At 45.3% G+C, this 103,163-nt stretch overlaps 1 long non-coding RNA gene across 17 annotated transcripts; it reads right to left on the bottom strand.

Moving 5' to 3' along the window:
- Positions 1-1,901: 1,901 nt before the first annotated feature.
- On the bottom strand, positions 1,902-56,685 carry LOC107323000 (uncharacterized). Of its 17 annotated transcripts, none has more exons than XR_014935780.1 (5): positions 56,530-56,684; positions 56,023-56,181; positions 22,177-22,351; positions 3,197-3,321; positions 1,902-3,030 (listed from the first exon to the last, which is right to left on the bottom strand). It is a non-coding gene; the product is annotated as an uncharacterized LOC107323000 (long non-coding RNA). The 17 variants fall into 17 exon arrangements; XR_014935779.1 differs by lacking the exons at positions 1,902-3,030; positions 3,197-3,321 and adding exons at positions 18,090-19,903; positions 53,033-53,110 and having other exon boundaries at positions 22,177-22,346; positions 56,530-56,685; XR_001559120.3 differs by lacking the exons at positions 1,902-3,030; positions 3,197-3,321 and adding exons at positions 18,090-19,903; positions 53,033-53,110.
- Between the last annotated feature and the right edge of the window lie 46,478 nt (positions 56,686-103,163).

Here is a 103,163-nt window from a genome sequence, read left to right as displayed (position 1 = left end):
GGTGTTATCTTTATTGGTGCAGTATGGTGCCAAATGCTGTTACTGGGTCAGGTGTGGTTGGGTTAATGATTGCAGGGGAAGCTCTGCTCCAAAGCCCAGTCTGCTGGGAGAGCTGAAGCTGTATTGAGACACTAGGCAAACCCATTTTCCTGGGCCTGTTCCTGCTCTGCTGTCACAGATCTCGGTATTACAGGCATGGAGCAGACCCACATGGGAGCTCCCCATGCACTCCAGGACACAAATCCCAAGGGCAGGAAGAATCTCAGCAATCACAACAGAGATACACGTGGGGGGCTCTCCCCGTGCAGCTCCTGTGCAGCTTTCACAGCCATCTCCATGTTCATGATCAGGGTCATTCCATATCACTTGGGAATTTGGCCTGTTTCTTAATGTTAAAGATAAATAATTCAGGCACTGTGCGTTTAGTTCTCCAAAGCACAATCAGTTCTCCATCATCCGGAGAGGCTGGAACATGGAAAGCTTCATCTGGTGCTGCACACAGCAAGGAGAGCAAGGGAAAGGCAAGGCCAGAAGGTAGGGGCTGCCTCCCATCACTCCCTGAAGCAGCAGCTTTGCATGGAGCTGGAAGATGCTGCCTTTACACCCTCCCCTCAATGTACTCAGTGGGTTGCAGGTACTGGGGGTTCTGGCAGGTTTTGCTTTTGCTGATTGGGCTAATTTTGGAGGTGCAGAATAAGTTTATAATGCAATATTAAAAGTGGGAGAATTGCTGCTTGTGATGTGCTGTGGTCAGAAGAAACAGGAAGTGTTTGCTCCGTGGCCACACTCTCATCATGGTTTATTAAACATGAGTAGTTTCATGAGCTGTGCACTGAAACTAGAGCACTGCTTTGGGTGGTGACGTACATCACTGACAAACCTGGCCCTGCTGCAAACCGTTAATATTGTAATTAAACAGGATGGAAAGGACAACAGATGTGCAAAGGTGAAGCGGTGCATCAAAAGCACCAGAACTGGGGAACCTTCCTCCCCCTCCCCCCTGCTTCCTGCTCTGCCCCATCACTAAGCTGTGCTCAGCCAGCGATGTGTCCCTGTTCTTTCTCCTCTGTAGGGCTGTCCTCAGATATAATACTTAGCTCAGTTCCAGGTGGTTTTTCATACAACAACTCCATACATTTTACCTTTCAGGTGATGGAGATGTAAAGATACATATTTGCATGAGCTGATAGTGGCTTTGACAATATGTTTGAGGAACAAGGTCTGGCAAAGAAAGGCAGTGGAAACCTCAAAGAGATCTGTGTTCTACAGAAATCTTTGGGAGATGCCCAGCAGTGGCATAGCAAGCCAATATGCCAGCCCTGCTGATCCTCCAGGTAGCAACAACATTTGTGTTATCATGAACTAACACCATCATCATTATATCCTTACTACTATATGGGTTATTATTCCATGTGTTTGGGAAGCTCTGATCATTTTAGTTCATTGAAAACCCTGGCTTTATGGGTCATGCTCACACTTGCAGATGTCTGTACAATGACTGTGTGTGAGATGTCTGCTCACTTTGCATTGCACACCAGGATGGATTTGTGCTGCCATGTACCCCTGCGGGAGGTGTTCAGAAACATCCTCCTGGGCTGCTCTCCTCGATCAATCTACTTAAATCATTAAAACTCTGGGCTTAATGAATGCAAATGCAGTACTGCATGAGGGAAATTGGTTCACCAGGGGCACTCCAAGCTGGAACCATTCCATTGACTGAAACTGTTGTTTCTTCAGGTTCAGTCCTGTGAGTCAGGTGGAACTTGGGATGATCACGACAGTCTTTGGCCTAAATCTGTGCAGACATAAACCTTATTAATGCCAATCAAATGAAACCGTCCTCATAATTCACTGACTGGGGAAGTTGGGGAATTGTGGTACATTCATCAGGGAAAGTCTGGTTCTGGGAACAGGTTCATTTTTAATAAAGTTAAGCGTGCATGCACTTACAGGATTGAGTTAACACAGCCATGAGCAGTTTATTTAAAGATGTACTGCCTAACACAGATTTCTGTACCTTAATGATCACTTCCTAATAGTGCTGTTATAAATGCTTCCGTGATTCACATCTCCTGTTGCTGAACAGGCAGCGAATCTCCAGGAAGGAAGTACAGAACTGGATCTTTTTGTCCTGCAAAATACTCCTTGGAGTTCTATTATAACTCTAATTTGTGTCAGAAAGTCATTCACAGGAAACATATAAAAAGTAGCCAATAAGGATGGCTTTATTTTTCAAGTGCTGACAGTGGAAAATGCACCTCTGAAAACCTCCCCTGGGATGTTTCCTGGTCTTTGTGTTGCTGTACTTCTGTGAGGCACTGCTGGTGTCACACCAGAGAGCAGAAATCTCCATCAGTCTCCATCCCATGGGGCTTTGCCTGCTGTATTTATCCTTGTGAGAGTAAGGGATCCCTTAAATGAAAGGATCAGGTAGAAGGCTGGAAGCAACCTCTTCCCAGCTCCTTATTAATAGCAGCAACCGCTGCCAGAGGGCATTGTGGAGCCTGAAAGCATAACCGTGTTCAAAGAGGGATTAGACAAATTCCTGAATGGCATTTGCCTGGGCGGCTGTTAAACCCGATAATCTCAATGCAAACCTCCTGTTGAGGATGGCCCTGAGCCACGATTTGCCAGGGACAGGGGAATACTGAGGATAGAATGACTGCTGTGCTTCATGTCCTGCCCTCACTGTCTTGTACTGGCCCTGCCAGCCTTGCAGTGCTGGCTGCAGCTCTGCATTGCCAGGAAATGGCAGCAGGAGCCCCACTGCCGAGCATGCACAAGGTGTGATGTGTTAACAGCAAGAGGGGGAAAACTGTGACTTCTCCTTCACTATTACTTGAAATATTTCCGGAGGAGCTGAGCTCCCTCTTGCCAGGTTGCTTCTATCAGGTGATGTGCAGACACCACTGCCTTGTCCACCTAAAATGGAAGGAGAAGTTACCAAGATGCCCCATTGGAGTCATCAGCAGCTCACAGCTCTCCCTTCTTGATGCCATAGGTGTAGCTCCTGAGCTGGCCGGAGATGACCTACAGAAATATAAATATTAATTAAGAGCAAGGATTACAATCCAGATCATTGCGTGGGTCAATCTGAGCTCCAAGCTTTGTGAGCATAACTAACCCTCTATATTTTTATTTAGGGGGGATACAAATCCTGTTCTCTGGAGGTGTGCAGAGGCTCACTGCGCCTTACCTCCTCCAGATGCTGGATCTGGAGCTTTGCTTTAAATGAAGGTCCCACTGCAGCAGCATGGAGCTACAGGAATGCCCCAGCAAGGCAAGGGTCCACCTGGTCCTGCTTTTCCACAGTTCCATTCACTGGGGTGAAAAGTTACAGAGAATAATCAAAGAAAAGCATACAAAATGATAGCCAATATTTTATGGTTACGTGACAGCCCCCACAGGTTAGGAGTGGGGCTGCAGCATCTCACATCCCACCTCATCCCATCACAGCCTTTGTGAGGCTTGGGCTCTGGCTGGAAGTTATGTGCCATGGTCAGCACAGTGTGTTTGTACAGCCAGGGAAGATCTTCTCATCAGTGCAACACCCTTCCTCTTGGTTCATTTATTTTTAAAGGGAGTTTGCCCCACTGAACCACCCACTGACCCTGCTTCTCTCCAGGTAGGAGACCAGAGAAAGGTTATTTTCAGTCATTGAAGGTTTTACACTGAGAAAAAAAAAATAATAAATTCTGATAAAAAAACATTCTACCTCAGGCATGAACTTTTAATGACTTTGTTTCATAATCTTCTCAAAGAAAGATCCCTGTTAAACTAACCAAGACTTTCAGCTCTTTTTGTTGTTGGCTTAAAGAGTTGGCACTGAACGCTGCTCAGACCTATTTGCTCTGTTCAATTCCCCCTGCAGGTTTTGCTAAACGTTACAGTGTGACACAGTACAGACTCCTATTGACAGTGATATCATCTGCACATAAGATCCAGGAGTCACCAGCCTCACGTGTATGTGAAGAATATATTCCAGTGTGATACGCAGCATGCTTGGTTGGCTGCATTGGAAAGATTTCCAGATAGTTATTGATTTTCCGATCCCTAATTAGTTCAGAGATTACTAGCATAGAAAATATTGCTCTGGAAATTGATTTCTGTAGTTGTTCGTTGCACCAAACCTACAGTATTGCTGCAAAGCACGTCACATGTTTTCTGCAAAGACTTCGAACACTGGAGAAATACTGACACAGTAAACACCAAGGAGAAATCACATGGCTGATGATTTTGCCATCTCAGATTAAGCAAAATCCTGCCAGCTGTCTGATTTCAGAAGTTCATTCTTACAGGTCTTGCAGGATCAAGATCCAAAGGAGAGACTGACTCTTATCTTGCAACTGAAAGCACCTGTGAGGCTAAGTAGGTCATGATCCAAGCAAGCATCAGCTGATGGTACATTTGTGCCATGCAGGGACCCTGTTGTGCTGGGACAGGTGCTCACCTTGGAGCATTTGTCATTAATCTGTGCCCTGTGCTCCCTGTCACCCTTTGCCCAGTGCCCTTGTGGAGTGGTCCCAGATCCACGAAGCATCCTACATTCATCCCAACACAGACAGCACTTAGCTGGGAGCTCTGTGCACCCCTGGGGAATGGAAATCCCTCTGCCCCTTTTCCCAATCCACGGAACTACCCTTAGTCATCATCACAGTGCAGATGCTGCAATGCTAAGAGCCAGCTACCAAAGCTCTCGGGCTGCAACCTGCAGCAACACGCTTCCCGGCACTTTGCTTGTCTGCTTCCCCACCCTGGCCTCAGTGCTGATGCTTTGCAAGTTTGAAGTTTACACCCTTTCTGCTGTTGCTGGAGTTGTTTATGGGTGTAATAAATGCCAAGCGTGCCAGTGCCTTACCCTGGACTATACCCTACTTATCACAGGTAGCTGAGCACTCCATAGAATGCCCCATCAACCATAGCTCTGAATATGCCCCAAGCCTTTCTTTCTTTCTCCCCTCTCAACCCTTCATCTGAGCCCCATGCACCAGGGAGGCAGGCACGATACACCCAGGAGCATCTTTAACTTGGCAGCGGAAGCCATCCTTGCATGTGCCATTTCCTCCCTATAATTAAAGAGAAACTTAATCAGCTCAAAATCTCATCCCTGAAGAAGGAGATGCTCGTTTGCATTTGGCGAGCTGTCAGAGGGCGGCAAGCTGCAGCACCTCCTGCAGTCAGCAGAGGAAGATGATGTGGTTCCCAACAGCATCCTTTTCCCACAGGTCCCGTGCAGACATCACAAGGTACAAACTGCCAGCAGGCTTTTTACAGCTTATCCCCCCAGTTAGCAACTTTTCTGGTTTTAATTCCCTTCCAGGGTAGTAAAGGGAGATGATAGAAAGGGAGATGATAGAAAGGGAGACTTGCGTATGGGAAACAGAAGAAATTACATCCAATGAAACCCAACTTCCTCTAAGGCTGTTATCTCTCTCTAGCTGGGTAATGGCAGCCAGGAAACCCCGAACAAGGGCAGTGAGGGCACAGTTATGAGGGGTGTCAGGATTCATTTAAGGGCACACAGACAAATCAGTCAAGTCACTTCTTTACAAAGATTGCAAATGAAGGAGGTTGGGCAGACAACAAAACCCCCCAGAGCTGCAGTATTTTCCTGTTCTGTCACTGGCTGTGATAAATTTTCTTCCAGAATCAGTAAAATCCCAAAAGGAAGAAGCCTTAAAAACCCCAAACCACTTAATAGCAAAAAATAGGCAAATTGGGCCATTTTTGGTTTGCTTGAGAAAGTGTTTCTGCTACTGTGTAACTCTCAAACACACTCAGTTCCGGTTAAAGCTCAGGCAGTGCCTCAGGAGATGGGCAGTGCTGCAGTGGAAGTAAATTTAGCAAAGCATGAACACCACCGGGCATCCTCTGTGTGCAGCTGCTGGTGTCAAATGGGGCCACAAATTCCCCTCCTGCAAGTGCAGCTGTTGCATCAGCATATTTTTAATCTTTGCAGAAAGAAACGTTACTGCCATAAGCATTATGATGCAATAATCCTCTAAGAGAAAAGCATTGGAGAAAAGGAGGAGAAAATGGGGTTCAATTCTTTTTCTCCCAAAGCAATATTAGGGGTGGGGTCTCAAGTGATTCCCTGGGATGTGAATAGCCATGAAGTGTTTCACCCCCAAGAATTCAGGTTGGATATTAGGAAAATATCTCCTCTGAAAGAGCAGTGATGTAGTGGCACCAAGGGGTGGTGGGGTCACTGTCCATGGAGGTGTTTGAGAGCTGTGGATATGTGACTCTGAGGGATGTGGGCAGTGGGCACAGTGGGCTGGGATGGGGCTGGACTTTGGGATCTTGGAGCTCTTTTTGACCCTGTCATTCTATGATCTAATCTTTGTGCTCCCGTTTCCTCCTTGTATGAAGGCAGAGGAGTTGGCACATAGGGAATCTCCCAGCAAGCAGTGGTCGTCCATAGCCAGGCACTTTTGGGGTTAGCCCATAACACAGTTCGGCAAGCATTTTTTGGGGTTATCCACATTTCCATTTTTGCATTTTGGGGGTTATCCATGTCCATTTCCAAGGGCAGAGAAAGTGCAGGAAGTGTCCTCACACCAGAGAACTGAAATAAGCACATTCCGTCTCCCCCTGTATTCCTATCAGGAGAAAGACGGGAAGATGGTTAGACCAGTCTCACTCTCCCATCTAGTGGAGAAACAAGGAAAGGTCGCCTCATTAAAATAAATAAATAAAACATTCAGGTTTCTGTTGCTTTCTGCAGGAAGGGGTTGGGGGGGGGCGGGGGGGGGGGCATGAGGGGGGAAGGGGCTCATGGTACTGTTCTTGCTGTGGGTTCTTTTAATCTGTAGTAATGTCACAGACCTGCTGCAGAGGAAAAGGAGATCCCTGCACATCCCTGGATGTGTCCCCACAGAACACGGGCAGTTTGGGATGGAGGCACGCACGTCTCCAGCAAAACAGTGCTCTCACTGAGCAGGTGCCAAAAAGCCGTGCAGCAGGGCTGCATCTTCACACAAGCAACTTCTGACCTTCAAATAACCCTCGCTGCTGCCCAAGCCCTATGCACCGAACAGTCTGCATGGACCGGATGGGAAACCGCAGGCATCCTCTGCATCCTCCCCCCACCTCCCTGCATGGTCAGAGCTGCAGAGTCCCAGTTCTCAGCAGCAGGAGAACCTCCTGCTCCCAGAGATGGCTGTGGGAGCAGGGGCTGCTCAGAGCTGTGAGGCAGAGCTTTCTTTCAGCCAGAGCTGGGAGGGAAGAGCTGCACCCGTCCCATCAAAATTTCACATGGTCACTGCAATTTGGGGGCAATAAACCCCATTTTTTCTATGAAGAACGGGTGGAAAACCAGCCTGGTCCATAGGCAGTAACCAGTGCCATGGGGCTGCTGTTCAGAGAACAAGACATGTGCAGGGCTCGGGTCCTGCTAGCCCTGATGTTGGATGCTCCCATTGCACCCTGATCTAGCTGAGACCTGAAAACCTGACCAGAACTGATGCACACACACTGGAGATTTATGTTCTCATGTCAGATCGAAGATTCGTGGCATTTCCTGGGAGGTTACACGATGTTTCATTTTCAGCAAATAAGGTCAAAAGCACAAGGAAAAAAAAATAAATAAGCAATCTCTAGATCAGCTGTTTGCAGTCGCTGGCGGTGCAAGCCTATGTGTTGCTGCACAAAACTGCTTTTCTGGAGCAGTGTGCTGCTGAACCCACACAGCCTGCAGCAGGAAACAGCCACAGCTGGAACAGAGCCCTGGGATGGACGTGCTGCTCACCCACATGTTCAGATGCGAGGGCAGAAATTGGGCAGTTACTGGCATACAGCACAGACCCCCAGATGCATCCCTCCTTCTGCAGCAATGTCACAGCTAAGGGATCCATGTGGGATGTCCTGGGCTTGCATTTCATCTCACAAATCCTCCCAGTGGGACAGCCCCTGCTCCTACCTTTGAAAGGACGTTTGCAGCTACAGCAAATAAAATAAGGTTAATGGAAAGACACTCTGGAAACATGGAAGCACAGTCAGTGCTACTGCTGTGATGCTTCATTTGAGATGCAGGGAGATAAAGATAAAGCTTCCCACCAGAGGTGTCACCAGGGAAAATTATTTCTTCCTTCTCTAAATGACGTGGCATCATTTCTTCTTTTCAGGTCACTGCCAGCTTGGTATCACGGTTTGGTTCTTCAGGAAATCATTGTCCTTACCTGACAGTTGTTGTTGCCTCCATCCACCCTCCCACCCCCAAAACAGAGCTATAGAAATAGATTCACCTACAAACGAAGAGCAAATGAAGATGGCTCCCAGCACATGAACAGCTGATGAGGAGCCACTTAGCAGTCTTGGCGTATTCATCAACTTCAGCACATGATCGTTGATTGTGTGTCTGCAGCTCCTTTGTTCTTGGCTCATTATGCTCAGGTCAAATGGAATGCACACAAAACCGTGGCAGAAATGATAAGATCCAATGGAGATGGACATAACCACGACCCATCCCAACTGGAAAATTACCGGTTAGGATTTTTTACAGCCCATCAAATGGAGCCATTCCATCCAGCAGGAAGAGGTAGGTCACTGCTAATTACAGGGTGAAATCCAGCTCTGTACATTGCCCTTTGCCTCTCATTAGCAGCCCAGGCTGGAAGCCCCTTGCAGAAGTAGGGCAGGGTTTCAGGATGTGCTTCTCCAGTGCAGACCGGTCCTACCTTACAAGTACCCATCTCAGGCAGCTGAGGACTCTGCTGCAGCCTGGGTTATAGTGGTGTAAGGGCTCTGCTTTCGCTGTCTGATCCAGCCCAGGCAATGCAGTTCTTCCAGGCCCTTCACTCCCCACTCCTCCTGGCACTGACCCAGTAAACCAGATAGAGCAGAGCATCCTTCTCTCTTCACTTCTGGGTCAGAGGAAAATGCTGTTATTAGGCTACCTCTACTTTATGGTCTTTTAATTATTTCCACCTCTGTGATTAGACTAATTAGCTAACTGGTTTGTAATGGCTGCATGGTAGCTCTCATTACGTTTTCATTAATCATAGCATCAGTGAGTCTCGTTAAGGGTCCAGGGTTTTTTTGGCATTATGATTTGAAATTATTCAAAGCAAAAGTAATCTGAAGAGGGAAAAGAAGTCAATAGGAACAGACACAGTGTTCATCAGCATCTTGGCAGAGAGACTCTCTGGTATATTTAGAAATGCTGTGATTTACAAGAGCCCACCAGCCATTTACTTAGCGTCTAGGAGACACGGTGAGTTTGAAGTTTCCAATCACAGCAGTTTAAGGCACCTTCTCACCCTCTTTGATTCAAGACAGATGAATGACACACTCAAATGGGATCAAAAATAAAAGGACTGACAGCACATCTCCTTCATCCCAAGAGCTGCACCCAGTAATACCTCAGCATCTCTTCATCATGTGGAGAATTGTGGGACAAAGCAGGAAAGAGATCTAAGAGGAGGTTAAGTTTTTGCTGCTGGAAAAACATTACTCTGACAGCTCCCAAGGCTTTGCTATAAATCTTTATCTACCAAAGCTATTTGATGTGCTAAAAGGCTTCTTAAAATAATCAAAATTAAGAACAAGGCAGCCCACATTGGGTAGTTTAAGTACGTGCACAGGGGAACGTTCATCACTGTGGTTATGACAGAAGATAATAATAATAATAATGAGATTTAACACCTACTTAACAGGAGAAACCCAAAAGCCTGTACAAACACCAATCAATTAGCTCTGCCAACCAGCTGTGTGCTGGGCAGCATGATGGGGGAGAAGATAATTGCCCAGAAAGCTGCAGATTGCCAGCAGAGAAGGCAGAACTGTACTGCTGCTCACTGCCCTGCAGCTGCCGTGGGAGTGCTGTCAGACATCGCTCTGCTGCCTGCACCGACACCGAGTGAAATCCTCCAAGGATACATGAACAGGAGGGCAGAGCTTTGTCCTGACATCCTGAAGACTTTGCAAGGTGTCAGAAACATAAACCAGGAAGCAACCAAAGTGGACTTAATATATCAGTCCCGTTTTAGCTTCTGAGAGCTGAAAATTGGTCATACTCTTCATGGATGGAGGTGCTATGGATCCCTATTACTGGTCATTCTTCCTTCTCAACCGTCCTCCATCTGATCCTGGATAGGCTGGATATCAGGAGAAATTTCTACTCAGGAGGAGTCATGCATTGGCACAGCTGCCCAGGGAAGTGGTGGAGTCACCATCCCTGGAAGTGTTTAAGAAAAGGGTAAATGTGACATGGAGGGATATTAGTGGTGGGATGGTGGGGTTGGATGAGATGGGGATGGATTGGGGTTGAATGTGATGGCATTAGAGATCTTTACCAACCTTAGTGATTCTATGAAAACAGTCTCCAGCTCCATAGCATCCTGCAGCCTGCTCTGGGAACAATGACCCCTGTGGCTGACACCGAACCAGAGTCCTGGTGAGACAGCAGCACCTCAATGCTCTCTCCCAGACAGAAAGAACTCTGCACTTTGTGATGGTCAACTTCAGCCTGGGCAGAGCCAGGAGCCAGGTTTCAGGGATGCCCATGTGCCTCCTAACTATCCCACACCTGGTTGTGGCATTTAAAGAGGGTGAGCATACAGCAGCAAAAGCAGTGCTGTATAATTTTAGTGGCCACTAAGTAACTCGTAACTTCTTTAACACAAGGAACAAGAGTTAACAGTTAAGAGTTAACCCCATTCATGAGGGGTTGTTGCAATTAATTGGAGCCCTAAATGACCCAAGGCATTTTCCCAACCTTCTGGCACAGTGGGATGGATGGGAGCTGCATCCTGCGCTCACTGCTGGCTCCTGCTTGCAGCAGGGAGGGGAGCAACATTCTGCATTTCCTGAGTATAAGAGGCTGAGGAGTCCCCATGACAAGCAACCCATTAAAAAGAAAAAGGAACAATAATACCGAGCAAAATATCACTTCAGGGAAAAATTTTGGCTTGCTTTTAGCACAGATGTTGATATTGCATGCTCAGAAATGGCTCTGAAAAGTGGCAACACTTTTGCAGCGTGCTATGAGATGGTGCAAGGAGGCAACAAGCTGTGCTTCAAGGGGAGGAATTGGAGCATTTGGAAATTAAATGAAATAAAAAGGAAAAGCCATCTGTAAGGGGAGTTATGAGGAAAGCTTCCACACACTACAGCCCCCCAAAGTCAAACTGTGGAGCACTGTCCAACACTTCTCTGCTCCAGCAGCAATGGGCTCTGACAGGAGGATGCAAACAACATGTGTAGGCTCTTTGGCTCCAGGCAAGGCTCTGCCAGAGCTCCTAAGGGCAAGTCCTTACCCGTGGAGTGCAGATACCCATCCTCTGGATGCCTGTGAATGCAGTGAGGCCCCATCCAGTGCCACAAGTACCTCTACAATATGTGTTTTTCACATGGTGGGTGTCCTCATTTCCAGCCCTGGAGTGCTCAGTAAAAGGGCATCCCAGTGCCTTTGGGATGAGGGAGGTGCAGGTTGTGGCAGGGTACAGTTTTTGGGCGTCCAATGGCATTGTGTGGCAATGCTTATGGATCGCGCAGAGGTGATTGCTTTGCACGTTGCATATTCCCTCTGTGCACTGCGCTGGGATTTTTCATTACATCCATAATTCATATCCTGCTGCAGCAGTTCTATAGAGGCAGCACAGGATCTCAGCTCCAGCGTTAAGCAGGAAGGGAGATGCTCTCATCACCAGACAGCAAACTGAGGAGCTGGGGTGCAGAAATTGTCCTGCAGGCAGGGATGCAAGCAGGCAGTGCAACGAGGGTGCCAGGGGTGACTGCAGGATGGCTAGAAGCACACGGCTAGAAGTCCAGCCCAGCCCTGTTTAACACATGCATGGCATCATGCAATGATGGATGCTTGTGCACCACTGGCTTTTGTGGTAAAATTGCTTTCTTGTCTGGAAGGTCACAGCCTTTGCTCACAAGGCCACCCATGAGATCTCTCCAGGGCTGTGAGGCTTTCTCCTGCATCCCCACTGTAACACATGCACTGAGAAACCCTGTTTGTCAGAAACCAAAATGTGTCAGGAGATTAAAATGTAAATGTTGTGCTCGGCATTTTGGAGGGGAGCTGCTGTTTTATTTGTGACGGTGCAGGAAACAGGTTTTTGATAACTGCAGAACTTCTCCCCAGCCGCTGCTGCAGACAGCCAAAGCCTCAATAAATAACTCCTACCGTTGAACACCAACGTGCTCATGACTTGGAGAAGCATCAGGAATCATAGAATCATAGAATGGATTGGGTTGGAAGGGGCCCCAGGGATCATCAAGTTCTAACCCCCCTGCCACAGGCAGGGTCACCAACATCCAGATCTGACACTAGGGGACTTGTGATTGAGGTTTCATGCCCTTTCTTGGGCTGGGAGGGGGGCTGCAGAAGGGCCCCTTAGCAGTGCTGACTATAACCACCGTATATTCTGTTTTTACCATTTATTGGCTTGGGAATCTGGGGAAAGGTCTCTGCAGGTGTGGTATGTTGTACTGTGTAAGGGTCACTCGTTAGCATCAGAATGAGGCACTGAAAGAGAACATGGAAGGGGTTCACAGGGTTTTGATATCCCCAGTGGGCACTAATTTAGATGTGTGAACCCTGGGATAAGGAGATCTTTGATCATGGCTCCCACTTTAAAACTACAGCCAGCATCAATATTCATGTATTTAATACCAAAAAGGATGCAAGGCTAAATGAACCAGGCTTGTGTAGTACATGGAATAACCTGAACACGACTGCTGCACTCAGGAGCAGCCAGCAAGTCAAAAATCTCTCCCAGCTTTAATCTGGCAAATGATTTCAAACAACAGAGATGGATATGAGGAAGAACAGACCCCACACTAACAGAGCCCAATCTGTAAACTTGGCTACTCACTTTGTATCCCTTATGTAAACTCGGAAGAGTAACGTATTTATAGCCTCTTGACGTAAGTATCCCCAGTGAAATATGGGATGCAATAAATATTCTGCCATCTCAGGAAGCCTTTAGGACCAAACAGTACAGAGATGCTGCAAAGACAAACCCTATGCAGCTAACGAGTGTTGGGGAGCTGCCAGCCAGCTGAAAACATCGCAAGTGAGAGAAAGTGTGGAAACAGCCTTGCTGGTAACGCGGAGAGAGTTTTATTGACACAATCACAATGCAAGGTCACTGAATAATGCCTTCCAGCTCTTCATGGCATCTTAAAATCCCTTCCAGCCATCAGGTTGGAGTTTGGTCATCTTTATCCCAGCTGTTTGTTGTTTGTCAATACTTTCCTTTTGTTCTTTTTGGGTCTGTTTTCCTTTATGATATAACGATGAGCTCTGGGCCCTTCTCCCTGTCCCACGCTGCCAGTGCTGCTTTTTACAGAGTTACAAATTACACAGCACTTCCACGTTGAAACAAAATGAGTTCATCACCGTTTTTAAATAAGGATGTCATTTGTAAATGCTTTATTCATAATTAATGGAATTATTGCTGGGTGCAGCCACATTCCTCATCCATGTACTATAAGATCTGTTGTAATGTGCATTAGTAAAAAGCTTTATAGATGGGGATATGACAAGCTGACTGCAAAGTACGTTACAGGATGCAGTGCAGCATCGTTGTAGCAATCTTTATGCAAGATTTTAAGCTATCAGTCAGCTGGGGGCTGATGGATAGTGTAAATGTTAATAATTAATAGTAGGATAATGTTGATAACTAATTAATAGTAAATGATGAGTATGGATTTTTTTTAGTTAGTATTATGCTAATATGCATTATTCAATGAATCATAAAATCATGTTAGAGATGAAACAGTCTTGCTTGCTGTCTCCATCTCTGTCACTCATGAGTGAATGCTGCTCTTTCAAAGCATTTTCCAAATGGCAATTTTCCTCCAGCTTTCTGGCTCAAATCACTTGGTTAAGAAGCATTTAGGGAAAAAAAAGAACAACCCACAATGTCAGAGCCCTGCATATCTGTGCACCAGAGTAATGCGCAGTCATGGCCTCTGGGATGTGCGTGCGACAAACCTACCTGCCCTAAGAGTGACCCACTGCCTCTACAAGGAAATTATTCACAACGAAGGGATCAGCTCTGAAGATTTCTTTCAATCCGATGTGGCATCCTCCTGCAATTTAAAGCTATTAGGCACACTTACCTTACAGTGAGGTTAAGAGAAGGTCCTCGGGCTGGGGAGCAACACAGGGGTTGTGTGAGGGTGGTGCTGCAGCATAAATAAAGTTTAGCAGAGAGATTTAAGGATGCCCCCCTCACCCCCCCCCCATTTTTTTTTTTCTTTTTCTTTCTTTTTTTTTTTTTTTTTTTTTTTTTTTCCAGCTGGCATTATTTCTTTTTCTATGTGCTAGGCAGGATCAAAGCTGGCATGGCATCGTGCTGGCTGCTCAGGGGATGGGAAATGCCAAGAGCTGCATCGACACTGTGATTTAAAGCACAGTGTGGTTCAGTGGCTCCAGGAGGCTCCCAGCAGGGATATCCCCAACTCCAGTCCTGTCATGGCCCATTCATCCCAAGCTCAGGTGGGCTTCCAGTGTGCTGAATCCATCGCCTGGCTTTTGTCTGTCCTCACTGGAACAAAAGGTTAATTATCCACCTCTAGTTCCCACCTTCTTACAACACATGAACATGTCTTGCGGACTAGTGCAAGAGCAAACTTTGGCAAGCTAACCAGTGGTAGGCAATGCTGATATTCTCTTGTTGAAGGGACAAATATAGGGAGATTTCATTAGAAAAATGGGAGTCCTAAGAGCTGATCTAGCTTGCCTTTCCCATCCCTCCTCCCTTCCCTGCCTCTCAGATTGAGCATTTGTCTTTTCAGCACTTTCACTCAGGCCAAATCTTCAAGTACATTTTTGGGTGGATGTCACCAGGATCTACTTCCTCCTGGCCCACAGACAGTCTGTCTCTTATCTCACTTACATTAGTATCAATTATTTATGGCATTAATGTTAAACCATGAAAACGAGTTTGCAGCAAAGCTGTGCCTTGGCTAAATACCCCATGCTGCCTGCAGCTTTTGGAGCCCCTGTGTTGTCTGCATTTAACTTTCCAGAGATGTGATCCTGGATACATTCCACATTTCATGGCTGCATGTTTGAGCAGGGGCAAGTCATCCACATCCTCTATGGCATTTCTCTTCTCCTTTCTACTGGTATCATAGCACTCCTCAGAGCCCAGCATTCAGGGGAAAGAAGCTCCCTCTGTGTCCACTCCCATGCCATGAGCTCTGAGCAGGGTGCTCATGTTGGCACACAGTCCCTCACCAACTCCTTCAACAACTGCCTGCATAAGGAATTTTTTATTATTATTATTTTTTATGCATGGTATTTAACCATGAATAATTAAAATCTCTCTTAAATAGGGTTGTTATACAGCTTAGGACAACATAAATACAAGTGTCTGGGCTCTGCTCCTAGCTTTACTTTGGATCCAGGACAGCAGAACTGCTTTACCTCTGCTGGAAAATGCACCACTGAGTGAGGTGACTCTCAGTCTCCTGACCTTGGAACAGTGACTACTTTTAGATTTCCAGCAACTCAGGATTTTTCAGCTCAATCCCTGCTTGCAGCAGAGGAGTTATCCTTTCCTAGTTGTGCTTCGGCTGCTCACCTGGCACATTCTCACTCTACTAGCTGAAGCTCTGGGGAGTGAAAAGAAACCTGAGGAGGTAAAAAAAGAATGAAAAAAAAACCACAAACATTGAAATTTGGATGTAGATACTGTGCAGAAAGCAAGGTAATCCCTGAGCTGTAGAATCATAGAATCACAGAGTCAAAGCGCCATTAAGATTGGAAGAGAACTCTGAGATCCTGAAGTCCAACCCCAGCCCAGCCCACATTCCTCACTGTCACATCTCTACAGTTCTTGCTCAGGGCATGCTGAGGCACTGAGAAAGCTCTGGATTCAGCAGGTGCTCTGCTATCACTCACCCATGAGATTTAGGGGAGATACAGGTGTCCCCCACAAGGGAGGATAGAGAACAGGAAGACTGTTTTAATTCTGAGCTCCTGTGAGTCACTTCATTAGCCCTGCCTCTGCTTGACCCTTCTGCTTTTATATCAGCCCAACTGTTTATTTTCCTCATAAAACTAAAACAAGATCGATTGCTTTGTCTCGAGGCCCTTTATGCATCTTGGCGCCCACTGCAGCCCTGCCGTTAGCAGCAGGCCTAATGCAAATTGAATCTTTGGGAAACGGGCAGTTTGGAGCTGCCCATCTTTCTCCTTTTTCCTGCTTATGTTTCATCTATTGCATTTAAAATAGAAACTTTATCTATTTATTCTAAACATAAATATGCAATTTTCTTGCTCTCTATATGTGCATGGCTTGTCTCTGTTGTAGACACATATATGCGATCAATAACCATCTCTTGCTGGGGATTTAAATATTAGTTTTCCAAATCCAGTCTAGAGCACCAGATTTATTTTTATGAAAATATACCCTTTCTTGCTTAAGGAGGGATATTAATTATAGATGCAAACCCATAAATCTTCCGGATTTAGGTGAGATATTTGCTGGATTATAAATATGAATTGGAGATGAGGGTCTTGCTCTTCCTATTATTACTATTATTATTACTTACTGGTTATTATTTTCGGTGTGATCTGTATCTTCGGGTGGGTCAAATCTTGCTGGGGAATGGGGAGCTGAGCCTCCAAAGGGTGTGTATGCTGAATTCATTAAAATGTTTTCTATTCCATCCTTGCTCTCCACTGTGCTTTGCAGCCCGGTGAGTCATTAAACACCCTGTTCAGATCACTTCCCTTTCTCTCTGTCCTTCTTTTGGTACCTGTTTTCATTGTGCTGCTTTTGCCAGATCATATCAAGCTCTGTAGTGTTTATTAATAATGTCCCACGTGCTATTGACAATGTGCTGTTGTTTCCAAGGGTCTGCTTCAATACCAGCCTTGGACAGCAATGAAACCAGCAGCCATCAGAGATCCTAGAGTCACCCAGGCTTTGGCACAGGTAACAATATTCTCCACCTCCGTTCATTATGACAAATGTAGGAACAACAGTAGTGTGCTGCAAGGATTGATCCCTTCCAACTCAAAACGTTCCGTGACTCTTTGACAACTGCACGTTTCTTGCTAATTCAGTGCAAACTGAGATAGGAGTAAGTTGCAGTGATTCTCCCAGACTTCACAAAGTGCTCCAAAGACAAGAGGCATTTCTAAATCCCAATTAGCAGGAGTTAAATGGAAGACCTCAGCAAGAACCTCAGGGCTTCCTGCTTCCCTGCTGATCCCTCAACCATGGGATGCAAAAGGTGAGATGCTCACAGACATTAGCAGCAGCAAGAGGCATGGAGCAAGGCATCAGGAGAGGTTCCTGCAGGCAGCTCTGGCAGGTGCAGCAATGTAGAGGGCTGCTGACCAAGGGAAAGCACATGGTGAGATCTCAAGCTGATTTAATGTAACACCCTACCCTGAAATTAATAGGACCTTGCATGCCGGGACTGAAAAGATAGGGCACTGTGTAAGGTCTGCTTTTTTAAATTAGAGTCCCCTGCTTAAATAAATTAAGTGAGCTGTCAGTATATTAAATGATTTAATGCCTTCTCCAGTTTTGCAGTGGAATCCTAATGAAAATACTCTTCAGTATAAAACGCTGGATAAATTAAATGGTGAAGTGTTTTAATAAATGGTCTGTTGTTATGGTGAACCACATTAACGTAATGTTTATCTCTATGGTAATGATGTTGCCCTAGCTTTAAAACCATTTCTGCTGGTTCAGGATTCTTTGGATAAAATATAAATGCTGAGTTGTTGTCCGGTTCAAAAGCATCTGCTCAGTTCCTGGACCCAAACCTGAAATCGATGGCAGTCATGTTGGCTGGCCAACGCAGATCTGGATTCAATGGATTCAAGAGCAGAGGACTCTTGCTCATTTGCTCCATGATGTCAGTAGGGGGATGAGGCAGAGCCTACAAGCTGCAGAGGTGAGGCCCGACACATACAGCGGGGTGGGTTTGGGTATTTATGAACTGCAGTGGAACGGTGAGTAGGCTGTGGAGGGGCTTAAAATCTTTGCTCATCTCATTACAGGTTAAGATAACAAATTATATCTCTTTTATGTCCTTTATACAAGGTAAAGGCCTGCTTTTAAAGGTAAAGACATTATAAGAAGATAAAGTCCCTTTTATATAAATTGGTTATAAAACAAATTTTATTTTCTTGCTTTTGGATATCGGTTCTTATTTGACCTCTTTCACCCATCACAGTATTTCCTTGGAAGGAAAATTCTTCCCTCATGCTATTTTCAGAGCCCAAAAACCCAGAAATAATGTCGTAGTGCCCCAATTAATATTACATTAATAATAGTAATAGTATTAATAAAGTACACCTGTTTGTCCCCAGCTGCACTGTAATGTCACTGGGGCTTGCAAACCAGCCCCAGGAGAAGACAAAGGGCAGTTCTGGAGATGCCCAAGAGGTGTCTGCATCAAAGGCTTTTGTGAGGAATTTGAGTGTGGGTCTCTGAGTGTTCATTTAAAGAGTGATCTTTGGTGGATCTGAGATATATATAAAAACAGAATCAAATCTGCTATGAATTTGAAATGGTGAAAGATGGTGAAACTACTTGTTGGGAAGTTATTCTGATGTAAATTCTGTCCGCTTAAGAAGTGCATCTGTCCTGGCATGAATTTCGCAGTGTCAGCTTGCAGTCACCAGCTCTTTTATCGCTCTGTCTGCTCGATTGTAGAGCTTCCCATTTCTGTCTGTCTGAGCACATCTGGATTGTCATTAAGCCACCCCTTAACCTCCTCTTTGTTAAGCTAAGCGCATTGGGGTCCTTGAATCTGTCACTATAAGGCATGTCTTGCAACGCTTCAGTCATTCTTACGTGCCTCCTTGGAGCCCTCTCCCATTCATCAATATCCTTCTTGAGTTGAAAGCACCAGAAATAGCTTCAGGGACCCAGCAGATGTTACACCAAGAAGTATTCCACTCTGCTATTTGTCTGAGCTTCCAGCATTGTGTTATAGGATCCCTCCTTCCCCCAAATGCCATGAAATTCCAGTTGCCAAGTGTGTCTTTGTATATGTTGAATGAGATGTTTTTTGCTTCTATCTGGCTCAGGAGGAGATTGATCCCCAGCCCCACCATGATCCAAATCGAACTCATCAGCAAGCTTTGATTGTAATTAATTTTGATTTTCAACCATTTTGCTAAAAGTGATGAACTGAAACACAGCCACTTGTGATGAGTGTCTGCACGCAGCCGTACATTTAAACATATCAGTGGGGTTTTCATCCGTTTAGTGCATGCCGTGTTGATTTTACATTGTTTTATCTTCCTAATAAATGAGACAACATTAAGTCAAATGCCTTGCAGAAGTCAAACGTAACAGTGTTGATGAAATGTACTAAATCAATCAAATCTATAATCACTTTCTTGAAAAATTATATCAATTTCATTTAATAAGATCTATTTTCCATTAACTCATGTTGATTGTAATTAATTATTCTCCTTAAATTGTTATTAATCAAGTCCCTTATCAGCTCTTCCATTATTTCTCACAAAATCAACATCAGATAATCAGATTTATAATTACGAGCGACATTCCTGCGCTGGCACAAAGTCAGCAGCACTCGGGTGTGCTGCATTCCTGGAGTTTGGGGCACGAATTGAAGCTGGAGGTATTTTGCACAGTCCTGTGACATTGCTAATTTACTCAGCTTTCCCCCCGAAATTAGAGGAATTAAATATTTAGCGTCTGCCTTCCATGTATTTCCTTTTTATCATCCGCTATTCTGTCTAGACAACCACACTCAGACACTGATATCTAAAAACCACATCCCTACTGCTCTCGGCTCTGATAGCAGAGGTCTCACCTGATGGCCTTCTGGTTGCTGTTTGTTAACACATTTTCCTTTTGTGTGTGTGCAGACCTCCCCTTCCTCCCCTCCAAGTCGCTGCTTTAACCAGAATAACCTTCTCTTCCTGAACTCTGAGATTTCACTAGATGAAAAGAAAAGCCAGAGTGCTTTTAAACAACGAGTTGCCAAATATCACACACATTTTCACTTCAGAATCCTCCAAGTGACCTGGCTTACAGTGTTGAAAAGAAAAAGTGTCTGCTATTGGCTCAGGCTTTGCTCCATCCAAACCCTGCACATGAGATGGAAATGGCAACCCCTCTATGTCGGCTATAAGTGGTTTTAGAGCTGCGATCAGCTCTTCAGCTGTCAAGACCATCTTGCAGAGAATCCTCCTGATTTTGGTTAACAACCATTTATACATTCCCAAAAATGACAACACAAGCCCTCCAACTCATATCATTCAAGTTCAGGTTTTCCAGGACAATATAAAGGATTTTTTTTATATATTTCTGGTTTCTGGTGAGATTTGAGCAGTGTAACCCATTGGCTTTTACTTGAAGTCACTTTCTTTTGATATCCTAGTGGCTTGGATGGCAGCAATGTCACTTCTTGTATTGACTGTCCCTCCTACACCTTCTTTGCCCAGTTTATTTTTTTTTGTTGTGGGATTTATTTATTTATTCTTTTTTATTTTTTGGCAAATAGGTTCCAGCTATTGATTTTAATATTCCAGGCACATGGATTTTCTCCCCAAGTTTAAGTCATGTTCTCCAGATAGAATTTGTACTCATAAATTAGTCGTTCCCACTCTTTTTTATGGCTCAGCCTTCCTGCGCTACCGTTCAGGCAATTAAAGTTTCTCTCTTTGCATCCTTTCGTGTGTTCATTAGCTCTCTCCTCATCATTTTCTTCCTTGAGACAGAGACAGGGACGGGTGTGGAATGAATTCTGTTTCCTCATTGCTTTCCAGTGCCTGTTTCTCCAACCCAGTCCAAGAATCACTCCCAGCAGAAAACCTACAGCCCAAAGAGCCATTGGGAGCACCACAGCAGAAGGGAAAAGCTCTGCTGATCACAGAACTGACAAGCTTTGGTGGCAATGAGCTGATGGTTGGATTACATGATCTTAGTGGCCTCTTCCAAACTCTACGATGCTATGATTTTGGGGTCATCATTGAGAATGACTCAAAACCCCATTGTGCAACAGTGTCTGATCTCCCAAATTCTTTTGGCATCCGATTCCCCAGATCAGCCCTACTGCAACTGCTCCCCAGGCACACAGAGCCACAAGGAAAACCATTTGGATTGTACTCTCTTGATTTCATGTCCATTGGGGATTTCCTGGGATTTTGCAGACCCCAAGGATTGAGGGCAACAGAGAGGCAGACCTGTGCTTAGGGCACCTGCACAAGCTAGCCTGCAGGCTTACAGCTTCACTGTGGTTTGAGGTTTGAAGGTTTCCTTTCACCTTCTCATCTCCTGCCTTTTTGTGACAACGACAACAAAACACACAAAAATATCCCTCAGAAAATCCAACCATCCTTGCTCTTGCAGGTCCTGAACTGTTTGCCTCAGAGGGCGGAACAGAGACTTTGGATGGTTTTGAGAAGTCTCCTGTCTGGGTGGTTTTATTTATATCTGATGCATTTTAATGCAGAATGGCCAGAGAAGAGCTGCTTCAGAGCAAAGTCGAAGCAAAGCAGTTCTGCAGGTCCAGCCCTCGCTGGGCTCAGTGGTGGGATGTGTTCACCACCCCCTCTTTATAATAACCCCCTACATCTCCTCTCATCCAACAAAACACTTGGGTGCATTTCTGCAAGTGAAAAAATACAAGAGAAGGAAGCATAAGGCTGTAAAATAAACACGCTACAAAATGCCTCCAGGTTGCTCTAAATTATGCATCCTTCCTGTTAGGAGATGTTCAAGGTTGTCTTTTCCTGTGAACAGCACTCCTCCTGGGTCTTCACCTTCATTTGCTGGGATGCCTCTGCTCTGGGCTTGCAGTTATGTCTCCCCCCCTTTCGCTGCCTTTACAACCATTTCTTTGCCACCTTTTATAATTCAGAACACGACAAATGAATTCCCACCTCAGCTCAGCACTCAGATGATGGGAAAGGGATAAACGGTCCCTGGTAGCAGCTCAGTGCATGGTGAGCATCACTGCAGCCCTGTGCATTGCTTTTTCCCTGTGCACAGGAGTTCAGCGATGCTCACAGCCCCAATCCCTAGTGCAGAGCTGGGAGCATCACTGGGGCAAACCGAGGCCAAAAACACACGGACTTTTCTGGGAAACAGCCCAACCCTCTCATTTCTGTAATGTGATTGGCACACGGCTCAGTTTTGCATTCTGTTTCTAAAGGGTAGCTGCTATTCTTTTTATTAAAACCTCTAAATTTCATTAGTTTGCACTTACCAAAATAAACCTGGCATCACTAGTGAGCTCTCCCGTGGATGTGCCATCGATCTGATGCAGCCCCACGTCACACCTGGCATGGTGACAGCCGCGTCCCTCCGTGCTGAACACAGGCACCCGCTCTGCCTTGGGGGCTGAGAAGCATTTTCATGGAGTTCTGTGATGAGGAACTTTGCTTCCAAGGTTTCAAGGGGGAGAGAAAAAAGGAAAAGAAAAAAAGAAAAGAAAAAAAAAAAAAGAGAGAGAGGTTGATTGTAAATTTAATTCCTGTATCTTAGTCATTTCTGGGCCATGGGTCATTAGGCACACATTAGTGCTGCTGGGCATTTTTCACAGGGGCTGAACCAGCAGAAAGGAGCTGGGTTTTGCAAAGCCAGGGCTGAGAGATAGATCTCTGTGCATGGGGAAGCTCAATCCCGTGCTCAGCCCCACAGTGCTGGGAAGTTCCCCCAAATACTCCCGGTGTCCGTCTGTCCGCAGGTGTGACAAACAGCCTATGGAAACAGGCTCCTTTAATGGGCTCCAGCATTTTATTTATAGCCCCTTCGAATAAGTGCAGCTGATACTTAAGATCGGCGGATTTAATGACAGAGAGCTGGCAAAAGGCCAGGGCTGCAAATAGTGCCGCTAAAAGTCTTCTCCACTATAAAATTTGTTTAATGCAAGAAATCATCCTGTGCAGGTTTTTTGGCTGGCATTTTTTTAATTAGAGGGTGAAATCGACATTTTGCCCCTATGATCTGCCAGCACTTCATGGGATGGGGCTGGCGGTGCTGCCTTGGAGATGGATTGTTGTGTTGGAAGAGATGCTGAAGCCTTGTCACTTCATACATCCCCATATATGCCCACTGCCGGCACCTTTCCCTTTCCTCCAGGTGTCATCTCTCCAAGGTTTGACCAAGAGCCCATCACACTAAGTGGTAAGGCAGCATGGCTGGGAGCTGGAACATTTGGGATCTGTAGACATGCACTGAAGCCACAACACTTGGTTGGTGTTTGATAACTTTGCCACTTTTCAGGTTAGCACCCACTGTGGGGTTGTAACAGTAGGGAGATGTCTTTTGTTCCAGCACACAGCCCACCTGGCTCACAACAGGCTTTTCTGGGTACTGTGGTTCTCTCTAAGGGAGCAGTGCCATTAAAAAAAAATCTATTCAGGATAATAAATTGCAAACAAAATGCTGGAAAAATATTGAAGGGCTGGAAATCCTCCTAGGTTTTGCAGTTATATTTACTGATGCACTCAGGAGCCCTCTTTGAGCTTCCCTGGGAATCCAGAGGAGATAGGATTATCCTGAGCATCTTGATAGGATATTTTTCCCTGCTGTTTACAATAATGTCCTCAGGACCTCCTGCCTTGCAGAGATTTTGGTCAATCACTCTCATGTATAGAGATGAACCATGGGTGAGCCCCAGCCAGCTCTGTGATTTAAATTTCCCATTGCCTGGCTGTGAGCTGGGCTGATATTTATGGACATGCTCTGGATCGGAGGTAAAATGCTGCATCTTTCATGGAAGCTGTAAGAGGTAATTAGTATCTGTCCTGTGGGATGGGGCTTAATGTTGAGGCACTTCAGGAGCGCTCTCAGTGTTTGAAGACTTAGCACCTTGCTGAACTGGGATCTGAATTCATAGGATGCATTAAATTATAATTTAAGGCTGAAAAAAAAAGGCAGAGGAAAGATAATAATTGGGTGGATTGTGCCCTTGTGAGATGCCACATCCCCGTTTCCAAGTAATAACTGTGTGTAAGAGAGGCACTGTGCTGGCTGCAGGTGTCTCCAGACCTTGAAAGACTGTGGAACAAAAATCCAGGAGGGCTGACCCCCATGGGACTGAGACTTGCAGCTTGAGATCCCTCATTTCAGGTCACGGCTCCTTCTGCTTCTCTTAGTGAATGTCATAAATACAGAGGCTTTGTCCCAAAATTGTATGCACAGAATTTAAGGACTATTTGAGGGCATGAAATAACCTGAGTTTTTCTGGCCCTGGTGACCAATTGCACATTATTTACCCAGTTGTGGTAGAGCATTCATTTTGCTGGACTAAACCCCATCATATAATTACCTCTTAGCCTACTGGGATCACCTCCAGAGCTCAAAGCTCTTTGGTTTCCTTGCCTTTCTTCAACCACTCATTTAATTTATTTCCAAAAAATACTGAAATAAAAGAATGTTTAAACCAGAATAGGACTGAACTTTTCTTTCACGGTGCTCAGTTTGCTGGGTATGGCTGGAGAACCCGAACTATTGTCAAGAATGCCACTCAAATTACAATATAATTGTCTGGGAGAAAAAAAGAAGAAGAAGAAGAAATCTGGCAGCTAATTCTGATTGCAGTGCACATTTCTGTGCCTGTGACAAATGATTTCTAAAGTTAGCCTCAAGGACACCAAGCTTCCAAGAGGTCACCCATCCACACTGTTTATTTTACTTGCCATCCCTAAAATAAGTTTTAAAAAGTGAAATTAACGGAGAGGGAAAAGAAGGAAGAAAATTGTAGATGGTGGGGAGAAGATTGAAGTGTTTTGTTTTAAAAGGAGCAATGCTCGGAGCCATAAAGTATGAAATACAGGGGGGGAAGCAGATTTGGGGCTAACCTACAATATCGCATTAGGCTTTAAAGCCGTTCCAACAGACTAAGCATTTGAGAAAGAATTGGAGCTGCTTGTGATAAGTTGCTCCTCTTATCGGCAAACTGTCATCTGTCTTGGGAGAGAACATTTTGTCCACCCTACCAAAACAAGTCAGAAAAATTGGATAAAAACAAAAATATAAATCAGAATGGGAACTGGGAGCCGAACTGAAATGATGGCAATTTCCTGGCAAGGCTCACTGGACGGCTAAATGTCAGACGTGACAGCAGGAATTATCCCTGCTATGTGGGGTCAGGAGTGATGTGTGCGGGTGGTGGGCAGAGCACAGCCACTGAGGGACATGGCCTTGGGTCGGCAGGGTTGTGCATGGCATGGCACAAAGGTCTCAGGGGAAGCAAAATATGCAGGGGACATGGACACAGCATGGTGGCAGCCCCATGGAATCTGAGCTGAGAGGTGAGGTAGGCTGTCCACAAATGCCCAAGCATCTATTGGCAGTGCTGACACTGCCCAGAGCTTGGGGTGTGCGTCAAAATGAGAAGGTCAGCAGCAAGGCTCTGGGATATCACCATGGGGATAGTGGGATCCAAACCTGCCAGCCCTGCCCCATAGATGTGCCTGAGTGTTTTTCTCCTTCACTGAATACTGTGCTCCCTCAGCAGCAGCCAGGCTGATATCACCGGAGGCAAGACCTGAATCAGACGCGAAGAAATCAGCTATTTAAATGCACTGGACTTGCTGCGCTCCCATTAAACCCCAAGAAACCCAATTGCAGTTTGGAGATGGAGGTACAGCGAGAGGAGGTGTGGGACACACTTCTGCAAAGTCACCTAATGGGAAAAGACAGAGCCTGGGCAGAAGTGAGTGATAAAGGCATGGAAACGTCCAGGGCTTGCACAACTCAGGGCTGCAGCAGCACCTACAAGAGCAAGCAAAGGATGAGATGCTGTTTCTGGCAAGGGAGCAGCTGAAGAACTGCTCTCCTGTACTTTAGATTTGAAAAGTATATATATTTTTAATTATTAATGTTGCATCAGTTTGATACACATGACAATGAGGCACCAGAGATGCTCTATCGTTTTGCAGGGAGCTTATGGCTGCTTGTGCAAACCCACACGAACGAGCAATATCTGAGCCTTTACTTCAGGCCAGCTCAGAGCAAATTGTCCCAGCAAACAGAGCTGCCTTGCCAGGTGCTGACAGCCCTCCTGCATGCACACAGAGAGTGCCTTGCTCAGAAAGACTGGAGGAGGGGGAATGGAATGAGGGTCAGCAATTTGCTCCCTTTTGGAAATATCCCAACAGTGAGGATATCAAAGCTGCCCTTTAAGCAGAAGCTGATGAAAAGCTGCTACAAATTAATCTCTTAACATTTTAATTTAACGCACATTTTGTACCAAGAACAGGGATGACCCATCCAAGGGTTAATCCAAGCTGTGCACCTAGCATATCGACGCCAGATTTGCAGCAGGGTGGGTACATACATGCATTTCTATCGCATACACAGGTATTTCCTTATCAGAGGTATGTGGGCCAGGCAGCAGACAGGCTCTCCTCTCACCACGGTGGGGTGTGGGATGCCACACAAATTCCATCAGGGCAACCTGCAGCCCATCAGCACTGCAGCATTGCAGGGTGCTCCATGGGAGCAAGGACACTTTCCAGCATCACTCAGAGCCACTTGGCTTCTTTATTTTTATTCTTTTTTCATGTTGTGGTGCCCTGATGTCTCTGTTGGTGGGAAAGAGCTGAACAACAGGTTCTGACCAGCCCCTCTCTGCCATCAGTCTCACATCAGAACTGAACTGCTTTAGTTGCACTAAGTTGTGCAGTTTGTTTGTTTCCATGCTGATATCAGACAATAAATCCAAAGCAATCATTGTCCAAATGTTTAAAGTTTTCCCAAAGGGAATGTCAATTACCTTTCCCTCCCAGCACCACCGACCTCTGCCACATAGAAATCCCACTTTTATTTTGAGAAATGCAGCCACTTGCTTCAATTATTCAGCCTGCCCTCTGAGGTGAGCAAAAAAAGAGTGTTCAATAGGTACATCCGAAAAGGTCTGGCTTAAATCAGTATGGCTGTGACCCAAGGCATGAAGTTCAGCCCCTCGCATACAGCCTATGTGTACAGAAAGTTTGCTGGAGGAGTGGGTCATCGTTGTTAAACAACCCTGGAGGCCTCAGTTCAGGTGAAATCTCCATCTGAGGGATTACTTCTGTTGCTGAGGATTTGCTTGGAGAAAATAGTGCCATGACCTGGATCACGAGCAGCCTTGAAGCCCACTGAGGGCTGCAGGAGGAATGGTGAAGTGACACTCACAGTTTCCAAAGTGCCCATCCTTGGACAGCCAAAAGCCACACAGGATTTCTGCCTGAATTAAGCCTAAACTCACCTTCATCACTCAAATCCCACCCAGGACAAGGGTAGTGGTACCAAATCAGTAAGATGAAAATGCTTTCATAGAAACATCCCTGCCAAGAGCAAGTTATCCTTGGATGGGGAGATCGTGTTTTGTGATTGCAGTTATTTGTATGGACAATGTCCCTGCCTGTCTCAGAGAGGCTCATTGTAAAGGCTCAGAAGTTGGGTGACGCTGCTCTGCAGTACAGGGGCATGTCCAATCCACAGCCCCATGAGCTGCAGATAGATGAGGAGGGTAATGTAATTCCATCTTTGGAAATGTCAGACTTTATGGATGAATAAAATACATTCCATTTTCTTCTGTTTATCAATATTGGGTGAGAACAGACTAGAAATTGCTTATAAATGGGTAGCATCAGGAGAGAGGCCATTGATTTGTTATCTGTAGCAGAAACTGAGCGGTGATCCTACGGTAGCAGCCACAGGTCATAGAATCAAAGAATCACAGAACATCCTGATTCAGAAGGGACACCATGAGGATCTCTGAGTCCATCTCCATCACCTCTGTATAGAATACAATAAACAACTAAAACAGAAAAGCAAGGCATGGATAGAAGAAAGAGTAACATCGAGTTCTCCTCCATTCAAACAACAGACAATAATTCTGGCTACACAAAGTGTTCAGTGTTAGGTGATGTCATATATTGGTTTGTCCATAAGATGGTCTCAAAGCCACTGTGTACTTTATGTTTTGATGGGAAATCTGTGGTGCCATGTGAGGGTGGGCTGCCCAAAGCTATATAGGGTGTGCAGGAGGGATACAGTCTCCAACAGCACAATAATGGTTAAGGGAGAGATTTCAGAAAGGAGAACAGAATAGCGGTGAGTGAACTTTGCAGATAAATTATAGCTAAAGAGGAATGAAACATTATAGTTTCAATTACTGCTGTGCCCAGCCACGCAGGTAGTAATTCAAACAAGAAACAATTGGCGGATTGTCACCCTCAAATCAGACACATACCATTTAATTCCATTTACTGAGGGTTCACTGACTGTATTTTGAATCAAATACAGCCATTAATGTGCAAAGATCTGAAAAATGCATGTGTCCCTTTTACAAATGTGACAATGAGACGCTAATTCCTGTAAAACCCTTTTTTCTTCAGGTTGGACTGTTCCTATTGCCTTTAGTTATGCAGATATTACTTATTAAGAGTTTTAATATGTCAGGCTGGTTCTTTTGAAATGGCTTGTGCCTTTTTGTTCAGAGCGTATGGAAAGCGCAGCTAAATCCATTCTTACATTCCATCATCCAAACTTAGCAAATTGATTCGAATGCAGGGAAAAAAAGAGCTACTTTCATTAAAACAATTAAATCCTTACTATTATTGCTGTATCTGGCTATTACAGCACAAATATAAATCATCGGTTACAGGAGCTAAAAGCTTTCAGCTAGAATTGCTCTACCGTCTGCCCCATGCCATGGGCATGGAGAAAGGATGACGTGCACCAGGCTTCTTTACAGGTGATGCTGCTGCCTAAATAAAAAAGTCAAGTCCATAAAGTGAATATCATTGTGCCACCTGGTTTCTCCCCAGCAGTGAAGCAGGAGGAGAGCAAATGGGAGGAACAGCAGTTGGTTTGGTTTTCCCTCTCTGTGTGAATTGGGGGATGTTTTGGAAGGGGCACAAAGGTTTTGGGGCAGTCGAGTGCTTTTGTTTTCCTTTTCTAAATAAACCATGGATCTGCACTGTTACACACTCTCCGTGGGGTCATGAAGTGTGTTGCAGAATAAAAATGGAGCTTTCTGTGATACTGCACTTGCCCTTCAGAGCTGCTTGGATTGCATCAAAGGGCAAATTGTTTAAATATAATTTTCCTGATTACTGAATAGGTCGACCGAACAGGATATGAAATGCAAAGGCTTTTCTCATCTTGCTCTTTGCATCATCCGAGGGCACACCTCGCTACAGGTGCTGCCTGTTTGCTCAAGGACACTTCCAGACAGCAGAATATCAAAGGAGAAGGGATGGACAGCCCAGTGCATCCTGCACATTTTAAATTGCTTAAAAAGACTCTTTTGCAAAAGGAGTCTGAGGCAGGGACTGAAATCAGTGCTCAGCATGTGGATTAGACAAACAGAGTGGTCATTAGCACTGATTGTCATTGTCACACAAGCACAGACTGTTAATTCAGCCCAGGAGTCATTAGAAGCAAGCCTCAGCGGGGAGGGGCGTTGGTGTAGATGCTGGATGGCTTGGCAGAACGTGAAGAAAACCCCTGAGATTCTACACCACTCCGGTTGTAAATTCCAAATGGAAACTCCCAGTAATTTGCCAGGAACTGGATTATTCACACATTATTCTCATTTGTGGAAAACTGTTTGAACCCAGCCTTGTTTTTCTCACCCCATTCCCAAGCTGAGCTTATCACCTTTTCAGGAAGCCACACTCCCCCAGGGCAATGTCCCCGCTTCCAGCAGGATTTTGCCCTGGCTTTTCTCCTGGGTCCAATTGGGAAGGTTCTACCTTTGCCCCAATTCTTTTGCCAATGGGTGCCAACATCCAGAGAGACATTCAGCCCCAAGGAGCTTCCAATGCCTTCCAGCCTCACCCAAGCAATGTTGTCACAGTCCCACAGCTGCAGAGCAGCTCCCATTGTACTGCGTGGGTGTCCCTTTATTGGAGTTCCTCCCACCACGTGCTTGTAATTTATTTGTATTTCCAGCAGCGATAATTGAGTTATCAATTTTGTGCTCTTTTGGGCCAGAAGCAAAGAGATCAGAGCTGTTTTATACACCTAATTATAGATTATTTCCCATAGCTATAAAACCACAGAGGAACAGATCCAGAGAACATCCTTTTCATCTCTACTGACTTCTCCCTTTGCTCACTCAGACTCCAATCAGAACGGCCTCCAGACAAAACAGTTGTCAAAAGCAAGGGCTCCTTATCTCCTCACAGGACAAAACCTCTCCGCATCCCAGCAGAGACCATGCATAGTTGCTTAAAGATCAAATTCAACATACACTTAAGCAATCTGCTTCAGCCTTTACCACCTTGTTGAGTCATGCTGAGATTTATCCTGTTTCTTAACACTTTGGCTATAATCTGGTTCATGACAATGGCCTGGGGGTCTGCTGAGGATGTAAAAAATTGACTTTCTTTGGCACATGCAGGCTTTGTGGGCTTGCATTTAGCATAGCCCCTCATGCCCCTGCTAGATCCTATGCTCAGGCTGCTCCCTGAGCAGCACCAAACATCCTACAGCATCCTCAGATCCCATAGAGCTGCAGTGCAGAGCAGGGGTTGAGGTCTGGCATACCCTAATTTTCTATTTATGGAAAGAAATGGGAATTGTCCATGTGTCGGTATTAAGTTTCTGGTGGTGACACGCAGAGGCCATCCAAGATGTACGACCTAGCAAATGTATTGTAACACACACATCACATTCGTTCTCTGGGTAAATAGATATTGTCTAGGGTACATTACATCTGCGCCTTCATGTTTAATTTAATGTAAGTGAACTGCCTTAATTTCTCCAAATTGTAGTAATAAACATAACATTAACAGTGATACTGCTAATAATTTATTTTGCAAGTGATTAATCAACAACAAACTCTTTTAATTACCTGTTCTGAAATGTCAAACTCTAAATTAATTATATGTTATTACATGAATTCATGTATATGTATACACAAATATGAATTCCAAGGGTAATTAAAATGAATAAACCATCAGATTTGGTAAAATTGTGCAGCTGAGAGAAGTTTGCTCCCCGCTGCATTTCTGCCTCTTTGCATTTCATCCTCAGCACAAAGGGAGTTAGATTCCAGGGCTCTAAGCAAGTCATTTGTGCTTCTGCAAAAAATATTACCCACAGAAAGTGGCAGACACCATGGGACCTATGCTGTGAGCTGCAAGGAGGAGTGTAAAGCAGCTGTGCTACTCAGCTGGGGGGAGTTCAGGGCATTTGGGTGCTCTCTGTGCAGGGGGTGATACCAAGCAGGGCAGAAGTAGGTGGTGTACATTTGCTGTCCTCAATAATTAGCAAGAATTTTTGGAAGGAGATGGGGGTGAAATTAGCAGGTTTGGGGCACAACCAAAGAGTCCTCCATTTTGTGTTCTTGTTGTGTATCTCAATGCAGGCACCACATGAGGCTCTTTGCAGTACCCTGGTCACCCCTAGACGAGAACAGAAAGACCTCTTCTTTGCACTGACACTCCAGACATCATGGCCAAGAGCCCCCAGCAGTGAGGGGCTGTATGCCAGGGGGTCATGGAAGGATGGAGACCACCAGCTTGGAGAGTCAGGGAATGAAGCCTTTAATTCAGAGGTGGACACTGAGGCAGTCCCAATGGCTTGCAGCATGGGCTGGAAGAACAGGATGATTAATGAGAGCAATGGCACGAAGGAGCCAGGATCTAAGTAATGAGACCTTTATTTGATACATAATACAGCCGGGGCCCTCTATAAAGAGAATGCCAGGAGCAGGGCTAAGTTTCACAGTTCTGGGAATGTATCAGGAAGGGGGAAAGCTTTGCTGACTTTGCAGCCAAACGCCTGGGCCATGCGCAAGTGTTGTTCACAGTGAGCTTGGGACATGTTAATTTAGTCATATATCTTCAGACGGTGGCAAGATGCCCTGACTTTTGATTTACTGTGCTGAGTGGGTCTATGTGATGTTGTGGGTTTAAAATGAGGTGTCCAGAGCCTGATTCAGTTGCAGGATCGCTGAATTCCAGCTGGGAGATGAAGAAGCCGTTATACACATACAACAAGAACTCCCAGCCAAAAATTACTTATGGTTTCAATTAAAGGAGAAGAAGTTGCTGATTGTTTAGGTATGGATGTCAGAAACACAGCAGTTAACAGCAGAGATGAATGAGAGATTGTGAGGTGATAACTTAGATAAATTGGTATCTCATCCATATTAAGGAGACAGCTCATCCTCTGGTGCTGCTGGATGACATGAAGAGTGGAGTGTATATGGATACTAAAACACATTGGTCTTAAAGTTAAATCCCCAAGAACCATCAGAAATAAGTCTCAGAAGCCAAAGTGAGATCTGATGCATGCTGCAAAAATATGCAGTCTGTCAGGGAACGCTGCTCTCTCCATATAACATCCACCGTTTGTGGGACAATTATAGAGAAAATGATACTGTGATCTGTAAAGCAGTTCCTGCAGTGGTTTTATTCACTAACTCGATGCTACGCATAATCATTGCCAGTAACATCTCCAGAGGTGTATGCATAATAGAGAGACATCAAGCCAATGAGTCAAAACATCAGAAAATAAAATTCAGATGAACATCACTTGTGGAAATTCTATCATCTGTCATTTAACGCCATCTGAAGACCTCCGCATTGAAATAACGCATCGAAACCAGGAGTTACCCCAGGCAGCAGTTCTTCAGACCTGCATGGACTCGGGGTTCTCTGCAAGTTGATTTGAGTGCCAAGAAGTTCTCTTGTGAGATCTCAAGCACCCAAAAAACACTGTAGATGGGAAGGGAGGGTAAAAGGAGGGTCTGTCCTACCATGTCCCCACCTCAGTGCCTTCCCAGCATCACCCAAGCATCTGCGGCTGGGAGCAGAGTTGCTCCTGGATCACCCTAAGGCTATTTACAGCTCTTGCTGATGCCTTTTGGATACCCAATCCCGAAACTCTTCATGCGAGGAAGCTTGCAGGATGACAGATTGCACCTTAAAACCAAGAGGTAATAGCTCTTAGGTCCAGATCCGTTCTTGGAACTAAATTCACTGCAGAAGAACTGTTTCTGCACAACTGCATAATGCCTCAAAGTGGCATATTACAATCTTTAAATTCCAAAGCCAATGAAGAATTCTGCTTTAAACTACTGCAGCAGCCCAGCCCCCCTTTATTTATGAGAAATAAGCTTTTCATTTAGATTTAACTACAGATTCAAGTGGTTTCCATGTGCCAAGGCTCAGAGTCACACCAGTGTCACAATCACTCAGGATCCCCAATAAACCTGCATATATACGTGTGTATTTTCTATAGATATATACATACATTTCATTTTTAAAAAGACAAAGCTTTTATTCCAGGCTTGATTTTCCTTTAAACCATATGAAACAAAGTTCTAAAGGATGACCCAAAATTGCCAGCTTGTTTGTAATTTTCCCCACATTTTTTGGCTTGTAGGTACAGAGAGAACGATAGATTTGCTTCCCCCCTTTCTACTCATTGTCCCATGCAGTGTTGATGTGCCAGGCACTGTGGATGGGATCAGGGAGATCAGTGAGTTTGCCACATAAATAGTCCCTGAGAGTGCCTGAAGTTTCATTTCTCAATGGAAAGCTGCAGTGAAACGAGTATTTTTCTACTCATCTCGTTATTATTCATCAGTGTTTTCAAGCACCTTTCTACCCATTTTTTCTTGCAAAAGGCACGGTGTTTAAATGGGTTGGAAGGTGTATTTTGTGGAAAGCCCAACCCACATCTTTGATCCCGGGGGTTTTGTAAAGCAAAGAAAATATCTGCCCTCCCTGCTCCCTCACCTCCCTCTCTTTCCCCTCCACCTAAGTTACCTCATCTGGATCCGAAGGAATGCTTGCCATCCTTTGAAGAGGTAGTCTCCTCCAAAAAATCAATAGTCAACATTGTCTTTAAATAGTCTGACATTTACCTTTACAGCAGTTTTCATTTCTTTCCCGGATTGCTCAGACATTTGTATTACCCACACTACATTCCTGATCTCTCGGCCAGAAGCTTTGCACGGATGCAGCCCCAGTGCTGCAAAGTGGCCACCAGCAAGGAGCTGCAGCACGATAATTAACAGGATGGGAGCTCACTAATAGAAGCATCTTTAACTAATTTATGGAAGACATCAGGTGAGAATAATTACAAGCAGAAGGGTATTGTAAATCCCTGAAGAAAATACACTTGGAAAGCAGTTTTCCCAACAAGCAAATCTGAATGCTAGCCCAAAGGTCAGAAATAAAAAGGCTGAGAGCTTCAGCTCCCCAAGCAGGCACCTCTCCGATCCCTTCTTGTCAAGAAATTGTCTGGGGGTTCATTTAGAAAGCTGCTTGTTCAGGGCAGGGCCATTTGCAATCTGGGAAAGTTAAGCAAATTAGCAGAATTATTAGGTAAGAGGCAATTCTCCACAGCCTGCAAGGCAACCGCTTGTTAAATGAGCTCACACCAGAGAGTTGCACTGATCGAGTGGTGTTTGCAGAGATGGGGCTGTGCAGGCATTTGCTTTGAAATAACACTGCTGTATTCCCCTGGAAAAATTAAAAAGAAAAGAGAAAAAAAAAAAAGGGAAATTTGTGCAGATTCCCCATCAGGCTGAGCTGGAAGATGCCTTTGTCTTCCACATGCATTCCTGCTTCTCGTCTCCTTCTGCTATAATAAATATCATAATCCTAGCAAACAAGGGAAGGAGATAAGTCCGACACCTTTAACCCAGTTACTGCTAAAAATAGGGAGCAGTGTGGTGCCACGAGGCTCCAAAGCAGGTGGCTCTGCACCCGCTGTCCCCTGCGGCTGATAGGGACAGCTGTGTGCTGCAGCCCCAGTGCTCTGTGCAGTGTTGGGAGCAGGATCCAACTCAGGTCCTGCAAGGAGCCCACCCAAGGGTGGCTCACACTGCTCACTTGTTTTTTATATACTCTTTGCCTATTGATTTGTTATTCTTATACCTTATACAGTGCACTTAGCACAGAAAAAAAACTGGATTAACCAAGTAAATGTGATTTATTAGCTGATCTCTGATGGAGAATTATGTCGGTTTTCCATTTAAAAGATGTATCAGATTCATCTACTCATGAACCAGTTAGTTCATGTTTGTGGACCTCCTAACATGCCACATAAAAATTTCCCAATGTCAAACTGCATGTTGGGTATAACAGCCAAAGGTTTTAAATGAAGAAAGTGTATAACTGGGAAACCTTTGGCTCTTCCAACACCGCTTTGCCTGGCTCTTAGTTAACACATTCTTCCTGTTCCTTGGTTTCTTAAAACCTTTCTATTTTAAAGTTTTTATTGATAGCTTCATACTCCTCCCCCTGCTATGCAATGGAGATGAGCACATAACGTAAGCCTTTTCAATGGAAGTTTTGGTGTCAGGCTGATTAGATTTGGGAAGTGTCAGTTGTTGAATGCTGTTCGGCTTCTGTCTCAGACTAACAACTCTCCCTGCTCTAAGGGTTGGCTCTCTTTCTGTCCCTGCTGGACTCATTGGTCCATGCTCCACCACATGTAAAGACACCTATACTTTCCTGGTGATTCACATTTCTGCTTAAACAAGAACCAACAGGCTCCATCCCATCCTGCAGCTCCCAGGACTATGTGGAAGGTTGCAGTGTTTATTTTTGGTCTTGTCCAATTAAAGACAACAACATAGAGCAGATGAGATGCCTGGGCACGCGTTCATATCACAAGCACAATGCAAGAACAGATAGGCATTAACATGGGAATTCTTTCTCACCCAGTTAGACTGATGCATAAGGAAATAATCCACACAGGGCACTGAGAAGATATTTTTTGTTGTAATTCCAAATGCTAAAGCCCCTAAATAAAAGGATTTTACTCCTTGAGAGAAAATGGAAGGGCTATGCACACGCAGCCTGGGGTGTCACTACAACTCATTGGGAGCATAATGCATAAGCACTGAGCTTCTGGGATTGCTGTGTGCACACTGGCTGCCTACACTACATACAAAGCAGAGGGCACTGCTTAAATCTCAGTCAAGTAAGTAACCATGGACAAGGAAGTGAAAACAGGCATGCTTTTTTCTCCCTGTTGCAAAGAACTCAGGTCATGCAAGCACCAGGCCTGTGCAAAGAGCACACATTCTTAGACATAGCATCCTTCTCTCTCTTGGATGTACAGCAGACAACATCATCGAGTCCTTCCTGCTTTTGCAAACCATGTGCAGCACAACTCTCTGCTTATTTTTAATCCAAACTGATGTCCTACGGCTGTCATATGCATGATTATGGCAGTCATTTCTAATTAGTGATTGTGTCAATAGTATTGACATTTTCATCACTTTGGGGGGAAGTAGAGAATATTTTCCAGCAGGTGAATTCCCCTCTTTGCAGTTCTCTTCCCCTCCAGCTGCACCCACTGGATAAATGAGCCGTGCATCCTATTCTAAAGAACGCAAGAGCATAAAGTCTGCTCTCTGCTTAAGTACATTACAGCAACTTAGGCAACACAAAACTCAAGAAAGGCAGAAAAGCAAATTCACTCTGTCCTATGGCAAGATTTACAATCTTGTTCTGAGTGCAGTATTTATTATACGGCTTAACAGAAGCTCTGGCAGGATGGGGGAAATGCTGGCGGCCCCGCAATGAGGAGGAGGCGTTCAATAGCTTGCTGGGAAGTGGAGTTGGACACGAACAGATCAACCAGCCATTACACTCAGTGATAAACACCCTGCAGGAGCCATCATTCACCCAGGAAGAAAGAGGAAGGCAGATCATTACATTTATTGGTCATAGTTTTTAAAGAGTCAATAAAGACCCACTAGAAAAGACATGGTTAGGAGCAGGAATATATATATATATATATTTAATGTATCTTGAAAATACCTTCAGCTCAGTTTGCCTTCTGCCCAATACGTCAGGGTGAATCTTCCTCCTAGGTGATGGTCCCAGTGTAGATGGTGCTCACATTGTACAGTTTTTAATGTCTTTAACCATCTTTAGCTTTGTACCCTGATAGCCCCTCCAGGCTATATGTCAATGCCATCTGGGAGTAAAAGAAGAGACTTCTGCTCAAGTGCCGCTGTAATGTAGATCTCTTGACTAAAATTGCACTTCCTTCACTTGACAAACTGTCAGCACAGAACAATTATCTGCCTGTTGGTTTGCTTGTCTTTTCTTTTTTCTCCTCTGAGAAGAAGAAAAAAGAAAGAGAGAAGAGAAGAAAAGAGAAGAGAAGAGAAGAGAAGAGAAGAGAAGAGAAGAGAAGAGAAGAGAAGAGAAGAGAAGAGAAGAGAAAAAAAATTAAAAAACATACAAAGGGAAAGGATGTGTAGAAAAACTCCAAAGGCAAAATCCAGCTAACCTGATTGCTGCGCCTGGAGATGCATTGGTGGACCATGAAAGGTAATATTGGGTCAAATGCTAAATGTGAGGGACAATTTCTAGCCCTTTTCTTTTGGGGATTTCCAGAAAGGATATTCCTAAATAGGAGATTGGGAAGAAGAGGCAAGGATCATTGGACTCCTCTGCTTGTCTTGAGGAAGAAACCAAAACAGGTTAGAAGAGCCCAAAGCTTGTGTTCTGCTCAGCAAGCTGAAGGAACCATTTGATTTTTCTCTCTCGGTAAGAAAGGATGGGGATGATGTCATTAGGGAAGTGAGCCAACCTGATTTTTTGTTAGCCATCTCGGTGTTAATGGGACAGTGCAGTTCAGTTGGAGAACACCCACTAAGAATGTGTAGAGCCCTAAGAAGTGTAATCTAAATTAGTGGGTAAATTTGTTTGTGCACTTTTTTTCTTTACTGTTTTATTTTCCTTCTTCCCTTCTGTACTAATTCTTTTGCCACCTTCTCTGCCTCATTTGACAGATGAATGCTTTCAGGTCTTTGGGACAGATAATGTGTCTGTTTCTATCCCTTTTAAAAGTCCTGTACAAACACTATGGATATTAGAGTGCAGGTGTATTTGGTCTGGTGTGTTTAGCAGATTTAGATTATGAATTACTGCTCAAAATAACATTTGCATTTGCTGACAAAGGTCTTTATTACAGAAGAGGTCAAGAAAAAAAGATTATTCCTGCTAATTATCCACTGCTATTTAATATTTGCACAAAAGGTTTTGCAGGACAGAGTCCTCAGCATTGCTTGTTTGAGAAGCTAATAGGGTTTCTAGGAAACCAGCAAGGTCTGGAGGGCCATCAGATCAGCCTCTTAGCGGCTATGAAGGACAATTAGGCTTGATGGAATTACAGGGTGGTTGGCTAAAGGATGGCAGTCCCTGAGCCAGGGCCTGATCCTGGGGCATTCGAAGTCAGTGGTAAAACTTCCACTCAGAGTTGTGCTTTATGAGAAACCAACTGGAGAGGATCCAGTTTTCAGCCCCTGGGTAGGTCCATGTCCTGGTTGAAATGGAAACTCCATTTGTTCCTAAGCAGAGAATCAGAAGGGATCTGAGAGTGAACAGGTTTGACAGACAAACCATTGGGAGAAATATTTGCAGTGATTTTTTGGCCCTGGTCTTAGGTTTGTCCCTGTGTGTTAGCAGTCCTTGGAAAGTTCCCCCAAAGTCTAACAGCTGCCATTGACTTGGCCCCCACATTTCTTTGATTAGTTCATTCTAGCCTGTATCGTTCTAGAAATTCCTTGCTAACTGAATTTCCCACTCATAAAGATATAATTAAGCCATACATATAACTGCAGAAATTTCCAAAAATGGTGTCTGAAGGTGAGATCCATATTTAAGCTCCTAAATACATTGCCAGACTTAAACATCCCCACATGTCTCTTCTGGCTTCAAGAGAACTGGAAGGTTCATAATATTCAGTGCTCTGATGGCTGTGGGGGTCTTCTGCTTCCCTATTTGACATTGTTTAGTAACTTAATTAACATTCCAAAGGAAGAATTTTAATAAAGGTGTTGTTTACACCGGATGCAGCCTTGGGGAGTGAGGGAGAATAACCCAGACTGCAAGAGTGGGGAGCATGCTATTTTGGAAACCCAAGCCACAGCCTGCTGGAAGCAGCTGGTTCTCATCACCCTGTCCCAGTATCACCCACAGCCCAAACTACCGGTTTGTGCTGGAGATTCCTTTTCCCTTCCTTCCTTGCTTATGAATCTTGGGTTTGGTAGCAAGAGCTTTAGGGCTGCATTTGCACAGTGATTCTGCACTCGTGCTTATCCCTGTCTTCACTGATGCTTTCACTTGATGCAAAATTAGGGGGTGGGATTGGATAGTGCCCAGAAACCAGCATTGTTGATTGCAAAGCAAACAATTGGCAAGGAAAAGAGTGTGCAAAAATGCACGCCTTCAGCTTGCAGCTGCAGAGGTGGTGACCAATGGCTATGGTGTGTAAGTATACATAAGTATATAAGTGTATAAGTGCTGTGGCTGTAAAGCCAAGAGCATCCTTCCTATGCATGGAGGTCAGTCTGCCCCACAACGCTGCAGTAGTTTATTGGAGCTCCTCACTTGGGCATCTTCTATTAGACCAGGATGCACTGGTGGGTATTTGTAGAGATGTTGCATTTATGAAAATAAATAAATAAACAAATAAAAATAATTCATTCTTTTATAAATTTCCAGGGTGGCGTGAAGGAGAACATCCTCCTCCAAGAGTTCATGCACTGCTTCCCACTTTTGCATTTTTCAGAACAAATGCAGCAAATATACCTGATCAGCTCTGATACAACTGCTTCTCCTTCCCACCACATTTACACTAAGAGACTGATGAACCACAGAAAAAAGAAGAAAATAACTGAACAAACAACTTATCTTCCCAGAAACTCCCTAGAAACGTATCTGTCATTACTGCCCAGACTGAAGCAAGAGGGGATTTCAGCATGGAAGGTATTCTCACTGTATGCTGTTCGCTTTCAGCAAACTTTTGACATCCAAGCATTCTTTTCAGTGTGAGAAGTGATGGCTGCTTTCCAAAGGGGAGAGCTGGAGACCTGAGCCCTCAGCTCTGCACGTGCTCCTCAACCCCAGCTTGGAGAAAAAGCCAACATTATTTGGATTTCAGTGGGACTTCAGCTTAGATGCTTTGAGGTGCAGAAAAATGAGCTACAGAGGAAAGCATGGATTTTCTTTTAGTTGAGGAGGGATGCTCCTGCAGTTTTACTGCTCCTCATGTCTTTGTCTTGAAAACGCCCAGATGCACGTTCAACCTGGAATCTAGCAAATAGCTCCATCTCTTAAAGCATGTGAATACTCCTGATATTAGTAAGAACTTTTAATCGGAACCTGAGGGACCTGGAGTCAGCCGACCCAGTTTCCTACATACGAAAAGAGAGAAAACTCTGCCTTCCCTAATGCCAGGGGTTATCCTGGGCCAGGTATCTTTAAGAAGTAGAGATATGAACGATCTCATATCAGACTTCAGCATCCAAATGGCTCATTATACCAGCAGTAATAGCTTGTGATAGTCCTATAGATTTACAGTAGTTAGGAAGAGATAATGCCCAACTTGTTCCCCACCAATCATTATGACATGGGCAAAACCAGTGATTTTCTTTAAGTCCATTAGCATATTATTTGCACTTATAAGAACTAGACCAGCAGACACTTCACAGGTCTTTAGGAGCATAAGCCCAACGCATTCAAATAGAGACCTTATTTGGAACAAAGCTATTATCTCTCAAATCACGCAACACTGCTGGCCAGTTTGGGACAGCTGGGAAGCAGCAGGTGCTCCCACCCCATTCCCTGCCTTGGCAGCCTCAGAATTCCTATTTGGTGAGCAGCTCAACGCGTGGAACAAAATACAAGGAGGGAACTTCAGATCAAATTGTTTATTCTTCATTGCAACGAATGAAACACAGGAACGAGGCTCCCGGGGGGATGTGGGTGGGGGTGGGGCCGTGAGCAATCACACGTAAAATGTACAGCATTTGCACTTGAAATACACAGACCTGAATCACAGCCGGGATCAATACAGGAGGACGATAGAGATTATCAATCTTGAGTGGTCTCCGTTACACAGAATTGACTGGCAGCCACATAATGGCTCGGGCTCAGCCCACCAGTTTAGAGCCCGGGTGACAGATCTGCAGACACCAGCCATCAGCATCTCTCCTTGGCCACTCTTGTGCCAGTTTCTTCTGCTGTCCAGGTCAACCTCCGAGGTTCGTCTGAGAGATCAATGCACAGCTACAGCTGGTTGAAGGGGACCAAATCCATTGAACAGTTGATTTGGTTCCATTTTACCAGCTTTAGCAAAGCATTTGGCCTCACACTCTGCAAAGCAAAGAGGGGAACTCCTCAGGGTCTTTTCCTCAGGGTCTTTTCCTTCACAGTCGCCAGGACCTCTTCTGAACTTGCTCCCTGATGTTGCGAGGGTTCACAAGGCTTCGCTTTCAGGCATTCAGGATTTATTTAAGCTTCTTAGCAGCTTTGGCTGAAGAGCAAGTCTGAATTAAAGAGGCAGTTTTAAAAGCAGTAGAACAGTCTGCAGCACTCAGTGGCTGCCTGTAGACCTTTTTAAACCCGGTATTTGGCTCTGTTTTGAAGCTGCATTGCTACCACAGTGCAACTGAGTACTGTCCTAATCCAGGTCGTTTAATTGCCACTTCCCACCTTCTTCCTTTCAAATCTATTGTCTGCTATCCCCATCCACGCTCTGCATTTTGGTGACTCGACTTTTCTCATCTACCTTTAAAACCAGTGCTTTCCATGGCTGTTGTAGACAAGCAAAGATTGTATTTGCCACCATGGGGAGGGTGTTGAATGGAAGAGAAAGTGAAGCAGCCCCACAGCCTCCCAGCCCCATCCTTTGCAAGGGCTCAGCCTGCAGCTCCTGGAGAGCCCTGCACTGTGAGCACCCACTGCTCCCAATAACTCAGTATATCAGATTTTTCAATCACTGCAGCGGGAGCCAATAAAGCCAGACCTTTCCTTCTTAACCCAGTGCCGCTCACAGATATTGCACATTGCCTTGTGCGTAACCTATTTAAAGAATTTATATGCATCATGAGGCAAAGGTGACTTTTTCCCCCTCTCCCTCACAGCCCATCGCACACACCATGAGATGACACCGAGAAAAAAGCACCTATGCTGATAGGCACTGCATGCAGAGATATTGCTGATGGGCCGGCATTGCTGGTCCCCAAGAAATCCAGGCTTTGCAATGTAACAGTGGGTAGTGCAGATCACTTAACTGCCCAGCCCCAGTACTGTAAGCTGCCTATAAATAAATGCAGAGAGAGAGCGAAAGAGAGAGAGAACATCTTTTTTAAAAAGAGCTCTACAATTAATTTAATCGAGTTATCTCTAGGTACCTTTTTCAAGAGACAATCAAGCCAAGGAGCTAAATGGAAACTTAGACAGTGAGGACCTAGAAGTATTAAATTCATCCTTCGGTGAGTTATAGGAGGGAGGGAAGTAATTATTTACAAGAGATCGGGAGGAGGTGGAAGTGCCAGCGGTGACCGATGCTGCACTGAGACTGCAAGCTGAACCCTGACGGGCACATGGATTTTAGGAGAGAGAGCACTGAACTGCCATCAGCATAGCATGCTCCTGGTGCCCTTGTCCTGTCCCCATCCCATTGGTTTTGGTAGCAAAAGCAGTAAAACTAGTATCTTTTGCTGGAGATGAGTGCTGCTCTGTTCCCTTCACTTTGCTTCAGGGAGTGCCCCATAGCACATCTGAAATCGATGCCAGCATGCACCGACATTCTGTAACGTTTTGTTTGAATTCTTTGCAGTGAGTTATGAGTGAGGTTTTCCTTTTTAGAAAATTAGGTTTTCTCTTCTGGATGCCATTAATCACAACTAACGATGGCTCTGGCGGTGAGGCTTCCTCAGTACTGAGGAAGAGCATCCCCACACCTCCACACTGATGGGCTGCAGCACGTAGGGCTCACAGCCCCCACACACCTGGGCTAAGCTAGCAGTGCAGCAAGAGGAACTGCAGATGCTTTGCCGGATGTGTTCAAAGGTGTGAGCTGTGCTGAAACCCAGTCAGGCCAGGCTTTGCTGTCACTTACCCTTCCTACTGCCCTCCCAGGTTCATACACTGGGCGATGCAGCGCCTCCAAACTTAGGTTCACTGTCTGAAGGTTGTCCTCATCCAGTTGCGTCTTCCCAGCAGTGCTTGGAATTGGGTCTCACTGGGAAGGTTCTTTCTGGTCTCTCTGTCCCTAGAACTCTGCCCATGGGACTGACACCACCCCAGCCAGGAACAGCCACATAGAGATATGGCATTGGAGAGATATAGGAACACAACTCTGAAGCAAAGCCAAGGCAAAATAGCAAAATAAAACTGTGTATCTCATTCTGCTCTCTGCCGATCACTGTGTAGTGCCTTGGTTTTCCTTTTAGTGCAAGGATCAGCTTTGCTGTTTGTGATTACAGCTCTGAGAGCAGCCAGGCCCCTGTGTTATCAAAGTGCTGCCATGGCAAGTAGGGCCAAAAGTGGGCAACATAAGAGAACCTGGGGCAGTAAAGACCTTTGTGCTTTAGCCTCAACATTCTAATGAAGACATTTTATATAGACAGCACAGAATAGCCAAAGAATTTATCAACATTTGTCGATATTCCTAATGAAGCAGAAGATTCAACATGCAATAGAATTAGCCTACAAGGAAACCTAGCGTAGGGCCCATCTTTCTGAGTCCAGAAATCTCCTGCTTATTCCAGTCCAATACCCTTTTGAGAAATGAACATCCCTTGAAATCATTATCATTATAAGCTAAAAGGCCAAATGAGACAAAGCACTGTTGCTCTTCATCTGAATAAACAAATCATTTTTAGATCAAATGCATTAACAATTTATCATGCTAAAATCCAATCAAAAGGAAAAAACAACAATACAGAACATTGATTTCCTACAGCTTTATCTTAATGAAGTGCACATTCCCTTTGTAATTAGCTTTGGAAGGTTTTTTCCCCTTTCCTCAAGTTAATGTGTTATTTGATTTCCATCCAAATGTCACTAAATCTGAGGAATTTTCCCCAAAATGAAGTGGCTTTTGATAATACAGGAAAATGTCTGCGCTCTCATTTGGCTATTTTTCCCCCAAACAGCCATGCTTGTGCTGCAGATGATTCAACTTTATTGCATGGTGTCTTTGCGAGGATGTTTAAATCAATGCCACAGTTGCTGTATTCTGCACAATGTGCCATTTGTAAGCCAGAAAATACAACCTCTCTGCTTTTATCCTTTTTCTTACAGACATAAAATATTAATTTAATTTATATTATTACAGGGGAAAAAGTGGACTGTGTTTTATTAACATTTCTAAAATTATAGGTATTCAACCCAAAAAATATGCTTCAGCCAAGGCTGGGAAGTCTTCCGCTTGGATTTTATTTGACTTAATTAAAAAGCACTCAGTTCCTAGGGGCACTAAAGGAGCTGCTGACAGTGCAGTAGCCACTCAGTCCTTCAAAACTATTACCTGAACTTAATAAAGTGTCTATTTAGTTTATACACCTCCATGATCCCACCCGTCTCCCAACATCACGATGAGGTTCCTGCTAATGGCTGGTGAAGGCAGCGGGCTGATGGCAGCCCACAGGCATCCTGGGCAGCACTGCTGCCCAACAGCACAATTCCCATCTCCTGCCCTATCTACCTTTAACCATACGGTCATAGAATTGCTTGATTTGGAAGAGAACCTTAAAGTCTGTTTGAGCCAAACCCCCTGCGGTGAGCAGGGACACCCACAGCTCCATCAGTGCTTACAGCCCCTCCAGCCTGACCTTGGATGCCTCCAGGGATGGGGCACCACCACCCCTCTGGGCAACCTGTGCCAGTGCTTCACTGCCTTCAGCATAAAGACCTTCTTCCTTATATGCCAATATCCGAAGCATTCAAATCTCCACCATGCTTGTAACAATTGATGCTAGGAATGCTTTTTCCCAGCTGCCTCTCTGCTTCTCCACTAAATATCTCATTTAAAGCTTTTCTTCCTTAAATGATGCTGAACAGAGGACTATTGCTTTCATCCTGCTTCACTGAGTATTTGCTGAAATGCAATGGCTAATTTGATAGTCCAGTTTTATTTGGATGTACTGTAGAGACATAGAGAGCAAGATCTATAACAGAGAATATAACCCCAAACCTACCAATTACCAGCTTATTCCTTAGTCGTACAGGAGACCACAAGTGACTTTATCAGAATCTTAGTTCTCAATATGAACATCTTTATCTTAATCCAAATTTCACCCTGGAGCTGAAGGTCCTGCTTCATATACAGCCTAAGAACTGCAGAGCATCCATTGCAGCAGGGTGTCTGCTCCTGGGACCAGGCTGCCCCCTGAGAGCTGCAGCTCCTGGAACCAGCAACAGAAATAGTTTGGAGTTTGGATTTTTAAACTCACACACTCAAAGAGAACAAAGCTGTTCCCTAATACACTTTGTGCATTTTATGGACCGAACAATTAAAGAGGTTTTAAAACATCTGCTGACTGCATAATTCCATACAGGGGAGTGCACTCAGCATTTTTAAACAACAACGGGTACGAGATACCACTTAACAGTACAAAACACCATCAGTCCCGTTAAAATCAATAGAAAATTAGATGCTATGAAAATGCAATATGTGTCCAATTAGTTATAATTGGAGCAAATGGTGATGCAGATAAACTCCTGGAGTAAGATGCATTTGTCCGGCCCGCTCCCTGCCTGCTTTCAGCACAGCACGGTATCAGCAGTGGCGGGCACTGCTGTACCCCATAGCATGAAGGATGATCCCTCTAATACACGTATGTTAACTGTTATCTAATTATGGAGCTGCTCTGAGCCTGCAGGACTGCATCGGTGCCCCACTGTGCGCAGTGAAAAATGATCCTCTGTCACACGGAAACCTCCCTGTTGTACTTGACAAATTATGCCAGCAAACCTGTTTAAGAACTAAAAAATCCTTGGACACGGTGACAGGCCAAGAAATATGTTGTTTGGGGACAGATATTTATTTATTTATCTGGCAGAGGTTAAGAACCGCCGCTCGGTTCGCTTCTCCCCTGCCTGTCTCTGTTCTGGCAGCTCAAAACCCGTCTCACCGATTGCTTCGCAGGTTTCTTTCAACTCATAAAAACCTCAGTTGCAAGGCAAAACAGGAACTAGGTTATGCGATGCCAGCGCTTTATTTTTAACATCTCTCCTGCAACACGTTGGCCTCCTCTCGGTTTAATCTCACAACTAAAGGAAAAAGAGCGTTGGTTCCGTACATCCCCAACCGAGCATCGCTGCCGGCCGCGCTGCCAACCCTCCATGCCCTTGCAGGTTATGGAAACAAGAAACTACTCATATCACTCTTGGTACAACCAGTATTAACTTTGGGGGGTGGGGGATTTCTTCCGTATACTTAGCTATAAAGTATTGATTACTTTACACAAACAATTAGCTCAGAGATATGAAACTATAACCACCTGCAGGGCTCTTATTTTATTCCTGTTTCCTGTTAATATAATTATTCTAACCAGCAGCGAGGACTGGTGGGTGCAAAGAAAAGCTCCTGTTTGCCCAGCCCTGAAACCTCCTTGTGTTATTGCTGCTGTTACTTACACAGGGAAGGGAACTGTCTCTTGAGGAAGGGAAAAAAATGGAGGTGGCAGCTTTTATTTGTTAAGCTGACTCAGCTGGACAGTGGAACAAGAAATGTTCAGATCCAATCCATAACTTTTGTGGCCACTCAAAGGACGTATTCTTCCTCGACACTGATAAAAGTTTAATATGGAGTTGCCCAGGTTTTTAATAAACTTGTCAACAAAAGAGCAAGGCAAATTGATGGGGACCTTCCCAGGAATAAATTCCACTTCAAATAGGCCAAATGAGCGTGGAGGACAGAGAGGGGAAGGCACACGGGCAGCTTCTGCTGTTCTTTGCAAAAATGGCACAATGGATTTTAGCGGGTGCGTATGTGTGTGTGTCTTATTATCTCTGAGACAAGGCTTTAGGACAAAGCTTAAATTAAAGAACACAACCTGGTGCTGCTCAGAGCCCTGACATGGCAAGGAAGGGACAAATCCCCTGCACTGATTTAGCAGCAAAGCCATTCCCCACTTAGGAACTGCCATCTCACTCTGTGAGTAGTGCCGCATCTCCCAGTGCACTTGAAGGCTCCAGGCATCCCCTACACAGCCTGCGGTCACTTTAGGACCAACCCCAACACACTCTATAACAACCTTTACTCATGTGTTGCGCATCACCTGCGCCCACCCATACTGCCCCTGCCTGTCAGCAGACCCCCTCCTCTGTGACCTGTGGTGCCAGCAGCTTTTTACCCCACATCCCCCACTACACACACCACATTTCAGCTGTTGCCTGCACGTTTATCTCCACTCAATCAAACCAATTCCATTCACTGCTCAATTTTTTCACTTCCATATATCATGAGCTGCCTCCAGGCACCACGCTGCCCCTTCTCATGGCACTGACTGCATGGCATGACTGCAGGCATGGCAGGAGGGCATGCTCCATGAGCTTGGGATGGAAATCTCTGCATGAGATTCATTATTTTCTATTAGCCTCCATCAAGCTGGTGCCTTAAATTATTAAGCTTTGTTGTGGTGTTGTTTCCTTTTTTTTTTTTTTTTAATTTGTTGACCTGAAGTAAACACAAGTATTAAATCAGATTCCAATAATCTCACTGACAGTAAATTAACTCGTTGTGTCCTAGAGAGGGATGCGACCGCATCTCAGCTGCTCTGAGCAACACTATGCCTCCCCTTCACCATCCCTGCAGATTCCACATGCGTGCAATGGGGTAAAAAGCAGAAGGCCAGATCCTGCCTCCAACCTTGGACCACGTCCCAGACTGGAAGCTCTGCCTGAATGCCGTGATGAACTTTATTCCTGATCATTCTTAGGTCACCAGATTCTTGCTCTGGTAGCTTTACCCGACTCCCCAAATGCCAGGGTCGACGTGCCTATGTAAGGGCTTTGCAGGGACAGCTCCTGCCCTCACAGCTGCTTGGGGACTTCTGCGGCTGGTGGTCACGAGCCCCTGGCTGCCCAGATGCCACCTAATCCGGCCCGGCAGAGGGGCAGCTGAGAATGAGTACTATTTATACCAGCTGCTGCCGGCCCCACTGGGCTGCCTGTGGCTTTTTTAGCTAGTGTATCCCATCCCAGCACAGGCCATATCTGGACATGGCAAAGCACCTACAGGCAGGGTGCTGTGCTTCGGGAAAAGAGGAAAGAAAAAAAGGGGAAAAAAATGAAAAGCTGTTTCTGTTTGAGATGTCAGACACCCTGTTTCTATCAGGGTATTCTGAGCACCACCAGTAACTGCTCCAACTGCTAAAAGCTTCACTATAAACTTGCCTCTTATTCAAAGTACATCTGTCCTCTGACAACCTTCCACCTGCGCACATGGCTAGTGGCCTCTGTTCCTTCATACAGACCTCTATGAAAGAAATGCAACCTTGAAGCAAAGGTGCATACTGACACTGCTTACACAGTGTGAGCAGAACCTCCTTTGGAGCATTACAGGGTGTCAGAGGAAGCAGGCAGCTTGGAGCTCTGTCTATTGAGGAGTCTGCACAAGACTTTGTATTTTGGCATTGCGCACCCAGAATGAGCTTGTCCTTGGGCAATTGCACCAGGACCTTCTCCACTCCTATCCCTGCAATAGCTTCAGCATCTCTACATGAGCACACACCCCTCCCTCTGGGGGAAAGCAAGGCAGGGGAGCAGTGTGGCTGCCTGCAGCCCAGCAAGCAGGTGGTGCAATGAGCTGCACTCGCCATGACCCTGCATCCCAACAGGGAAGCATCTTGCTGCATGATGGCTTCAGGTCAAGAGCAACTTCAGCTGAAAGCGCTAAACCGAGAGTTTTCACTGGGAGGGAATCGCTGAAATCAGCGCACGGCTTTCAGGGGAGGGATGCAAGCTCCAGAGTGAGGATATTTCTCTTGCAAGGAACACACCACCCCCTCGCCCACAGCCACCGTGAAGTGCAAGATGTGGTGAAACTCTTTAAAAATAGATATATTCCCAAGCAATACATGCCGCTCGCATCTGGCAGGGCAAACCTAGCATGGGAGCTCTTGCTTACAGACTAAAAAGCCTTGGAGCAGCTCAAGGCTTCTGCAACCTTGGCTCTCTCCTTGTTTCTTCAGAGCCCACTCTTGTTCTTGGCCTAACCCAGTCCTGGGAAGCAGAAGGGAAGCCCTGCCCAGCTAGGCTGGTGTCAAAGGCAGGGAAAGATACTGCAGTGCAGTGCTGATCTCTTCTGCAATCGGACGTGCAGACTAGCCCGAATGCTGAGTCAGCACAATTTCTTTTTTGATTGGTTGATCCGAGTAACATACTTTCAATGTATGCTAAAGGGGCAGCAATTAATATGTTTTCCCCTGTTCTCCACCTTTCCACACCTCCTCAAATCAAACACACAAATCTCACCCCCAAAGTCACTCTCTGGTCCTAAATATTCTGAGGCTCTTTCATTTTTAATTTAGGGCATTAAAAAAAAAGGAAAAAAAAAGAAAAAAATTTGCAATCTAAGCGATGCTCACTTTGATCGACTTGTGCTGCAGCAGCTAAAATATCTGTCCTGCAGGTCAATCTAATCATGCTTAATAGCAGTTTATTCTTCAACGCAACATTTTTCACATTGGGTCGACAGTTTTAAATGAGATTGCTGATGCACCCCTTTACTAATGCTTTCACCAGGGCCAGAACATCCCTTGAAATACTCGTGCAATAAAATGAATGCTTTATTGCTCTTGATGAATGCACTATTAAACTTGAATTGCAAATATGCCGCCCCCCCCTAGCCCCCTCCTTATTTTTTAAATAAATAAAAAATTGCTGGGATTTATTGGACCACCTGTCTTCTGGTATTAAGTAATACCAAAAAAGTAATAATAGCTCATCAACATAAATACATGAAAGTGAAAAAAATAACAATTCAGGGGAAAACACACGGCACAAATTCATCCCTGTGCTCCCATGCGCGTGTGCAAGATTCCCGTTCTATACCTGCCCATAGTTTCGCTTACGTGCGGAAAATTCATCTCAAGAACGGCTGGGTTTTGTGAGGCATAGAATAGGAAAATGTAACTAATTTGGTCCACTGGATTTATGGCTTTTACAGTCCTCAGAGCGCCCATTTCTGACAGTGGACCGCTCAGTGCGCGCTTTGTGGGATGGATGGGCGCAACTGAGCATTGCGCCTTGTTTCGGCATGGAACCTGCAGCCCCACTCTATGGAGAGTGAAGGAGAAGAGGCTTACATTGAGCTGAGAAATAGAGAGGACCTAGTGTGGAGGAACGGTCACAGTTTTAATCCAAAGAAGAAGAAAAGCGAGAAGGAGCTGGAGCTAAAAGTAAGAGTGGCGCAAACTGGTGGACTATGCTAATGGTTAAAGGGCTGGCATGGTTTTGGGGTCTGTACACAGCATTTCTAGTTAATTTTTGGTATTGTCCCCCTGCACCAGAGACAGGGTATGGTCTCAGGACGTGTCCTGCACCCACACACCTCCACCACGTGGTTCCCGCACGGTGAGACAGGGTTGAGTTATGGTTTTGAAAATATTTACATAAAAATAAATCTGAGCACTTAGAGACTTCCTAAAGTTAGCAATTCTGTGTGATTAACAAGCATATTAATTCAGAGAGGGGGGAAGGAGATAAAAATTGCATTAGGGATGCAGGTATATGCTGTAAATCAGACCGTGAGCACCTTCGCTAGAGATGTGCACGATGATGTGGAAGGCTTAGTAACACCCGCACTGAGAATGCAGAGAAAAAGAAGAAAACAAGAAAAAGAAAGAGCAAGACAATGAGAGAATGAAAGAAAAGAGAAAGAAGAAGAAGAAGAAGAAAAAGAAGAAAAGGAGAAAAATATAAGAGCAGAGTTGAAAGCAAGAAAGCAAGCTAGAAATAAAGAGAAAATGAGAAGCGTGCAAGTAAGCAGAAGACAAGGAAAGAAGAAAGGAGAGGAAAGTAGTGAGGAAAAGGGAATGGAGACGAGGTAAGGCAAAAGGTCATCTGGGAAAAGGAGGGAAATTGCTACTGTGGCCAGAATGGTGAGAGTCATCCTCATTTTTCACTCAGCAACTCAAGCTTCCAGCAGTGATGTACAAGAGAGATAAATTGCATCCCTGTTTGGCCATGGGAACTCTGCTGCTCGGCCTCTATTCGATTCCCAACACCTTATACTTTGTATTTAATTGTGTCCCCAAATTGGGCAGGACACCCAGTGGCTGGGACCCATTCTTGTCCAGGGGATGATGCCTCTCCTCAAAGCACCTGGCAAAGCAGAGGTCCCTACTCCTCCAGGCAGAGATTGAGCACTCCACGTGTATCTACCACTTTTATCACTTTTTTTAAAAAGAACGACGTATAAAACTTATGGAATACCGTACATCGGAAATCTCCTTAAAAGCCCAGCCCACCTTTCCTAACCTGCTGTTCACAATTGCCTGCTTTCCATTAAGCCCCATTTGGTGTACATGTAACAAGTGGCAGCGGTGCTTGCCACGAATCTCAGCAAACTGGAGCTCAGCAAAGGCCTTCGGAGCACTTTTGCCAAGCACACAGATGTGCTAAACCACAAGCAATTTTCTCCAGAGCAGAACATTGTTGCACCCTTGGCTGCACAGCAGGGTGATGGGGATAAGTTTGGGAGTAGATGGGTGTCTATCTGCCCAGATATGTGCATCCCTTAAGCTTGAGGAAAACAGGGGCTGAAAGCTTCACCTACCACTACCCAGACAGAAAGTTCTGATTGTTCACACAGAATGTTAAACCCATTTTGTATCACTGCATCTCATTGCTGTTGGATACTGAGAGAATAACCAGGTGTTTTACAATGAGAAAGGTTAAAAAGAAAAAGCGAAACACAAGGAAAACTTGCCCAATTCAAGGAGCTAATTTTCTTATTTATTTCCCCTCTAATAACCAAGACACACTGGGAGCACTCACTGCCCCTGGCTGTGACCTGGGCACCCAATGGCTGCGTCTGAGGGCCAGCACACACACAGTGAACATTGCTTCCTCTCCAGCATGAAGCACAAAAAGTTTTAACATAGGAAACATCCCAAAATCTCCCTGTGCATTCATGCGAAGCCAAAATACTGCACCTCCAAGCCACAACTCCTTCCCTTCTTCTCCCTGCCTCCAACTCCTTTCCTTTTCCCTCGGATTAAGGACCAGCTCTGTTACCCAGCCTTATTTTCAGGAAAAAGGGCTGAGGGGGAAGCAGCAATCTAGACGGACTGGCCTGCATCCCCACTGAAAACCAGGAATGGACAGCCAGCTTTCCTCTGGCATCGCCTTTCAAAGCCCATGCCGCAGTCAGCATATTGAATATTTAATGTCCTGATGAGCATTTCCACCTGCTGACACAGGCAAAGTGACAGAACAATACACGCACTGGAACAAGATCACCAATTGACTCCCCAGCCAGTCTGCCATGTCAGGCATCTCAAAAAAAAAAAAAAAAAAAAAAAAAAAGACAAAAATCTGTCTGCCTTTCTCCCCCCTTCACACAGGGTCACACATTCCTCCTCCGAGAAGAGTTCCCACCTGAAATACATACTTCTTTACATTCCATAGATTGCCAGGTTCATATGGGCATATAAAGAAGTATGTCTCTCAAGCAGGTAGGTTCAGTATGCGCATTAATATGTACATGGGAGGAAATAGGGCTGGCGTGCCATTTACTTCCCGGGAGTGAGTTACAGCACAGTTTGAGGCAGCCCATGTGCAAAACACACACACACACACACACACACACACCCTCACTCCCCTTCCTGGTCATCCTGGCTCTGCCCCTGCAGGTTGCTGGGGTTGAGGGCTGGGAAGAGGCAGTGGGCAATGCCCATAGTGCCTGCAGCACTTAGTCACAGATTGACACAGAGGAAAAGCCACACTCACAGCTGCCCTACAAAGAGGATGCTTACACTGAAATTGCTAACTTTTAGCAATTAAAAAGGCTTTAGTAGAAGGAATTTGCTTTCTGTGTATACGTGTATATATATATATACATATATACATGTGTGTGTACAGATTTAGATAAAGCCATGTGGGTGGAGGTTAACTAGATATAAATTCCCAATTGCCTCCATCCCGCAGTTTAGAAACAAGAAACCAATTTGCTTTCAGAAAGACAAAATCCAGCATCCAGCACCAATTTACAAAGCGACACCAGCAAGAAGTGTTCCATCTGGTAGAGCAAGAGAACTCACCAGCTACAGACACGCCATCACTTCCAGCACTAAGTAGAGATTAAGCCATAGGAAGAAGAAAGCATCTTACCTAAAGAATCCAGTGATTTTTCCTCTGCTGGTCACCGTGAGTGTGACACTACCTTGCAGCAAACAATCCCCAATATACCTTGGGAGAAGGGTGGAGGAGTTCAGGGTATTTTAAAAAAAAAATATATATATATATATAAAAAAAAACAATTTGCTTTTCACAAGTCATCCAGCAGAACCCCACACCTGAGGCAGACACCTATAGAGATGCAAACTAAAAAGCAACTCCAGCCCCGTGCTGGTGGCTTAGGCCAAAGAAGTCTTTTAGAGTTGTCCCTATGAAGCTCAATTCCTGCTGCCTCTGCCCTCCGCCAGCAGCCACGCTGAGCTTTAAAGCTCCGGAACAATGTGGCTGGGCTGAATACAGGGCAGCATTCCGGAGGTCACGGCGGGCGCTGCCGCTCGCTCAGCACAGCGGGTGTGTGCGCTCACCTGCGCCCCTCGCCCCGCCGCCGCTCGATTGCAATTTGCAGGCGAAATGCACAACGCCTGCCTCGGCACTAATGAATCTGGCCGTTTCTCACAGGTTTCTAATGAAGCCTTTAAAGAGGGTTTAAGTAAACTTAGCAAGTGGCAAAGTAAGCACTTTGGAATACTTAATTGTATCGATGTTTTTCTTTTTCTTTTTTTTCCCCACTGCTTTGTGAAATATCGCTGGGAGAGTGGGAGTAAATATTTCCCTGTGCTGATTGACTTCCACACCATCAGGCTGCAAAACCCCGCAGATCTGGGGTGCAAACCCATAGGCTCACCCCAACCCCTCAGTGCCACGCACCATGCAGCAGAATGGGCACGAGCCCGGTGCTGGCTCGGCCCTTCCTCACTGCCATTGGGCTTCTGGCCCCACCAAATGTCATTATTTGGCTCATTTAGAGGCAAATTTCCACCGTTGGTTTGGAGTGAGGGAAAGAGAGATGGAGCTGTGGCACCATGGTAATGCATGACTGCAGTGAAATTAAAGTGAAGGGAGAGCTGAGGAGCACGAGGGAAAGTCTGGGTGCTCAGATTCTAAAGAGAATTCCTCAAAAGCCCACAAAAAAACTGAGTTCAGGTGGGTTTCGCATGGCCAAAGCACTTGGCCATGATGAATTCCCCTCAGACAAACACCAGCAGGCCAAGTGACGGAACAGAACAGCTACTTGACATCTTGGGCCGCTGCACATTTCAACTCATAATTTGCTTTCCTGAAATCCACCAGCCATGGACTGTCCTGAACTGTCTTAAACTTCTGCAGATGAACAGGAGAACGGGATGCCAGCCACTACAGGAAGCTAAAAGATGGCACATAAAATCCCTACAAATGTTGGAGACAATGGAACAACCGCAGTAGCGAGATTCATCTGTTGGCTGCTCCCAGAAAGGTGGTGGATCTAGGTTTCAATCTGCCCGTGAGCTGTAGGGTTGGCCCTGCGGGTGGAGGAGCAGACATGCGGCGTGGCGGTGATTTTATGGTGACGCCAGAGGCACTTTGTGGTCCACATCCTGCAGAGAGCACCAGGAGTAATGGTGGCGGGCGAGCATCGCCCAGCATCCTCCACCCACCTCAGCACACTAAGAGCAGAAAAAGCTGCACAATAAAATTGTGGTTGTTGTGGGGAGGAAAAACAAATGCATGGGAATGTGGACAGTGCAGAGTGCAAGAAGAAATAAAAGGGGAGGATGGAGATGGAGGGATGGACGGGGTGGGAAGGATGGAAGCATGGTGCTGTTCACCTGCTCCCTCTGTCCCATTCTGGGGGAGCTCCTTGAGTCCCGGTGGCAAAGTCAGGCTGTGGCTGTGCAGCACAAAACTTCAGGGACTTGGAGGCAGCCTGGTTTGGGGCTGGGCATGGCAAGGGAATCCAGCAGGGCCGAGCTGCAGGGAATGGATGAGGCTCAGTCCTTCGGGGCAGCAGCATGGCCACCCACACCAGGGAACCAGCAATTAAACTGCCAGCCAGATCACAGGGCTCTGCCTCCACAATTACACATGGCTGTTGAGTGCACACTCTCTCCAGCACAGACATATGCAAATAGCCATACTCCAAGCACAGACTGAAGGTGCATTGTATTGGAATCATGTGTTACACCTGTTTATATATAGCATTTAATATCTCTGTATAAAGCCATGTAAAATATACATATGCATGCTATAAAAGATATCCCCATTTGTGTGCATGCGTGTATATAACACAGCACCCTCACACAATACCAATGCATATACATTTATGTGATCAGGTATCACCACTATCATATAAAATATAATGACCACCGCTAACTCTCAGCTGCAAAAGCAATAACAGCCGATTGATGGACGAGTGTAACCTGAATTCAAATCCCTTGCAGGGAAAACCTAACTTCTCCTTGCATCTCCTTTCTGATTGCCCACAAGCCATGCGTCCACAATTAATGCTCAGTTCTCGGCACTGTAACAGTTAATCACCGCAGCACTGAGATCACTGCAAGTTAGGCTAAGTTTAACCACATTTCACCCTTTTGCTCTATCTGGTATTAGCTCAGAGCCACTAGTTTGGTGCAAATAAATAAATGAAGCCCTAATCCCCCTAGGTGTCATTAGCCAGCCTGGCTCTGAATTAGGCATTTAAAGGCCAGTTTAACCTTGCAGAACGGCTGCATGTCAAAGTTCTAACATTTCAGTTCAGATTATTATAGTGCACTGCTTGCTCTGCAGTTTGTTGCTTTTTTTTCCCCCCCACCCCCCTTTAAATGCAGAGTATGTCACAGCAGAACAACAAAAAAGAGAATAAAGGTGGGGGGAAGGTCTCCCAACTCATCCATGGATTAGAGGCAGCCGGCACATCCCCACACAGACACACACACATGCAGCACACACACATTTGCCGGATGCAAAAGCAGACATTTAAGTCCCTGGGTAAGTTGGATGAGCACTCAGTCCTGCATCGGTCAGAAAAGTGTTTAAAAACGAGCTGAGCTGGTGCAGTTAGAGGGAAGAAAGGGAGCAGAAGAGAGGAAGGAAAAAAAGAGACATACCAGTTAGGAGCTTCTGTTGCAGCAGAGGACTCACCAGAGCACTAGCTGAAAGCTGAATCAGCTTTCGAGAGTTAGGGATGCATAGAGGAGGGTCATGGAATCACAAGGTAATAATGCGCTTCATGCTGCAGCCGTCAGCCTTCTCCTTATAGCCAATCTCTAATGCAGGAAGGGAAAAAGAGAGCAGGCCCAGTGATGGTATTAGTCCTCACTTGGAGGAAAAAAAAAAAAAAAGAAAGAAAAAAAAAATTGGAAAAAAAAAAATCATCAGGCAAACCTCCCCCCCCACCCTTACCTCACCCCCTCCGCCCAGCACCACTACAACTCCATCCCCGCTGCTGCATCGCGGCTGGGCGGTGGGGGGAGGAAGGCGGCAGGCAGCGCGGTACAGCGGAGGCTGAGCAGCGGAGGATGAGCGGGGGGAGCGGGGCTCCGGGGAGCGCCGGCGGCGGCAGGCGAGGCGGGGGTTAAGGAGAAGGGACCCAACCCGCCCGGATTGCAGCACACCTGGGTGCGAAATGGGGCTGTCCCCTCTCTAGATTCCCCTCCTTCCCAAGGGTCAGCCCTGGGTTGGGGTCAGCCGCCGGGAGGGGTACGCACACACGCACCCATGGGGGAGACCGAGGGGGGCAAGTGCTGGTCAGGAAGCGGGTCCACCTTTCCAGTGCTTATATACCCAGCGAAGCATCCGAAACACGCACTGCCGGGTGAGCGGCTCCTGCTCGTGCTCTTCCCTCCCTGACCATATTTAGTCAACCATGGCAAAAAATAGCCTGTCAGCTGGAGGCTGCTGAGCAGTATTTGGAGTTCAGTCGCTCCTCTCAGCCCATTGACTACTGGTCCTGCAGGGTCCTGACTCTGCCTTTTTTTACCCTCTGCTATTTTTAGCCAGGCCAAATGAAGAGGGAGCTCATCTTACTACTCTGCTGGGCTGAGGGCTCACAGGGGCCCTGGCTATGTTTGGTAAGCACCAGCGCTGGGAGACACAGAGCGGAGACCTTGTCTGTGCTGGAAGACCTTTGTCTCCCTCCTGTATTTGTCCTTTTCCTCTCTTTTGACTTCTTTCTTTTGTATTTTTTCCTTCACTGTTGAAAGGTAGCTGGAAGAGAAGGTGGGGAAGAAGGTCAAGGGATCCTAATTTTCACCTTCAAGAGAGAAAAACTGCACAGTGGGACTGAGTCCTTCACTGCATTATTCCAGGCACTCAACTGTCCAGCCACATCCACCTTCCAGTGCTTCCAAAGGATCCAAATCCCAGCAAGGCATTGACCTCCTACACTTAACAGAGAGGGCTGGATTGCTCCACCACAGGCCAGAGAAACCCTCCTGCTATGACGTGTTGATGGGGGACACCAACATGGAGACATCTCTTGGGCCTTTTGGCCATGGGAGCCTTCCAACCTCCAAATCTTCCCCAACAAGGGGCAGATCTAGAAGTCCCCGATTCCTGAGTTTGGAAGGCATCAATCATAATGGTTACTTCCATGTAGAGCATCCATGGGACTGTCAGGCAACATTTAACAGAGGATGAACTTGTTGGGAGCTGGTAGCATGTCATCTAGGGATGGGAAATACCCGAAGGAACCACTCCATAGTGCCATGAGCTGTGAAAGGCTCTTAAGAGGTTCCAAGGCACCACATGGCATGCCAGGAGATTCTTAAGAGTCACTTTCTCATGACCTGATGCCAGAGCTCCCCAGCTCTGAGGACACCATCAGACAGTTGGTACACCTGCGCTCCATTCCCTCTGGCTTGTCCTCTTTGTCACAGCTCCTATGAACCTGAACTGAAAACTGGAGTTTGGGATTTCCCCATCCTCATCAGTCCTGAGCAGAGGCAGCTCTGTGTCATCACCATCTGGCCACCCAGGACTGGGTGTATGGCACAAAACCTCAGAACACACAAATGCTGGCATCTCTGAAATGCCAGAGCCAACTTAGTGGTGACCACCCCATACAGCAGGTTCAGCCCATTGCCCTGCAAAACAGATGGAAATTTCCTGCAGTGGCATAAACCACATCCAAAGTTTTTTAATCCTCTTCCATCACCATAGGGGTGCCCAAGCTGCTCCTCTCAGGGACCAGCCAGGACTTTTCATGTTTTCCCATCTCATGGCCATTCGGTAACAGAAGTCATGAAAGCCACCCTATAGTCATCCAGAAAATCCTTTACCTAAAACCCCAGGGTTGCTCACTGCCTGCTCCCAACTTTGGGGCATACTGGGCTCACGACAACCCACATGTGAAAAGCAAGAGGTTCTCACACTATTTTCAGCCCTATCTGAGAACAGAAAATGGTGGGGGCTCACGGGGCTGCCTGTGCTCTCCTGCACCATCCAGGACCCCACACTAGCAGCAGGGAGCAGCCAACACTGCTTGCTGTTGCAGGCGCAATCATGCCCTGCTTTGGGCTGAGTGAGTTGTTATCACATCCCTGACAGGTTCCCCAGGGCTGAGAATCTATCCCGACACCGAGATATGTTGGGAACAGGAGCAAACTATAAATGGCGATGAACCGAAAACCGATCTCCTAGATGTGAATTAAGGGATTGTTTAAAACACCATGTTTGTGCCGGCTTTGCTTTTTGCACACGGATTTCTTCCCTGCACTAATTGATTTGCACCACACTCAGCCTGAGCTTGCGGGGACAAAAATATCCATGTTCCTCTCCAAAATGCATGGCATCTTGGATTGCTCCATGAGCAGATACAGATGGGGGTTTGGTGTGTAGAGGGTGCCAGGAGAGATGGGTTTTGGTGTGCAACCACCACAGCAAGCCAGACTTTATATATATATGCATATATTTACATACACACATACATATATACACAGATATGTGTGTATAGTAATAATGTGTGTGTGTACGAGTGTGTGTAATAATTCTGCATTAAAGCTCCTGTAACCAATGAAACCTGTGGAAGATGCACTGCAGAACAGAAAACTAAACCGGTTCAAAGTGTTATGTGAGAGACTGCAACACTACAAACAAAATGTAAGATGTTACTTTAAAAGAAGCAGGCTTGGGCTTTTGAATTTATGTAACCTAAACTGATTTTGTCTCTTTGAAATTGTTGTTGCGTGTTGGGAATCTCAAAGAGGCGAGGAGCAAAGCTGCAGACATTTCCTTTGGAGTCCAAGATTATAAGCCCCTTTACTTCTCCTTGCAGCTCCAAAGCTGTTAATGGCTTGCTTCGTTTTATTAACAGCAGACAAGGAAAAAATCCTCCTTGGAGCATGTGTGAGGTGACAAGTTGGATAATAACAGCACCTTTGGAGGCTTTTATAGTACATTAGGCAAACATAGTGGATGTTTATAGACTTTTAAAAATGCTGATTATATCAAAATGCATTTATAGCCTTCTAAAATACCAAGCTACTGTAATATAAATATTTCTAATATTAAAGAAAAAAAAAACCACAACTAAAACTGACTATTATTGACCCAATTGGACCATTTTGTTTGGCACTGATTTCTGGTTTTCTATAAGCAAAAATCTTCTCTTGATCCAAATGACCAGGCAGTGTAGAACAAAATCAGGTTACCCTGGTGTCCATGTCCTACAGAAACCACCTGTTAACACAAGCCTGACCTTGTGTGTCTCCAGGGTTGGAACACCAACCCCATCAAAGGGAAATGATTCTTATGAATCCCTTCCAACCTGGGATATTCTATGATTTATAAAAGCAAATCTTTTTCTTGATTTTGCCTTTTATTAGTGACCGAGTAGATCCAAATCCAGACTTTAGGACTGATTGTGAAGTCCCCACAGAACATACCCTGCACTGTGTGCCCATGGTCTGCACGTGCAGCTGGAGCTGCCAGCCTGGCTTTGTGCCTCCAAGGTGCTGGGTCCAGCTGAGCCTCACCAAGAGTGCTCTGTCAGCACAAGATAAATCACGTCTGCAGCACCTGCTGTATACTTTGACCTGAAAGAAGACTGTTCATTTCAGTTTCGACTTCTTTAAGGTAATTTTGTTCATTGTGGTATGTTAAGGTTTATTTTCTTTTTAATAAAAAATACTCTTGTATGTGTATGTGTTCAGGAACCCATCTCTCCATTAACTGGGCTCCAAGTTTCACATCACCGGAGAATAAACCAGCCACACTGCAGTGGCATCACCACAATGATGCTCAAAACCACCTTTCTCCTGATTTCTCCAACCTTTCCCAATATATATGGATATAACAAGGTTGTGTGACACACACTTTCTGTAGATACTATGTAAATGTATTTTTTTCCCCTAACCTTTTTTATTCATTTCATATTTCTGGCAAGCCAAAGAAAATAAAATTATTCTTGAAACTGACTATAATCTGAAGGGATGTTCATGGACAGCCCATTGGTTAACACCCTTTCCTCCCAACAGCCTGACATGGGATACAGCAGCGTGTTGCTCTCCCTGTTTTCCAGTGGGAAACTGAGGCAGGAGAAGGGGCTGCTTGCTGTGTCCTCTGAGGAGCTCAGAACCTTTGGGGTTTATCAGCCCCGCACTGTCGGTGGACAAAGCAGTGACATTCCAGATAACTCAGCCAATTACTAAACAGCCAACTTGGGTTCGATCACATGGCACAGGCTTTTTGCTCAGCCACATCTAAAGGCTGCTTTGGGTTTTTCCAGCACTTTTCAGAAGTTGTGAGATGCAGCTGTCCGATGCTATCATAACCATGAAATATGAGCGCTTCACTCGCTGGCTGGGAGGTTTCCAGCATCTCTGTATGCACATCTACGCAAAACCAGCGTGTAGTTTCTGCAGTTTGTGTGCGTAATGGAATGCTCTTTGCTTTGGAAGATATTTCTCTGAAGACACTAACCGCCTCACCTCCCAACACAAATGTTTTCCAATTATTAGAGGTTTTTCTGTGCGTTGTTGGAGCAGTATTAACAATGGGCAGAAATGCAGCAGAACAAAAGATTTTCATCGCAGTCTATCTGTTTAAGTATTTATAAAGCACCAATCTCTCAGATGCCTCGCTCTTACTGTGGTTTTAAAAGATTATTATGCTATCATACCATAAAGGAAAGAACAAAGGGCCGCTCATAAATTTAAGTGAAAAACGTGTTTTCCAATCTGTGCGATCTTTCTGAAACCCGGGATCTTCTTTTGTGTCAGGGACATTTATGTCTTCTCCGATGTCCTCCCAACAATGAGCATTCCAGCAATGGAGATCGCATTATATACTGTGGTTTTCTTTGTGGCAGAACAAAATTAAATGAGTACATAAATTACTCCGCTCCTGGAATAACGAAACAGGAGAAAGAACATTTTTTAAAGTTGCTTTTTTTTTTTTCCTTCTTTTTCTCTGATAGGATGACTTAGATTTCCTGAAACTGTGTGCAGATTAAAAAGTTCACAGTTCAGGCTTATTGTGAGTGCTAAATCTCAGGCTCATTTGGCAGGGCGGTGTGTATAGGAAGACACATTTGGATTCGTATGAGGACTTGTAATTGGTTTTTCACATCTTCCTCAAGCAAGAAAGCCTCCTGCTCCCTCCCAGCTCAACATTGTTGGTGCTTAACAGCAAAAAGGATGCTCGTGGCATGGTGCGCTGCAGAAATATCTCCCGGAGTTAATGGAGCACTGCAGCATTCCTCTGCAAGGACCTGCTGCCTCCAATAAATCCCTTCCAAAGTGCAGTGCTGCCCTTTGCACCTTGTATGCAGCCTGCTGCAGCCTGCTGCCTCCTACTGCATTTTTAGGAGCAAAGAAGAGCATTCCTGGAGGGTGATGGCTGTGGTTGGGAAACCAGTGGGGGGACAAGAAATATTTATTTAGCAATTGTTTGAAAGAAGTATGGGAGATGTTCACTTCCTCAGGACTCCCATTTACCAACACTCACTGCTTATTTCCCCCCCTTGCCTTTCCCTCCCTTGCCTGTGCTATCTCCCCATTAGACCATGCTGTGTGTCTTCAGGTTCCCTGAAGCAGACAGAAGTCTAATCTAATCCCTGAGGATTAGATAAAGTTTCTGAGTTTCTGACAGCATTGGAGCCAAGGAAATCCTGCAGAGCTGTGTCAAGATTGTTAAAAACCAGCAGCCCAATGCAGGCGTAAGTCTCACCTGCAGCCCTCACCACACTTCCCAGTGCTGTGTTGGGTCGATATCAGATCCTTGCCTTTTGTAGCCCCACTTTTCTTTTGGGGTCTGCTTTCCCCTCTCAAAGTGCACTGCACAGGGCTTGTGCAGCCAGGTGGCCACCAGCCTGTAGCCAAACCTCTCACTCTCTTTTGCCACAATGGAAACAAATAATGTCACTTGCAAGTTTGATGCTGATGGGACAGAGATCAGCCGGGCTTGTCCCCTCAGCCCCTCTACAGAATTCCTAAGCAGCCTGGAATTAACCATCCTCTTGCAAGTAACTCGCTACTACATGTGATTAGCAATTAAGAAAAATATTATTATCTGTCGGATGAGATTGAGGAACTATTCACTGCAATACACTGTGTGTATGGAAGAGGTAGGAAAGGGTCCGGGATGGCTACAAAAATATCAGTAAGACAATGTCAAGGAGGTTATCATAGACAAAATCATAATGATGGGAGAGGAAGCCAACAAGATGATCCATGAAAGATGATAATGAACAGTCAGCAGAGTGTGCACCATCTCACACTTATGGGAGAAGATAATTTATCATCAGATATTGGTAAAATTTCTTCTGAAAGACTTAGGAATCTTTTGATAAGTCAGGAAGAAAATATATATATATATAAAGGCAAAGAAATGGGTAAAATAAGTTTGCAAAACATGCTCCATACTCATCAGTTCAAGAAATTCTATTCCCCTTCATTTAAACTTGTGCAAAACTTTCCACCCTGCTCTGAAATCATGCAGCCCTGTGTCTGCAGGCAATGTGGACTGTTGTCCACATTGTGTTTTTCTTCTGCAGACACTAAGGTTTCCTGCAGTGAGATTCTGATCTCACTGCTGCTACCCCCATGCAAAGATGTCTGTGCTTCAAGCAGAAGTTGCTGTGTGCATGGGAATCCCCAGAGGGCTGCTCTGATGGTGTGCTGCACTCAGCAGCTCCTGCTTGCTCACCCCCCAGGCCTGGTCCCAGTACCCCACTGTTGGCTGTGGACACACTTCTGCTGCTGCTGCAGCTTCCCTTTGGACTGCCCCTGCCAGACCTTCAACAGCAATTAGGTACCAACCCATGCAGACAGAGAGCTGCTTGGCAACAGTTCCAAAAAGGCAAGCAGTGAATTAGCCACTTACTTACAGCAAAATACTTCTGAAATTTGACAGAACGTCCTCCTGCATCTAAAGACACCCAGATACCTTTGTGCTTTGCAAACCTGTTCCTTCCAGGCACACAGTGCCTCCAGCTCAGTGCCGTGTACCTGAGCTGGTTGCAACCAAGCCAGTTCTGGAAGTGCTTTTTCAGAGACTCTGCAGTAAAAGTTGCTCTCCTTGAAGGACACAAGTTCATAGAACCATAGAATGATAGGACCATTGAATCATTAATGTTGGAAAAGATGGCTAAGATCATCAAATCTAACCTTCGACTCATCCCACCATGTTCACTAACCATGTCCCTCTGTGTCACACTTACCTTTTCTCTGAGCACCCCCAGGGACAGTGACCCTACCACCTCTCTGGGCAGCTTGTGCCAGTGCTTAACTACTCTTTCTGAGAATAAAATTTTTCCTAATATTCAACCTAGGCTGGTCATCTTTAACCTAAAAGGATCATCTCATCTGTAACCCTGCAGGAAATACAGGCTCTGACATGAAGCTTGTGAAACCAGGAGTCATTGGAGCCAAACCCAAACAGGCTTCTCCTCGTCAGAGCTCACCCCAGTACTGACAGACTTCTGCCCATTCCTTTTGGTCATGATTCTCTATTTATTTAACACTAGCTAATTTATTCAAGTGTAAGTTAAGAACTGGTGAGTTATAATAAATATTTATTGAAATTTAACAAATCTGTAGGACCTGTATGTATTAATCCTCATTATAAGTGCTGTCAGTTGCCACTAAACCTACAGTAGCTGTCTTCCAAATTTATTATATTAAATACATATTTGATATGACTAATTTAAAGCATTAGCAGAATACATTTCTGTCACATCCCATATTCCTGCCCCTTTGCAGGCTTCTTATGGAGAATCTCTCAGAAAACAGCCAATGTACCCAAACCTGGCAGTGTGATGAACCTGGTGAGAAGCCCAAGGACCATGCTGTAAAGCAAGAGCCTTGATAGGGGTGAACCCAATGCCTGTGTGAGATGCTGCTTGAACTTAAGGTCTCCTTGGGAGTTGAAGTGAGGAGCTGACACTACAGCGTTCTCCCCCATTGGGTCACTGGGGGTCTGTGTTTGTCTTGAACCTGCCTTACTGCAGCAGAAGAAAGTCAACAACCTGCTGCCTGCTCCCCCTCCAAAGAACACGGCTGAATTTGGCTTTCAGGATCAAAACAACTGGGAACCTCATGGATCAGGAATCCCTAATCTCCTTCTCTTTAATAACCAAGTAAAGAAATCTGAGGTTCCTGGTCCAAATCCCACCACACTCAATGAAAACTCCTTTTGATTCCACCTAGACAGACCTGGATTTTTTAATGAATCATAGAATAATAGAATGGCCTGGATTGAAAAGGACCACACTGATCACCTAGTTTCAACCCCCTGCTATATGCAGGGTCACCAACCACCAGACTAGGCTGCCCAGGGCCACATTCAGCCTGGTCTTGAATGCCTCCAGGGATGTGGCATCCACAGCCTCCTTGGGCAACCTGTTCCAGTTAAGCCTTCTAGCAGTACCTGTGCATTTTTGCACACATTTGGCTTGGAGCTGCCTTTTTTCAAAGCATGCTCAGGATCGTTTCTTGATTTTTGTGCCTGAATTGAGCGTGTCCCAAAGTGGGTGTGCAATGAGGTGTGTGCCCATTTGAAGGCAGAGGTGAGGTGTGTTGTGCTGCAGTAACAGCATGGTAACTCCATTAGAAATAATGGTAATTATATTGTGGCTCATCTTAACGCTACCACATTATATCCTAATGACTATCCTGTTAATTCATTTTTATTGGCTATGTCTTAGAATGGAGATTTGGAGCATGCTGTTAATGTATTGGAATTTAAGAGCCCACACTCACCCACAGAGTATTTGTATCCAGCTGTGTGTTGGTGCTCCTGCCTATAGCAAAGAGACTGTGGAATCAAAAGGGAATTTGGGTAGGAAGAGGAAATACAGCCCTACAACAAGGCAAGTGGGAAATGCTCCCACTGCATGGAGTTCCCTGGAAAACTCAAGCATGTGTCATCAGGCAGAGGAAAAGAAGAGTAGCAAAGCACTCACAGACTGTCTTGAGAGCATGGTGGCTGTGAGACATGCTGGCAGCACACACCACAACAAGCTGCTGGGGCTGTCCATGCCACAGCCCCCTGTGCCTCCTGGGTTAACCTTTGAGTTAATGAGAGATAAACAAGCAAGCTCTTGGCTGCAGCTGGAAGCTTCCCTCCTGCTCTTTTGTTTACAGGGAAAGGGCTTTTTTTGTCTGTTGTCTTTGTGGCTCATTATGACCATAATTTATTTGGGGACAGTGTTTTGCAAGGTGCAAATTATCTCCCTCCGGGGAAGACCTGGCTTCATAGCAGAGGCTCTGCCATCCCCGTCTGGAGCTCTCCAGCCATTCAGACTGATCACCGCAGGTATTTTTAGAAGGTCATTCCGAAGCAGTAATTTCATCTAGTGATTTTATCTTCTGCCTTTTAGCAAATATTGTTATTTTTCCCCTGCTGTTTCAGATGGTGACAGGTTTTAATGTCAACATCAAATTACCCCATATTTCTCAGCCCAGTTCCTGAGCCAGGACCTCTACTGACACATGGAGTCACACTGGTTGTCATTCTCAGCAGAGGGACCAAGACCGCCTGAGCCTTGGAGGATAAATTTCTTTCTTCCCTTTAGAGCTGATCCCTCGAGATCATTTTTTCAGGCAGAGGGAATTTCCACTCTGCAGGACAAACAGTGTCACAGGCAGAAAATATATGCTAATGCCAGGGAGCATCATGCCAGAATATCTCTGCGTGTGCATCAGCCTCAGCAGCAGTGACAGCACAGCTCCAGCAACAGGCTGCTCAGCCAGCCAGGCTTGGAAGACGGGAAGGGAGAAATCAGTGTGTTTCTGTGGACCCTATCTAAATAAAGAATGCTGTTCTTTTTCCTGGCAGTCTGGATCTTTTGTTTTCGTTTGTATTTGATTGCAGGCATGAAACTTACAAGAGCAGGGTGTCATTTTCCTCTTTAAAAAATAAAAGATAGACATTTGAGTTTCAAATAACCGTCCTGTTTTATATCACCTATTTTAAGATAAGTCAGACCTATGGCCCAAAAACCCTTGACAGTGTGCTTTTGATATATTCCATTAGCCAACCAGGGGCTTGATGCAAGCTGACATCCATCTTTTAAAAGAGCAAACCGGATTGCGACAGCTGGTAATCTCATTTTGCTGAAGGACTTCCACCACTTTACTCTAGCTCGAGGCTGAGACCTCCAGCAGGAAGCAGGGACAGCAGCAGGCTGGCAAGGAGCCCTCAAACGACTATCAAGTGGTTTTCTGTAACTAATGGGACATGTACCTTGTCCCAGAGCCTTTTTCCAGTCTTTGGAGCATTATTAGTAAATAACTTCATCCAACATGTTCTAAAGATATTAGTTATAAGTTTACTGTTCTGCCAAATAGCTGATTCATTCTAGTTTGGCACACATCTCATTCAGGAGAGAAGATAATTGTCTGGTTCAACAGCTGATCCATTTTCTACCCAACAATGGTTTTCCTTTTTGAATACTGATGATCGATCAGTTACAATAGGAATCACCAGGTACAGTATGTTTACCACCTATTATGCTTATTTCAGTGTGGGAGGAATGCATTAGGCTTCATAGCATTCAATGGAGATATTTCTGACATGAAACTGCACTGTATTAATGAGATGACCCATCAAAATTGATGGGCCAAATTAAAATAGAACAAATTGTAGGCTACTACTAAAAAGTCGCTCTGGAACCTCCAACCCACATTATCTGCTTACTCAATTCAAACAGAGCCCTTTTTTGGCTCTGACATGTTTACATTCTTATTGGAAAATATATTAAACAGTACTTAATTATATTCATGTTAAAGGTTGTACAACTTTTTTGCAAGACATCACCCAAGACGACTGAGCCTTGAGCTCAGGGCTTTCAAATGTTGCCGTAATGGAAATACTGATATTATCTCTGCAAGATAGGTCTGGGCATAGGAGCAAAGTCTTTCCTCTTTTCCAAAAGAATCACAGCAACTTGGGAATCCTTTCACTTCCTTTTGTTACATTTTAAGTTTTACATTGTATTTTAATAAGTCTGTCATATTGCACAGAAAAAAAGGATGTTCAGCTTCTACCGTAATTATAGAAGATCTTTGCAGTGGATAACATCAGCTCAGCAGCATTCACAATCTTGCTACCACTGCTCCAAACTCCCCTGCCCCTTGTGTAGTGAACTGAAGTCAACCTCCAGGCTGCTGCTCTTGGGAGGATTCATCACCCCCAGCTTCAGCTTCTGAAGATGAACGCTAAGTCAATCATTCAGAATCTCACTGTAGGATAATTTGTCCCATGCAACTTAGCCACCTGTGTTAAGCCTATTAATTTCCTCTGCAGCAGCTCTGGATGCAGACTGGGAAGGAGTCCAGCAACACGTCTCCAGCAAAGGAAGAGCTATCACTTTGATGTATCCCAAGAATATCCCATGGGAGCACGGTGTTTTTGGAGCTCCCATTAGCATGCCTGGCTGATATCCAGAATTTCTCCTGGAATTTCAAGCTGCAAACAGCTTGTTAGAGCAGAGCCACTCCTGTCTGCAGCCACCATTACCTGGACAGGGCATCCTCTGCAGATGGGAAGGAAACTTTTCCAGCATTATATTTCATAGCTTTAAATAGCCCGTGGAGCTCTCCTTTAAGATTTGATTTCTTTCTCTCCCTTAGACAAGTTAGCCATGGACAAAATCACCTACAGTTAAAGTTAGTCTGTTGGAAACCGTGAATATTATATTGTTCTTTGTGCAAGAAAGAAATTAAAGAAATGGATTTTGCCTTGATTTATTCATTTGAACTTCTCTGCTTAAGCTGCACTTTTCTATTGCCTCTGTGACTCTGCCTTCGTTATGTTATTAAAAGAAAAGTAATTTATGATTGCCAGTCTTGCAGTCTCTAATTATTTCTGGCTGTGCATCACAATTATTAACTTGAGTATTCACCCTTTTTCTAACAGGATAAAAGATGCTGAACTGCTTTCGGGTGCATCCACCCTCACCATCCCCATTGTCTGGTCAATAATGGTACTTTCCCATTGGAATGTGTTGTTTATTTCCAGTGCAAGCCAAACCATTGGATTTACAGTGAAGATGAGCCACAGCCAGGTTACACGAAGCTTGGTTTTTAACATCTGGGTGTACTAAAGCACCTTGCTCAGAATATAATCTTATTCAAGACCATGCAATAAAGTACCACTCAACATGAATTAGAATATCAACGTATCACTGCTGTTCTCCCTTTTTTCTCCCCTGGATTACACTGGTTTTCCATTTACTTCTGGCAGCTAATGAAGACATCTCTTCCCAGCCCAAGAGCTCTCTGCAACTTGCTTTGTGAGAAATGGAACTGCTCTTTTGCAGCAATTTTGATCAACTGAGAAAATACTGTCCTGTTTTTATGGAGGTCAGCAAAGTCATTATATTCAGGACACTTCTATAGAAAGACCCGAGGAATGGACGATGAATGGGGAAATCTGAATTCTGAAATGAGTTCAGATACCCCAGAGATGTGTTACAGATGGATAAGAACTTCTCAAGCAGAAATGCTCTGGCTACGTGTGGTGCTTGAGGGAAGCAGGAAAAAAAAAGAGATAAAAAAAGACTTTGGGTTCTACCTTTTGCAACAGAAACCCTAAAGCTTCTGGGGAAACCCTCTTTGTGACAGTGAGTGTGGCTTTCCCAGCCCCTGCAGCCCCTTTTATACTTGCAGGGGGAAAAAAATAAAGCCTGGAACGTGCTCTGCTGTGTTCCAAATTTCATCTGTATCAATCATTTCTCTATGTACTTGCACAAAAATATGCTACCTGGCCCAAATACAGCAATCAAAGTGCTCTGTGCCAAACAGTGCCTCTCGGTGAGGGAAGCCAGGCTGCCCTGCTTTTAGGGTACAGCCTTCCACTTTTCTGCATAAAGACCATTAGCCTTAGTAAAGCACACTTCTTCTTTATGATCTTCAAGATAGCCTTTATGGGAGGTGTAACTGCATGCAAAGGAAGGAGTGGGGGGAAACCTTTAGGCATTTTGCATTTATAGTTATATGTGCTTTTATTGCAGAGTCAGTAAAATCCCCTCTGATTATGTCATTGCTGAGGCAATCAGGTGCCAAAAGTATTTTTTTATATTTCATCTGAGCAATGATCATTTTCTGCCCGAACAGTAAGACCCGGTTATTGTTTCTTCCCTTATGTTTTCATTAATTAGAAGGAAGTGGAGAGGTAACAAACGACTCCCTGGATGCTGAAGTGTACATTTTTCACTGTCAGGTTATAAGAGGCAATGGGCAAAGACAATATATCCTGTCAGATGTGAGAGTACTTATTGTCAGCATGGTTTGTAAAAATAGAAAGTGAGGTAGCTTTTCTGGATGAAGTTGAATCTATCTATGGACAGAGTTTAATCTGACTAATTATAACTAAAGGCTTTGGCAAACAGCATCATGTAGCAGCAAGAACACCGGGTGGTGCCTTTTTTTTTTCCCCTCGTCAAGTCCATGTGAATGCTAATGTGTGTAAGTGTAAAATCGACTTCTATTAAATCTTCTAAATTGCTGTGCACTTCTTCACCTGCAATGCCTCACTTCTTCGTAACTGCGCTACGGAGTTACTGGTAAAAGTATTAAAACTCTTTGGAACAGTCATATGTCTTCTGGTTTACAGGAACTGTTTCAAGTGAAGAAAAAAAGGGATGATTTCCACGAGCACTTCACTCTTGCAGCACAGCAGAAAGGAGGAGGAAGCTTCAGCTGCAGTACAGGGTCTGGCTGGGCTCCATGCTCTGCCTGAGCACCCCTGTAAGGAAACATCCCCTCCCTTTAAGGAAAGATGCTGTCCTGCACCAGAGAGGGACTGAGGAGCAAACCCTGGGATGTGCTGTGCTGGGAGTTTTGGGGAACATAAAGAGCTGTATCTGCCTCTGCTTTGCCAGGATGCAGCCCTTGCTGAGAGCCGGCAAGCTGCCAGGGGATGGGAAGAGACAGGGAAACCAAGATGGTTGCTGGCATGCAAATGATCAGTTGATTTCTAATATTTTCTTCTGCGCTGGAAAATCTTGTCTTAATTGCACCAGGATGTGTGAGATTCCCAGATGCAGAGAGCTCTGTAGCTGGACAACCTCTGCAGCTGTGATCATTCCCACCTTCCTTAGCCCAACTCTTTTGTGCTTCTCCAAGCACTGTGGTCAAGAAGGATCCTCCCTGATACCTCCCCAGTGTTCAACCTTTGGCAGCGCAGCCCACCGTTACAGTGCAGTTATTTTCTCCTGTAAGCCCAGAGTAGCACAGGCATCCAGCAACACAGGAAACTGAGATTCAGCAAAACACCATGCCAGAAACCCAGCCCTGGGCCAGGGGAGGGGGTATAAGGGAGGAAATCTGCCATGCACACAGCTGTTTGGTGCACATCTGCTTAGATGCACTTAGCAACAAGCAACAGTGATGAGTAAAATTATTGGATAGGATGGAATGGGGTGGAATGGGGTGGAATAGGATAGGATAGGATAGGATAGGATAGGATAGGATAGGATAGGATAGGATAGGATAGGATAGGATAGGATAGGATGGGATGGGATGAAATGGGATGGGATGGGATGGGATGAAATGGGATGGGATGGGATGGGATGGGATGGGATGGGATGGGATGGGATGGGATGGGATGGGATGGGATGGGATGAAATGGGATGGGATGGGATGGGATGGGATGGGATGGGATGGGATGGGATGGGATGGGATGGGATGGGATGGGGTGGGATGGGATGGGGTGGGATGGGATGGGATGGGATGGGATGAAATGGGATGGGATGAAATGGGATGGGATGGGATGGGGTGGGATAAAACATGTTACATATAGCTGTGTATCAGTCTGTATTTTGCAGGTTGACAGCTTTAAAAATACATCTTCCAGATGTCCATTTCTAAGACACTCTTTTTCCTCTTCTAGGAACTGCAGCAATGAATTGCATTCCAGGTGTTCCAAGGGAAGGATGATGTTTAAGAAACTGAAAAAAAGTCACCTCATTTTATTCTGGTAATTCACTTTACTTATCTGAGATAGATCTAAGGCCCTTTCTTAGTTTCCTAATTGTTAGATATTTAATCACTTAGAAGTAATGGTAGCCTGATATGCAGGAAACAGCAGGTGAATTACAACTCAGGTCCGAACTGGTTCAATTTGACATTCCTGCACCAGCTTCTGTCAGGTTAGAAATTAACCCAGCCAAAATCTGGCCCAGCTCCCTTGGAAGTACCTGTCCATAAAAACCATAGTAATATTTTCAGTGTCATGCAGTGGGAATTTCACAATTTCACATTGCAGGGCAACTGTGATGACTGCTGAGATTGTTTGCAGACACACAGGCTTGACTGCATTGCTGGTGCTTGGATGGCTCTCAGAGATGTGTGTGTTTCCAAAAGAAGAATAATAAAAAGAAGAAAGAAAGCAAAGACAGACAGACAGACAGACAGACTCTAACAGGATGGAGGCTCCTGCTTCCCCTGGAGCAGATCCTTGCTGAGACTGGGATGCTCAGAAACACCTACTAATTCCCAGTACTGCACTAAAACTGGTGAGAGGGACCTCTCCTTGTTATAAAACACACCAATAAAAGGGAGAAGGAAAAATAGAGAATGGAATAAAATGAGGAAGTGGCATTGTGTGAAATTCAGACTTTTTGCACACCTGAGAAATTGTCCTCAGAGCCACCCTTGCACCTCATGTAATAGATTCTGAAAGGGAAGATGAGGACCAAGCAAGCCATGGGCCATAGCAGCCCAAGGACACAGCCCTACCACCTCCCACACTTGCTGCTGGCAGCTGCCACTCACAGCCAAGAAGGCATTTTGCAGTAACAACAATATGAAGTTTCTTGCAATACTCGGTTTTGAATACACCTCCCCCCTCTTTACTCTCCACCCCCCCACCCCACCCCCAGTTTCTCTGTGGATTCTGAACATCATGGACAACAAAAGCATTCTTCCAGTGCCTGCTCAGTGCTGCAGCTTCCAGAGCCAGAACTGCCTGCAGTAATAAAAGGTGATTGTTCCCCAAACCCAAAATCGCCTTCATTTGGGTCATTCTTTTAATTGACTTCATTAATAAAGGCAAAGCCCTGTTTAAATGTAAATTCATCTTTCTGGCACAATATAAGTAGATGTCATAAAGAAAACAACGCACACTATTTTTAACTCAAAACTTTAATACTAAATTGCATTAACTAATAACGTAAAAACACCAACCATCTGGCTTTTTGGTGGGAGGACTCTAATTCCATTAGGACTTTAATAAATGTACTGCACTGTAGAGACATTTTACTTTGATAGCCTGGGCAAAAATGAGTAGCGTTTACAAGATTAGTATAGGCAGTGGCCCGGAATCTGTCCCTTGGAACAGCTCTGCCTGGAGTGAAAGGGACATCACTGAAGGACAGAGCTGATGCAAGAAGTTACAGTGTGTATTTGGGGCTTGCCCTACCCTCTCTACGTGATACCATCATGTGGGTCTGACACTGCCTAGGGATGGGAAAGCATCTGCTGGCTATTGTACATTTGCTGGCTATTGCTGCTGTGATTCAAGTGGAGAATCCAGAGCTCCAGGAGTTGGAAGAATCATAGAATCATGGAATTGTTAAGGTTGGAAAAGAATGCCATGATCCCCAAGTCCAACCCCAGTCCACCTCACTGTACCCACTGACCGTGTCCCTTAGTGCCACAGCTCCATGGCTTTGGAGCACTCCTGGGACAATGAGCCCACCACTCCCTGGGCAACTGTGCCACTGAATCCTTCATTCTTTCAGAGAAGAAAATGTTTCTAATATCCAAAATGACCCTGACACAACTTGATGCTCCCATTCTGAGCAGGTCCCACCTTGTTTGAGAGAGCCCATGCCATCTACCTGTCTATCTGTCTGTCTTTCTATCTATCCAAGCCATGCAATAGCCACTTCTCTTTCCCTCTTTAGGTAAAGAAAACTCATTCCAAGCATTAACTGGCTCCAGCCATGCAAACAGCACGTTGATTGCACAAAGGGTGAATCCTGGAACACACTCAGTCACTAGCAAGCAGGATGTGGGAGCTGGTTGTCTCCTGGTAGCATCCCCTCCCCTTGGCACACTGGAAGGATAAAATATGCTGTGGGCTCTGGCAAAAGCAACCCATTAACGTGGCTGCAGCCAACCCAGGAGCCCAGCACCAGGATGCTGGGGTTGGGTCAGAGCGTGGCCATGAATTTCAGCCCATCATCTCACTGTTTGGATGCTGTTAAGGTGAATTCTCCTGCATATGCTGTGAGATGTAAGGGCAGCTCTGTGTCATTCTGTAGGGCTGATAATTAACCCTGACTAATGCAACAGATTTGTTTTTGGCATGCCAAGCTTCCCTGGATGAGTAATAAATGGAAATCAGTGAAGGGAAACCTAGTGGCTTTATTTTATGCTGAGAATTAACACATAATACAGAATTAAATGTTTTCTACATCAGAAGTATTTTCCTGCAACGCACCCATAGTCACATCCCCTCCTGTTGAAAGCCATGTACTCTGGGTCATCCCAGTGGCAAAGAACATTCATGCACCTTATTATTGCCATTTTGGACACAGTTTATTAATGGCAGGCATGCTCAGGTTATTTTGAATGATAAGCATTCCAAATCAGCCTTAACACCAGGTGACCTTCATGGCCGCTTCATCGTAGTAATTACTGGAGCTTCTTTAAAAGGCAGCCTGGACCCAAAAATATTTGCGAGTGAAAGCATAATTCCATGTAGGTATCTTTGGAACACAAAGTCAATTTGCAAGGAGCTGCAGTGTCAGAGGCAGCTTTTAAAAAGTTGGAGGTCTTCCAGATTTTAATTTACATGATCATTAATACTGACTTACTCCGAATACATCAATCAGTTTAAAAAACACTGTAACTCATTCCCAGTTCAGGAAACACTTAACCAGGTGAACACTTAAGCACTTGCATAGTTTTGTTCCAGGCTTGTGGAAAGTCATACTCCCAAATGACGGCGGGTGCTGCTCTGCCCCATGCACACACCCTGCAACCCAAAAATATGTGCCTAAGCCTCCCCAGGGCCACAGGCATTTCCAGCTGCAGAAGCACTTCAGAGTACACGAGGCTCCTTTTGCCAAATGCTCCTTATTGTCAGCTGAAATAACTCTTCCCCCTCCTGCCAGCGTCTGCACAGCACGGTGTTGCAGTCAGCAGGGAAACCCCACAATCCCTCTAACATGACGAAGGATGAACCTGTTTTCTCAAGTGGCGGAGACTAAAGAAAAGCTATAATAAAGCCATCCAGAAAATGACAGGTTACAGAGCTGTGTGATTTGGAAAGGGTTTCTATTAAGCTGACTCCTCGTGTAGTAGCAGTGAGAGCGATGCCAATGGGGATCCCCTGCACCCTGCCAGGACCCAGCTGGCCTTACAGGATGCTACTGCGGGACCTCTGTCCTCCCCATCCCAGGACTCCTGGCTGCTTGTGCCATTTGATGTAATACATTGTAGGATAAATGTCCTTTGGGTTTTCTACTTAAATTCACAATACAAAAGGGGAGTTGACTTGAACTGCACAGCTGAATTGTTAGAAAATGAATACTTTAGGGGAAAAGAAAAGAAGAAAAGAATTACATTTTTGATCTCTCAGCTTGCCCTGGTGTGTTTTTTCTTTAAGAATCTCTCATGTTGCTCCTCTCTGCATTTTTCTGTCAGTATTGAGACATGAAATAAAAAATAAATAACCTATTCTTAAGCCTTTAATCCCCAAACATTCCAAGCCTCTCACCAGTGAGACCACTTTGAGCTTCCATTGGCTAATGATGGTAAGTGTGCTCAGTAGAAGGTCTGGGCACTTACCCTGTTCCAATATGGAGATGTGCTGTCATCCTTTTTGATCTTTCTCTGGTCATTTTCCAGTGGGGAATATTTGTAAGCAGAGATGAGCCCTCATAAGACGCAGTCAACATTTTGTAGGGTTTCACAGGCAGATGCTCTACCATTGTTGTGTGGCACAATGCTACATCCTAGAGATGGACATGGAATTATCAGTGCAAGAGATTGAACTCTTAGCACAGCAATCCTGTTTCTTTAAGGAACAGCCTGAGCTTCTACATTCCCTTTCTTACCAGCATGTTCATGGATGGGGTTGGCTCTTGTGAAATCAGATACAACTCGTAGAATATCCTACTCTTCATTTTGTCTACCAATGGAGGCTTGGGAACCCACTGTGATCCTTGACGCAAAAGAGAGAGCAGAGAAGCTTGGGAGCTGGATTGAACCCAAGCAGGCAAGCTGAAGGACGCTGAAGAAGGTATGGGGTTCCTGGGAGAAGGCAGTTTTTTCTCACTCTGATCCCCTGCAACCTGAGTCCACTAACAGCCCCTATTCCAGTGCCTGCAGACCCACAGAACCAAGCGGCTGTGTAGGATGCATTTCACTTTGCAAAGCCCACAGGAAACTCAGCACAGGCTGCATACAATGGTGCTGAGAAGCCATTCCAAACCACTGTGATTTATATGCTTGAGAAGACCACTGTGCCCTGGTTCAGCTAGCATTGGGGTAGTAAATTAATTCTGCAAAGGTCCTGTCCAAACTTACATTGATTCTGATTTTGTTGAAAATCATCCATTAGCCAAGAATTACTACCAGTGTTAGTGGAAATGGTGTTGTGTCATTAATTGGAATTAATGGATGGGTAGTTTTTATAGCAGATTTGAATGAAGGCAATATTCCTTTCAAAAAACATTTTATTAAAAATCTACTTGCCAGCTGTAAAACGCAACGCCACAACAAGACCTTCCACAGTGCTTTATCCACAGCTTGATGTGTTTTTAATTAAGGGAAATCAAAACACTTCAAAGTGTTTTTATTTTAAAAGATAGCCATGGAACTGATAGCTCTTTATTTACTTCACAGTGGGGAACTCAGAGCAGGAGAGGCTGGGACAGGTCATGGCAATATTGCCCTCTTTATTTACTGGGCTCTGAATATTTTCTGTCTTTTCTCTCTCTCTCTTTATATTTATTTATTTATTGCATTTGAATTTGAAAGGGCTGCAGGTTGGTTTTGCAGCCTTCTGAGTACTAAAAAAGAGGGTACCTGCCCTGTGCCTTTTCTAAGGACTAATGATGACCTCAGGGGATTCATATGGGAACTGCTGGAGTATTCCTAGTCCTGGTCCAAGCCCAGCTGTGGGTGACCCATTTTCTGTCCTTTCCAAGGGGGTAAAATCTCCAAAGTCAGAATATGATGATGTTCCACAGAAGTCAGAGGAGCTCCCCATGGTGCACAGAGACCTTCTGTCCTGCCCTGCTCATCTCATACGGCTGTGAGACATTGTTCAATGTGCTTCTGCCATGGTGCTGGGAGCAGTGTACCACGGCAGGGTCAGACTGGTGTTCTTCCTTTATGCTGGAGGACGCAGGCATAGAAGAGGCTAAAGGTTTTGCTCCTGGCCTCAGAACAGGAATTCATCAAGTTTACTGAAGGAAAAAATCACCCTCCCACCAAAAGAATACATGAAAAATCCTTATAGCACTCCCTCCGCCTTCAAAGCAAACCCATAATTATAATTTTTTAACTGTTTCAATGCTATCACAGCTGCTGGCTGGCTGCCCTTGCCTCTCTTTCTATCTGGGGCTTATTGATCTGCTCACATTTCCCATGAAAAGTCCCCTGCTGGCACAGTGTCAGCATCCTGCACCTGATGCCGGCAGCAGCTCACAGGCGTGCTTTGCACAACCTGTATGTGAGCGTGCTTCTTGTGTCTCTCTTTCAAACGTGGGGGCAAGCATCTTTGAAACAGAAAAGGGTGAAAGGTGCACAAGCTATGGCATGAGGCCAGTCCTCGTCAAACCGTGTATGTATAAATGGGGGAAGTGCACGTTAGAACAGTGAAAGGCAGAGGTTTGTTCCTCATTGAGGTGGAAGGACCAGCACATCCTCACGCTGTCACAAACCCTTTGCAGTCACATTCAAGGACAACTTGCACAGTCAAAAATGATCTTGACTTGAAAGCGATCTCCTTCCCTTTCCCTTCCCGCAGAGCTCTGGCTTTGGCATCCAAATGGGGTTGGTTTGCTGGTTTTCCCCTAACCCTGTGCACGCATGCCTATTTCAGATAGCAAATAACAGCATGCCCTTCACCAGAAGAAATCTCCTGCAAGAAATAGGATTGGGGTCACCGCATGCAAGTACAGCACTGTGCAGGTGTTCCACATCCTTGGTCAGTGGGGGTCAGCAGCGCTGGGTCCCCCTCTGCTGCTGTCCACACCCCCTGAGTGGGATCCAGGTGGATTTCAGAGAGTTCAATGGGAATGAAATGGGACTGTATGAACAGAATCCTAATTAAGGGCAAAATATTGGAAATATGCCATATTAGAAGTGCTATTACGATTAATAGTGACAATACTGCTCCTGGGAAATAGGCAAATTTACACAGTAGCTATACATAAAATTTACTTTAGCATATTCCCCTCTCTACCTTGTTTGCACACTGAGATAACAAATTGCTTGTATACTGTATGATGGTATTCTTCTGAAAATCTAAATATTTGAGCCAGTGATTCATTGTGCAATGAAAGAAAGGCATACAGAGGTCTTGGAGTGGTGGAGAAAAGTAAATGATGTGTTGTGATATATTTAGAAAGTGATAATGTGGAAAAAAAAGTCAACTGTGTGTGTCCAGGAAGGCAAACACAGCAAGGGAGAGCTCAGTTTGGGGTTTCCCTAGCAAGAAAGAAGTGCTCCAGTGCGTAGGACACAGAGCATGGTCAGCAACACAATCAGTAGGGAAGGGCAGTCAGTGAAGTCTTCTGTCTCTATCTCTTCATCTAGCAATGAAAAGTGTTTCTCGGTGGCAATAATGATAAAAGTACTTACTGTTGCTGCTGCTTGGTAGAGCTCCTTGTGCCATTTGAGGGGATCATTGCTCCCCCAGGCAAATCATCCAACAGAGCTCTTGCAAATATCTGCGTGCATGTATAGATAAATGTACATATTTTATCCATACACACACATTTGTACACCTCTACGACCTATTTTATGCATCTCTTTCTTCTTCTCACTTTGCTCCCATCCCTCTGTCTATACCCTTACATTCCCACAGAGAGGAAGGAGATGTAAAGAAATGACAGCTGGCCAGGCATTAGTATGGGATAGCCGTTGAGCTCTCTTCTTTAGTGGGTAATTAAAGACTGCCCTGTGCTCTGTGCACTCATTTGCATGCACCCAGTGAGCTGAAGGGCAGCGAGGAACCCAGCTGCATCCAGCCCTGAGATGTACCAGGAAGGATGCTCAGCCCCACAGCCCACACTGAGATGCTTGAAAGAATTAAAGACATTGCGCTCCAGTTCTGACCTACTGCTGGGGCATCATCCCCAGACCCTTCCTGCAGCCCTTGGCAGCTCCATGGGCACAATGCTGCAATCATGCACCAAGCACCTGGCCACATGTAAATTGATTTTCCTTCTCTCTTGGGTGATTAGGAGAAATCCCCTTGCCAAAACAAAGCCAAAAAGGCATGACAGTGTTCACCCTCATTGGAAATACAGTACAAGTCCCAGTTGTCAGAGCTCCCTGAAGCCTACCTTTGCATCAACTATAGATTGCCCCAGGGGCTTTCTAACCAACAATTCACTACACCAGCACAATGCTGTAACTGATCATTCTCAAGACACCCACCTTCTTATTTAATAAAGCCTTTCAAGCCTTTTTGTATTTTATTCATAGGAGCTGTAAAAAATCCAAGGACCCAGTATAAAGAATCATTTCTTCTCTTCTGCGTAGAACTATAAATTTACACCGCATTTGCAAACGAAGAGCGCATATCTTCAGGCAAACCAGAGCTCCAAAGTGGGAACAAGAATGGCTTTAAAAGGCCATCTGTCCCAACTATAGAAGCAGCATCAAGAGACAAAATTTATAGCCATGAACCCTGAAAACCAGAAGAAAAAATAGATAGAGGGCTTAGTTTCATTGTTAGAACAGGTCTGGCATATATTTTTTTTTACTTTTCTAAATACCTTTTATTGGTTTGCAAGTATAGAGCTGGTTTTGCATTCTTCCATCTTGTCAGTACATATACAGTGAAGGGAAATGGGGCTAGAAATGCATATGTTGTGCAGGTGGCTACAGCAGCAGAGTGAAACCCATCATCTTGCATCCCATGCACAGGCACAACACAGGTGCAGCTGGAGCAGCCATGCTCTCCCTGCTGTAAATACATCAAGGTATTTAGCACACTGCCTACCCTTCTCTCTTGTCCCATAGCTGGGCTGCCCTTTTTCTCCACCCACAGCTCCCCTGGAGCTGTGAAATCCTATTGCTCCTGGCTCTCCCCTTGAGCTCATTCAAGTAAGCCTCAGAATGGCACAAATCCAATGCGATCAAATGCTTTCCCAGCTTCAGGCTTTTCTTTCAAAGGACGGAGAGGAAAGGGTACCTGGTGCGGTATTTATGAGCTTGTCAAGCTTGCTGCTGTCACCAGCATGGGCTCTCATGTTTCCTTCCTTGCTAGCAAGGGACAGAGCGAGTGCTAGAGAAAGGCAGCAGCCTCTGTAGCATCCCAGCCATCATTTGCAAGGTGTCTTCCTTCTGTAATGGCTGCAGTCATCCCAGAGCCATCCCAGGCTGCCAGCCTGGCCCCAGTATGGGCAGGGATTGTAGGAGAACTGGGGAAGGAGGTGAACAGGAGCTCAGGGCTGTTCTCACGCAGTGCCTTGCACCACAAAATGCTTCTATTCCCCCAGATAGTTCATGTAATCCCAGAGAATCACCCTTATCCTATGGATGTCTGCACCTGTCATATGGAAAATGGATCCCTGGGGAGCTGCAAACAGATGCATGTGTCTCTGCCCACCCATCCCCTGCATCCAGCCCTGGCACCCACCCAGCTTTCAGCCAGGCAGCATGAGTCTGAACTCAGACCTTGGTGACTTCCCTTTCCGGCTTTCCTGAAGGACAAAGACATCAGGAAACTCTTCCTATCTGCTTTCTTGTTCAGTGTGGTATGCCACACGCACTTGAAAATATGTAAGAGTGCCTCACACTCCAGTGGAAGCTGGTATAGCTTGCACTGCACCTGGATTTATAGCTCAGTAAGTTATGTGCGCCCAAAATCTATCCAGAAGTGGGTAAAAATACTCTTTGTGGCTTCTCATCTGCACCATCATAGTTTGGCATGTTGTTCCTCTTCAGGAAAATGATTGAAGCAAATTAAAAGTGATTCCTTTAGAATCACTGTACATCAGCACAAGTCCTTTGACTTTCACAACTGCTTTAAGATGATCATAACTACAGCCATGTTAGAATACCCCTTGCCACATCAGAAGGAAGGCTATCAACAGCAAAGACCTGAAAAGCCCTGATAAGAAGTCTGGTTCTCCAATGTGATTCCCCACAATCCGTGATTTATGAGCCCAAACAAGCTGACTCATGGTGGCTTTCTTTGGAGATCTGTGCCAGGAAGGTGCCAATATCACACGTGTCTCTAAGTGGTATCTGACCTGTCACTGATCTTTCAGAATCATAGATGTCCTCTGAAAGATTTCCTTTTGGGTTCAGGAGAACAGCAGCATTTGTTTTCAGGGTGGTTGTCCTATTTGTTTTCCACAGAGGAAAAGCAGCTTCTGCATTAGGGCCACAGCCATAGCCTGCCTCCAGCCCTTCTGACCCACCAGCTGCTGCCCATACCCTCAGAGAAGGAGCAGTGCTTTGAGAAGTCCAGTTGGACATCACTGCTCTGATGTAGAGTGGGGGTTCATGGTTTCTCCTCCCACTTTTACTGGTAATACTGAATTTCCTCTGCCAGTGATAGAGCTCCTGAGAAGGTCACATTAACAGTTCTCTAAGTTAGGAGGAGGATGGCAAGAGAGATGGCCACTGAAGCTTTCCTCTCTTCTCCTCCTGAAGCATCTGAAATGCTTGGCTTTAGGTTACCCCTGAAGGTTTTTCTTTTTACCTCTATTTTTAAGAAAGGAGCATTCAAGCCTTAGCTCCCACAGGCTAGGGAAATAATAGCTTGTCATTTGACAGAGGTTTATGAGCTGAGATTAGTGACCCTTCCTATATTGTACATGTGCTTAGGGGGAAAGTCAGGACTTCATGCGATGGCAGCAGGAAGACTCACATCCATTCAATGGAGCCAGCACTGTGCTGGTAGAAAGAAAAAGCAAAACAAATAAGAGACTCTAATCACTTATTCAGCATGTGGCTGAGAAGAGAGTCTCTTGGAAACACAAAAAGCAAAATTCCAAGATTTATTAATGCTATCATGGCTTCCTTAAAAAAATAATCAATGTACCCAAAGTCTCTGAATCGATATTTATCCTTCTCAAAGAGGATATGGTAAAGAATAATTCCTGAAAGCACTCGCTTCTGAGATTTTGCCTTGTTGCGTAACGTTTCAGTCAAAAGCAGAATGTCTCTGACAGTAGTGATAAATAAGTACAAAGCCTACGCTGGTCTGTCCCATGGAGGAAGTAAAATAGATATCCTATACACTTCACAGCCTCAAGTAGATTTGACCTCATGATCTTTTAAACATATGGCAAAGACTTTATCCACTAGATTTAGGTTAACAGCTTCGGGAATTTGCAGGTGTTAAATTAACCACAAGAGAGGGTTTCATAAGTGCAGCAGAAATGCACTGAGCATGATAAGGAATAATAATTAAAAATTGAATTAAAGGGCTGTAGAGTTTAAGGAAAATTATATGTCATTGCGTGGACAGAGAACTCAGATCCCAGTGGCTCTCCAACTAATACAGTCATCTTCTCACAGTAGGATTTGCTGCATTTCAGGCAAACGCAGCATTTTTACTCCTGCTTTGCTTCTCAGAGTCCTCGTGCAAAGCAGGGCACACTTCTGAATGCCTCTCTGCTATTTACTTGTTGGCCTATTGATCAGGTCTCTAAGGCTTCCTACATTTACAAGTAAGCAGCTCCTGCTTCAGCCGAAGCACAAAACCTGAAGTATACGAACCCCCATTCCAAATCATTGCTCATTTCTTTCTCTCACCCACACAGCCTTCTGGTTTCCCAGGTGTACCACACCTTACAAGCCCACTGACTATGAGAGATCAGAAATATATATGAATTTGGCCAAGATCTTGGCTTACAGGTGGTGCTCATGTCTATCAGCTGAGCCCTAAAGCTGTCATTTGTTCCTTCTGAAGGGTGCTGAGTGACGTTGGGCAGAGGTTTTCTTGCTCTTAGCTTCTTGCTTGGTTCCTCTAAGGCAACCAGAGCAGGGCACTCCTAGGGGGTTGAAGCCAAGGGCCCAGGTGTCAAGGATGGAGTCAAGGATGGGCATCAAGGATTCTTGCTGTTGAGAAACGTGGGGCTCATGCAGTCAGAACTGTAGAGGTTAGTTCAACATTTCTCCTCTTGAGGGATGGAATCCCAGGAGTGATTATGGAGACTGTTCTTTGAGATGATCAAAACTACACTAGAAAACTGGGAAATGAACCAGTGAGAATGGCGTTTTGAGTTGCCAGGTTGGTCTCTGTGCTTCGTGTGGCCGCAGCACACAACACTCTCTGTCCCTGACAGTCACTCAGTAGGATTATTGGAAGTTGCCTACTTATTGAAGCTATAATTACTATATAATTTGCAGCTGTGAAATCTCATAATAAGCCTTTCCCTTGCAGAGGGTAAAAAATGACCACGTATTTTGTTTGCCCTGTCAACACATAGAACTTCCCTTACAGTGTAATTACACGGTCAGTATTTATGTGACACTGGTTGGTGTTGTCCTGTAAACAACAAAGACATACAAATTCTTCTGGTGGGGTCTCAAGTGTTGCATAAGAATTACAGGAGTTCTAAAGCCTCTTTGGTGTGTGCAATATTGCATCCACAAAACCCTGTATCACATATCTATGCCTGCATTGCACACGTAGTTCATTCACGGCCCCTGCCATGGAAAGCTGATGGTCCACCTTGTTTGTCCCTCCAATAATATAGACCAGAATGTCTTCCTCATGATTCCACAAGCAATTTGCTGAGTTGGGATAAGTTATTAATCTTCCAAGAGCCTAATCTAATGTTCTGGCTCCAAATCCCATCTTTTTCTCTACCAGATTGTTCCTTTTGGCAGCTCTTCTCTCCCTGCTTTGGAAATCTGCTTCACTGAACACCCTGGGAATGTGCAGCAGGTGGCAAAGGGAATGCTGAGAAGAATGTGAGTTTTCTTGCTTTGTTTATTTGTATGACCTTAGAGATGATGATATCCATACGTAATGTTGAACGATGGAGAGAAGCTGACAGAGCAGTAAGTTCTGGCTACTGCAGACCAAAAACCAAATTTCATAAAAATATCAATTGTAAAATTACTCAAATCCATTAGCTTAATTAGCACCGTTAATCAAGACAAAACATTTGATACATTGTGTACTTTCATAAGAGAAAAATGAGGCCTGGATGAACAGCCAGTGAGTTGCCCTGGGTTTGGATCTGCCTGGGGGTGAATGCTGTGCTCAGAACAGGGCTCCAGCTCTGCAAAGGGTTGGCACCAGGTTTGGTCACACCTGGCCAGGGCACAATACTGTCAGATCCATCTGCAGTGATGTCAAACTGCCTGATGGGCTGCACTCCTGTACTATTGTCCCCTGGTCTTGACCAGGCAAGGTTAGCAAGGATATAAGGACATCAATAATAATTACAATTACAAGAATACATGCTGAGACTGTGCTAGCAGCGCTCTACATTCTCTCAGCTGAGGAAGAGAAAGGAAGGTTCACTGAGCTCTTGCTTTTGTTTCCTGAGGGAATCTCTGGGGAGGGCAATATTTCTCCATCTGTAACCCTTCCAAGGAGAAACACTAGAGAGATCTTAATAGCACGCTACAGCACAACTGCAGGCAACCCAGTCCCAGCATCAAGTCTGTCTGGGAGAGTATTTGAGGCTCTCATCTTTCTTTTTCTCTCTAGATTGACATTTTTGTGGTCAGTCAGGTCTCCAGTGTGCAGTTCGGGGAATCTGTGATTACTGCCTGACTTTCTTCCCTGTGCCTCAGGACTCAGTTGTTACTCACTCCCTCTCCCCACACTGTGGCACATAATTGAATCTTCTCTTAGCCTCCTTGTAACAAGACCCAGCTACAAAGGCTAAATGCTTTATTCCTGAGAAAAGCCTGAGAGATAAGATTCACCAGCTGTGGCAGCACAGTGCAGATCTCAGTGGGAGAAATAAATGTCCCTTCACTCCATGACTGTCTTTCCAGCACTTTATCTGCAATGGGTCCAAATGCAGTCCTCAGCTATTTGTATCTCTAAATATAATAAAAGAGAAGTCAGCAGTTTCTGAGGGATACAATTCCGTAAAAAAGAGTTTGATGGTATTTTCTGCATTAAACACATTATTCAAGGGCTTTTCTCCTCTCTAATATCCAGTTTTTGCTGGGTATTCGTGTGGCTGAAGCTTCCTTCAACACACAAGATACTCAGGCTACCAGTGAAGTGCAAAAACCTACTCCAGTGAAAAAGCAGGAATTGGATTTATTAATCCAATTTGAGGATATCCTGAATGGTAATTAGCTGCATAGCAGTGGGAAAAGGAAGAACTGATAACAGCGTTGGTGGCTAGTTGGTTGATTGCCTTTTTATTTTCCTGACCAGTAGGTTGCATGATGACAATGTGATGGTTCGGCTGGGCATGGCTGGAACCAGCAAGGGAAGCCAGACTGGTGCTGAATAATTCTGCTTCAGCCTTGTAGGCAAAAGATCCATGCACAGTCCTCCCAAAAAGAGCTTTTCTGACCACCTTTTCCTCCCTCCCAAGCACAAAGTGACCATACCTTTCTTCCATGCTTGCACCTGCACTGGTGATTTGATGGTGGCTGAGATGGGAGAGGAGAAAGCTTGGGGCTGAGTGCTGCTTTGGGTGCATACAGGAGATGTGCATGCACCTCTGCAGAGGTTGTCCCATTGCTGGCAGGGCTGAGCCTGGATCTGCAAACAATTTCTGGGCAAATAGCAGACATCAGCACCCAGAGAGATGGATCCGTTCTGGCCTGTGGTTTGCACATTTATGTAAACACTGCGATGACAAAGTAATCAAAAATGGATATACTTGGTTGTAAACCTTAATTAAGTATTAATTAAATTTTATTAACCCACCAGTAAAACTGACTGTACTGAGCAATGAATAAGAGGGCTGCAGTCAAAGCCGTTAGTGTATCACTCATTTTTATACGGAGAGAAGGCTCATCATTTGCTGGAGATGGCCAATATGTAAGTGTTCCTACTTGCTAAATCAGTCTGGCCATTTTCTTACCTGCCACTGATAAGGAAGTATTTACAAATTTATTCCTAAATTCAGAGTATACTTCAGTCCTTAATTTACTGTCGTAATTATATCACTGGCTCAATTAGTCCCCAATAAAAGTGTTACACCATTGTATCACAGAAATATAGTACCTTTGAAGTAAATGGATTCACTCGCAGAGTAAGAAATCTTCCTTTTTATTGTGTTTTCTCATCTGCTACTTATGGCCACCCTTGTCTTAAACTGCACCTTTTATCCCACTTCTTGCAAGCACAGTTGCAAGATGCTCATGTAGAGTGAAATACTCCTCTCTAGCCTTGGGGCTGCATTGGAAGCTTGGTGGTAACTTTATCTCATTACAGCTTCACCAGCCTCATTTGCATGGCGATTTACATGCACTGCTTCTTCTGTCTGCTCTCTGCCTCACAAAGGCTGCAGGGTCTGTGGGTTTTTTCCTCATTTCCTGGCTTTGCTTCATTCCTCATTGCTGTTGATGGGGTCACATGATTAGCTTGAAGGAAATATGGTTTTATCTTTTCTTTTGTTGATTTTCCCTGACTGCATTCAACAAACACCTGCACTGCCCCACACTGTCCCTGCTTTCCCCAAAGCAGCTTTCTGGGACTGGCACAACAGCGTATTTCCCAGGGTCTCTGAAGAGAAATCCCTTATGATTCACTGAACTGACACTGACTGCAGATTCACCCACCCACATGGTGCTTTGATGGGGGGACCAAACAATCATAACATCATTAGGTTAGGAGAGACCACTAAGAGAGACCACTACGTCATTGTGTCCAAGAGCCATCCCATCCCCACCAGGCCCACCAGATCACGTTCCTCAGCATCACATTGCAGAGCTGCAATGGACGTGAAGTCCTTATTTTGGAGACTTCACCCTCTGTGAGTCAGACAGGGCAGGAATAATGGTCAAATTGGACAAGTGAAGTATCAGAGGGATGAGGTAATAGCACAGCAAGGAGAATTTGGCAGGAAATCTATGAGCTGGCTAGACAGCACAGGACAGAGATCCATCTAAGAAATGGGAACATATAGCCGGGAGCAGGATTCTTGTGGACACAAAACTCTTTGAGACATCATTTGGCATCACAGCCCATCCTCGCCTCTGCAAGCCCCTGGAGGCCTCAGGCTTTGATTTTCAGACTCAGGAACTAAAGAACCTCCCAACCCTTCATCCAGAAAGTTGTCCAATGCATCTTAATTACCACAGCTCCTGGCTTCTTCTGGACAGGCAACACCAAGCTCCCCCAGATCAGAACCAGGCTGGAAGTACAACTGAAAAGCAAGAAATATGTGAGAGTGTCCTCCAAACAGTGAGCTCTGAGCTTGGTGACCTTGAAGGGATTTGTCCCAGGACAGCCACTACCCTGAGATCTGCTACTTTCATCTTCCAGCAGAAGAAATGTTTTCCTGTGAGCCCACTAAAGGATGATATTCACCCACAGAACCTCCTCTTCATTCTGATCCTCTGTGCAAATGCCATCCTTGTAAAGTTCACTATCAATGGAATTAGGATTGCCTAATGAGGGAAAAGCCCTGAGTGCAAGTTCATGGCATGCAGAAGTAATAGTTCCTTTGCTGCATTTATCAAAATCAATATATTTGACATTAAGCATCAAAACACAGAATGTTTTAAACGCAGGGAATATCCTCCACCTCCTTTTCACATCTTTAAGGTAGAGGAGATTATTACAGCCTACCATTCTCCCTCACCTCATGTAAAAATACAAGAAACCAAAGCCAAATAAAGTGAAAACCCTCAGCAGATACTCCGCTCTTAGCTCTGACTTCTTTATTTCAGCTGACAGTCCGTGCCCAGGCCCATGGCTGCTCTTTGTGTGCAACCTGTATTTATCCAGGTGGCTTTGTGCCTATTAAAAAAAAAAAGGAGGAATGTAGCAGAATTAATGTATCTTTTACAGCAGAAGAACTGAATTTATTGGTCTCACCACGGAAATTAATTTAGCACACCCAGCTCTTCCTCTCTGGACAATAAAGACACGAAATGAAGCTGCCACACAGAGTTTTGACAAAATTCACGGCCGTATGTTAAAAAAAAAACACCAAAAGAAAGATCGTGGGTAATTTACCACCAAAACTGAATCAGCCATTTATGACAATGATGCACCAGTGGTGCCGAGAGGGGAAACAGAAATGTCTCCTCCAGGGATGTGATGGGCCGATGGATGGGAGATGCTGTGCTGGGCTTCTGCAGGGTGGGACGCAGCCCAATTCACACCCCATCCCATAGGTCTCCTTCACCTCAGAAACACAACCTCTCCCTTTTTTCTCCTCCACACCAGCAGCAAGGCAGGCTCCTGGGATGATCCATGGATGTCAACCATCCACCCAAAGCTTGTCCCATGGATTACATTTCCCCAAAGCAAGGTGTGATTTGGAGTAACCCCCCTGCTCCTCTTTAAGGATAGGACAACAAAAAATGCCAAGTTAATCTTCTCCCTTCTGCACCACAGGCTGATCAGAGTATCACCCAGAGACCACACACCTACCTGGGTGAGTAAATAGAAATGACAGGAAGGCAAACAAACAAACAAACAAGCTCCCAAACAGATTTATCTTAATTTTCTTCTGCTTGGAAAATAAATCTGGGTAATGAAGAGGCAGCCAAAGATGGATGTCTCAGCCCTGCCCTTGGATCCTTTTTTCCTGAGATGGGCATTTAATTGGGCTTTTTCGAGCAGCCCAGCAATCCCAAACGAGTGAATCCCATGGGAGTTCTGGCACTCGATGCTGCCAGAGCGAGCATTGATAGTGATGCAAAATGTGATTTTTTTTTTCCTCTCTCATTCCTTGAAGGAGGAAAAAAAAAAAAAAAAAGAAGGAAAGAAATGCTTGCTTTGCAAAAATGAACAGTAACCAGGCACCAAGGCTTGTGCAAGGCTGCATCCTTCAGCTTCACAGCATCCTTGGGCTTCCTGCAACTGCTGGTGTGTGAACAGCATGCCAGCGAGTGTGTGAAGCCAAAAGATGCTGCAGATACTGGTCTAAGAGCAGAGGAAACCACATCTCAGAGGAAGCAGGCACTGCTCTCCTCTCATCTGGTCCTGCACCAGGATGAATTAAGTCGGCACATCCTCCGGAGTGATCTATAATTTACATGTAGGTGCCCACGTATCTGTTTGCCCCATTGTTTTAATGTTTCCTAACTGTAACAAATCAAATATCTCCTGTAAAATAATAATAATAAACACCTCTCTCTTTTTTTTTCTTTTTTTTTTCTTTTTTTTTTTTTTCTTCTTTTTCTTTTTTTTGTATTGGGGTTGATTGGGCAGAGGGTGGTGAAAGATTTATCTTAGCAGTAAAACTGGAAAAGGGCTATAAACCTGAGCGGAGTGCCTCTGCGCCTGGGTCCGAGGGAGGCTAATTGTTTGTTTGTTCTTCGTGTTTATGGTTTATCTGCGGCTCAGCTGACAGGAAACCTAAACCTGGAGGAAAAAAGCACATCAATCGCCATTATCTGCCTTCTGGGCAAGCACTGAGAATAAAGAAGGCAATGGTGGCTCATGCACCCAGCCCATGGCAATGCCACCCAGAGCTGCATCGCAACTGCAGGGGAAGGAAGGAGGAAAGGAAAGGAATCCATCCCCACCTCATCTTCCTCCTGAGCCTGGAGCTGCTCGGCCACACAGAAGCAGGATGATGTGTTTTTTTCCTGCAGTGCTGCCTCTCAAGTAGAGGAGATTGATCATAAAACAATGTGTGAGTGCAGTGAGCCTGGAGATTCCCTTGGGTTTTCACTCCCATGGTTTCCTTTACCTGAAAGGTGCTTGGGTGCTGGAGTGAGATACATAGGTCGGTGCTTTTAAAGCACCGCAGTGTACTCAGAGCAGCACCAAAAGCTGTCTTAAGCGCGTCCCAGACCATCTCACCTTTCCTCCCTGTCCATCAATGGGCTGTCATCTGTTGGAAGGTTTTGCACTGTAAGCCCAGCTGGATGAAACCAACTCAAGCAACAACCACAGGTTTTTCTCTATCATGGGACAGGCATCCTGTGGAAAGGTCCAGGGTGCTCCTGCAGTGCTCTCGGACTGGGGGTGGAAGCAGGAAGAATGGAAGTTCTGGGGATGGGAGGATAACCTGGGGGAATGGCAGAAAAGCCTGACTCAAATGAACCAGGAAACAGCTGTACCACCTGAGTGGCTTTATATCCCTGTCAGTGCCACTCAGCACTAAAGGACATCAGTGCAGAGCCCCATGCCCCTTTCAGTGCTGTGAAGGTGTCTGACGTCCATCCATTGGTCAGCTTCCCTCATTCCCTGCTGGGATGTTTTGTCAGTGAGGATGAATATTTTTGCCATGCCATAAGTACCCCTTTAGAACCAGGTCCTTGCCTCAGTTTCCTGCTGCTTACTTTCCATACAACAGAGCTGTGAATGCTCTGATCAGGGCTGGTTCCCGGACTTGGGATGTACCCCACACACTGGAGATCTGCAGCCACTGTAATAATAATTATTATTGATTTTCCAGTTTACTTTATGTTTTGCAGGGTGTTTTGCTGGAAATGATATAAATAGCTGTCTCCATCCCTATCCCAGGGTGTGATACATCAGTGTATTTTTTCACAGTCCGAGGAAATAAAATGCAAAGTTCATTTTGGGCTGATTTAAAAGTTACATTAAGGCTTCATGCTGGATGAAGCAGGGTCAGCATGCTTGTTTCTGGATCACTGCAATGCACGGTGACCACACAGCGAGACATTTATCTCTGCTCATGGCTCCAAAATCTCTGCCCCATGTTTAGGTTTATAGCAACTTCATACCCATACTTTGTGTGTCCCGGAGCAGAAGCCACCCAAATAATGCAACAGAACTCTCCAAGTGCTGTGCAGCCACAAAGAGAGACCTTTGGGGAGAACGGTTTCCATTAGGAATGCACTTACTGTACCTGAGCTAAATATAGCAGGCGGGGAGCGTGGTCTCCTGCCCCTGCCAACAGCAGCAGAGATCATTCATTTGTAATTTGTTGTACCCTCAGTCTGGCAGGAATTACTTTAGCCAAATGGGATTTAGTAAATGATCCATTCATAAGCCCAGCCCCGCTCTGCTGGGGGTCTGGAGTAGCAGGGCTGGGGGTGATAAGGACAGGGAGGCTGTAAAACTTCATCCTTATCTTGCAGATAGAGTACCCAATCTAGCTCTTATTTGTGCTGGTGTAAAGCAAAAATAATTCCATCGTGCTGCTGGTGTAAAATGCAAACATGTGAGTAGAAGCACGCTTGGATGCTCAGTGAGTGCTTGCTACTTCTAAATCCATTCATTTCACAAAGGCTTTCCCTCACTGCTGGAACTGCAGATCCAGCCCGCAGGGCTCAGAGGGAAGGGGTGTGAAAGTGGAGCCACGTGCTCAGCTTTTCTGCATCTTTCACATCTCTACCTGCATTGTGTTGCTTTGAGTCTCCTAGGGGCCAAACCCAGGCAAGAGAGTACACACAGCCCTGGCATCGTGCACAAGATCCCTGTGCACCATGTATGTGCTGTGTGCCAAGGACCAGTGAGGGGCTGGATGTGCAGCTGCATCTTGCCCTGCATCTCCTGCTCGCCTGCTTTGTGCCTGCTTGGGGACTTATCCCTGCTCTGACAGGAGGAAAATGGGTCCAGATAAGTCTGTGTGCAAAGGAAAACAAAATTATGTCCTTAACTCAATGCAGGCAATTCTAATTATTAGTCATTGTTGTTATGTTAATTCTTATTACCGTTGCACAAAAGGATTGTAAATAGATAACATCACCTTTTGTTCTGCGCTGTGTAGTGTTTTTTCCTCCCGCATTCTGTTGATGGCACCAATTAAGCAACCGCAAGACAAATATTCAAGAATCAGATTGCGGGTGGTAATTTTCTTGACAATGCACACGGCAGAGGAGAGCACACAGCCTGCTGCTCTGCAGGTACAGCGGCTCCGCAGTGCTGACAGCAGTAAAAACTTGTCTCTGACAGCAAACTAAGCATGTATGACCCGGAAGACATAGAGAGCAGATAAGGGCAGTAACGCAGACTCCATTTAGTGCTATTAAAATAGTCAGGTGGACTCACAATCGGAGATGCCAGGCTGAAATTTGAGACGCTCTGAAAGTGAGGAATGGGAGATGGATGGCCTGTGGGCAGCTTGCAACATGGGTACTGCAACACAGCACGTCTTCCTATTTGCTCGTATCATCCCCTGCCCTGCTCTACCATTGCTCAGAAGAAGATACGCAGGGATTTGGATCAGGACACACAGTTCATAGAATCATAGAATCATAGAACACCCCACATTGGAAAGAATCACTAAAGATCATTGAGGTTGGGACGTGGACCTGTGCCCAAGCACAGCACGACAATGCTGCAAACCCACTTGGATGTGGCGCTTAAGAGCACAAACACCTCTTGTTTTATTACCACCTATGTGACAAATTGATTTATGGGAGATAGTGACAGAAAGAGCCTGACACAGAAAAAATATTTTTTTTAATCAAGGAATGATCACCATAAAGAATGCACTATATCAGTCAAATACAGCCAGCTGAAAATATCCTATATGGGAGCATTAAGAAGATGTAAACTCTCGGATCTATTATAAACAACTTTTTAAGGTAGCTGAGGCTTGGAAGATTTTTGACATGGGAAAGGATGAGGAGTATCATAATTCCATATGTGTCCAGGCAGTGTGGACTTCTTAATGAAATTTCCTGGGTTTGTGGGAGCTTTTGATATATGCTTGTTTCAGCTGTCAGTAGTAGAACGGGCCTTGAAATATTTACGGCTGCTCATTTCTTGCCCATCTCTTTCTGCCTCTCTCATGCTCCATAACAACAAGTTCCCGACCTGCCAGTATCCCTCTCCCCACAGAGCACATCCATGAGAATCCTACTACACACCACACAGCCCTGCTACTCCTGGGCTCCCAGCCCTTCCTCACCACCCTCCATGGATGCCCCAGGACTCAGCCTTGCCATTAAGACTTAAACAGAAAGAGCCAATAACAAAGGGATGAGGTTTCCCAAAGGTGGGTTTGGACAGTTCCCTTCAGTACAGAGCCATGCCCTCTATCCAACACCATCCATCCCATCACCATTGCATGTATCATTTGTTTCTTGTCCTGGAGACATCGCCAGCTGCTGCTCCTCACACTGTTCCCCTGCTCCCAGCTGGTTGTTCCCCCATCTCTCTGTACAATAGCAAACATACATCACCTACAACTCCGCTCCCTGTCTTTTATCTTCTACTCCATCTCCTGAAGGTGTGTTCGTCTTTTAAGTCTCCATGGTTGCATGCATGCAGGCTCCAGAGAAGGTCTGTAGAACAAAGCCAGACTGCTTTATGTCCAGAGGTTTCCTCGATTAAAGCAGGAAAAAGTCTTCATGTCATGTACTTCAGCCCATGCAGCACAGGAGTGAATAAAGCCATCAGCAACCAGCAATGAGATCAGCAATGAGTGAGATCAGGAAAGAAGAGCAGCAAACTCAACCTCCTGCCTGGGCACTTTTGTATCAGTTCTTTTTAGCTTTTCACCCCCTTCTAATTTGCAGGAATTTGTGTCCAAAACAAAGCAGAAATACCTTTCATAATTCATGGGGACAATTTATGTGCACAAATGACATGGGAAAGCTTCTGGTCTTCCACCTACAAGGGATTTTTGTTTCTTTTTGGTCCTTTCCTTGTTTTGTATGAGGAAAAAAAAAAACGTGCAAGAGGAGCGAGAAAGAAAACTGCTTTACTTTTTGTTTTTTTTCCTCTTTTCCAAAGTTTTTGCAGAGGTTTGGTCCCGTGCCTTCCTGCTGGTACACTTTCCCCATGCCCAGTCATACGAGTGCAAGAACAGCCCTGAAGAAGGGGAAAGGCGATGCCCTCCAGACGTTAGCTGGCAAAGGCAGCAGCTGTTTGGGGGACAAACAATGATGAACTGGCTCCAGCCTTTTGCCAAAGCATTAGGTAAGCAGTGGTTGTGTGTGCAGCTCAGCCTGGTGCTTCCTCCCTGTGTCAATTGCATTTGTGCCCCTCTGCATCCTAAATGCAACGGTGCTCAAGGTGCCCTTTGCTGGCTGCCCGCTTACAGATGGTGGCACTGGCTTTAAATGGAAGGGAAAAAGAAAGTGGCACCAGAGCCAGCTGTGCTGCTTGCCTCCGGATTTGGACCTTTTTCTGCAGTGTCTGTACGTCCTTCACTCTCTGCAACCTGCATTCAGCCCTGCATTGCAGCACCAGAAGTCCCCTTGTTGGCTCGCTCCCGAGCTCAGCGCACAGCCCAGGGAGAAGAGCAGGAGATGGGGACCCACTGAGCCCTGTGTCCCACCACAGCAATTCCACTGCCTACCCCAGCCCAGCTCTGAAGCTTACCAAAAGGACTGGGGAGCCCCTCTGCACTGCTGCAACCTCCTGGGGCAAAGCAACCTGCACGGACTGCAAGAGTCAGTGCTTTGGGATGGATTGCCTGTGCTCTGTGCTGCAAAGTCAGACAGAAATGCATCTGGCAGAGTCACACCAGCAATGCAATCCAAAGCAGACATGATTAAAACCGACATGTCAGATTGGGGCTTTTTCTTTCTGATGTCCTTCTTCCAGGCACACCCCCCAAATGGGAGAGAGATGCTCTCAGCCAAGCCTTTGGCACGGCCTTTCTGGTGATGTTCAAAGCAGAAAATGGTGGGTGCCAATTTTTTTACTGCAGTGTAAATTAAAATGCCTGGACTAAGATGATAGACACATCGCGCAGTGATCGGCGCAGCCTCCTGCCTGTTAAGACGTATTAGAATAAAGAGCAAATGATTCCCAAGAGCAGGATCTGCTGGAGATTAAAATAAAAAATTAAATTAAATTAAAATACAATGGGGGGAAATCGGCAGCTTGTGTCAGGGTCTCTCAAATCCTTCTGAAAGCTCAGAGGGGCTGGAGGAGCCTGGCAGCTCATGGGCATGAATCCTGCCCATGCAGACACGCTGCAGATATTTGTCTCTCCAAGTGTGATTATACTGCACAAAGTGACTTGCCAAAGCTGTCCTTGTGGGATTTTGGGCTCATGGGCTCTAGTTCATTTTCCAGGTTAAGAAGAAAGGAAAAAAAGAAAGAAAGAAAGAAAGAAAGAAAGAAAGAAAGAAAGAAAGAAAGAAAGAAAGAAAGAAAGAAAGAAAGAAAGAAAGAAAGAAAGAAAGAAAGAAAGAAAGAAAGAAAGAAAGAAAGAAAGAAAGAAAGAAAGAAAGAAAGAAAGAAAGAAAGAAAGAAAGAAAGAAAGAAAGAAAGAAAGAAAGAAAGAAAGAAAGAAAGAAAGAAAGAAAGAAAGAAAGAAAGAAAGAAAGAAAGAAAGAAAGAAAGAAAGAAAGAAAGAAAGAGAAAATAGAAAATAAGGTTTTTCTTTTCTTTCTCTATTTTTTTCTCCCATTTGCTTGCTTTCTCAGCAAGCTCAGCTGCAAAGGGGCTGCATTGTGTCCCAGCAATGGGAAATAGCGCTGCAAGAGGAGCAGCTCCCATCCCAGCATCCACTGCTGTGCTGTGCTAACAGGAGCAGAGTAAGGGAAGCATTTAGCCCTGAAGTCAGCAGATCTGAGCATGAGCAGCGTTCCTATGGGGTGAGAAGCTGGTGTTCGTTGCAGGCACATCTGACATGTATCTACACTGATAAGTAAGAGTATCAGTGCATCATGGAGTAGTGGTGCTGCTTGGCTCATCTCTTTGGTTTCACAGATGGGTTGCTCAGGGCTGGTGCTCGGCCTCCCCCTGCCAGAGGGAATCCTCTCAGTTAGATTCTATGTCAGAACCCTGACTCAGGTCAGTTTCTGGGAGCCCTTCTTGGTCCCACAGCCCCCATGGAACTGAACAGCCCTGCACCAGCAGCCCCACGCAGCAGCACAGCATCCCCCATGTGCTGCTCCTGCTCTGTGTACTGCACTGTTGGGAACTAAGTCCTTGCAATGTGCATGCAGGCACAACTCAGGATGCTGCAGAAGAGTTTAGCAGGAGCATTTTTCAGTGACAAAGCTGCATGCACTTGTGTATCTTCTTATGCATGCAGAATGCTCATTGCTCACAATGTAAATTCATTTAGCTCACACCTGACTCCCTTCTCCTTGCTCTGGGTAGACACATCTCTCACAGGGGTCAGCATCCTGGCCCGGGAGCATTTCTGCCATTATTTCCTCCAGTTTTGTGCCAGTGGTGCTCGCTATTGAGCTTGCAGCCTCACACTCCCAATGAACTGTAAAACCAATTTAAAAACGACATTTCAGGAATTAATGCAATGCCCACTGCAATAGCACGTTGTTGGGCTGCTGAGGAGGCATATTCCAGCCTGGAATTTGTTACCTGGCCAGGCTATTCATCACTTGATGAGAAGCAAAAACTTCCTCTGCTGGTAGCCCCTCTGTGCAAGGACATGTTAGAAACACTGACAGCCAAAGGGCAGCTTCTGACATCCTCTGCCAGGCTCTTTTCCACCCTGTTCCCAGTTCTTGGTGTTGGTACTACCCTGCACTCCATGTTAGCAGGTGTCTGGTTTTCTTTTAGCAGTAACTGCAATGCTCAGCCCTGAGGCACCACCTCTCTCTCACAGCAAGAGAGCTTAAAGACATTCAAATAATGTGGCTGTTGTATGTATGGGGAAACTGAGGCAGCAGCAGCCTGCTGTGTACCGCAGGGCTGGAGCTGCAGTGGTGGCCAAGAGCGAGGCTTCACAGAGCTGGGTGTCAGGAGCAATTAGGTGCCTAACAAGGCAGGCAGGCAGGCAGCCAGTGGGGATGGGAGTGAGGTGCTCTACGTGCCTAGAAGTGTCTGGACATTTCAGCAGGCAGCAATCTGCAGCTGTAAGCCCTTGCAAAAGCCTGAATGGTTTCACACTGCTGCTGTGGGCTGTGCAAATGGCTGATCTGGCTGTAGACATGGGCAGTCAATGTGGGGCAGAAGGGCTGGAGGCAATGTGTATCCAGCAGGTCCCTCATGAGCAGCGTCCATCACTCTGCATTTTCCTGGGGGCCTCCTCCACTCCTGCACTGTGTTCGGTGGGGTTTGATAATCTTTGAGGAAGATTTTAGCACAACCACTCCATACCTGCTCTGATGTGCTCTTCTATCTCTAATACCCAGTGTCCCTCGGAGCTTCAGTTCTCCTTCACACGTTCCCTGAGCTCACCGGCTTTATTAGCACTGTGGCCAGCACTTTTGCCACAAGCTCTCCAGAGACCACAGCTGCAGTTTGGTTTGGATAACAAATACTCACAGCTTAGGGGACCAAATAGCTCAGGAAAGTGATACATGGGGATGTTGAATAAATACTCAGGTGCTTTCCATTTCCCTTCTGCTCCCATATTCCAGCACCAAGCAGTGTCTGCACTCTCACTCAGGATCTGCAAAGGCAAAATCTTTCTGCCTGCATCATGAACCCCATAGGCAGAGCTTGGCCCCTCTCCATAACATCCCTCTACCTTAGGGCGCACTGCTTGCACCATCGAGCTGCAAAGCCAATAATCTGGTAATTTACTATTGCAAGTGATATTTTTAGGTGACTCCCCTAATAGAGAATTTATTCCAATGCTGCTTGGCAAAAGGCAAAAGTCACGCCTCCCAGTATATGCTTTATTTTACACATTTGTGGAAAGCAGGCAGAGAAAATGAATGGCTTCAGTAAGTGTAGAATAATCCATAAGGCAGACTGCATCTCCTCATCTTCTTTCACGAGGCTTTATTCATCTCAGGATTTCTATATGATACAGTGATGAATGAAATACCGGGGAACAGTACAAAGTGCCTTTATTTATGGAGAATAGTAAAAGAGCATCCCATTTCTTAGCACGCAATTTCAGTAACAGCAGAATTTTGAGATTAAAAAGAGATTTCCCTTAGATCATTCCAATTTATCCCTAACATTTTTTAAAAATCTAGTGCAGAAGTGGTGTTGGCTCAGCCTTCTCAGTGTCATGTCTTTCAAACATCCACCCCTTGGCAAAGGCAAGGAGCCGAAGACCATGACCCCAGATTGGGTACCTCAGCCTCAGTCTCCACTGAGCTTTCCTCATAAGTTTTCCTTATCCATAAAGAAATATCCCACTATCAGATGAGACTTTTCACAGAATCATAGAATCACTGAGGTTGGAAAAAATCACTGAGATTCCCAAGTCCAACCCCAGCCCATCTCACCATGCCCACTGCCCATGTCCTACAGTGCCACATCTCCTTGTCTTTATCACAGCTTTGATTTAGAATTGTCTTTATCACAGCTTTGATTTGGATAGGTTTGGTTCCTTGATCTCTGCAAATGGCTGCCACAGGTTCAAAGATAATTTGGCCCCTGGTTCCAATCTTGATGCACTCCTGGCACATTGCTAAACACATGTATTGGTATGTTGCTAAATCAGGGCCCCTTTTGGCAGGGCTTTATTTAGAAAATGCCTCATGTTTGCTAAGCTCAGGATGAAAACTTTTTTGTTTGAAATAGTTTGTTTGCTAGTAAATTCACGGTATGGCTGAGATAGCACATTTGTGTTGTTAGGCACAAAGATAATGGAGTATTAAAATGCTGACAAGAGCACAGAGAGGAAAATGATTTGGTCACCTCTTAGCGATGCAGCAGCAGCTGGAGTGAGCCCTGCATCTGTGGTGCTTCCAGGCAATTACCGCGTCCTCCCGGCGCGTCTGACAAATGCTGCTGGGCTCCCGCTTGGAATTTTCAGATGCAGAAGTTGCCATGAGAGAGTGTTTTCTCTCCTCTGGCATCTCTTCCAGCTCTCCTCTGATCAGTCTGGAGTACTTCTGCAGGGAAACATCCCAGTTCTTTCATGACGTTAAATCCCAATGGGGCGCGTGGTGCCTGGGGATGGGAAGCGTGATGGGCATCACCCCCCACTGCATTCAGGTGCTTTCAAGTTTTACTCATTAAATCCATGCACAACTTTAATAATGTCTTTAATTCAAGTGTTCAGTAGGTTTAGAGTGAGGCCTGGTTTGCCATGGTTTTGCTGGGGTTGCCCCTGGTTGTGGACGCAGATGAAATCCCATTTCCGGAGGTGAGTAGGGTCCTGCTGGGCCAGCATCACCTCTCCTCTGCCACCTCCACCCCTTGCAAAAACAAACACGGGCTCCCTAAGTGCAATTAGCATCTGAGGAATGCTGAGAGAGGGAGATTAATCATTCATAAACTAAACAAATACTGTTCTGATCCCATTAGCCAACAGACAGTGTCTCCTGTTAATTTACTTCTGTTTGAGGTGTATCTATTAACCCCTTTTAATCAGCTATTATTCCAGTTAAACTCTTAGCTAGGATGGGGACCAGATGAAGGCACCTTCTGACATGAGATCAAATTAAGATTATGGACAACTTGTCAGGAATAAAGAGCTCAGCATTCGTAATTGACTAATAACCCAATTAAAAAATGTGTGTTCTGTGTGCGAGAAGGACCCTTTGAGCACTCCATCCCCTTCACCCGGGTCTCACTGCTGAATTTTGTCAGCCTAAACTCAACCAGACATGTGTCATCATCGACTGCCTTAATGTGCTCACCCCATGACACGCCGAGCTCTCCTCTGCATCTCCTTTTGTACCTATGACTGAGTCAGAAATCTAATTCTTTTTTTTAATGTCAGGGAGGCACATAAAGTTAATAGACTTACCAGTTTGCAGCCCTCCACTTACAGTCAATTACCAGTGGTGGATGTGCAATGCCCTGCTGCTGTGGGACAGGTTCGCCTTGTCTCCCCTTTTCGGGAGCTTTCTGTCTAGGGAAAATCTAATATTTTAGCCTCCTGCTAGTGGTGTATTAGATCTCTGGGTTTTTGATGTCACCTGCAGCAGGCAGCTCAGGGCTGCCCACCTCCCCATGTGCTGGAAGGAGATGTGTGCCCTGAAGATGCTGGCGGTGAGCAACAGTTGTTTAGCCTGGATGCAAGAGGCCAAAGGGAATGTGCAAGGGATTGTGAGCTCCACAACTGTGCAGCTCCCATCCAGGGCAGTGCAATTAGCACAAGGTGAACAACTCTTCTATCTCTTGCTTCTGGCTCTTGATGGCTGATGAGGCTTGTGAGACAAGAGCCCTCCTTTCTTGCTTCGGTGCATAAATACAACATCTTCAGGGATTTGCCTTGGTTAATTTAGGAGCTGCTTGAACTTTGCTTAAAGGCGCCTGCGTGTTGCTACCCCTTGGAGTCGCCCAGTGTATTTGTCAGAGCTGAACCCGCAGTTCATTAGAGGTACAGCGTCAGCTAATTACTCCCAGAAAATGTGGTTTAATTTTATGAATTATGCATAAAATATTAACTAATTGTGACGTTCCCAGATATATACAGAGATGGCAGGGCAAATGCTTCCCCACTGGAGGGCTATATATAAGTAAAATATGCTGCCTGTTTCCAGCAGAGAGGTAGAGGTGAAGCTCTCCCCACTGTTGCCAATGGATCCATGGGTGCATCCTTCTCTCAACCTGGGTGCAGAGAAAGCAGAGGGGCTAAGGAAGGGCAAAAGCCCACCATGCCCCCATGGGAGGGGCCTCTGTGAGGCCCTGGAGGCTCTGGGGAGTCCCCAGAAGAGATACTGCAACCCACACTCGATCCATGGCCATTTGCTCCAAAGATGCAGATCAGCAAGAGCAGTCTTCCTCCACTGACAGATATTCATTTCAGAATTCTCCAGTGCACTTTGGAGACATAAAAATCAATAGAACAGGGGGGAACAATAAAGTTTCATTGTTCAGTAACGAGGTAGACGGCATCTATCACAAAGTTTCAAAGTGCTGCTCACTGCAGGATTCTTCTCTGCTGTCTCCTCCTGGCGGGAGATAAAGAGTCTCTGGCTCTGGATCTCAGATACATATGAGATTCTGGAAGATAAAGCTCCTTTCATGGCCAGGGTCCACTGTTTCTTCATCCTGCATACAAGAGGACTACATACACTGAAAGCATCCCAAGGATTTCAACTAAAGATCTTGAGCTGTTTGCTGAGTCCCAAACCCTGACCTCCAAAAGCTCCCAGGTTTTGTGCATGAACCCACTCACACCACAGGGATGTCCCTATTGCAGTCCCAGCCTCTGTACACACCTGGTGCCAAGAAACTGATGTGGTGGGAACTGGTGGCTCTATGCAGAGAAAGGCCCATGGAGGAGCCACCTCAAGCCCTTTGGCTCCAAGGATGCTCGTGAGATATTAAAGTGTTATTGCAGCCATAGAGGGATGAGCCACTGTGCTGCATTCAGGGACCTGCCAGGGGCACGGTGTTTTGTAGGGGGGCACAGTGCAGGCTCTGGGCTCCCATCTGCCCTTATATCCTCACCAGAGATCACCCAGAAAAAGCATTTCTTGTCTGTATCCACGGTAGCTTTTAAAAGACAAGATATGCTTAATTTACTGTTATTTTAACCTATCGGTAAAGCACCTGGTTTTTTTTTGTTTTTTTTTTCCTTATTTTTTTTCCCACTTTTTTTTTCTGCTGAATGAGTGGAAACAAGCTGTTGGCTGAGGGGAATTATTTCTGCTTCATCCAGAAAAACCTCCAAAACTTGATACAAGGCACACGCTGCATTTACAGGAGAACACAGGCTTGTCCCTTCCTGCTGCCCAGCTCCCCTGTACTGGCACTCTAGCAGGAAGAAATATGCAGTCACCTTTGCTGCATATGCTGGCAGGGTTATTGTCAACTTATTATTTTTTGACTCAAAGCCAAAACTGAAGGGCATTTGCATCTTGCAATTTTGCTGTTTGCTTGCCTTGCTTATGTCGCTTGAAACGACCTACAAGGAGTCAACAGCAGGCAGTCGGGAGAATGGGGAACAGGGAAGAGATGGAGATGGAAAGTTTGTGTCTCACCTTAAAACATCCCATATAATTTTGTCGCTGAAAAGGGAGCTATTAAAAAGCACAGGGATGTTTCATCCATAGGGTTTGTTTTTTTTCCCAAGTTTGCAGGGGTTTGTGTCATAAAAGGACACAAATGGGATCTGGATTCCTCCTTGGAAAAAAAATACCATTAAAATAAATACAGCACCCAGCTGCTAAACCTATACATGGAGATGGCTCTCATTAACATCCACACAGTCGGTGCAGAGGAAGGAGCCACCTTGCTTGCCTTTCCTTTGTTTTACCTTATACTGTATCTTAACAACATCATTTTGCATCTTAAAGTGTGAGGATACTTTCCTGGAGGGCAGCAGAATTTACATAGACGTGCTAATGAAACTGCGCCAATATAATTTACTGTACCTGGCACAGAATGATATAACAAAAGGTGAGGATTTGGTTGAAATACTGCCTCACAAGAAAAAAGAAAAGTAAAAGTCCTAAGAATAATGTCTTCTTACAGACAGTTTTGTATAATTACTCTGTACATCTGACAGGGCTGGAGGATACTTTTTCTCATAGGTGTCAAGGACTCAGCATTGACAGAAGTGGTGCACTCTGCAGTCTGTGGTGCAATGCTTGGTGCATTACGCTCCTCCCGCTTTGGAAATGGTTAATTTCAAAGATAAGAGTTACTGTACAGCAATCAAATGGAAGCTAATGCACATCTACGATTGCTGGCAGCCGTATCCCGAGCTGCTCGTGTCATGGTGAAAACAGAAATAAAAGAAAGCTGAATTTTCAATACAAGAAGAAAATTCCCTCTGTTCACAAATCTCAGTTCTCTGATGGCACTAAAACTTTGCACATCTCTGTGCTGTCCCATAGTCTTCCTGGCTGATGACAGGCATCAGATCACCTAAGAAAAAGAGAAAGAGAAGGAAGGAAGGAAGGGAGGAAAGAAAAGGGAGGAAGAAGAAAGGAAGAAAAAGGAAGAAAGAAAGAAGGAAGAAAGAAAGAAGGAAGGAAAGAAAGAGAAAGGAAAAGTAGTGCTGGCTTTGCAAGAAACAAGTCACATTTGCATGACTCTTTCCTAGAAATATTGTATACAAAGCCCTGGAGGTGTTTGCCTGCATGCAGGCAGCAGGGCTTGATGGAGTAGGAGAGCAATAGGGAAAGGCAGCCTGCAAATAGCACATGTGCAGGACAGCTTGAGACCCATCTCTGACTTGCTGCAAAATTTGGATGTGAGGGTCTAGGAACACGGATGCAGAACTTCTGTAACTTCATTTACTTCATTGGCTGTAGATGCTCAGGTGAAAGTAAAAGCAGAATTCAGCAGGGCTGCGAGCACCCAGTCTCTCCTTGAAATGACTCAGCCCACCCTGTGCTCACTTCTGAGCCGCCCCTTGCACCACAACTGCCACAAAATGCAGTGAGATCTGTGACCTGCGCTTCAAGGTCGCAGCCATAAACTTGGCAGGCACGTTTTTTCTTCGTCTTCTTTTAAAGACACTTCTAGGTGCAGTTATTCTTACACCGCAGCTGGCTTTTGGGCTTCATCTGGAGGGTATTTTGTGGATGGCATCATCCTGGCTTGCACCACTTCAAAGCAGGCCCCATCTTCTGTCCCAGGTATGAAAAGAAATGAGAGCAGCACAGTGGGAGGCTGATGAACGAGGCTCTCACGCGTAACTACCTGCAGATAAAATAAAACAGCAACAAAAAAAATGTTCCCGTGCTTATAATTACCACACACTGCATTCAGAGAACTGCTTGGGTCACCCCAGCCCAACATGGGGACTCTGCAGGAGACACAAAGTGTTCTT

This window comes from Coturnix japonica, chromosome 19, assembly GCF_054131305.1.
Source record: "Coturnix japonica strain WE chromosome 19, WE-NBRP24, whole genome shotgun sequence".
In the NCBI taxonomy this organism is placed as follows: Eukaryota; Metazoa; Chordata; class Aves; order Galliformes; family Phasianidae; genus Coturnix; species Coturnix japonica.
This window is presented reverse-complemented; position numbering and strand designations above follow the sequence as displayed.